This window comes from Taudactylus pleione, unplaced genomic scaffold (genome assembly GCF_031769625.1).
Source record: "Taudactylus pleione unplaced genomic scaffold, aTauple2 ptg000282l, whole genome shotgun sequence".
NCBI lineage: Eukaryota > Metazoa > Chordata > Amphibia > Anura > Myobatrachidae > Taudactylus > Taudactylus pleione.
Genome location: NW_028284684.1, coordinates 1,326,406 through 1,470,584, shown reverse-complemented (window position 1 = coordinate 1,470,584; position 144,179 = coordinate 1,326,406). Strand labels below are relative to the sequence as shown.

Sequence of the window (144,179 nt, the reverse complement as noted above, 5' to 3'; positions counted from 1 at the left end):
AGACGCCATCTTGCGACTGGCCGCAAGATGTCATTTTAGAAAATGAGATCGCAAGACGCCATTTTGCGAATGGCCGCCAAAGCGCCATTTTAGGTAAACTCACAGTTAAGTACATATGGCGATATTACTATTAGCATCATGCGATTGCATCTTTCACCATTTCCCATACACACATTAATACGCACAATTGCACTGTTAACTAGTCACATATTAGCGAATGCATAAGATCCTGTATGAAAACGTTGTTTATTAGCTTCATGCGCATGCATCTGCCCCAACTTAACTAGCGTCTTTATATCAAACCCCAAATACTTACACAGTACATATTCACATAAAAGGTCTCATAAGCTTTAAAGTATAAGATTCAAGTTTGTTCATTTATTATAATTGCTGAGAAATAAAGGTTATTTGATAGCTAAGGTTTAATACATGATAAGTAAGTCATGTTTGATATTATTCTGATCTGCACTCTTTCAACAGCATTTTGATATCGTCAGTGTGAAGATCGCAACATGCATTCTCAACTTATGGACCGCAGAAACTTAAAGCACCGAAATGTACATTATATGACCAACTGTTAGGATGTGCATGAACAGGAAATCAGAGACAACCAGTTGTTAGAGGCTGGACTGTGTCTTTTTGAATCAACATGTTAAATGCTCTGCAACAGATGCATCCTCCTGGGAACCAATGGCATCAGCGACAGGCCTCTCTATTGTGTTGTCTGTTTCTGTGAGAGTATAAACGTGTGTGTTGTGACCCAGCCTGAGTCTTCTTGCTGAATGCTGATTGACGGGGGTTTCTTGCTGATGCCTACATCTGGCCCAGAAGTGCTGCATATGTATAACTGTACTTGGGTCTGTATAATTCTTTGCGCTAAATTGTACTTAGATCATAGCGTGTAACTGACTGTACTTTTACTTCAAATATCACTTTGTGCTTTGGAACCACAGGTAAAAGGTCTGGAGTCTTTATTTACTATATGACTGCGTACGCAAAATAGCGTCATCCTTAGAGGTTTATAGGCAGGATATTAGAAGGTATAGGCAGGATATTAGAAGGTATAGGCAGGAGTGTATAGAGGTTCTAATTCAATATCCTTAGCTCTCTACAAAAGGGGCGGCTGTCGATGTTGATCGACAGCTCGCCCCGTTTTTTAGGCGGGCCGGGGGGGTGGTTTCAAAAACGGAGGCGTTCCTTAAGCCTACCGTTTTGTGGGCGGCCGCACTGACATCATTAGTGATGTCAGTGGGGAGCTTCCTGCTCGATCAGAGCAGGAAGCTCCCTGGGGCTTGCGGTTGCCGAGACCCAACCTTAGGGTCTCGTCGCAAGCCCCGATGGTTCACGATGGTGTTCACCATCGCGACCATCAACCTGGTCGGTCACTAAGCTATGGGTGGTAACCCACAGCTTAGCTTGCGACCAGGAGACTGCACTAAAAAAAAGGAAGCGGCTGCCCTCATTCAGAGAGAGCGATCGCTTCTTGCGACCGCCTCTGAATGAGGGCCAATATCTCAGGGAAGAGAGTACATTAGTTTCTGTAGTGTGCAAATTCCAACTTCGATGCCAACCAAATTGTTTATATAAGACACTTGTATTGTCTTTACTGACAGTGACGTCTTTCATCAAGGAATGCTTTTAAAATGAGTCATGTAATACAATACTACCCAAATATTAGGATAGACTATAGTACAACTTGATTCATATACTAGTTATTTTGTATACATTTATTAAACATTATAACATTTAAATGAAAAATGTTGATGCTTGCATTGCATCTGTACTCCTTGTTTTCATTCCCTACAAATCAAGTCTGATCATTTCCCAGAGAGCTGTACATTTAGTCAAGCTGCAGTGCATTGGACCCACAAATGCCACTGTACAGTAAAATTGCATTTAAATGGGTTGGTATTCGATCCCAGCGGCCCAGATGCCGCCAGTCAGAATACCGACAGCGACATCCCGACAGTGAGAATCCCAACTCCCTTAAGGTAAGTATCCTAACCCTTCCCCTCTCCCTACCCCCTAGTGCCTAACCTAACCTCCCCCTCTCTGCACCCTAAACCTAACTCTGCCCCCTTAGTGCCTAACCCTAACCCTCCCCCTAGTGCCTAACCCTAACCCTAAACCTGACCCACAATACTAACGTTCAGGATGCCGGCGGTCGAGATTCCGGTATTTCGACCGACAACATCCCGCACACCGGGATGCAGACTACATCCCATTTAAATATCTATACATATGAGACTGCACATAACTCTAAGGGGCCCATTTATCAAAGTGTATTTGAAGTAAAATCCCAGGTTTACCTCAAACACTAAGTATCCACACACACACACACACACACATACACACACATATATACTATATATATATATACAGTATATATATATCTATATTATATATATACATATATATATATGTATATATATATATATATATATATATATATATACACATTAGGGATGAGCAGTTCGGATTCTGTGGAATCCAAACCACTCCAAACAGCGGGTGTTTCCACCTGACTTGGATCCCACTGCGAGGCCGAACGCCATCCTCCTGGCGTCAGATTCTCGCAAGAGTTCGTCTCTACATAGACTCACAAGGGGCTGTGCTGGTAAAGTGACTGTGTAAGGGGGCACACTGCACACTGATGTATGCTGTGCTATACTCTGCTGATTAAGTGGCTGTGCCCAGAGACTCACAAGTGGCTGTGCTGGCAAAGTGACTGTGTATAGGGGGCACACTGCACACTGATGTATGCTGCGCTATACTCTGCTGATTAAAGTGACTGTGGGCCTGATTCAGAGCCGCTCGTAAGCGGCCGCTCGTTCTCTCCGAGCGATTTTTCGCACATTTGCACATGCGTATGGGTTGTAATGCGCATGCGCCAACCAGTCAGTGCGATCGGAAATCGTGCGCTCGCAAAATAGCGAATGCCTGCTAATTTGAGTGACAGGATGAGATGTTTGTGGGTGGTAACAGGGTAAGGTGCTTGAAAACGGGGAGTGGAGATCCGAACACAGGCGTGCCAAACGGTCAAAACGGGCGTTTTAAGGGTGTGCATAATTAACAAAGCAGCGTCATCGACCACGTCACTTGGTTGTCTTTTAGCCTGAACTGCTCGCATGATTGCGGTAGGAAAATGCTACCACAAGAATTGCAACCAGTTCATACGCCTTTCGATGTACTCGATTAATCTAATAAATAGCGGAGATGACGTATGATGCGAATGGCCAAGGGGAGTATTTACAAAATAGTGAGCGCATGTTTTGGAAGCTCGCTCAGACATAGAGGCGTCAACAGACCGCAAAGAGCGAGCGCTCAATTTAAATAGCCAGCCCCTTTTTCTGAACGAGCGTCCGCAAATAGCATCCGGCTCTGAATCAGGCCCTGTGTCCAGACTTACAAGTGACTGTGCTGTCAAAGTGACTATGTATAGGGTGCACACTGCACACTGATGTATGCTGCACTATACTTTGCTGATTAAAGTGGTTGTGTTGAGACTCACAAGTGGCTGTGTGTACAAAAAAAAGTTTAAAAAAGTAAAAAAAACTTTCAAGAAAGTTAAAAGTTTAAAAGTAAAAAAAAAAACTTATTTTTTGGTGCTGTACCCTACTGTGTATACAGCAACCATGATTCCTTGGGCCTTAGCCCTCTGTGTATACAGGCACCGTGACTCCTTGGGCCTTATCCCTCGGTGTATACAAGCACCGTGACTCCTTGGACCTTAGCCCTCTGTGTATACAAGCAGCGCAACTCCTTGGTCCTTAGCCCTCTGTGTATACAAGCACCGTGACTCCTTGGACCTTAGCCCTCTGTGTATACAAGCCCCGTGACTCCTTGGACCTTAGCCCTCTGTGTATACAAGCACCGCAGCTCCTTGGGCCTTAGCCCTCTGTGTATACAAGCACCGTGACTCCTTGGGCCTTAGCCCTCTGTATATACAAGCACCGTGACTCCTTGGACCTTAGCCCTCTGTGTATACAAGCACCGCAACTCCTTGGGCCTTAGCCCTCTGTGTATACAAGCACTGCAACTCCTTTGGCCTTAGCCCTCTGTGTATACAAGCACCGTGACTCCTTGGGCAGTAGCCCTCTGTGTATAAATTAAAAGCACCATGACACCTTGGGCCTTAGCCTTCTGTGTATACAAGTACAGTGACTCCTTGGGCAGTAGTCCTCTGTGTATAAATTAAAAGCACCATGAATCCTTGGGCCTTAGCCCTCTGTGTATACAAGCACCATGACTCCATGGGCTGTAACCCTTTGTGTATACAAGCACCATGACTCCTTGGGCAGTAGCCCTCTGTGTATAAATTAAAAGTACCGTGACTCCTTGGGCCTTAGCCCTCTGTGTAAACAACCACTGTGACTCTTTGGGCCTTAGCCCTCTGTGTATACAAGCACTGTCACTCCTTGGGCAGTAGCCCTCTGTGTATAAGTTAAAAGAACCATGACTCCTTGGGCAATAGCCCTCTGTGTATAAAAGGAATCGGTATGGATTCCCAGCAGCGGCAGCCCAACAGATCAGCAGAGCCCGGCAGCGGAAGCCCGACAGCGCTGGAAATCCTGATCGTCCCTAAGGTAAGTATAAACTAACCTAACCCCTAACCCTCCTTAGGGGTGCCTAACCTTAACCTCCCCCTCTAAGTGCCTAACCCTAATCCCCCCGTCTAAGTGCCTAACCCTAACCCCCCCTTCCTCACTGCCTAAACCTAAGTCCCCCAGGGGGGTGCCTAACCCTAACCTCCCCCCAGGGATGCCTAACCCTAACCACCCCTTTCCCTAGCCTAACCCTCCCGGGGGGGTGCCTAACCCTAAGTCCCCCCCGGGTGCCCTAAACCTAACCCTCCCCCCCGGCGACTGTCCGCTCGCGGCGCCCGGCATCCCTTTGATCAGGATACAGGGCGCCGGTCTTCCGGCGTTGGGTAAATGACAGGCGTCTAGATATAGACGCCGGTCATTTATCCCACACCGGGATAAAGCAGCCGGGAAGCCAGCTGTCGGTATTAAGGCAGCCGGTTTCCCAACTGCATACTGTATAAAAGCACCGTGACTCCTTGGGCAATAGCCCTCTGTGTATAAAAGCACCATAACTCCTTGGGCCATAGCCCTCTGTGTATACAAGCACAGTGACTCTTTGGGCCTTAGTGCTCTGTGTATAAAACACTGTGACTCCTTGGGCAGTAGCCCTGTTTATAAATTAAAAGCACCGTGTCCAGACTTACAAGTGGTTGTGCTGTCAAAGTGACTGTGTGTTGGGTGCACACTGCACGCTGGTGAATGCTGCGCTATACTTTGGTGATTAAAGTGGCTGTGTCAAGACTCACAAGTGGCAGTAGCCCTCTGTGTATAAAAGCACCGTGTCTCCTTGGGCAGTAGCCCTCTGTATATAAAAGCACTGTGACCAGTGGCAAATGCAGGATTTTGAAAGAGGAATTTCCAAATAATTGCTTACAGAGCCAATGATAAAAAAGTCTAACCAGAATAAGCCTGCAACATACACTTTATTGTGTACTTCAAGTGTTTTAATATAAATTACAATAAATAATATAAATAACAATACATCTGGGCATAAAACTTGCACAATGGGATTTTTAGCAACTGTGCATGTGCGAAAACTTCAGAAAGCCGGTACGGCAATTGTGTTACCCTGAGTGTACACACAATGATGCTGTTGTGATCGGATCAGATGGTATTGAAAATGGAGTGGCAGAGTAATGGGAGTTCCTGGGTGTTGACCTGAAGTGAACGCAAAAAGAGTGTCTCATGGGCATGTTATGGGAGTGTCTCATGGGCATGTTATGGGAGTGTCTCATGGGCATGTTATGGGAGTGTTGTGGGGTCATCAGTGACAGCTGCTGTGTTGTCAGATAGCCGCAGCTACAGAGATCATGTTTACACGGAGAAACTGTGCCTAACTAGTCAGAGTCAGAACGCAGCAGTGCAGTGGCGTAATTATACATTTTGCTCGCCACCTGCAAATAAAAAGTTTTTGGCGCCCTCCCCCCCATGGCATTTTGATAATACTAGTGCAGGGCCGTTTGTAGGCAATTTGGCTCCTATGGCTTCTAGTGCGAATAGTTAAAAATGCGCCTCCATCCCCCACAGAGTTTATATTATTATTCCAACTCATAGTAATGCCCATTACACATTATGTTACACACTGTACAGCCCATTACATTATGCCACATATAGTTATGCCCCTAACACTATTTTATTCCCCATAGTAAGGCTTCAAATTACTTTTCTATTACCTTCTCATTGCCAGGGCTCTCATGCTCGTTGACAGGGGTTTCCTGGTCATTGCCAGGGGTTTCATGCTCGTTGCCAGGGGTCTCATGCTCGTTGCCGGGGGTTTCATACTCGTTACCAGGGGCCTCATGCTCGTTGCCAGGGGTCTCATGCTCGTTGCCAGGGGTTATACGGGAGAAGATGCAGCTTTCTGCATCTTCTCCCGACTGATATGCACTCTATGTTCCCTGACAGACACTAGAGGTCAAGTAGCACCTCTATCGTCTGTCTCCTATTAGATGGCGGCCATTTTTGGAGAGTATTTTCAGCAGATTCCGTATGGAATCTGCAGCCACAGCATCCTTTACCTGTTTAAGGAAGTGGCGGCTTGGCTATTGAGCAGCCCGGGGGGCACAAGGCACCCTGCCCCCTTGACAAGCCTGACACTGGGCCAGGGGGGGTTTCCAGGTACTCGGAAACCCCCGTGTGCGCCTGGTGACTCTTTGGGCCTTAGCCCTCTGTGTGTCCATAACACACAAGTATTGTGGATCTGCAGTGAGTGGCAATGTTTCATAGATGTGCTTTAAACTGTGGTGTCTGTGCCACTGCTCTGTTGCTTAGTAACCAGCCAGCTCACTGCAGCCTTTGGCCAATAATGGTGAAAACAATATTGTGAGCTGAGGTGGTCTAAATTCACAAGGGGGGGAAAATGAAGAAAAGAACTCTCATCTTTTGGGGGGTCGCAGACAGTAGTTAATGTAAAATCTAACTTTTATTAAATTATGTTTACAAAAATTAATACGTCAATACTAAGACAAACAACATGAAAATAGACAGATATAAAATTTATAGGCGATAACACAGCAAATATTGATACATTTTTCAAGTCTCAATACTGATTAAAATTGATCTAAATTGACTGTAAATGACTGGAAATTAATATTATTGAGGTTAATAATACTCTAAGGACAAAAAAAGCCCAAATTATGTGAATATTATTTCCAAATACAAAACCAGTCACGGCAGGTTTGGCAAATCCAAATCCAAAGCCGGACAATGAATCAGAGCCAAATCCAAATCCAGCAAAAATGGTCCGGCGCACATCCCTAAATTATATATATATATATATATATATATATATATACATATACACAGTATATATATATATATATATAATACATACACACATATACATATGTCACCTATACACACACACCTACTGTATGTCACACATACATTATGATTAAACACACACTTACCTTGCAGCAGCTGCAGGTTGTAGACCTGTTTAGGATGGAACCTGGCAGGCTGGGTAGGCCCCTCCCCCAGGTGCCAAAATGCTGCGATTCGCTGATCAGTTGGGAGAGGGCGGAGCCAAATGATGCAATTCTAATGGCATCACATCATATTGGCTCCGCCTGCTCTCCAGTCTGTCGGGGGGGGGTTCTGGGTACTCAGAAACCCCCCCTGCATACGCTAGTGGAATCTGCTGTTTATATATTTGTCTTTAGTATATTTTGTATGCATCTATTTGTTATTTTTCTCTAATATTTAAGCTTCAATATAAAAATATATTTTTTTAAAAAGTCTGTAGTCTAAAAGGTGGGTCAAATCCTTATTTTACTCAGAAAAAAAAAGATTCCTGATGTATATCAGTGTTCACGTAATATGAAATTCATAGAGGTATGTACAAGAGGGAAGCCGACGGATGCAATCCCGACTGCTGGCTTCCCGACTGTCTAATCCCAGCAAGGGTCTAATGACAGGCATCGAAATCCCGGCCCAGGGGTGGCGGGGATAGCTACGGGCTATCAGCTTAGGCCTGGGGTGCCCTGGAAAGGGGAACCCCTTTATTGGAGGGGTTTCCAGCTCCCCAGGGATCCCCGGCCTGGGCTGACTAGTGGTCAGGGTTAATGCTTCGGTTGGGGGGCCAGGTGAAAGGGCTCCCCTGGCTGTGGCATTAGCCCCCCGCTAGAAAAAGTCTGGTGCTAGTTCTGGATAATACAGGGGGACCCTACGCATTTTTTCCCCCTGTATTTTCAGAACCAGGACCGGATCAGAGCCCAGTGATGGTTGCTAAAAGTACAGGTGACCCCTACGTCGTTTGTCCCCCGTATTTTGTCAACCAAGGCTGCTTCTGACTAGCCCGGCGCTGATTGTGCTTGAGTACGGTGGACCCCTACATCGTTTGTTCCCCGTACTTTGCACAACCAGTACTGGGTGACTAAAGCCCGAGGCTGGTTGCTCTTTGGGGGAGGGGTCACGACGATTTTTTTTTTTCACACAGGTTTCTTCATTCAGTACCGAACTCTCTCGAGAAGCTAACGGCAGGAGGATGACATTCGGCCTCGCAGTGGGATCCAAGTCAGACGGGAACACCCGAGCTGCAGCTCAGGTGGACTCGGATCCCCGATGTTCAGAGCGGTTTGGATTCCACAGAATCCGAACCACTCATCCCTATTTATTATTTTCTTTAAGTTTTTTTTATAAGAATATTTGTATTTAAAAATAAATTGTTAAAAAAATAAAAACATGTTGTGTAATAATTATATGCTAGCATATTAGAATTTGTAAGTGAATATATATACACATTGATACATACACTGTAAAAATAACCACCAACAACACATACATTATAAAACATAGGGGTGTATTAATGAAGCCTTGGAGAGTGATTACATGGATGGCAGTAACCTGCCAACAGTGTAGGACTGGGACATGAAAGGACCACCAGGGAATGCAGTGGTAGGTGCCCAAGCTTCAGGGGTGTGGCCAGTCACTTGAGGGGGTGTGGCCAGCCACCACAGAGGGACTTGGCCAACCATTAGAGAATACATGCAAAGAGCAGGGGCCCTTTATAAAGATGGAGCAGGGTGTGCTAGGACCACACACTTTGATTGGCAGGTTAATCTTGGTGTACCTTCCATAGAAACAAACCAAGCATCTAAGCTCATACATGATCCTGCTCCACCAAGTTACTGACCCCTAGAGGAGGGGATGGGGCCTTCAGGAAGTGGGGCCCACCAGAGATTTCCCCTGTACACCTGTGGGCCAGTCCTACCCTGCCTGCCAACCAATCAGCTCCTATCTGACATTTTTCAAACCCAGCCTGTACAGTGACTAGTAGGAGCTGATTTTTTTATATACATATATATATATATGTGTGTAGAAAGGGGCGTAGGGAGGGCGGCTCCGATGCGCAAGCACCAGCCACCGCAGCCTGACTCTGGCGCCGCGCGGCACCTACAGCCCGGCCGTACGCGGCTCGCAGCTGTCAGTGACAACCTGAGCCGCACATAGGCTTCATTACTGTACGGCCGGTGGCAGCCCTCCACTCACCCACAGCTGCTGCCACGATTGGAGCTCTCCGATCGGGCATCTCTACACACTCCAGTAGTCACAGCTAATGGGGGGAGCTGCTGCGCATGCCCAGCCACAGCAGCTCCCCCACAATCCTTTGCGGAGCCTGTCAGTCACCACTGACGGCTCCACCTCCAGCCCCTCCACGGCCTGGCCGGCCCAGGCTCCAAGATGATCGCAACAAGCAGGAAGCGGCCTGCCCTGCATGGTGACGCCGGAAACTCCACAGACAAGCAGCGGGCAGCAGGTAAGTGTTGACGGACGGACGGACGGACAGTGGGACTGATGCTGGTGGCTGATGAGTTATACCCATAATTATTATGGGCGTAATGGGCAATGGAGGATTCGGGGGGACTAGACATCCTGTGTGTGTCACTTATACCAGTGCTAGCTCCAGATGACATCTGTGTCCCTACTCTACTACCAAGTCCCTCCTACTACTACCTCCATCAAGCCCACCACCTCCCCCAGCTGCCATGTATCACTACTAATACTACCCCCACCCAGTCACTACCATCACTACATTCCCCAGCTGCCATGTGTCACTACTACTAACCATACTGAGGGCCTGATTCACTATGCATAGCACGCAGTCTGGCTGCAATTAGTATGCTAATCCATTGGGATCGCAATGCCGTTGCAGCAATACACAAGCACGCCTACTTTACCTTACACACATCTGTAATGTTTAGCAAGACTGTGAAACCATCGGTACAATCGAATACAATCGCAGCCTCACGCACACTTGAACAAGGTCAGACCTTACTCAGAAATTGCTAACTTCAGCGCATGCCAAGAGTCCTCAGGCTACATATGGCATCGCACTGGCTAATTTATGCACGCACTTGCAATGGCGTTGTAACACACTGGCACGCAGCAGTTCTGATTGCAGTAACTGGCTGGCGTCAGGCGGGTGGAGAGTCGGGGCCTGATTCAGAGCCGGACGCTCTGAGCAGAGGGCTCACTCTGAATCAGGGCCCTCCTACCTCATTTTGGAGCGGCCTCATGGACGCTCGCATAGCTGTGGGTGACCACCCACAGCTATAGCGGGCGTCCATGATGATGGTCGCGATGGTCAAGACCATCGGGCTTGCGACGAGACCCTGCGGTAGGGTCTCGCTGCCGCAAGCCCTGGAGTGATTTTGGCTCTATCAGAGCAAAAATCACTCCCACTGACATCACTAGTGATGTCAGTGGGGCCGGACCCAGACGGTAGGCGTTCCCATGGGAACGCCTCCATCTGGCAGCCACTCCCCCAGCACGCCCACCAAAGGGGGCGTGCTGTCAGTCACCATCGACAGCACGCCCCCTTTGGTGCGAGACCCGGAGTGACAGCTTGGCTGTCGCTATGCGGGTCTCGCGCATGCGCACGACGGAGCTCCTTCCGTTGTGCGCATGCGCATTAGGGCACCATCGACCCACTTGCGAGCATCCTATGCTCGCGAGCAGGTCTGAATTAGGCCCTCAGACCGGAGTGTGGAGAGAGGAGCCGCCCAGGACCCGCTACACCTCACCGGGGGAAAAAAAAGTGTGTACTGGCTCGGCTGCACTTTGCTTATAACCTTAGGCAGGCTAATACAGTATGTACTAACTATATAATTTATAGGGGTGGTCAGTGAGGGGGAGGAAAGTCTGTGACATTGCCCCTCGCACCCTCTGAGTGTGGTCCCCGATCCCATATATTTATTATTGCACCCATCATTTTCTGAAATCCGAACCCCCTCGAGCCCCCCCGATCCGAGTCGGGTCCGAGGCAGGCTCCAGTTTTCCCGCCTGACTCGGATCTGAAATCGAGGCAAAACGTCATCATCCCCTTCCGGATCTCGCGGTTTTTGGATTCTATAAAAGGTCCCCGCGTCTGCGCCAGTTCTCACTCCGGCTGTGGACAGTGAAGAGGGAGGGTAAGAATTAGGGCTGGCTGAGCTGTGTTGTGCTGCTGTTGTCCATAGAGGCTGTGTCCACTCCTCCAAAGTCCATAGGGGCTGGCTGGGCTGTGTTGTGCTGCTGTTGTCCATAGGGGCTGGCTGGGCTGTGTTGTGCTGTTGTTGTCCATAGGGGCTGGCTGGGCTGTGTTGTGCAGTCAGTTGTCCATAAGGGCTGTGTCCACTCCAAAAGTCTATAGGGGCTGGCTGGGCTGTGTTGTGCAGTGTCCCATAAATGCTGTAGTCCTAAAGGAGTGCTGTAGTGTTGTCCAGGGGGTGATCTGTCCATCAGGGGTGCTCCCCCCAAGTGCAAAAAAATATATATTTCTGTGTTTGTGAATTGTGAGAGCTGTAGCTGCACGTGCATCAACAAAGGAGCAGCGCCAAGCGTGCGCCTGTGTCATAAGTAAAGGGCGGGCTGGCTCATCTCTTAAAGGGTGGTGTAACCCCCAAAGTGCACTCCAAAAAAAATAAAAAATTCTTCTTTACTGTGTTGTGAATCGTGTGCATTTTAGCCACACGTGCATCAACAAAGGAGCAGCGCCAACAGTGCGCCTGTGTCATAAGTCTGTTAAAGGGTGGTGTAACCCCCAAAGTGCACTCCAAAAAAAAATAAAATGTCTTCATTTCTGTGTTCGTGAATTGTGTGGGCTGTAGCCGCACGTGCATCAACAAAGGAGCAGCGCCAAGCGTACGCCTGTGTCATAAGTAAAGGGCCGGCTGGCTCATCTCTTAAAGGGTGGTGTAACCCCCAAAGTGCACTCCAAAAATTTTTAAAATTCTTCTTTTCTGTGTTTGTGAATTGTGTGGGCTGTAGCCACATGTGCATCAACAAAGGAGCAGTGCCAAGCGTGCGCCTGTGTCATAAATAAAGGGCCGGCTGGCTCATCTCTTAAAGGGTGGTGTAACCCCCAAAGTGCACTCCAAAAAATGTAAAATTCTTCTTTTCTATGTTTGTGTGCGCCTTAGCCGCACATATATATCAATATAACATAAATGGAGGACAAAACTTTGGCCCTGATTCAGAGCCGCTCGCTATTTGCGGTCGTTCGTTCTAAAACAAGGGGTGGCTATTCAAATGAACCGTTCGCTAATTGCGGTCTGTTCACGCCTCTAAGTCTGAACGAGCGAGCAAAACTTGCGGTTGTAATTTTGAAAAATACGCCCCCTGCCGCTCGCACCATACGTCATGTCCGCTATTTATTAGATTAATCGAGTACATCGAACAGCATATGAACTGCTCGCTATTCTTGTGGCTGGTTTTTTTTGCGAGCAGTTCTGAGTAAAAAAAAACCAAGTGACGTGGTCAACGACGCTGCTGTATTAATTATGCACTCCCTTAAAACGCCCGTTTTGACCTTTAAGCACGCCTGCGTTCGAATTCCACACCCCCGTTTTCAAGCACCTTCCCCTGTTACCACCCAAATACGCCTCCTTCTGTCACTCAAAATAGCAGGCATTCGCTATATAGCGAACAAACGATTTTCGGCCGCACTGACTGGTTCGCGCATGCGTATTAAAATCTGTACGCATGCGCAGATGTGCGAACATCGGTCAGAACGAACGAGCGGCCGCTTACGAGTGGCTCTGAATCAGGGCCTTTGTCCGATAAAAATAAAATAGGGAAAGATCAAGAACCACTTCATCTAGGTCTGAAGCTGCTGCCACTAATCATGACATAGACGATAAAATGCAATCAACGTCGTCTGCCAAGGCCGATGTCCAGTGTCATAGTAGAGGGCATATAAAATCCCAAATGACAAAGTTCAGGAAAATGACCTTAAAAAAAAACATTTAAATCATCTGAGGTGAAACGTAAACTTGCCAATATGCCTTTTATGACACAGAGTGGCAAGGAACGGCTAAGGTCTTTCCCTATGTTCATGACTAGTGGTTCAGCTTCACATGACTATGGAAGCCCTCCTCCCGCTACAAAAATCAAATGAGTTAAGCTGGCAAAAGCACAGCAAAGAACTGTGTGTTCTAAGAAGATATCACAAATCCCCAAGGAGAGTCCAAGTGTGGCGGGGGTTGCAATGCCTGACCTTCCAAACACTGGATGGGAAAAGGTGGTTCTTTCCACCATTTGCATGCCCTCTGGAAGTGCTGGAAGGAGCACCCACAGTCCACTTGCTGATATTCAAATTGAAGATGTCACTGTTGAAGTACAACCGGATGAGGATACTGGTGTAGCTGGCGGACGAGGAGGATTCTGATGGTGATGTGGTTTGTTTAAATCAGGCTCCGGGAGGAGACAGTTGTTGTCCGTGGGATGAAAAAGCCCATCACGGTCATGCCTGGGCAGAAGACCAAACATTCCACCTCTTTGGTCTGGCAATATTTCTATCCAAATCCGGACAACAACTGTCTTGCCATATGTACCATATGTAAAGGTGAAATAAGTAGGGGTAGGGACGTTAACCACCTAGGAACATCCTCCCTTATACGTCACCTGCAGTGCGTTCATAAAAAGTTACTGGCAAGTTCAGAAACTTTGGCTAAGACCGTAAGCAGTTCAGGGACACCTAAATTCCTTTGTCCTGTTGTATCCAAGCGCAGAGCCGTAACTAGACTTTTTGGTGCCCTGTGCCAGAAAGAGCATTGGTGCCCCCCTCATTTTTCAAGTAGGGACATAATGCACCCAAAAAAGGGCCATGGCTTCATAGGGAAGGGCCAGGGAAGAGATAGGAGAGGCCAGGAGATGCTGGGGATGAAATAAGAGGAAGTTATAAGTGAGAATGATAATAAACAGAAATTTGACAGGCCCAACCAGCGCCCCCTGACCTGTGGTGCCCTGTGCGATGGCACCGGCCGCACTACCCTAGCTACGGCCCTGTCCAAGCGCCTGCAAACCACACCGCCAACTCCCTCCTCGCCAATTTCCTCCTTAGTCAGGATCGGAAGTAGTCCTGCAGGCCATGTCACTGGCATGACTGACTCTCCTATCTGGGATTCCTCCGGAGGATCCTGCATTGCTACGCCTACTGCTGCCACTGCTGCTGGGAGTCGTTCATCAACCCAGAGAGAAAGTAGGAACACCACTACTTTTGCTAAACAATTGACCCTCTAACAGTCCTTAGCGAGGAGGATGAAGTGCGACAGCAGTCATCCTGTAGGAAAATGGATAACTGAGGCCTTGACTGCTATGTTGGTGGTAGACGTACGTCCGGTATCCGCCATTAGTGCAGTGGGATTTAGACAATTGATGGAGGTAGTGTGTCCCTGGTACCAAATCCGTGTAGATTCCACTTCACTAGGCAGGTGATACCGAGAATGCAAGGGCAAATTCCAGCACGTCAAATTCCAGCACGTCAAATGTTTTGCTCACACAATAAATTTGGTGGTTCAGAATTTTCTGAAAAATGACAGGGGCGTGCAGGAAACGCTTTGGGTGGCCCGATAAATTTCTGGCCACTATCGCCATACAGCGACTGCGTGCCGAAGACTGGAGTGCCAGCGAACACTCTTGAACCTGCCCCGCCATCACCTGAAGAAAGAGGTTGTGACGCGGTGGAACTCAACCCTCTATATGCTTCAGAGGATGGAGGAGCAGCAAAAGGCCATTCAAGCCTATACATCCACCTATGACATAGGCAAAGGAGGGGGTATGCACCTGACTCAAGCGCAGTGGTGAATGATTTCTGTGTTGTGCAAGGTTGTGCAGTCTATTCTGAACACCTCACACCTAACTAGGGATGTGCAGGCTCGGTTCTACTCGGTTCCGTTCGGTTCTTTTTACCGAATCTTATTGGCTATCCAAAACTCGTGACAGCTGAAACCCAATAAGATCCGGTAAAAAGAACCGAACGGAACCGAGTACAACCGAGCCTGCACATCCCTACACCTAACAATATTGTTTTTAGGCCAAAAGGTTGCACCAATGTAGCTGGATGACTATGTTAAGCGACATAAGTGGGAGGCACAAACACGTGGCCCATCTAGGAGTGACACTGCAGTGGCAGACAGGATGGCAGTTTGAAAAACTAGGTCCCAAAAAATACATAATGCAAAGAAAAAAAAGAGGTACAAGATGGAATTGTCCTTGGGACCTCTGACCCACCCTTATGTTGTATAAACAGGACATGCACACTTTAACAAACCAATCATTTCAGCGCCAGGGTCTGCCACACGACTGTGGCTGAAATTATTGGTTCGTTTGGGCCCCCACAAAACAAGCTGGCAATTAATCTGTCCCTGCACAAACTGGCTCTACGGAGGCAAGATCTCGTCCTCATCCACCGATTCCTCACCCTCTTCAGTGTTGTGTACATCCTCATCCTCACAGAGTATTAATTTGTCCCCGCTGGAATCCACCACCACAGGTCCCTCTGTACATTCTGGAGGCTGGTCTCCCTGGAAGAATTGATAATTCCTTTTGATGAACATCATTTTCTCCACATTTTGTGGAAGCAACCTCCTACGCCTTTCGCTGACAAGGTTTCCGGCACTAAACACTCTTTCGGAGTACACACTGGAGGGGGGGCAACTTAGGTAAAATAGAGCCAGTTTGTACAGGGGCCTCCAAATTGCCTCTTTTTCCTGCCAGTACAGGTACAGACTGACTGACATGCCTACTTGGATGCTGTCACCGATGTAATTCTCCACCATTCTGTCAAAGGTGACAGTATCATATGCAGTGACAGTAGACATGTCAGATATTGTTGCCAGGTCCTTCAGCCCAGACCAGATGTCCAAACTTGGTCCTGCCTGCCCTGCATCACCGCCAGCGGGTTGCTTAGGATACCTAAGTTGTTTCCTGGCAGCCCCAGTTGCGGGAGAGAATGAAGGAGCTGTTGACGTGTCACGTTCTGCTTCAGCTGACAGTGTTTTCACCAGCAGGTCTTTGTACCTCTGCAGGCTTGTGTCAGCCGGAAAGAGAGATACCACATAGGCTTTAGACCTAGGATCGAGCACGGTTACCAAAATGTAGTGGTCTGATTTCAACAGATTGACCACCCTGGAATCCTGGCAAAGCGAATGAAGGGCTTCATCCACAAGTCCCACATGCCGAGCGGAATCACTGCGTCTTAGCTCCTCCTTAACTTTCTCCAGCTGCTTCTGCAAAAGCCTGATGAAGGGAATGACCTGACTCAAGCTGTCAGTGTCTGAACTGACTTCACGTGTGGCAAGTTCGAAGGGCTGGAGAACCTTGCACAACATGGAAATCATTCTCCACTGCGCTTGAGTCAGGTGCATACCCCCTCCTTTGCCTATGTCATAGGTGGATGTGTGGGCTTGAATGGTCTTTTGCTGCTCCTCCATCCTCTGAAGCATATAGAGGGTTGAGTTCCACCGCGTCACAACCTCTTGCTTCAGGTGATGGCGGGGCAGGTTCAAGAGTGTTTGCTGGTGCTCCAGTCTTTGGCACACAGTCGCTGAATGGCGAAAGTGGGCAGAAATTTTGGGGCCACCCAAAGCGTCTCCTGCACGCCCCTGTAGCTTTTCAGAAAATTCTGCACCACCAAATTTATTGTGTGAGTAAAACATGGGACGTGCTGGAATTTGCCCAGATGTAATGCCCACACAATATTAGTGGCGTTGTCAGATATCTCAAATCCTCAGGAGAGTCTAAGTGGGGTAAGCCACTGGGCGATGATTTCCCTCAGTTTCTCTAAGAGGTTGTCGGCGGTGTGCCTCTTACTGAAATCGGTGATACACAGTGTAGCCTGCCTTGGAACGAGCTGGCATTTCTGAGCTGCTGCTACTGGTGACGCCGCTGTTGTTGCTGCGTAATGCGATACATCTAACCAGTGGGCTGTCACAGTCATATAGTCCTTAGTCTGCCCTGTTCCACTTATCCACATGTCCGTGGTTAAATGGACATTGGGCACAACCGCATTTTTTAGGACACTGAGGACACTTTTTCTGACATTTCTGTACAGTCTCGGTATCGCCTGCCTAGTGAAGTGGAATCTAGATGGGATTTGGTACCAGGGACACAATACCTCCATCAATTGTCTAAATCCTACTGCACAAATGGCAGATACCGGACGCACGTCTAACACCAACATAGCAGTCAAGGCCTCAGTTATCCGTTTTGCTTCAGGATGACTGCTGTCGCATTTCATCCTCCTCGCTAAGGACTGTTGGAGGGTCAATTGTTTAGCAAAAGTAGTGGTGTTCCTACTTTCTCTCTGGGATGATGAACGACTCCCAGCAGCAACAGCAGCAGCGGAAGCAGTAGGCGTAGCAATGCAGGATCCTCCGGAGGAATCCCGGATAGGAGAGTCAGTCATGCCAGTGACATGGCCTGCAGGACTACTTCCGATCCTGACTAAGGAGGAAATTGACGAGGAGGAAGTTGATGATGTGGTTTGCAGGCGCTTGGATACAACAGGACAAAGGGATTTAGGTGTCCCTGGACTGCTTAGCCAAAGTTTCTGAACTTGCCAGTAACTTTTTATGAACGCACTGCAGGTGACGTATAAGGGAGGATGTTCCTAGGTGGTTAACGTCCCTACCCCTACTTATTTCACCTTTACATATGGTACATATGGCAAGACAGTTGTTGTCCGGATTTGGATAGAAATATTGCCAGACCAAAGAGGTGGAATGTTTGGTCTTCTGCCCAGGCATGACCGTGATGGGCTTTTTCATCCCACGGACAACAACTGTCTCCTCCCGGAGCCTGATTTAAACAAACCACATCACCATCAGAATCCTCCTCGTCAACTTCCTCCTCAGCGCCAGCTACACCAGTATCCTCATCCGGTTGTACTTCAACAGTGACATCTTCAATTTGAATATCAGCAAGTGGACTGTGGGTGCTCCTTCTAGCACTTGCAGAGGGCATGCAAATGGTGGAAAGAGCCACCTCTTCCCATCCAGTGTTGGGAAGGTCAGGCATCGCAACCGCCACACTTGGAATCTCCTTGGGGATTTGTGATATCTTCTTAGAACACACACTTCTTTGCTGTGCTTTTGCCAGCTTAAATCATTTGATTTTTGTAGCGGGAGGAGGGCTTCCATCGTCATATGAAGCTGAACCACTAGTCATGAACATAGGGAAAGACCTTAGCCGTTCCTTGCCACTCCATGTCGTAAATGGCATATTGGCAAGTTTACGTTTCTCCTCAGATGATTTAAATGTTTTTTTTTAAGGTCATTTTCCTGAACTTTGTCATTTGGGATTTTATATGCCGTCTACTATGACACTGGGTATCGGCCTTGGCAGATGACGTTGATGGCATTTTATCGTCTATGTCATGACTAGTGGCAGCAGCTTCAGCACTTGGAGGAAGTGGTTCTTGATCTTTCTTTATTTTATTTTCATCGGACAAAGTTTTGTTCTCCATTTATGTTATATTGATATATACGTGCGGCTAAGGTGCACACAAACACAGAAAAAAATAATTTAACATTTTTTTTGGAGTGCACTTTGGGGGTTATACCACCCTTTAAGAGATGAGCCAGCTGGCCCTTTACTTATGACACAGGCGCACGCTTGGCGCTGCTCCTTTGTTGATACACGTGCGGCTACAGCCCACACAATTCACAAACACAGAAAAGAAGATTTTTTTAATTTTTTTGGAGTGCAGTTTGGGGGTTACACCACCCTTTAGCAGACTTATGACACAGCCGCACGCTTGGCGCTGCTCCTTTGTTTATGCACGTGCGGCTACAGCGCACACAATTCACAAACATAGAAATGAAGAATTTTTTATTTTTTTTGGAGTGCACTTTGGGGGTTATTTTGAGTGACAGAAGGAGGCGTATGTGGGTGGTAACAGGGGAAGGTGCTTGAAAATGGGGGTGTGGAATTAAACGGGCGTTTTAAGGGAGTGCATAATTAATACAGCAGCGTCGTTGACCACGTCACTTGGTTTTTTTTTACTCAGAACTGCTCGCAAAAGAGCGGTTGAAAAAACCAGCCACAAGAATAGCGAGCAGTTCATACGCTGTTCGATGTACTCGATTAATCTAATAAATAGCGGACATGACGTATGGTGCGAGCGGCAGGGGGTGTATTTTTCAAAATTACAACCGCAAGTTTTGCTCGCTCGTTCAGACTTAGAGGCGTTAACAGACCGCAATTAGCGAACGGTTCATTTGAATAGCCACCCCTTGTTTTAGAACGAACGACTGCAAATAGTGAGCGGCTCTGAATCAGGGCCAAAGTTTTGTCCTCCATTTATGTTATATTGATATATATGTGCGGCTAAGGCGCACACAAACATAGAAAAGAATTTTACATTTTTTGGAGTGCACTTTGGGGGTTACACCACCCTTTAAGAGATGAGCCAGCCGGCCCTTTATTTATGACACAGGCGCACGCTTGGCACTGCTAATTTGTTGATGCACATGTGGCTACAGCCCACACAATTCACAAACACAGAAAAGAAGAATTTAAAAAAATTTTGGAGTGCACTTTGGGGGTTACACCACCCTTTAACAGACTTATGACACAGGCGCACGATTGGTGCTGCTCCTTTGTTGATGCACGTGCGGCTACAGCGCACACAATTCACAAACATAGAAAAGAAGAATTTTTTATTTTTTTTGGAGTGCACTTTGGGGGTTACACCACCCTTTAAGATATGAGCCAGCCGGCCCTTTACTTATGACACAGGTACACGCTTGGCGCTGCTCCTTTGTTGATACACATGCAGCTACAGCGCACACAATTCACAAACACAGAAATAATTATTTTTTTTGCACTTGGGGGGAGCACCCCTGATGGACAGATCAGCCCCTGGACAACACTACAGCACTCCTTTAGGACTACAGCCTTTATGGGACACTGCACAACACAGCCCAGCCAGCCCCTATAGACTTTTGGAGTGGACACAGCCCCTATGGACAACTGACTGCACAACACATCCCAGCCAGCCCCTATGGACAACAACAGCACAACACAGGCCAGCCAGCCCTTATGGACTTTGGAGGAGTGGACACAGCCCCTATGGACAACAGCAGCACAGCACAACGTAACACAGCCCAGCCAGCCCTAACTCCCACCCACCCTCTTCACTGTCCACAGCCGGAGTGAGAAATGGCGCTGACGCAAGGACCTTTTATAGAATCCAAAACCCGCGAGATCCGGAAGGCGGGATGATGACGTTTTGCCTCGATTTCAGTCAGGTGCCTGCCTCGGACCCGACTCGGATCAAGGGGGCTCGGATTTCAGAATTCCGAACCCGCTCATCCCTAATTATATATATATATATATATATATATAATATATATATATGTGTGTGTGTGTGTGTGTGTTTCTAAAAATAAATTAGAAAAAATATATGTTTAACACATATCAGATTAACAGGCCCAAAAAACAACTACTCAGGATGTAGGTAGAGGGAGGTGGGCGGTATTGGCTTTTGGTGGGTGTTTGTATCTTGTGCTGCAATTGCCATGCGTATGCACTGATTAGCATATTCTCGCAACAGGCCGAGTGCGTGCGAATGCAACAGTGCGTTCCTTGCTGAATCAGGCCCAATATAGTAAGCCCCTTGGAGAGAGATAAAATGGATGGAGATAAAGAACCAACCAGTCAGCTCCTAGCTCCAGTCTGACCTGTCGCAGCCTTGGGAGCTCTTCTGACATGCGTATGCATTCACAGTGGTTAATTTATGCACGGCCATGTAACGGAGTTTAAACGGACAGGCACACCTGCGTTTTCTGACCACTCCCCATTACCACCCCCAAATGCTGACAACCTGTCACTATCTCTGCGATGGAATCATATCTTCATCCGTAATCGCAGTGCGCTCGCTTGATGGCCTGATTCGTCTCTGAATCAGGCTCTTTATTTCCATCTACTTTATCTCTCTTCAAAGCTTAGTATATAGGCCCTCATTCAGAGTCGTACGCTCTGAGCAGAGCGCACGCTCTGCATGAGGGCCGGGCTCCATTTTCATGGAGCGTCCTCCTGGACGCTCGTATAGCTGTGGGTCACCACCCACAGGCTATACGAGCGTGCATTTTGATGGCCGCGATGGTCGTGACCATCGCGACCATCGAAATTGCGAGCCGGAGCCTGCGGTTGAGGTTTTCAACCGCAAGCTCCGGAGTGATTTTGGCTCTATCAGAGCCAAAATCACTCCCACTGACATCACTAGTGATGTCAGTGGGCCGGCTTCTGACGGGAGGCGTTCCCGTGGGAACGCCCCCGTCAGGGAGGCATGCCCCCGGCACGCCCACCAAAGGGGGCGTGCTGTCAATCAACATTGACAGCACGCCCCCTTTGATCGGACACAACGAGCGAAGGAAAGTCCTTCGCTCGTCGTGTCTGGCGCATGCGCACGACGGAGCTCCCTCCGTCGTGCGCATGCTCAGTGCAGACCATCGACCCACTTGCGAGCGGACAGCCGCTCGCGAGTGGGTCTGAATCAGGCCCATAGACCCTTATATTCTTTTGACAAATTTAAAAACAGGAAGATCCAGAGCTCTAGTGTTGGTTGGGATCAGAGCCGACCCTAACCAATTTCATGCTCTAGGCAACATTTAGACTGGTGCCCTCTAGCACTATGCCACACTGTAATGTGCAAAGTACATGTGTTTTTTTAACTACAAGATACACCAAATATATGCACCTCTCACATAGCAATGACGCAGCAAAAACCCAAGAAAATGAACAGATATAATAGAAACTATAGAAGCTTTATCATATGACAGCTATAGAAAATCTAACACATTGCTGACCATAGTTCACATGGTTATATCTGTACTCATAGGCGCCAGAATGGGGGGAAGGGGCAAGGGGGTGGCTCATTCCCCCAAACATTTGAAAGACGCCAGTGAAGTGGCGGTTACAGACGGTTAAGGGCTGTGATTTATAGCATAAGGCTGCACGGCCCCTACACTCCACGGAGGTGTAATGTGCGTTCTTTAGGTTAAAAGACTGCACATTACACCTCCTCCTCTGTGCAGTGCAGGGTCTGTGCAGCCTATTGCTATAAAGCACAGCCCCTGACCGTCCGCGACAGCCGCTCCAGTCCCTACCTTCTGCTGCTCCACTATGATGCTTCGGGCCTATGCATCCAGCAACAGGTAATTTGGAGGGAGATATGGGATAGAATGGGAGGGGGGGCAAAATTAAATTATATATTGCACACCCAACATAAAATTTTTCTGACACCCCTACACGTTCTTGCCAACTTTTGCAAATGAATAGTAGGGAGATTGTGAAAGCATTATCTAGGCACTGCCCTAAAGGGATGTGTTTAGTACCACCAAAGGTGAGTGTCAAGCAGAGCCATAACAGAGTACAACTGCGCCCTGTGTTGGCCTCGCTCCCTGAGGGTGCAACATCATGACGCCATGCGCATGGCGTCATTACGTCGCACAGAATGGGGCATGACTGGGAGCTATAATCGGCTGCATATATTGTGCACGGTGTCCTTCTGGAGAGTCGAAAGGATGCTCTACGGGTGCTGCAGCAGCAATCCTGTCTGCGGGGTGCCATTCCAGACACCCTGCTAGCCAGGAGCAAGAGCCTTGCTAATGCACCGGTTACCCATAGTTAGTTACGGCCCTGGTGTCTATCCTCACACATGGGTGTATCTGATGCTGCCAGGAAAATTATTAGTCACAATAAATGTCAATTTTGGAATTTATGAATTGTTAAATTGTCAGTGAAAAACTATTTTTAGTCTTTATTAAACGTCCACCTCCATAGGCCTCAATGCAGGAAAATAGGACAAAATTCTGAATTGTCATCATACTGCAAGGGGTGAAGCCAAAAACTTCTGAAACTGAATCAGCATCAGGGAGATTACCAAAATCTTCATGGAGAACACCCTCTATTCAGAAAGTTTTCCTGACATTCAGGGAGAATAGGTAAGTTTAGTTATAGCATGTACTGCATATGCCCACATTGTAGTGCCACATATTCCTTCCCGAAGGTTGTATAGGCCCATAGTAATGTCCCTAAGCCCCCAAAATGATGCCTCATATGCCTCTACAGACACATCTGACCCTAGGCTTGAGAGTCAGGATGCCCCTAGGCATTCAGCTATAATGCCTATGCCTAGGGCAGGCTGTGGTAGGGACCATTAAAACTCAAAAACAACGTCAGATAAAATAAAATGTGTATTTGAGGCATTCCCTTATAGTATTACATGTGTGCAAAGTATAAAAATAACAGTAAATGGTAAGGTCATTTGCATTGGATCACTGGAATGACCCGTATGCTTGGCTCAGATGCTTGCGCAATGCGAAAAATCACAAGATTCGTCCACAAAATGGACTTGCATGTAACTCTGACTCAGGAGTGTGCATCGCCTGTTTTGGAAGGAAATCATTATGCAGCTTTAAGTACTGACAAACCTAAAATTCCTGGGGAAGTAATTCTAAGCTCACAAACTCCTTATATTGCAGACACTTTGCTTTTTCCAGTGGTGAGAAATATACTTACATTAATTTCTATGAAGGTTTTCAAATATCCAGACTGGAGCCATAATTTGGGATGTAGTTATATTGCCAGTGGACGGGATGCTGGCCGCCGATATACTCCCGAAGGATATCAGGATACCAGCGTCAGCATCCCGAACATCCACATTTGAGTAAGTAATCCAGTTTCCTTGGTTAGGTTTAGGCACCACTGGGGGGGGGGGGTTAGGGTGAGGCACTCCCCTGGGAGGTAGAGTTAGGCACCACCAGGGCAGGGTTAAGGTTGGGGGGCAGTGGTGTAACTAAGAGGGGTTGAGCAGGGCGTGTGCCCTGGGCGATATCGGGCCAGTGTCGCGGGGGGTGCCACCGGCCGTGGTCCAGGACACCGTGGTCAGTGTAGTGCTGACCGGAAGGAGTTCGGTCAGCACTACACAGTAAGTAACAAACACACAGCCACATGCCGGCGCTGTGTGTTTGTTTTAATTATCAGCCAATGAGAGTCAGACAGATTCTCATTGACTGCTGCGCCCAATGCCGGAGCAGGGCTGGAGCACACTCATGAGCTCCATCTTCCGGCTCCCGCAGTGGGTAATGAGAGACGTCATGACGTCTCTCCCATGATGTAGAGCGTGCCGGCTCGGGAGGACGGAGATGCGGACAGCGTCGGGAGCAGGAGCCGGGATTCAGGTAAGGGATTTTTTTTCTTTTTTTTTTACATGTATGTTTGTCTGCACTGCTGGAGGAGGGGGGCGGACTACTGCTGGGGGCACTGCATCGGGGGGGACCACTACCAGGAGCACTACTTGGGGGGGGACTTCTACTGGGGGCACTGCATCGGGGGGGGACTACTACTGGAGGCACTGCATTGGGGGACTACTACTGGGGCAATACTGGGGACGGGACTACTACTGGGGGAACTGCATTGGGGGACCACTACTGGGAGCAATACTGGGGGGGACTACTACTGGGGGCACTGCATCGGGGGACCACTACTGGGGCACTGCATCAGGGGACCACTACTGGGAGCACTGCATCGGGGGAACACTACTTGGGGCACCACATAGGGGGGGCACTGCATAGGGGCGCTACTACTGAGGGCACTATATAAGGGGCACTGCATAGGGGGGACCACTACTGGGGGTATTGCATAGGGGGGACTACTACTGGAGGCACTATATAAGGGGCTTACTCCTGGGGGCACTACACAGGGGGGACCACTACTCTGGGCACTGCACAGGGGGATCACTACTGGGGGCCTGCATAAGGGTGACCACTACTGGGGGCCTGCATAAGGGGGACCACTCCTGGGGCACTACATAGGGGGGACCACTACTTGGGGCACTGAATTGGGAGGACCATTACAGGGGGCACTGTGTAAGGAGAACTGCATAGGGGGGGTTCTCTACTGGGGGCCTGCATAAGGGGGACCACTACTGGGGGCACTGTATAAAGGGCACTACTGGGGGCCTGTATAAGGGGGACCACTTATGGGGGCACAGCATAGGGGAGATCACTACTGGGGGCCTGCATAAGGGGGACCACTACTGGGGGCACTGTCTAAGGTGAACTAATTTGGGGCTTCATAAGGGGACCACTACTGGGGGTAATGTATAAGGGGTACTACTGGTGGCCTGCATAAGAGGGACCACTACTAGGGGCACTGCATAGGGAGGACTGCATTAAGGTGCATATGGAATGGTAAGGACTGTTCCCAGAGTGACGTGAAACAGGTGTATGTCATGTTGAAAAGCCCCATTTTTCAGTGACCACGCCCATTTTTCTAGGCGCGCGCACATAGGAGGGTTTTTTTTTTCCATCTTTCAATTTGCCCTGGGCTCCAAATACCCTAGTTACGCCACTGTTGGGGACAAACGGACAGGAGAGGGTTAGCATACTTTCCAGCCCCAGTCAGGATGTTTAGTCTTCGGGATTCCGGCGTCGGTATTTAATATCATTCCCCATAATTCATGGCACATGTTCAAATTAGTTTTCTACACTATTTTGTCATCTGCAGTTTTATTTTCTTCCCCAGAGTTGTCAAGGTCCGGATATTATTATGGGCTCCATGCCTACAATCTAGGGGAGGTGGTGTGGCCCTGCAGTTATGAATTCTCTGATCTCTCCCTCCCCCACTCCTTCCACGGGAGCAGGCAATTTTTTCCTCTGGTTGAAACCTAGCCTTCCAATGGAGATCTATAGTGCCTAGACTCCAGAGAGGCCTTATGGACCTGTTTTGCCATGGTCCTGAAGTTCCACACCCCTGTGCACTTTTCTTTTTATGCACTTTTCTGGAACACTTTGGTGTTGTGGAGACAAACTTAGTTATAGTAAAGGGTATCTGGTCAAAGCGTCGACATTTATAATGTCGACATCATCGGAATGTCGACATGTTCACAATGTTGACATGTGAAATACTACCAGGTGAAATGTTGACATTGGCCCTGATTCAGACCCACTCGCAAGCGGCTGTCCGCTCGCAAGTGGGTCGATGGTCTGCACTGAGCATGCGCACTACGGAGGGATCTCCGTCGTGCGCATGCGCCAGACGCGACGAGCGAAGGAAAGTCCTTCGCTCGTTGTGTCTGATCAAAGGGGGCGTGCTGTCGATGTTGATTGACAGCACGCCCCCTTTGGTGGGCGTGCCGGGGGCGTGCCTCCCTGACGGAGGCACGCCCCCGGCCCACTAGTGATGTCAGTGGGAGTGATTTTGGCTCTGATAGAGCCAAAATCACTCCGGGCCTTGCGGTTGAAAACCTCAACAGCAGGCTCCGGCTCGCAGTTTCGATGGTTGCGATGGTCACGACCATCGCGGCCATCAAACTGCACGCTCGTATAGGCTGTGGGTGGTGACCCACAGCTATACGAGCGTCCAGGAGGACGCTCCATTTTTATGGAGGGCGGCCCTCATTCAGAGCGTGCGCTCTGCTCAGAGCGTACGGCTCTGAATGAGGGCCATTATCCGAATGTCAAAGGTAACGGTTAGGTGCTGCCCAGAAGGTTAGGGTTAGGCTGCAGGAGAAGGTTATGGGTAGGCTGCAGGGAATCTGTATGTAATGCCAGCGGCTGTTTAGCTGCGGGATCAAATACCGACAGCGGCAGCCCGACGGGTCAGAATCCCGACTGCAGCAGGTAAGTACTCTAACCCTCCCCTCTCCCTACCCTAACCCTCCCTTAGTGGTGCCTAACCCTAATCTCCCCCCTAGTGCCTAACCTTAACCTCTCCCCGTTAGTGCCTAAACCCCCCTCCCCGCACCCTAAACCTAACATTCCCGGGGGGTTGCCTAACCCCCCTAGTGGTGCCTAACCTTAACCCCCCTTTTCCCTACCTTAACCCTCCCGGGGGGTGCCTAACCCTAAGACCCCCTGAGGGTCCCTAAAGCTAATCCTCCCCCTCGCGGCTACACGCTAAGACACCCGGCTTACCTTCATCCGGTAAGCCGGGTGTCAGGATTTAGTAGTGGGGCTAATGATAGGCGTCAGGATTTCGACGCCTATCTTTAGCCACATGTCGGGTTGTGGCTGTCGGGATATCCTGACTACAACCCGGCTGCAGGGGGTAGGTTAGGTTTAGGGACTAGGGATAAGGGAAAGAATGCTCACCAGAACACAACTCCTTTGATGTCTCCGCCAGAACTGCTTCTCACGTGACCAATGGGACCTCGAAGACACTGCTTTCACTGGGACCAGGTAAGACACCACTGGTCTATGTTGACATATCATCTGTGTAGACATGATGAATGCTGACATGGTCACTGTCGACATGCTGCAAGTTGACAGTTCAACCGTATTGACACAATGCATGTCAACATGATAAACGTCAACCATACAGAGGTCCTTGTTAAGTTGGGAGAGGATAATTACCAGTCTCTAAATGTCAAAACAACCAAGGAGGTACTAATAGACTTTAGGAGATTAAGGAAAGCAGGCCCTCATTCAGAGCCGTACGCTCTGAGCACAGCGCACGCTCTGAATGAGGGCCGTCCTCCATAACTATGGAGCATCCCCCTGGACGCTCGTATAGCTGTGGGTCACCACCCACAGCCTATACGAGCGTGCAGTTTGATGGCCGCGATGGTCGGCTTCTGACGGGAGGCGTTCCCTTGGGAACGCCCCGTCAGGGAGGCACTCCCCCGGCACGCCCACCAAAGGGGGCGTGCTGTCAATCAACATCGACAGCACGCCCCCTTTGATCAGACACAACGAGCAAAGGACTTTCCTTCGCTCGTCACATCTGGCGCATGCGCACGACGGAGCTCCCGCCGTAATGCGCATGCGCAGTGCACAACATCGACCCACTTGCGAGCGGACAGCCGCTTGCGAGTGGGTCTGAATCAGGGCCACAATCCGATAGTCGTTATAGTTATATGGCACAGAAGTGCTAATGGTTGGCGTTTTTACAATTTTTAGGAGCTAATCTTGCTAATGATTTATCATGGTCTTCACACATTTCATCTGTAGTTGGGAAGACTCAGGAACTTCTTTTCTTCTTGAGAAGACAATGGTCAAGGTGGTTAAAGTGGCCGAGAGAGCCATTGGACAAACATTCCCCAGTTGGAGGATATTTTTGTATATACTGAAAACAAATAAGATCATTGCTGATTTTAGTCATCCATGTCACTCCTTATTTTCTTTATTGTCCTCTATAAAAACGTTATAGGTGTATTAAATCCCGTGCGAGTAAGATAAGAAATAGTTAAGCAAGTAAGTGTGCGTGTGTCATTTATGCACGGCCAGAGTTTTGTATCTAGCTCCACCAAATATGGCATGGTGGTGTAGTCTGACCAGGATTAGTTTTGTGGCTATGTTTGAAGTTTGTCAGGGCTATGGAGGTCTACATGGTACCCACCAAGAAGGCCGTGGAGTCTCTGATTTGAAATATTGGTTTAGGCAAGTTCGCTAAAACTGCACTGATCTGAAGGCATTGGCTGATATGTACCAGTGGGGGGCAGGCAGAGCTCCGACAGAAGAGCAGTGAGTCAGAGGATCAACTGTCACACTGCACCTACACTGACAGTTACTAATTTCCTCCAAGCACATTTTCATATACCATGGTCTCCAGTGTTTGTCTGCAATGTAAAAAAATGAAAGCTGAAGATGTACTTCAAGGTCCATTCTTCAACCCAGGTGACGCCGGGTATCCCAGCTAGCATATATATATATATATATATTATTTTTTTTTTGGAAGTAAAATTTATTAAAAAATTTGGAGTACACAAATATAAACAAAAGTACATTGTATCAAAAATGAGATATAAAGTACAAAGTAATTACCATACAAAGCAGTATATTAGTGAAAATTAACATACACAAACACATCAGATGAAAAAAATCATAATGCACATCTTAGAATATATGATAAGGCATATCAAAGTAAAAGATAAAAGAAAAATAGAAAGACAGAAAAAGAAAATAAGAGGGAGAGCGGCCAAGAAAAAGAAGGGGTAGGGTTGGGAGGGGAGGTAGTTACAACAGGGATCCCCCAGCTAGTATTTTATACCAGGAGTTTTGTAAAGATTACAATGGAATTTCACTCAAATGCATTTTTTTTTTGTTTTGTAGTGAAAATAAATTTAAATTGAATTGAGTTGTCATTGAAAGCATCATAGTAAACTATCAAATAAAATTAAATGGGGTAGATGTATGAAGCCCAGAAACGGTATCAGCACACGTTATGTACGCTGATACCGCTTCTCCCCGATGTATGATCGGGGTCTGGGCGGTAAATAACAGGGGTGCTATGCGCCCCTGTCATTATTGGCGCTGCTATCTACAAGATCTGATCGTTCGGCCGGCTGTAGCTGTCGTTATCGACAGCTACAGCCTGGCACTAGCCTATCCCCACAGCAGGGACAGCGCTGTCCCTGCTGCGGCGGCTGCCAGCTCCAGGGCTCCACGTGGGGATCTCGCGATACTTGTGAGATCCCGCGTATGCTCAGTGGAGCTGGCCGGGAGGGAGACACAGCGCATCAGCACTAGGCTGATGCGCTGCTGTCTCTAGCGGGTAGCGCCGGAGGGGGGAGTTAACACTCCCCCTCTCCGGCCGATGAGATGTTTATACATCTCATCGGTAGTGCTTCCTGCTTCGCCTCGGTAAAGAGGCGAAGCGTTATAGTGGCACGTTAAGTGCCGCTATAATACATCTACCTCAGTGTTATCAGTTGTATTATACAGGGAGGGTTGCTATATTTCAAAAATAAAAAACTGGGACACATTTGCGGTGGTCTAGTCAACCCTAGAGGATAGATTTTTCCTTGCAAACTCAGGAGCTGAGAGGAAAAATATGCTTTAAAATTCAGATTCTGCATTTAACGTGCAGGGAAACTGCATTTTAACTTTGCGTGGAATCTATTGATTAGCATCTGTTTTATGGTTTACTGCCCTGCGAAAGTAATGATTAATTGAATAGCTCCGGGCGAAAGGGATGACTAATCCCTAATCATTAGCGTGAGACCCGTATATTTTCCTCGCGCGGCAAACTCCGTGTTTAATTGAATTCCCTCGTTAAAGTTAACAATGCACGGGGCAACTCCCCAGGCTGCTGCCTAACGGTAGAGCTAGCTCTGAATGGGGCCCTATTTTATTTTATGTGCTCATCTGTTTTTCCCGTCACCTACACCCCAGAAACAAACATTTCTTTCCACCTGTCCATTACCGTTGCTGTATTGCTTATAGATCCCTGAGAAGGAGTAAAGCAGCAATTCAAAAAAATAAAAAAAAAACACCAGCCGCACACACCGGTCTCGGCCAGTAATGTAGCCTGTAGCAGTGTTCTGTTATGTATCGCCACTTGGTTAACATGGACCTAATCATGGCCCGCACACAACAAAGCATCTCACCGCGCATGCGCAACTGATTTCGCCTGCTGGGGGAGCTAGTGCGCCTGCGCGTTGTTCTCAGTAACCGGAGGACTACGCTGTGCAATCGGCTGCGGCCCTTATTATTCCCTTGCCGTGGTGACAACAGTACCGCAGCAGCAACAGCAGTAGCAGTAGCTCCTCCTCCTCATCACACTGACATCGTCTGGCCTGTACACAAAGCTGCCTACTGTAGGTGGACACAAGGAGATACAGGTTGCACTAGCAGCTCACCATGGCACTAGTGGATCCAATGCCAATGAGGGGGCCTTGATCTCCTCCTCTGCCAGAGGACCTGTCACCCCTTCCACCCAGCCTACATCATCAACTCGTACCCCACTAACATGCAGCAGGGAGGCTCGGAGTGCTGGGAACAGCAGCCCATGCAAGTGACCCCCAGGAGCCTGATCCTCAGCAGCAGGGAGGTAGACAGGAGAGCAGCCCTTCTCTTCCAGCTGGTCCTGAGCTCCTGATTTTCTCCCTTCTCACCCTCACCCATCTTAAATTATTATTATTTTACCCCACACTATCCCACTGTCACCGTCTGGACCAAAGGGATTTATTATGGAGTCGGTGGGGAAATTTGAGTTCAGCAGGAAAGATCTCATCGGCCATGGAGCTTTTGCTGTTGTTTTCAAAGGCAGACACAAAGAGGTAATGTATGACATGGATGAGTGTGAGTGTGGCTGGCAGTCTTCTGTCCCTGGGTAGTCAGGGATGTTATGTGTATACAGCTCACCCTTTGTCTTTGGTAAAGGTCTCATCCACTGGCTGTGACCTGTAAAACCACAAAGTGAGTGATTTTTACCTATAAACCGCGCACACAGATCTTATACCTGACACAGTGACACCTATATACTATGTAACAACATAATAAAACACTGATCGCCATCTGCAGTTACTATTCCTGTCATTTAGGGTTTTATGGAATGTTATTTTGTTTTTTTTAGATAGTACTTAGCAGACGATGATACCACACATGTACTGTGGATATTATGACAGCACATGACACAGTGTTGCAATTTAATAGGCACATTTGTATTATAAAACTGACTGATCTTCTAAGATTAGCCCTATTCTTGGAACCCCAGCATGGGAGAGAAATTAAATCCTTTTGCCTTTGGCACAGGACAACTACCATTATAAGGGGATGGATTAATAAATGCAGGGCTGGGCAAGTCTGGACAAGTGCCCTATGGTGGTACCCGGATAGATATACGTGTTAATTATTATACGATCCATGATAAAATGCAATAATATGATATACCGTGTTTTATATTACATGTCCAGAAGCAGGATCTGGAGGTTGCAGTAAAATGCATCAATAAGAAAAACCTGGCCAAGTCTCAAACTCTTTTAGGGAAGGAAATCAAAATACTAAAGGTACGCTTATAATTATATTGTGATATGTTAGTATATATATATATATTACTTATATGGTATAATTAAATAACCATTGATTTTTACTTTTCATTTTAGGAACTGAAACATGAAAACATCGTCGCCTTGTATGATTTCCAGGTAAACAATGAGAAAGCAATATTTATGTTTCAGTGATATCTGGTAATGGATTGGGGTTGTCTCTGATTTGTGCATATATTTGATATGTTTATGCTTTTTTATGTTGTGTTAGTGTGGTTTTGCTTTGTTTGGCACGGTATAATGACTTTATACAGTGACTGGCAGGATTGTTTTTTCCTCCGTCTATAGTGACTAAACTTAGAAGAGGATTAACTATGTTTTAAGTGAGACGACTATTCCCTCATTAAAATAGCTCCCCTCCCATTCACAATCACCAGTCCCTGCACTCTCCTCTCATAAGCTTCGTTGTCACGTGGCCGTCTCCTTGTTTGTTGACATTCCACCTTGCTGCATTCTCATTGGTTCCTCGCTGCTGGTGCGTCACGGAATTCTGAGAAAACCTCGCCTAACTGTCAGTCTGCGCGGAGGCCTTCGGGAGTTGTAGTCCTCCTGCTGCCGTTGCTTGTGTCACTGGTGGAACGTGTTACTACATTACCCATGAGTTCTGCGCGATGTAAACACATAGTTGCCTATCTTGGCAGAATTCCTAGCTCTTATTATTTGAAGAGGCTATATCTTGTGTACACTCTCTGTAGTGGAAAATCAGGAGGACTGCTAAGTCATTCTTAAATATATCCTATAACAGTTAATTTACATTGCAGAAACTAGAGATACAGGGGTATTGGTGTAAGAGTGTTTTGGACCATAGGTTCCATAGCCTTTATAATAACCTCTGCTATGGTTTAGGCAGTGATATAAACGTGACTCCTTTGAACGAGATTTTATTAATACACGTTAATTATTACTAAAATTGACACGTTAGAGCCACAAATCACATTTTATATCACCCTTTAATACAAACATTATAGGGTTTACACTGATAATATGAAGTGTGTTGTGCTTTTAAAGTAAAAAGTAGATATTAATGTGTAAAATATATATCTCATGTGTGGATATTAAAATCAAGGATTCATGTGTAAGGAACCAATGGTTTTTAAAATATTTGACTTAGCTCAGTAAGAATCAATTGATCTATAAGTCGCTGTTTTCTTGTTTGCTCATTTGTTTATGTACTTTGTAAGGCTCTGCGGAATCCTTGTGGTGCCATATAAATAAAGGATAATAACAAGAATGATACCATTAGAAACGATAAAACAAGCAATGTATTTAAAAGAAAATGTCTGCCTAAGCTACTAATGTATAAATCCATAATCCCCATTTTGGATCCTCCTTAGTAGTCATCACTTTTATATACAGCTCGTAGCTGTAATTTCCTATCTGTTTTAAACGTGATTTACAGGGTCCATTTGTCATCTGTACAGAGGCACAGTGATGCGCTGTACTGAAGCACAGTGATGCGCTATACTGAGGCACAGTGATGCGCTGTACTGAGGCACAGTGATGCGCTGTACTGAGGCACAGTGATGCGCTGTACTGAGGCACAGTGATGCGCTGTACTGAGGCACAGTGATGCGCTGTACTGAGGCACAGTGATGCGCTGTACTGAGGCACAGTGATGCGCTGTACTGAGGCACAGTGATGCGCTGTACTGAGGCACAGTGATGCGCTGTACTGAGGCACAGTGATGCGCTGTACTGAGGCACAGTGATGCGCTGTACTGAGGCACAGTGATGCGCTGTACTGAGGCACAGTGATGCGCTATACTGAGGCACAGTGATGCGCTATACTGAGGCACAGTGATGCACTATATGGGTGCAGAATAACAACTGCACTAAGCAAATTATCTCTTAAAATGGCAGTTTGGCTGTTGACATTTCTATTCAGATTCTGTTATGCTTCAGAAAATAAACACTATAATGCTTTAGTAATTTTACTGCAACCATTTTGTTAAAGTACAAGAAATCCTCTTGTAAGTAATATATGTATAAACATCATTTAATGGTGTCATTTCAGAATTCATTGGGAACACATATAAATATAAAGAATAACACCACTACTGTGGTTAGCACCAATTTTCTCAATGTCCGCCTCTACATACACCTAAGCACACTAATAGTTTGCTGAAAACATATCAGAGAGCAGCGAGGGGGTGATCACCTTGCTAAGCACTGGGTGTACCATACTTTAGGTGATGGCAAAAATACAGGAGGGAATAATAATAATGCTTAAGCATATTTAACTAAAACTGCGTTTAGTATTCAATTGTTACATGATCACAAATACATTAATTGATTACAATTCAATAATTTGGAAGTCCATTAGCTATAAATAGATAAATATAAAGAGTGTCTTTCCAGAATTGTTGTATGTCTGTTTGAACATGGCTTTGAACGTAGCATTGTATAAATGGCATCTGCTGCCCAAGCACGGCAGAAGTTTTGTGATTTCAAACAATATTATTCTCTGGTTCCTAGTAAAACACAGGATGTGAACTTATATTTTTTATAATTTTTAAATGTCCCTCATTTTTTAAAGCATGGCCAATGGATAGTTGTGAACACTCTGGTTTAGAACTTCAAGTGCACAATATTATTGTTAGCAGAGACATAAGTTCCTTTGTTGTGAAAACATAGCTATATGCTGACAACATCAGGCATCCGCAACAAAGGAAGTGATGCTACACCACAAATATGGTACACATGTCATCACTATGCAATTTGCTATAGGTGTAATTTTATGCAGAAGTGAGGTGTGCTATAAACCTGTTTTATTATGCAATAATTGACAAATGTTACAGCAGGCTGCATGTCCATGAGGACGGAGTGAATAACTTTTTTAGTCATCTTTTAGGTGTTCGTACAAAATTAGTGTTTTTACAGTGATTTACTGTTAGGACTTTTTCACATATATGCACTGAGAAAAGGGTAAAAGATGCATGTAAACTAAAACTTGCTTTAAATATGTTTTAACACATTATCCATGCGCATATATCAATACAGTCTATTGTACTGTGTGACACATGAGATATGTCGTGCTCATGTCGTGTTCTAACATTTAAAAAGTATTGTTAAAATTTTAGAAGATAATCATGGAAACTAGAACTAGAAACCATTCACCTTCTTTATAACACGATTATTAGGCATTAGTTATCAGCTGAAAACTGCATTAAAAGCAGATAGGTGTGAAAAAGCCATTCATTTTGGAAAAACATGTTTATGCTCTGAGCATAAACGAAGATCATTGCATATCTAAGGCTGGGTACACATCAGAACGACTTGTATTCCAGTCAGTCCGATGGAAGGATATATCAGGCTGCCATGCACACTGCAAGATCCGGTGTATGACCGTGCCATATACCCTTCCATCGACCGCGCCATATACCCTTCCATCCTGCATTCAACTGCATGCCGTCATCAGCTACGTTACTGACAAAGCATGTCAATGCGTGAGGGTTACACACTGACCGATATGGACGATATATCGATCCGATCTTCGTCGGCACCATATATCATCCAATATAATGTATATCGCCTGATGTGTACCTGGCCTATCTCGAGGAAACTGAGGCTGTGGTTCACTTCTTATTGGCTTTAACACCGTGTTCTAAGATTACAGAGAGAAAGTCTCCGACAATAGCGATAGGACTGTAAATTAACTATACACTTTATATAGTACAGATTTACTGCCTTATGTTAAGTACTTTCTTTGTTCCTAACTCGTCCCTGACCAAAACTGTTACAATGTTCCTACATATACTCGCACACTAGTTAAGCGCAAGGACACACTGAGATTTTCGTAGCAAAATGTCTCTTCTCACACTTAAAGACGTAGTCATTTGTGAAACATTGACAAAAAAGCAATAGACTACAGTAAAGAACTATATTGACAGGTTTTGTGACTTTTTGTACTAAAATCATAAACTATGGAAACAAATGATTAAATAATAGAAATAAAAACAATTTAATCTATAACTGTCAAGATAAAATAAAAAAAAAAATAAAATAAAAACATACATCAGCGCTTGGCATTCAATTAAGAATAAAATGTAATGCCACAAATTTATATATAAAAGAGGAATCAATCACAATTTATTACATACACATAAACATATATATATAAAAAATACATAAAAAATAATTATACAATGGTACCAGTCAATTATATCTCAGTGCAAGTAGTACACATATGTAGATTGCTCTAATTGCACAGGTAAAGATGTTAATCCTGAGTTGAGCAACTGCACAAGCTCCAAGTGTCCCGAATAATTGCAAATTATTTGAACTCAAATGTTCCCAAAAGGAAAGCCAATTTAGGGCAGACCTAGCAAAGTATTGTGGCAATGGCAGTCTTAGATATCAATTTATATGCATAGAATTGATGGTATTGCACTCACCCGCTGTGTTATCTTATCTCGGGCACCTAGTGGTGGTTACCCTTTTGTGGTTACAATTGATCCAAAGGTTTACAGCTGCTATGTGCAGGCAGTGTCCGGACGACAGATGCACATGATACACACCGGCGGGCTGTGTTCACGGCAAGCGGACCTGCCGCATCAATTCCCAGTGAATGTCGGGGAAGATCAAATTATGGAGAGAAGATTGAAGATTACTCTCAGCAGCGGGGGGTGTATATACCTGTCCTCCACGTGAAGCTAGGATCGCTGAAAGCCGCTACCAGAGTGCGGCTGCTGTAGGGTAAATGAGCTTAAGGAGTAGGAATGTTCGCAGCCAAGCTCAAACCTTATCACAAGGTACCACTGCAATTTTAAAGACACTTACTAACGCGTTTCTCCGCACCCGGCAGTTTTGTCAGAGACATACCTCTGACGAAACCGCCGGGTGCGGAGAAACACGTTAGACAGTGTCTTTAAAATTGCAGTGGTACCTTGTGATAAGGTTTGAGCTTGGCTGCGAACATTCCTACTCCTTAAGCTCATTTACCCTACAGCAGCCGCACTCTGGTAGCGGCTTTCAGCGATCCTAGCTTCACGTGGAGGACAGGTATATACACCCCCCGCTGCTGAGAGTAATCTTCAATCTTCTCTCCATAATTTGATCTTCCCCGACATTCACTGGGAATTGATGCGGCAGGTCCGCTTGCCGTGAACACAGCCCGCCGGTGTGTATCATGTGCATCTGTCGTCCGGACACTGCCTGCACATAGCGGCTGTAAACCTTTGGATCAATTGTAACCACAAAAGGGTAACCACCACTAGGTGCCCGAGATAAGATAACACAGCGGGTGAGTGCAATACCATCAATTCTATGCATATAAATTGATATCTAAGACTGCCATTGCCACAATACTTTGCTAGGTCTGCCCTAAATTGGCTTTCCTTTTGGGAACATTTGAGTTCAAATAATTTGCAATTATTCGGGACACTTGGAGCTTGTGCAGTTGCTCAACTCAGGATTAACTTTTTTACCTGTGCAATTAGAGCAATCTACATATGTGTACTACTTGCACTGAGATATAATTGACTGGTACCACTGTATAATTATTTTTTATGTATTTTTTATATATGTGTTTGTTTATGTGTATGTAATAAATTGTGATTGATTCCTCTTTTATATATAAATTTGTGGCATTACATTTTATTCTTAATTGAATGCCAGGCGCTGTTGTATGTTTTTCTTTTGTGTTTTCTCTGGTTATAGATGGTGGCAACCCTCTAATAACAGCTGCTGGCTAATTTATCCCATTGATTATTGCAATATTCTCTCTTCAGCGCCGAAGGGAACTGTGTATTTATTTCTTTTGTCAAGATAAAATGTTGCTATGTAGATATTGCAAGTTGTGATTGGACACCACACGTAATGGGAAAGTCTAGGGGATATAATACTTAAAGCGCCACATTTTCCTATAAAATCAACATATAGGTTATTTGTGGCTGCCAGGAGTAGCAGTGGCCAAATAAAAAGGGTTGCAGTGTTTGCCTAAAACGTGTAATTAAAGCTGAAACATTCAGATATAACTTTCTAAATGCATTATGCTAATTCAGAGTACTTCTGCTGGCTCTGTGTCTATAAAACAGGTGTTCAGTCATTAGCGGGAATACTGTTGTCTTTTATGCAGTATGATGTAGTTTAACCCATAAAACCACATAAATACGTCACATCCTTGTAGAGACATTTAGGACTATTTTAAGCAAGATTAACTTTTTGTCTTTCCACTATTATTATTGAGAATGAAATATATGGCCACTGTAAAATATACAGACCAGAGTGTTTCATTTTCACAGCCATTTCAGTTTCCAGGAACTTGTTACTAACCAGAACATATTAAAGAATACAAAAATGAGGGTGATCTTGGGAAAGAGAGACCTATTGAGGTACAAGCTGAATTATGGTATGAGGAATGGGTTGACAAAGTCCTACTCTCCGATACTTGTATAGAGAGGTGGGACACCTGCACAGTATGATGCATAAGAGTTCACAAGCGCTGGAATGTTTTGGTGGTCACGCGATTGTAAGCATTATTATTGTACTGTATACTGCTCATTAACAAACTTTTTTGGAGAAGACCCTTTTGTTTTTCACCACGTGTCAAAAGACATGCCCCTCTGTACAATGAATAGGGTGAGTCCACACTGCTGGGACCCCTCTTCCCCAGTTACTTGAAGACATGCTTTTAAGATTATTTTGATACAGTAGACACACCATCCTTAGCGTTATGTTACAATGCTATTACAGGCGCAGCGGCGTCCTTGTCTATATCTTTGGCCGGTTGCATGACTGCAACTATATGCAAATGCTGCTACAAACCCCTTCCCTGGTGTACACCTGTGTATATGAATCTGCAAGGACTATAGGCGCAGAACCACCTTCCGGTGTCTCTTTAGACGCCGTCATCGGATACACCAGCTTTATGGCAGGTGCAGACTATCCGTGTGAATATAGCCTCCTATGTGAGCGATTAAGTGTCTGTGTACGGAAACACATCAGTGACAGGCCCGTGATACTCCCATAATACACCCTCAAAATGCATAATCTTCCGGCATCTGAATAGCCATTGCCCAGGATTGCCCCATATATTTTCAATGTACTTCTCCGTGCGTGTGTCTGAAATGGAAACTGCGACTCTGTATGAACACAATTGGGACGTATGTGTGGCCAGACTTTGACCCATGGGCAGTGTATAAAAGAATTGCTCAACATTGTCATTGTGTTTAACTCAGAATCAGGCCCGTAGTCCGTCAGCGATGATGGCCTTCATGCAAGCTGAATCCCGACTACAGATAACGAATTTCCTGGGAAAGGAGCCTCCCTACTTCTCAGTGCAGGCGTCTTGGTCTTTTTGAGAGGGTTTGTTCACTCTTGAACAACTCTTTAAATTCTAAACTATATACTGATTATAAAGTAATTTTTCTACTGCATATTGGGTATTGGAAGGAAGTCTTGTCATACAGTACTGGGATGAGCTGTCTGATTCTTATGGACGTGAAGTCACTTTTGCCACATCCCAGTGTCAAACATGCTACCAGTACACACTATGGCTAGGGACCCATTGCTGGGAACCTTTTTACTGTAGTGCCAAGTCTGACTTTTTTTTAAATTGCTGTCTAGTCCATTGTGTATCACTTTGCTGCTTTATCCAATACTGAATTACAGCTGCCAAAACCTTCACACAGTCTCTTGCAAAATGATGCAATGATGCTAGTGAGCTATGAGATAAAATAAGAAATTGGGAGTTAATTATGTGATCAGGGAGACTATAGAATACAAAGGTTATCTATCAGAGTTTGCCCTCTTGTCTTTCCTAACTGTCAAATTAATATGGTGTTCACAACAGTTGAATTAGATGGTATTGTTCAGCCAAGTTGCACATATTGTTAAGATAATTGGTAGCTCCCCAGTGTGTGTATAATGGAGCAGGGACTGATGGCAATGATTAAATAGTCTTTGTACAGCACTGTGTAATATGACGGCTCTATATAAATAAAACAGATAATAAGTGGATTACAGCCTCATGCTTTGTTTTATTTTATTTTTTTAATTAACTATCAATCAAGCTATATTTATTATTAAAGGAAAGAGTTCAGGGTCAAAATTCTGAGTAGAGAATGTTACAATGAAGCTACATAGCTGTGCTTGGGGCATATCATTTGCAGTCATCATCTATTCCTAGAAAATTCTCTAGTGACGTTAACAAGCCAGTAAAGGTACAGCAAGGAATCAACACTGTTGAGCATGCTTGTGGGTACTTACTCCTACTATAATGTGCTCTATTTTGTTAGTGTTTACCTTGTTGACCAAGTACTATACTGTGGGCCTGATTCACTATGGAACGCAATATTGTGTCTGCACGCAGTACAACTGCGATAGCTAATCCATTGTGATCACAGTGCAAACTCAGCACTACATGAGGACGCCCACTTTACATTGCACACATCCGTAATACTTAGCAGCGAATGTACCATCGCAGCCTCACGCCCACTTGCACAAGCTCTGACCTTACTCAGAAATTGCTAACAACCACGCACGCTATGAGACCTCACACTGCGTATGGGATCGCAGTGGATAATTTATGCAATGGTGTGCGAACGCAGTGGTGCGCCTGCGTTCAGCCGACCACCTCCCCATTACCACCCACAAACAGCACTTTCTGTTAATCACTCTGCAATGGTCTGCGTAGCCACTGCGATCACAGTCCCCATCGCAGCAGCCAGTTTGCAAACTACAATGCATGCGCAGTGCGAAACAATCATCAGATTGCGTGCGTATTCGCAGTTGCGTACGGTAGTGAATCAGGCCCTGTGATACAAACACCGGACGCTTCAAATCAACTCGCATGTGTGTGTATGCAGCGTAGTTCTAAGAATTTTATTATATTTCTCCCCTCAAACGTATTACATTTTACATGCCTAAGTTAAGCCGCCCATACACAGTGCGATATGAACCTTACGACGCAACGGGGGTTCAGACGGCCGACATATCGGGGCGCCGACATTGCGATCGGGTGGCCGACCACCCGATATGCCGGCATACCCCTCCCCCACCCGCATAGCGCTGCATGGGATCATACATAGCATCCCCAGATCAAATGAACCTGCAGTAAGATCTGGAGGGGAGATGTATGACCCCACGGGAGTGTGCACTGTCCGATATCATGCCCATACATGGTACGATATAGCAGCGATATCGTATCAATCCGTCGGAACGGCTGCTTTATCGCACTGTGTTTAGGCATCTTTACAGACATGAATTCCTGAGCTCGGCCCAAGTATGGAAATCCACCTAAGCTTGGGCTGCTCACTTGTGTGACGCATAACAAGTGATTTTGGAGAGTGATAAATAAACTGAATTTCAGATGGATATTCTTAAACTGAACAGGGGTCTAATATTATGCTAGGAATATGTAATTGTGGAATAATACAATCATAATAACAGTAATAATAACGTACCATAGATTAAACCACATTAGCCATAGCAGACCACAGTGTATTGCTGGCACCTAAATCTTTAGCTTTCTTAAATATATAAGTAGCCCATGGGGCAAGAGAGCGTGGTAGGCATTTATAGTGTATATAGCACCTATCAATGGAAGTAGCCAGGTTATAGGGACCAGTGTTTTGTTTTATAGATGGTAGCATAATGGGGCTGGTGTCAACTGTCTGAAATAATTAACATTTCTGACACACTATATTTGCAACACTCGCTGACATGTTTTCCTCTAATGTTAGTAACAAAGGAATAAATAGCAACTGTTATATTACATAGCTTCCTGTAACAGCTGCCACATACACCTGACCCTATTGACCTACACCTGTAGCATGTGAACAACCTGGGCCACACTCATTGAATGCTCACCAATTCGAGTGCACAGTATGTCTGCACAAAGGTCTATGACCAGAATATATTGCTGATTTAGTTAATAATTAATTTATTAAGTGACATATGGTGGATTTGTTGTTAAGCTGAAATGCTGAAAATTACTATAGCTAAACGATCGTCTTGAATAATAAAATAATCTAGAATTGAATAGACCAACTGACAAATCTGTTACAATGTATAACTTGTCTCATAAGAATTAAGTGCTATCTGTTTTACAAATGCACCTAAAATTAATCACTGATATCACAATCATTCCCGAACCAGTGGCAAAGTGTCTTTCTTTACTTCTCCAGTATCTGGTATAAAGCATTTGATTTTATTCTGGCCATGCTGCTGTCTGCTTGAAGTTAATATGATCTCCCCATATTTGTGTACATTTATGCTGGGTGTTCCATTTTGTCCCCTCAGTCCAATGACCTAGTGGCAGGTTTGTTGACTTCTCCCTAAATTTGTGAGCCTGTGATAAGAAAATTAGATTGTAAGCTGCACTGTGGCAGCGACTAAAGTTGGGTACACACTGGCCCATATAGCAGCTGTTCAATCGAACGGCTGATATATTGCGAGCGGGTCAGCGGGTGTTGACTTTGAACGACATTGTTCAGACATCGCATCGGCTCTGCAGCACAGCAGATTGGCAATATATCTGCAGATATACTGGCACATTGTCCTGTGTGTACAGGTACTCAGCCGACCACCCGTACACATGTTGCAGGGACCGCTGGTGATTTGCAGCCCAGCTGGGCGTGCAAGTTCAAATGCCTGCCCAGTTGTGATGTCAGCTGCGCCCCGACGAGCGTCTGATCGGAAAGTGTGTATAGCTTACAGGATCAGCCGCTGTGACGGCGGGTCAGCAGAGGGATCTGAATGGTGTGTACACATCTTAAAACAGATATAAAACGGTCTTACTGTATATTAGGACTATAAAATAATAGTACTACCATTACAAGGAAGGTATCAGAAATGGTGCTATTTGTCCTTATTTTAGATGACTTGCAGGTTAATTATTGCAGGTGTTTGTATACATCACAGTCTCCCGAAACTCATTTAATTCCAGTTGCGTGGAAGGTTGGTGGCAGTTATAGTGTGTCAGCAGAACTTTGATATATTGTGTTTTTCAGGTCTTCTTTGTTTGTGTCTCCACATTTATTTAAGTGTTTTGAATATCTGTCAGCAAAGAATGTATGAGCAATATGTCATGTCCACATTTCATCAAGAACATTTTTCTGTAAACCAAGACAAACTTTGTGTTGCCTGACCCTATGTACTTTGTATATGTTAACTTAGATAAGTTATCAAATAATTGATGAGCACGTTCATTGTACCTGTGTCCCAGCTCTATCTTGCAGCATTTCATTGGCATGATTGCAACCTTATTTTGATTTAAAGAAATGGGTTTGCATGAGGACAAGCAGGAGAATTTAGGTCAGCTATGTTCACATCAAACATCAGAGCAGACACAACAAATGTTTAAGTAGCCCTGATCCTGTTTATTAAAGACTTAGCCTTGCAGATTTAATACCCGCTCTACCTTGCCTGTAACTTGGACAAACAACCTTTTAATTGTGGTATCTGTGTGTTGTCTGCCTGTTACTTGTCAGTTATACAAAGGAGTGATGTTTGTATTACTCACATAACCAACATACCTAAAATATTTAGGTAATATTTAGGTATTTAGGTATTTATTGTTAACTACAGAGCATCCGGAAAGTATTCACAACGCTTCACTTTTTCCACATTTTGTTATGTTACAGCCTTATTCCAAAATGGAATAAATTCATTCTTGTCCTCAAAATTCTACACACACTACCCTATAATGACATGTAAAAAGTTTTTTTGCGTTTTTTGCTAATTTAATAAAAAAAACAACTAAGAAATCACACGTAGATAAGTATTCACAAGCTTTGCTCAATACTTTTTTCATGCACCTTTGGCAGCAATCACAGCTTCAAGTCTTTTTGAATATGATGCCACAAGCTTGGCACACCTATCTTTGGGCAGTTTCGCCCATTCCTCTTTGCAGCACCTCTCAAGCTCCATCAGGTTGGATGGGAAGCGTCAGTGCACAGCCATTTTCAGATCTCTCCAGAGATGTTCAATCTGATTCAAGTCTGGGCTCTGGCTGGGCCACTCGAGGACATTCACAGAGTTGTGCTGAAGCCACTCCTTTGAAATCTTGGCTGTGTGCTTAGGGTTGTTGTCCTGCTGAAAGATGAACCGTCGCCCCAGTCTGTCCAATTAACTGAATTTACCAATGGTGGACTCCAATTAAGCTATAAGAACATCTCAAGGATGATCAGTGGAAACAGGATGCACCTGAGCTAAATTTTGAGCTTCATGGCAAAAGCTGTGAATACTTATGTCCTGGTGATTTCTTAGTGTTTTTTTATTATTAAATTTGCAAAAATATCAAGAAAACTTTTTATACGTTGTTATTATAGGGGTATTGTGTGTAGAATTTTGAGGACAAAAATGAATTTATTCCATTCTGGAATAAGGCTGTAACATAACAAAATGTGGAAAAAGTGAAGCGTTGTGAATACTTTCCGGATGCACTCTATATATACCTAACTCATTTCCTTGCTGAACACAGACATGCTTTTTACTGTGCAGCAGGGGGAGGCCCTTCTGTCCACTACTTCACACTATGGCAGTGGTTCCCAAACTCTGTCCTCAAGGCATTTTAACAGTCCAGGTTTTAAGAATATCCATGCTTGAGCACAGGTGACTTAATTAGTGCCTCATTCATTTTGATATAACCATCTGTGCTCAGCCATTTATATCCTTAAAACCTCTATTGTTAGGGTGTCTTGAGGACAGCGTCTTGGAAACACTGCACTATGGCATGAAATACAGTGCACAGTAGCCTGGACCTTAGTAGAGCTACATGATTACTTTGCAGTTTCTTGATCAATGAATGGGGGCACAGAATGAGTGACTTAAAAACCATGGTCACTGATGTTGCTGAAAATTTAAAGTGGCGTTACTGTTCTGTTATGCTCTGCTTTGTTATAATACCTTTATAATCATATGAGCTGCATTTTATTTTGATTAATTGGCTAAAAACTGTGGCTTGTGTCTGCTATTTAGAACTGGAAAAACATTGTTAAACTTTTCTGTTTTCTGCTGGCTTTCCTGCATAATAATGGTCTCTAGATAACTCAATATTTTATGTGTTATGTGTCTGTTTTGTGGGGATTGCACGTTTAGCTTTGAAAAGAAAGTCATGTTTAGTATAAAGAACTACATACTGCAGATTATAAGGCTATAAGTAATTATTGGGAAGAGTTATGAACATTTGTTGAACCTTTTTAGTTTAGGGTTACAAAAATTCATATAATATGTTCTATAATTGACAGAAAATAGAGATGTGATACCGTTAGTCCTTTAAAATGCATTTGAATTAAATATAGAATCTGGATAATTATAAAGCTTGAAGGTAAAGTGCATTGTTAAAAGATAATGGGAACAAAAGGCCGAATTCAATTCAGTGCGATGATGAATAAGGCGGGAGGGAGATCCTGCAGCTACTCAATACACTGCGCTGTTTTCACGGCTAAACGATACCTTCTCGCACCCCCTTGGGGATGCGAGGAGAAATCCGCCGAAAGTGCCGGGCGCGCAGCTGTTTGCCAGCTTAGCACGGTGCTAACAGCCGCACGCCCAGCACTGTAGTCAGAGAATGCTGGTTACCCTGCCTTGACTCCCACGGCTATTCATCATCGCATTGAATTAAATTTGGCCCAATGTATCAAACCCTTTAAAGAGTGGAGAAGTTGCTCATAGCAACAATCAACTACTACATATCATTTTATACAGTGTACTTGATACTCAACGCCGATTGGTTGCTATGGGCAACTTCTCCACTTGTCCATTTCTCCACTCTTTAGAAGATTTGATACATCTCCCCCAATGTTTGCAGATAAGTGGAGATATATTTCTAGTACTATCCCTTAGATGTAGCTAGACAGTATGTGATAAATCTAGCGCTTCTTCTAATGAGGAGGGCTCACATTCCCACGCTTTCCACAGGGCTACTGTAGAAGTGTGAAATGGTTAAAGTAGCTCAGCTCAATTTTTGTGCCAAGAGGCAGGTGCTTCATTTTTATACTAGTCCCATCTCACTTTGGGGGAGATGTATCAAACTTTGGTTGGTACTTTAGCACTCTCCAGTCAGCTTCTAACTGTCATTTTACAGACTGTGCTAGAAAATGACAGAAGCCGGTTTGGTTGCTACTTTGGGTTTGATGTGTCAAGCAGTGAAAAGAGAGGAGAAGTTGCCCATAGCAACCAAACAGCTTGTACCTATCATTTTATAGGATGTATTTAATAACTGCTAGCTAACTAGTTAAATAATATACAGGTTTTTCTTTTAAAGAGCACTCCCCAAGTACCACCAACTGACTTTTGAGGCGTTTTTTTTTTCCGGCCAATAGCTGTACATTATCATTTATACTGGGTCAAATCTAACTTCCATGGACAACTGGAGACGGTGGGTTACCTAGTTATTTTTCTGGCTATGGTGGTGCCGGTCTCATCCCTAAGCATTTATATATGAATAGTTCCATACAAGCAAATTTTCTTGGCAGGACTCGCAGCACGTCATATACAACTTTTATTATTAAGCTGCTATTTGAGGAACACTCCTAAAACCTGTAACTGCAACTTTTCTAAAAGCCGTACATTGTGCCTGATTCAGCAAAGATCGCAACTGCAATTAAGCACGCAATCGGCCGACTGTTGCGTTCCGCGCAGGCATATGCATCGCAGTGCGCATGCGCGAACCAGCCACTTCGTTCAGGACTGCGATCGAAGTGACTACACAGACCCATTGTAGAGTGATTGACAGTACCATTTGTGGCTGGTGCCGGGGGGTGGTCGGTGAAACGCAGGTGTGCCAGTGCATTCGAACGCCGTTGCAGGGGCGTGCATAAATTAGCCACTGCAATGCCATACGCAGCTTGAGTACTCAGTGCCTGCGATGAGGTTAGCACTTCCTGAGTAAGGTCAGAGTTTGTGCAAGTGTGCATGAGGCTCCGATGGAACTCGATATTACAGATGGTTTTGCAGTCTTGCTAAACATTACAGTGTGTAAGGTAAGGTGGGTGTCCCTATGTAGTGTTGCGATGGCATATCGATCGCAATGGATTAGCATATCATCGCAGTCAGACTGTGTGTGCGTAATCGCAGCCGCAATCGCAGTTGCGATCCGTAGTGAATCAGGCCCATTGTACCTATTACATTGTGCTACAGTGTTTCTGTACAACATGTTTGTGTAATAGTTTCTATAAATGTCCTCCAGTGTATGCTAGGACTATTAAGTTCAAAGCCAATATGTATATTTCCATGTATCTTATCAGGTTCCACCTAGTCAGACTTTTATGTTTGTTTTTTCACCCTTCTAGTTATAGAGAGTTTTTAGGTGCTTTTTGTATTTCTTATTACCATTCTGTAACTTTTGTTTCTTATTCAGTATTTACTTTCTATAATTTTTAGAAATTTAAAAGTTCACAGCCTCCTGTGTGGATTACTGCAATATAGAACAGCAATTGATTTGCATGAGCGCCTGTGACTTCTGTAATTCTGCAGATGGTGGTAGACACCTGCCCTGTTTAGTGGTACCACACATTGATGTGTCAGGTGCCATTTGTAGTGAAAAAGAGTCTAAATCACAAAAGAGTAAGGTCTCTCTGTTAGCCGCAGAGGGTCAAATGGTCATCCCCTATTCATACGTTCTCATAGTCTGACAGAGCAGAGACAGTTAATTAGCTATGTGTATACTGCCTTTATGTCTGAATCCCCTGGAGCAAGTGAAGGGTGGCAGATGTCCTGCTTGGGATGTAGGTGATCTGAGGTTACAGGTGGCACTGATCAGTCTCCTGTCTGAACTAAGCTCTGTAGGTTAATTGGATGTGTTCTTGTTACTGACAGGAAGCTAAAAGCATTGTGGTAAATATCCTATAACCAGGATCAGGGTTATCTATAATGTATAATTTACCAGCTTCACATGTGTGACTCCTGGCAAGGTTGACTTTATTTTCCTGTTGTGTTACTTATTTTCTACTTTTAATAGCATTGGGGTTTTTTTTTATTGATTTTCATTTCTTTTATGAGTATTAGCTACAGGCTTTGAGCTTCCATTTTAGATTCTGAACAATATAAAGTAGATAAATTTTCTGTTTGTATGACAATTATTAGGCTAGTTAGATGTCATTTACTACAGTATACCATACACAGTGGTTACCATAGTGACCAATAACAGTTGCATATATTGCACATGCTTCTCACTTGTTTATACTTTAGCGCATCCTTTTATATTTGTGTTATCAATTGTGTTGCAGACATAAGTCTTTAATGTATGTGTGTCTGGTATGTAGTGGGGTAGTCTTTTCCAGGGATAAGGATTTTAGGAGCTCAGTTAATTGGAATAAATGCTCATTAACACCTTTCCCATCCTCCACCTCACTCTTTTCACCGATTCCTCCAATTCCCTTCACAGCACTATAGATTTATTTATTGCAGTAAGAACGTGGTGCTGAGTACTAGGCATGTAGTCATTTAAAATCTGTAGATGTTATTTAAAAGAAAAATATATTTTTCTACTTCAGGGTCCATAGGGTATCCACAGGATACCTTGGGTATAGGCGATGGCGGCAGACATCCAGGCACCACAGAGTTAAATTTTCAGCCTCCCAGGATGCGCTGGGGTCCCTCTCCTATACCCCGCCCCCGAGCCTCAGGCCACTCAGTTTTCGTAGGTGCCTGGCCGGACCAGTCGCACCGTACAGAGGGGGTCTTTTTAAGGTCCCTGAAGATTTCTTCGCAGCTGTGGCTGCACAACTAGAGTGCTCCAGCATAGGACCGTCAGTATTGACGTCCATGCTGTCACTCCTACACCCCGCCGGTACCAGAACGCCGGTACCGATCTGGGGATGCTGGTAGGTAGCTGGGGTCACAGCTAGCGGTGATCCCCGGCTACCTGGACTGTGGCCGGATGCACGGGGAACAAGGTAAGTGGCGGGGTCCCGCGGTGGGCACCCGCCGGTAACACAGTCCTGTTTGGTCCCCAGGCAGGGGGCTCCCTGGGGACCGGCTGCGCGTGGGGCCAGGTACTGATCCTGCGCCTTCCACTAGACCACCAGGGACAGCGGGCCGCAGCATGTGCGGTACAGCGCGGCGTCCCAGGGGTTAATAGCACGCCAGGGGAGAACGCCTTCCCTGTCTCACAGCCGGCGTCTCCCCCGCTGCACAGTGCCATTCCACAGCGGTCTGAGCGGGCTGTGTCAGCGCTCCTCCCCCGGGCCCGCCTCCTCTCTGCTCCTCGGTGGCCATTTTCTCACTACATGTGCTGGGGATGGCAAACGCTGCTGGAAGCTGATACAGATGCCATTGCAGTCCGGGTCCTCCGCATACCTCTCCTCCGGTGTAAGGTCAGTGTATGCAGCACTGTTTCCTACCAGGCTCTGGTCTGTGTAGTTGATCGCAGCGCTTGTAAAGCAGGATGTTATCTGTGCATTGTATGTGACTTAAATGCTAGCGCTGTTTGCCTGTACTTTCATTTCTGACTGTCAGCCTTTTCCTATCCCTGTTCTTCTGCTACAGCCCTTGCGGTGCGGTGTTGCAGGGTGTTTATTACCTCACAGTAATCGTGGTTTTTCTGTGTGGGAGGTCACATACGCTCCGTTCACACTCCTCATGTCGGAAAGTGAACGAGGATATCCTCTTCCAGCTATAATGTACTGATGATATGTGCAGTTAGCGGAGGGATATGTAGACGCTGAGGGTTTATGGAGGGCATGTTGTATTATATATCACGCCCCATTTCTGTCACTGTGCCTGCACAAAAAAAGGGGACCGCCCTCGGCTGGCTAAGATGCTTACAGCCTTTGTGGGCAACGCCCCCTGCGTTTCCCCATAGGGGTTATCGCAGCCTGTGGTGGTCTCATCACATGCAGGGGTCCCTGGACAGTTGATGGTACCCCAGTGTATCCTGCTTTTCGCCCCCCCAGGTCTCGCAGGAGCCTGTGTGGGTGAATTTATTGTCCAAATGGTATAGCACCTGATGGACGTTTTACAGGGGGAGTCACCATTTCAGCCTTCTAAACGGCCTTTCGGGTCTCAGACGGGTAAAGACATGACGTCTGATGACGGTGACATTATTGACTTTTTCAGACACGAGCCCCTTAGTGCATAGGAGGCATAGTCTGGGTCTAAAGTCTATATACCTGGCCTTCTACGGGCAGTCCGTGCGGCTTTGGTTATTACATATCCCCCGTGGCTAAATCCAAATATGCCTTCTTTAAGGATAAGGGTGTTGCCACTGTAATTCCTCTATCTGGTCAGGTGGATCATTTAGAGGAGGTGTGGAAATTCCGGGTAAGCGGTTCCAGCCTCAAAAACGGTTGACCTTTTGCATACCCTTTTTGCGGATAATTACATTTCCGAATGGGAGTTACCTTTACGGGTAGATTTTCATGTTACACGCCTAGTGAGGAGTGCTACGTTGCCCATGCCCTCCAGGTCCTCTTTGAAAGAGGTTCCAGATTGCAAGGTGCAAATATATCTAAAATCCAATATTCCCTTGCTGGAGGGGCTTCCAGGCCGGCTATGGCCGTGTGCTGGGGGGCCAGAGCCATGGAACACTGAGTAGGTAACTGGATCTCTGCACACTGACTCTCCAGCAGAGCAGGTGGATAGTGGCAAATTCTCAGAGACTTTGCCACGTTCATAATGAGACGGTCTTACATATAGCCTACTCCTTTCCAGAATCTCCTCGGCAGCAGTAGCGGCTTGTCGCTCCCTGTGGTTGCGCTCTTGGAAAGCGGACGCAGATTCCATTTGGAATGCTTTGCCTTTTACGGGACAAGTCCTGTTTGGCCCTCGTCTGGACGCAATTGTGGCCCTGTGAGGGCCAGGGTAAGTCTAAAATACAGCTTTCCAAGACAGTCAGTAGCCAGGAAATCTGCTCAGCCATAAGAACAGGCTTAGAGTACAAGACGTCCTACTCCCAAGTTGGACTATAAGCCTTCAGCCTCACGGGACGGGCCTCCTCTCGGGAGCCCCCAGAGTTGGAGGCCGGTTTCTCCAGTTCGCCCAGTGCTGGTGTCTGACCACCACGGACACTGGGGTAAGAGAAGTATTTTCTTGAAGGTATGTCCTCTCTTCCCGGTAAAAGCCTCCCAGACGGTTTTTCGTTACAGGTCTTCTGTCAATTCAGGACAAGGCCCTGTAATTTTTGAGGGTGTTACACTCTATGCTCCAGGCAGGAGTTATAGTACCTATTCCGTTGCCCCAAAGGGGAACGAGGTATTACTCCATCCTCTTTCTGGTACAGACACCCAGTGGGGCTTACCAGGACATTCTCAACCTCGAATCCTTCAACAAATTCTTAAGGGTTCCTCGGTTCGGGAGAGGGACCCTGCATTCCATCATTCAGTGGAGCCTGGGAATTTTGTGGTGTCGTTGGATATATTCAGGGTGACTACCTGAATATCCCTCTTATCTTAGCACACCAGTGTTTTCCTCAGGTTTGCAGTGGTCGATAAGCGTTTCCAGTTTCTGGCATTGCCCCTTGGTCTGGCCTCCGCGCCTCACGGTTTACCAGGGTCATGGTAGTTATGGCAGCCCACCTGCGGATGCAGGGGGTCCGCTTGTTACCCTATCCGAGTGACCTCCTGTGGTTACCACGGTCTCCAGAGATACTTCAGTGCCATATGCAACGGACAATATCTGTGTTGCTACGTTAGGGTTGACTGATAAACTGGAAATGGTCCTCTCTGATTCTTCACAGAGGATGCTCCATATCCCAACATCTGAGGATCTTTGTGATTGAGGAAAAGATCTCTGCAGGCAACTGCGTACCTTTGCCTGTAATGCAGAGTCGCCGAGTGTCTATTCACTTGGCAATGTGGTTCCTGGGTTCCAGGATGTCGCTGTTCGACATGGTGGAGTACCCAGCTTCACTCTAAAGAACTTGATCCTCTCCGGATGGGATGGGTTGCCCCATAGGATAAAGTCAATAGGCTTTCCCCGGAGGTTTGTCTCTCTCTGGCCTGGTGGCTGCAGAAAGCTCACCTAAACAAGGGGCACCCCCTTTGGGATTGCGGACAGGGTCCTTCTGACGACGGACGCCAGTATCCGTGGCTGGGAAGCAGTGACGGGTCCACACTTGTTCCAGGGCAGGTGGACACCAGTAGTTTTTGCGCTTCCCATAAACATCTGAGAACTCTGAGCAGTATTCAAGGTTCTCCAGCATGCAGGACAGGTCCTCCACGGAAATACCGTGCAGGTACAGTCTGACAACGCCATCATGATGGCTTATGTAAGCCACCTAGGAGGTTCCCGAAGTCAGGCGACACTAACAGTGGTGTCCCGAATTCTGGCTTGGGTGGAAGGCTATATCCCTGCCGTCATCGGCAGTGTTCATTCAGGAATCCTCAGATGGAAAGCAGGCTTTCTCAGCCGTCAAGACGTGCATTCAGGGAAATGTCCTCTTTATCAGGAGGTTCAATCTTCTGGTGAACAAGTGGAGCCTTTCAGAGATGAGACTCTTCTGATAGACGTAGGTAGGTCCAGTGGACCTTCCAAGTTGTGTACCTCGTCCCTCCGTTATCCCTTCTTCCTCCAGTAATAGCAAGAAGGAGGTACGCTCCTGCTGATAGCTCCAGCGTAGGCCAGATGGCACTATTACTCAGATCTTCGGAGCCTCTCAGTTAACACTCCGAAGCTGTTGCCTCTACGCCCGGACCTGTTGTCTCAGGATCCTGGCTGATACCCAGACCTGGGTTGTCTGTCCTTGACGGTGTGGCGGTGGAGACTGCCCTCTTAAGGTCTAGGAGTTTTTCCAGCTCTATAGTTAACAGGGGCTCTGTCCATGCTAAGAGCTCGGAAGTTTTTATCTGCAAGAATTTACCATTAGGTATGGTATACTTTCTTTCAGGTGTCGCCCTAGAGGCTAGGCTCCTCGGGTATTCCGGATATCCACAGGTTGGCTTTCCTACAGGTGGGCTTAGATAACGGTCTTCGCCTTGCTTACCTGAAGGTGCAGGTTTCTGCCCTGTTAGTATGGTTTCAGTGTAGGATTGCTACTCTTCCTGATGTCCGCACCTTTGTGCAGGGTGTACGTTATATTCAGCATCCCTTTGTTCCACCTGTGGCTCCTTGGGATTTGGCTGTGGTCCTTAGGGCTCTCTGAGGACCGCCATTTGATCCACTGGGCTCAGTGGATTTCAAATGGCTTACGGCTAGGACTGTATTCCTTCTGGCTCTTAATTTGGCCAGTAGGATCTCAGAATGGGAGGCTCTGTCATGTAGACCTCCCTTTTTCTCATCTTTCCTAGGAACAGGGCAGTGCTTGCCTTTACTTCCCCAGTCCTGTCTGCTGGTGAGGCCTATTTGGCTGTGGTACGGGCGCTAAGAATTTAAGTTGACCGTACCAGTCCATTTAGGAAATCAGACTCTCGGTTTTGTCCTTTCTGATTTCCATAAAAAGGGTTGGCCTGCCACTACGCTAACTTTGGCAGGATGGATTCACAGGTCTTCCTGTTCCATCCTCTATTAAAGCTCTTCCACTAGGTCTGTGGGTCCTTCGTGGGCAGCTCGACGTGGCGCCTCAGCGGTGATTGGCAGCCACGTGGTCATCTGTCCATATTTTTGTAAGGTATTATGCTTTTGATACCTTCGCCTCTCAGGATGCTTCCTTTCGGCGGCGGATTCTCCTTACAGCACAGGAGCGTCCCCACCCTTAAAGGATACTGCTTTGGGACATCCCCAAGGTATCCTGTGGATACCCTATGGACCCTGAAGTAGAAAATATGAGATATGGTAAGAACTTACCCTTGTTATCTCTATTTCTACGAAGTCCATAGGGTTCCACAGGACTCCCACCCTGTCGCACCTGTACTGCAGATGGGCTTTGATCTGGTCACCGGTTTCTCCGTCTCCTTCTGGTGAGAATGTGATTCTTGTGTGTTCCAGACTGTCTTCTCTCTCTTTTTTGCTCCTGCTCCGGCCTATGGCTTGTTACGAAACTGAGTGGCCTGAGGCTCGGGGGCGGGGTATAGGAGAGGGACCCCAGCGCATCCTGGGAGGCTGAAAATTAACTCTGTGGTGCCTGGATGTCTGCCGCCATCGCCTATACCCAAGGTATCCGGTGGAACCCTATGGACTTCGTAGAAATAGAGATAACAAGGGTAAGTTCTTACCATATCTCATATTTTTAGGGGTTGGGTATGGGATCACAATTCTGACAGTAAGAGGTAAGTTCACTAACCCTTACCCCTAATCCTCCCTCCCCGGTGCCTGAACCTAACCTCCAGCCATAGTGCCTAAACCTAACCCCCCCTTAGTACCTAACCCTAACCATGCCCCTAGTGTCTAACCCTCACCCTTAGTGCCTAACCCTAACCCTGCCCCTAGTGTCTAACCCTCCCCCTTAGTGCCTAACCCTCCCCCTAGTGCCTAACCCTCTTCCTTAGTGCCTAACCCTCCCCCTTAGTGCCTAACCCTCCCCCTTAGTGCCTAACCCTAACCCTCCTCTAACCCCTGATACTTACCTTCGGGATGCCGGTACCGGTATTTAGATTGTCGGCATCCCGTATGCCAGGATGCTGACTACATCCCGTTTTGCAGGCATTCGCATGAATCCAGCACGCAGAGGGCTGCTAGCTAGTTTGCCTGTGGTTATTTGCATCTACACGGATATACCCCCATATGGTCCAGTTACATTGCCAGATCTGTCTAATTTGGCAATCCATGTGTGCCTAATCAGAACTACACACTAAATACAGATTTGTAAGAGTACTAAGTATATGTTTATTTATATGGGGACACACAGTGTATGTAACACCAAAAAGGATATCTGATTACGGGTTCATACTTTTAGGAACAGAAAAAAAAACCCAGAAGCAATAAAACCCAGCATAATGAATTAGTCGAATTAACACTGGACATTCTAAAAATGAGCGCATACAAATACAGATATGCAGAGTTGTGTGCAGTTCAGGAGCATCGACCATTACTATGAAAGAGGCGGAACTGGGGTGGGAAGAGGCGATCTCATGTAGGCATAGTTCAATGATGGTGCTTTCTCTCACTTGTGGGCCATGCAGGCCTATGTGTAACCGAAAATACACCTGTTTGGAGGGTTACCTTTTGCACCTTGTATAGGACAGGTGCACGCTGGTGATGATGGCTGGTAGTAAAAACATATTTGATGAAACATATTTCTAATTAAAGTGTAACCTATGTATTCTAGATGGAGGCATTCTCTGTTTACTCAGTGTAGATATCATGTTTGCAAAAATGTTTTCTAATTGTAACATTTTAAGGTACTAAATAGACACACACAGAAATTGGGCTGATGCAGAGATGTACGCTAATGCTGCCATTTCGGATAGAACGCAGCTGCGAAAATGTTTCCAAAACTTACCTGAGCATAGGGACGCCCACTGCTGCCTTCTCATATATGTCCGACAACATACAATAGCATAAATATCGGTAACATTGATGCAGATCGGGCAGCCACGCAGCTTGAAAGTCAAGTCTGATCTGCCTCAAACACTGCGGCTTTCCTGACGCGCAGAGAGCTCTCATGCTGCGAAGGAGATCACAATAACTAATTTATCCATGCCCATGAAACGATCAGACATGCCTGCGTTTGCCTAACCACCCCCCCCCCCCCCGTTACCTCCCTTCACGCTGACTACTTATCACTTACTTTTCAAATGAATCGTCTGTGCAAACGCTATCGCAAAACAATCATGCATGCGCAGTGCGCCTTACACGCATGTGCAATGGCAAACAATCGCTTGATCTGCGTAAATCTCTGAATCAGGCCCATTGTTAGGAGCTGGGTATACGTGCCTCTTTGTATAATGATCCCCAACATGTAAATTTTCATTTATGAACTATGAAGATAAATGCATTGTTGAGTATTAACCTGTCATTCCACTGTAGCTCTTTTAGAAGGTATCCGCTCCCAACTCTGTTATAAACAGCTGACGCCCCTCCCACATTGCTTGAGTAAAGTCCCATTAGGATCTCGTACAGCTTGAAATGCTGATTCTGCATGTTTTTGGTACTGTCACATTCCTGGATCTGACTCATGTATAAATCAACCAATCAACACAATACATCTCTGCAAAAATGTCACTCAAACCCTGCCTGCTTAGCTCAAAAAGCACCTAAGAACCCGCAGCAGAAGGAGAGCATGGTGGAGATGTTTAGTTAAGTGTAAACACTCCAGGTTTTTCATGCTTTCTATTCAGCTTAATGAAAGAATAGCTTTACTACTTTAACTAGTTGCATCTGGACTTTTCCTCATGTGGTCGCATATGTGCTACTGTGTCAGAGATGCCTGCAGCCCCGAGCTCAGTGGGATCAGGGAAGCTGCAGCATCCCTTCTCTCCCGCAGCAACAAGCACTTCAGGGGGGGGGGGGGGGGGGGGCGATGGACCAACTGCTGCTTGCTGATCTTTTCACAGTCCTGCAAGAAGTTAAAGAAAAGTATGTTTTATGTAGTTGAAAAAGAAAACAGTTTTTTGTGCATTTCTTTTTTTTAAGAGCCATTTTACACTTATTCAGTATACTTTTATTAAACAATCTGCATAATTATTAATAAAAATATACTGAATCGGGTTTAAATAGCTATTATTTACATAATTTGATCATTTAAAAAATAGACAATTTTTGGGCATTTTTGGAAAAAACTTAGCTGGTTAAGTGGTTAAACGTGTGATGAGTTCATTTAAATGTCCCTCTGTGTGTATTATTCTGTTCTTTCATTGACTTTGTCATTTATTTTTACTGTCCTATCCGCAGATTTTCAACTATGTTGATGTTAGTAAATAACTACCAGCGTTTCCTTGTAGCACTGTGCTGGATCTGGAGAGTCATTGATTCATTGCTTTCTTTTATTTATTATAGAGAAGACCAGTCTCTCCTAAGTATGCTGCACATTAATTATATTAATTATGGATAATGGAAACAAGTAAATGTACAATATAATTCTATGTACCTAAAGCAATCAGTTAAAGTTATCACAGCATGCAACAGAAAGCCATTGATGGGGCATTATGTATAATCCGGCATATAAATTAGAAATTTGATGAATGGAGCCAACAGGCATCATTGTGCTTATTGTGATCAATAATCATAAATAAAACAGCCATACTCCCATTGGCATCCTATCTGTTTTGTTCTAGCATTTGAGATCATTCATTCACTCATTCATATTCATGCTGTTGTGGGATCATTCTCCTGCTCTCTCATTTGTAGTGTACACTTCTTCTTTTCAACCTCATCATGGCCCATTTGTAGATAATAAAGTGATTATTAATCAAACTGAACCTGACAAAATGGACGTCCTCTAGCAATGAGAGTCTTCCATGTTATTTTTCAGTCTTGGCACTTTTAGTCTTGACACTTTTCACCGGTAACTCTAAGACCCCAAATTCCTCCTACATTCTAATATTAAAACAAATACCTGTAGTTGTCAGGGGCAGAACCATGAGAGACAATGGAGGCGCCAGCACTGAAGGGGCACCTCCTCCATTGCTCACAATTTGTTCACCCCACTTTGGGCTGTAAATATGTACCCAAATGTACCATCATGGCCGCCCAATACACGGCACCTCTTCCCTGAGAAGCTACCATAACCATATATTAGTGGCGGGCTCCGTGTCAGACCATCAGAAGCCTCTACCGTCTATCTATAGCCTGTCCCCGCTCATCAATGTCGCTGCTCCTCAGCAGCTTCTCATGCCAGTGTGACTCTGACGCCCCCCATCACCCACAACTCCTCGTCCCACTCCTCCCTGGTGGCAGCTCTAGCCGCGGACCTGTGCATAAGCGCGGCTGCAGATCTTCTGGGAGCTGGATGTCGACAAGTATGCACCAGACGGAGTTTCTGGTAAAAGGGCATGGGCAGCGGGGGCCTTGGGCACCAGTGACTGAGTCTGGGGGCAGATCTTTGGGGGAGCAACTTCCCGGCATGTGAAGCAGTTGGCAGTAGACTGGGCATTTTGTGGTTTGTAGTTCCACCACAGTAGCAGTCTTGCAGAATATTGACTGAAACTCAGGGCCTGATTCAGAGCCGGACGCTATTTGCGCTCGCTCGTTCAGAAAAAGGGGCCGGATATTTAAATAGAGCGCTCGCTCTTTGCGGTCTGTTGATGCCTCTGTCTGAGCGAGCGAACGAAATATGCGCTCGCTATTTTGTAAAGACGCCCCCTGGCCGTTTGCATCATACGTCATCTCCGCTATTTATTAGATTAATCGAGTACATCGAAAGGCGTCTGAACTGCTCGCAGTGCTTGTGGTTGGATTTTCGTACCGCAATCATGCGAACAGTTCAGGCTAAGAGACAACCAAGTGACGTGTCCGATGACGCTGCTTTGTTAATTATGCACACCCTTAAAACGCCCGTTTTGACCGTTTGGCACGCCTGTGTTCGGATCTCCACTCCCCGTTTTCAAGCACCTTCCCATGTTACCACCCACAAACGCCTCATCCTGTCACTCAAATTAGCAGGCACTCGCTATTTTGCGAACACATGATTTCCGAACGCACTGACTGGTTGGCGCATGCACATTACGACCCATACACATGCACAGATGTGCGAACATTGCTCGGAGCGAACGAGCGGCCACTTACGAGCGGCTCTGAATCAGGCCCTCAGTCTCAAAGCACCTACATCTGTGGTTTTCCCCTCTATCTGTGGTATCAGGACAGCTCCCTACCCCACATCAGATGGCTTTCGTCTCCATCAGGAGGACTCTGAGCCTCATGCTAATTGCACTATACAGATCACAATCTTATCTGTGACTTAAGATGGATACACACTATAGAGATATATCTACAGATCGAGTGATCTGCAGATGATGATCGTTCATACACACTGAACGGACATCATCTGTGTCTGGCTGCGGGTACTGACGGCCAGGGGGCGTGTCCCGGTGGGCGGGGGGAGTGTCCTGCCCCCCTCCCCTTTACTGCAGACCGCTTGTACACACCTGCCGATGGACAGATATGTCTGCAGACATATCTGTTCATCGACTGTGCAGCACAGCCAATGCAATATGTCGGTAAACGACGATGTTCACCGACATATCGCGGGTACACACTGGCCAACGGGCAGCAGATATATTGGCCATTATATCTGTCAGTGTGTACCCAGCATAATGCATAGCTGTATATACCTGAAAAAGAGGGGGGGGGGGGGAGGTATCCAGCAAATTTACTTTAGTAAGGAGGCCTAATAGAAACAAATTCACATATTCTATATTAGTGTTTTTGTATAGATAGATAGATAGATAGATAGATAGATAGATATGCACCATATTTATTTTCCCTTTTTTTTTTTTAGGGAGGGGGGGCACCAAATTATAACTTGTCTCCGGGCATCTGGGATGAACTTACGCCACTGTATTAAATGTTCTGTCATTTATTCAGCCACAAATAATTGTTACATATCTCGCAATGTCACATGAAACAAATGTGTATTATTTTTTTTTTACATTATCTTTTTAATTCTAGCTAAAATAAATTTGTCAGATACTTCTGTATCTGTCTGATCCCAGTGCTTTGATAGGGAAATAAAAGGGAGAAATGTGACAGACCAGACATGTCCTAATATCCCCAGCTCTTTTGTCTGTATGTATGTGGAGGAGAAGCTGGCCTACATGTCCCTGACATAAACAGATGGCCTGCACTGGCCCTTTATCAGCACAAGGCAGCTGGGAGAGTGGGAGGAGGCTCAGACAGCTCCTCTCTGCTGTTACCATGCAGAATAGCAGAGACCTGTATGAGTGTGTGTGTTGTATGTGTGGGGAGGAGAAAAGTCCCTGGTCTAATCAGCTAGGGAAATTCTATGTACTGTACATGCATCTGATAACATAAATGCTAAGTAAAGCTACATACACACCTATAGATATATCTGTCCAATCCGTCTGGTGGGATGGAAAACCTGGTACTGTATGGGAGCAAATAACAATAGAAATTTGTTACCAAACACTGGAAAAACGGACCAGATTTTCCTTCCCACCAGACAGATTGAACAGACATCTCTGTAGGTATGTACACACCTTTAGCTATAATATTTCCTATACAGTCCAACACTTTAACAATGATGTCTTCTATTAATACATTTCTATTAGTGCTGACAAATCTTTGCGTTTCAAACTTCTCATTGACACAAAAGTCCCAAAAATTATTTATTAAGTACCCTAAATGGTAGGAAATCTGGCAAGAACGGCTATTGGAGGTCACTATGAAGGGCACTCAGCGTTTTGCTGCATAAAGTGTACCTTTAACTTCTGCGCATTCATACAAAGCCCTACTTATGTTTGCTGCCATAAAAATAGCCCGTCATGTATTGCATCTATGGCTACTTGCGACTCCTTGAAGAGACTGATAGTGGGAAGGAGAGGATGTGTATGTGTGACCAAAGTACAATATTGACATGTTGGCGCAAACGTGTCCTATGCAGAGTGAGACACGGACACACATGTACTGTACCTGTCAGGAGATGGGAAACTTGTAAGCGCTTGACCCTAGTGCAAATTATGTAATGGTTCCAGTCATAAGCATAATCTCCCTTCTTTTGTTATCTCTTAGTTATATGTCATGTATGCAGATATGCACAGTAATAAATTATATAATAAAGTATGACTACAGGTTTTAAGAACCTGCCCTCCATCTAGTCCAACATAATATATGCAAATGTTAACATATGATATCTAAGGGAAGTATTAACATACAAAGAACATTTTTATTTGAATATTCAATGCTGCTTTGTAATAGGATAAAGTTATGTATTGGAAAATATTGAGAAAAGAACCTAATGGAAACATTATCAGCAGTTTGTTCATTTAAATAGTTACAGAGGCTTCTTTATGTGATTCATACAGCCACATATAAACCAGAGTAGCTGGCTGTTAGTTTTGTTTATTTTTTTAAATACAGAACTCATCCTATGCTCCATGGAAATGTAGGTTATAATAAATATTAGAGAACTATGGAATATGAATGTACATCTTAGTCTATCTATCTATAGACATATTTATACACACACGCACACACGCGTGCTTTACAGTGTTTCGCTAGCAACTGTTTTGTACAATGCAGTATATACTAGGCAACATTGAATATTGGAAATCCCCAACTCTCTCTATGTATGTATATAGTTTTCTGGTCATAATACAAATAATAAGTATTCTGCAGCCTTGGATAAATGAGGGGTGACAGGTGTAAATATGTAATTCTAGTGTTGCATCAGATTTGCACTGAGCAGATATCACAGAAATAGGCCTTTGTGTAATGCTGAAATGGTAAGAAGTAGCATTGTGTGACTGTACATGCGCCAAAGTCAGACGCAGCCTTCAGTTATCTTTTATATTACTAGCACAAGGAAACTATTCTTATACTGTACTTATATATTTTTTTCTTTTTTCCTTCCAGGAATTGGCCAATTCAGTCTATCTGGTCATGGAGGTGAGTTTTGTTATCACTGCTTGATATATAACATGAACCAAATGATGTTCCTTGTTGGACAGGCCATAGAACGTATGTTGGTGTCCTCTGATTCTGACAGCTTGATATATAACATGAACCAAATGATGTTCCTTGTTGGACAGGCCATAGAACGCATGTTGGTGTCCTCTGATTCTGACAGCTTGATATATAACATGAACCAAATGATGTTCCTTGTTGGACAGGCCATAGAACGCATGTTGGTGTCCTCTGATTCTGACAGCTTGATATATAACATGAACCAAATGATGTTCCTTGTTGGACAGGCCATAGAACAGGATGTTGGTGTCCTCTGATTCAGACAGACAATACTTCATTGATCATGATGGCTGTGAGTTGTCTGCTCTCAGACCATTTCCCCAGCAACGTATGGCCACAAACATAAGAGATATACTTTTGTAACCTATAGAAGGGTGTAGGAGAATCCTCAATGTTCCTTTACCATTATTCTAAGCAAAGTGCACTTTTGCGTTAATTACCAAGAACTGAATCACCCTACTACTGTACATATCCCATTTTCGCATTCCAGCTATCCCTGTTTTGCTACTGATGCTTAGGTTTAATCTCCTCTATTGCTCACTAAAATGTGTCTATACATGATTGTAAGCTTGTGAGCTTCTTACGTCCCTATCTGACTGTTACTAAAATGTATCATTTTATTAATGTGTTCATTTCCAAACAGAGTGAAATGGAATATGCCGTCAGTATATCAATAAATGTTAATAAATAAATGTAGGAACATGTATCTTTTCTATCTGTAGTACAGTATTTGCTGGAGTATACTTATGGCAAAAAAAAACACATTGTACATTCTTGCCCAAGAGAGTTAGAGCAAAATAGGGCATATTGAGGCTAGATGAAAAAAGACACATCTGTACCTGTAAGGCAATGGCCACTGATCATACATCATGGCTTTACTAGGTATATAGGTGATGTCTGTTGTTTTACTGTAATGCGGATGTGCACAATGGTGTTGCCTGTGAGTCTGCAAGCATAAATATTCAGTTGTTTTTTACTAAACATCTTTTCCAGTTTCCATAATTGGAAGATGTGTATGATTCGTAGCTAGTAATTGCAAGGACTAAATAAACATTGATCTCCATGTACTATTTACACTGTTTATTTTCTGTTTAGTATTGCAATGGCGGCGACCTGGCTGATTACCTCCACAGTAAGTGTAAAAGTCTTTTATGTTTTGATTTAATAATGTTTTTCAAGAGAATATAACTGTACCACAAATAAGAGTGGCAGGAAAGGAATAGAATGCTGTGAGACTGTGCTACATAAAAAACAGTAATTACATTGGAAGAATGAGCCATTTATTTATTAGACTTGCTGCAGCATGTTGTGTAGGAATAATAAAAGATCATAGAATGAATTGTGGGCCTACTACAGGATTACAGCTGGTAATGATACACTTTGGCATCTTGTGGGTGAAATAGTTGTCATTTTTCTTAATGCACAAAAAAGGTGCCTATACAGTTTTGTCTTTGTGTATACATAAGGGAAGCAGTCGGGAAGCCGATGGACGGATCCCGACCGTCTGCTTCCCGACTGTATATTCCCGGAAAGGGTCAAATGACAGGCGTCAAAATCCTGACGCCTTTCATTTTCCCTACGCCGAGAGACCGATCGAAGGTAAGCCGGGCGCGGACAGCCGCGCGGGGGGGGTTAAGTTTAGGGTTCCCGGGGGACTTAGAGTTAGGCACCCCCCCCGGGAGGTTAGGTTTAGGCTAGGGGAAGGGAGGGTTAGGGTTAGGCACCCCCCGGGGGACTTAGGTTTAGGTGGTGGGGAAGGGGGGGGTTAGGTTTAGGCACTTAGAGGGGGAATTAGGGTTAGGCACTAGGGAGGGAAGTTAGGGTTAGACACCCCTAAGGGAGAATTAGGGTTAGGGGGTAGAATAGGTTAGTCAATACTTACCTTTCGAAGATCGGGATTTTCCTTGCGGCCGGCGGTAAATCATACTGAATCCATACATAATAGCTTTTAACCTGCTTGTGAAGGTTGTCTTGTTTGTGTCTCATGTTTGGGTTGTGTACAATGTTTCATTGAAATGAACATGTCATAGCAATCAGTTATGCAAATCTGTGTCTGGTCTGACCACACAATTTAAAGGTAAGTTGTATTTGTCACTCTTCCTTGTGAAACATTCTTTGTCATTTCCCACATATTGTAATATGTGATTATCCAGATAGCAGCACACTGAAAAAAATATTTTAGTCTAGAGTTCTAAAAAATGTAATTATTATCTGTAGGAGCCTCACTGGTATATACGGTATAATAGTAATTATCAGTAAGTTTCAGTGTCAGTTTATTCTAGACATGTGCAGCCATGAAGGTCAGTGAGCCGCACTTGTGGATGAGATATACTGTGACGCACAAATGTGTTCTGTGCAGGGAAGAGACTGCATTATAGGAATGTTACTTTCTGTGAATTAAATGTTCTATGTTGCAGAAATATTGTGTTTAGTGAGCTGAATTTATTTTGTTACAGAAATGTGTTCTATGCACAAACTATATGGTGGCATAGATTTGTTGTGTTCTGTGCACAAAACATGTGATGTCGCACACATGTTGCATTCTGTGCACTCTTGTGCTTTGTATGGTCTAAAACTTTGTCTCTTTAAATCTGTGATGACAACTTAATTATTTCTCTTCAGTGGAATCCTAAAGCTGGGTATACACTTGCAGATGAACTTTGCAGATCTGATAAACGCTCTGACCTGACAGAGTGATTATTATCAGTGTGCACCCTGTACACACTGAGCAGTTTTTAGCCCGGTGTGTGGTTTCTCCAATGGGATTGGAAGGATGAGGATCTGAATTTCTAAGCAGGGCAGAAGCGTTATACAATTCTCAGGCCGACCATACAAATTTAGTCTGATCTGCCCGGTAATTGTGTTGTGTGTACCCAGCTTTACTCCTGAACAACCACACTTGGCCACCGGTCAGGTCTTAATAACTCAGTCACCATCTATGTAACCAGACTAAGCTCCTGGGTGGTTGGTGTGGTACAGTGATCTCTGGTTTTCTGAATAAATGTGTCCCATTATTTTATACACTGAGTGACTGTGTAAAAGATTTTGGAATTCTCTGTCTTTAATTCATTAACCTAAGAATAACTATTGAAAATGTTAGAATTAGATAAACAATTAAAATGTGTTTGCTTACTGTAGATTCTGTAGAATCTGTGGGTTTGTATTGGATTTTTCAGCTCAGAGTTATGCTTACATCACTTTTCTTGGTAGACAGGCAACATGTTGATGAGCTCTTTCCTAGCCAATATATTAGGATATTATACCACGGCCAGCCCAGGAGTGACCTGATTAATCAGCGTGTGCCGACCCCAAACCCAAACCTCGTGCCAGGAAGATGAGAAGAAAAAAAATAATTCTAAACAAACAGTCCCATTACTGGGAGAATCATTCGGTCACAGTGTCAGTCTACAGAAATAAACAAAGGGATATAGTTACTTCCCAGCACTGCTGGCAGAGCAATGTCCTGGGAACAAATAAACTGCTTATTACTGAGTACCGCAGAGAGCATATGATGAGTACTTTTCCTATAAATTCCCAGAGGACCTACCTTACTAATTGCATATATTACCAGGATTTAACATGCTGAAGTCTGAGGAGGAAGCAATGTCTTTCCACCCATAGGAAGACTGTAGTATATGCATTCAAAACTTGCACATGCTTATTATTTTGCTGTTGTGTCTTAATAACTTTGTATTTGACAAAGACAGATCTAATTATGTGCAATATTTGTTCTAAAGGCCCCCATTCACGGTGCGATAAAGCAGCCGATCCACGGATTGGTACGATATCTCTGCTATATTGTACCGTGTATGGGCATGATATCGGATAGTGCTCGCACCCGTGAGGTCGTACACCACACCTCCAGATCTTACTGCAGGTTCAGTTGATCTGGGGTTGCGATGTGCAATCCCATGCAGCGCTATGTGGGTGGGGGGTGCTGGCATATCGGGTGATCGGCCACCCGATCGCACCGTGTGCCTGATTCAGACATGGTCGCAAGCGCTGAGCGCTCGCAACCGGGTTGATGGTGGCCCACAGCGCATGCGCACGATGGAGCCGACTACGTCGTGCGCATGCACGAGGCCCGGCTAGCGACGGGCAATCCGTCGCTCCGGGTCTCACACCAAAGGGGGCGAGCTGTCGCATGTTGAGTGACAGCTCGCCCCATTTGGTGGGCGGGCCAGGGGGGTGGCTGCCCAAACGGAGGCATTCCTGAGGGAACGCTAGCCGTTTGGGGGCGGCCCCACTGACATCACGAGTGATGTCAGTGGAGAGCTTCCGGCTCTGTTAGAACCGAAAGCTCTCTGGGGCTTGTGATGAACGAGATCCTACCACAAGGGTTTCGTCGCAAGCCCGATGGTCGCGATGGTCTTGACCATCGCGACCATCATCATGGCCGCTCGCTATAGCTGTGGGTGGTAACCCACAGCTATGCGAGCGGCCAGGAGGCCGCTCCAAAAAAAACCACCCTGATTCAGAGTGAACGTCCGGCTCTGAATCAGGCCCGGTGTGTAGGGACCGCCTGATAGGTCGGCCATCGGATCCCCCGTCGCGTTGCAAGGTGCAAATTGCACCGTGTATGGGCGGCTTAAGACTTTAAACTAGTAAATGTCATCCAATATCATTGTTGTATATTCGTATATTACACACCAGATGACCCAAGAATTTATTGCAGCCTGAATCATACCTGCTATGAACTGTGCAAAAGATAACAGTATAGTCCTTAAATAAACACAGGACATGTTTATGATAGTCCACCCATAGATCAAATGTTAATTATTGGTAAATTCATATTTACTAGTTACCCTAGACTTCATTCTAAGCTCAGTATTTTCCCACGCTCGCTGGTAGTCTAACCGTCTATTTGCTGTGGTAGTCTGAAGCGCTGTTATAACACAAGCTGTATTTTCATAAGACTTTAGCAATCTCCAGCCTTTAGATCAGTGCGCTGGCAAGATGTTGAGCTTTTCTCAAGCTACTGTCAGCCATGTATAACTGGCAGCACAACAGAGCAGCTGGATTAAACAGAGTGCTTGTTTGATGTCATTGTATATTTTACATGGAGAAAAGGCATCTGTGTTATCTCAGGTTGGTTTGTGTCCTGTAAATGTCACTGTCCTGCTATGCATTGAGTAAATGCTGAACACCATGTATCTTTACCGAGTTGAAAAAAAGGTGCTTGTATTTTTTTTCTTTTCTGCTTACGGAAATAGAAGCCAGAAGTCTCACTAAGGGCCTGAGGGCCTGATTCAGAGCCGGACGCTATTTGCGCTCGCTCGTTCAGAAAAAAGGGCCGGCTATTTAAATTGAGCGCTAGCTCTTTGCGGTCTGTTTTGATGCCTCTATGTCTGAGCGAGCGAACGAAACATGCGCTCGCTATTTTGTAAAGACGCCCCCTGGCCGCTCGCATCCTACGTCATCTCCGCTATTTATTTGATTAATCGAGTACATCGAAAGGCGTCTGAACTGCTCGCAGTGCTTGTGGTTGGATTTCCCTACCGCAATCATGCGAACAGTTCAGGCTAAGAAACAACCAAGTGACGTGGTCGATGACGCTGCTTTGTTAATTATGCACACCCTTAAAACGCCCGTTTTGACCGTTTGGCATGCCTGCGTTCGGATCTCCACTCCCCGTTTTCAAGCACTTTCCCCTGTTACCACCCACAAACGCCTCATCCTGTCACTCAAATTAGCAGGCACTCGCTATTTTGCGAGCGCTCGATTTCCGACCACAATGACTGGTTGGCGCATGCGCATTACGACCCATACGCATGCGCATTTGTGCGAACATCGCTCAGAGCAAACGAGCGGCCGCTTACGAGCGGCTCTGAATCAGGCCCAGATTCAGCAAGGATTCCTTGCTATTATGCAAATGCAGCAGGAGGTATATGACACACCCTGCTGCATCGGTGGTCGACGGTCGCGATGGTGGACAGCGCCGGGCCTCCGGTCAGCTGAGTAAGCCTCAACTTACTCAGGGCCTGATTCGGAGACGGACGCCAATGCGATCGCAACGGAGTTGCGAAAATATGCAAATGTCAGCAAAGATCATCTGAGCATTAATACGCCCACTGCTGCCTTCTCACCTGTGCGCGACTACACATACCTACGTAATTATCTGTAACATTGAAGTACATCGGCGGCCATCTTACCCTTGGGAGCTCTTCTTCTGACACACAGAGCTGTGGCTAATTTATGCACGCCCATGTAACGGCATTTAAATGGATAGGCATGCCGTTTTGTGACCACTCCCAATTACCACCCCCAAATGCTGGCAGTCTATCACTCACTTGGCGATGTATACCTCTGTGCATGTGTGATCGCAATGCGATCGCAGCGCATGCGCAGAGCGGGGCATGCGCTATGGAAAACAATCGCTCGATCTGCGTGAAAATTGCATTAGCGTCCGTCTCTGAATCAGGCACTCAGACTGGCCGGCTTGCGAACCCAGCCCAGGACTCTGCGTTGATCAATGCAGATCCTGGGCTGGCCACTCCCGGAAAACAGGGCGCCCCCGCACGGCCCCTTAAATGCCTCTGCCAGAGGCATTCAAGGGTCTGCGTGCTACTACGCAGGACCCATGCTGCACACTTGCAGAATGGGTCTTGCGCACGCACAGATTCCCGATAATTGCGTGCACTGCTGAATCAGGCCCTAAGCCTCCACTTATCAGTTTATAGCAGATATAGACATTACAGGTTACAGTATGCCACATAGCTCACCAGTGGCCCAAGTCTATATAACTTAACATCAGCTCCAGGCTATATGGGCCCTTTTACCTGCTGCTGGTGCTGCTTCTATTATATGTATGTGAATGTCAGGATCTTAGTATTAAGATACAATCTATCCTATACAAAGCACAGATCCTATGTTATTTTATTTTAAGTTGGGTACACACTGATAGATATATCACCCGATATATCTATAGTGCATCGCCCGGTGTGTACAGCGGATATGTCTGTGAACGACGTTGATATATCGGCCATTTGCTGGTGTGTACGGGCGACCCGCCGATCGCCTGTACACATGCTGCGGTACCCGGCGGTGATTGACAGCTCAATTGGGCAGGCGATTTAAATTCCCACCCATTTCAGCTGTCAAGCCCGGCACATCAATGGTAGCGATGGTGGACGAATTGTTAAGTGTGTATAAATTTACCAATCATCAGATAGGTCGGCTGACCCGTCGGCCTAGTGTGTACCCAGCTTTAGACTCTTAGGGGACAAATACCTCCTACAGAACAGTCTGTCCTCTGCAGTGTATCTTTGCTCATATTTCCAGGCTCCCCACAGTGGTTGAGCAATGATTGCTTACTGAAATACGCTGTAATGTTCGCAACTGGACATCATGTTGGCATATGGGGGAGAATTTGCCCCCTTATTGTTAAAAAGCAAGGCCACTCTGATTAATTTTTAGACATGATCTGTGTAGTGGAAGAAAGTAATTGAATGTGAGATCACTAATATAAATATATTTTGCACTTTACTTTAACTGAGCACTGTTCCGTTCATCAGCTATGCGGACCCTGAGCGAGGACACTATCCGGCTATTCCTTCAGCAGATTGCAGGAGCTATGAAGATGTTGCACAGTAAAGGCATCATTCACCGTGATCTGAAGCCCCAAAACATCCTTTTGTCATGTACGGGAGGCCGCAGGTCTAATCCCAACAGTATCCGTATTAAGATAGGTAAGACATCCACAGCTGTGACTGAGAGTTACTCCACACAAAAGTATTGTTTGGGAACCAGGTTTGGCTGACCATATCCCATCAAAAAACAATTTACAGTTTTTGGTGCAATTTATCTTCCTCTGCCTTTTGTTATATTAGTTATCAAGACATTTAGGGGCTGATGTAGAGTTAAATGATTGTATGTACACAATTCGGGTGTAAAATGTACCCGAAAAGAAAACACAATTTGCGCAGTATGTTCATCTGGATACATTACAAGATGCAAACAATATAAGGAGTGTGAAGGAGCGCTCCCAGTGTGCCTCTAATATAATATATGTCCCGTATACCAGTTCAGCAAATCCTTGATGAATAACAATTCCAGATCCAAATATGCCTTAGGACCCAACAATATTCTACAGCAATACTTCAGTCACTTTGATATATTTGTGTTGATGGACCTCAAAGAAATCATAAATACATACTTCTCATTGTACAGTTTTACACTATCAAAGTTGACATTTCAGTCCTTGTAATTGACTTTTTTCATCCACCATGTATCAATTCCACCAAACATAGGGCACAATGTGTCCTTCCCCAATATATGGAAAACTTTTTATTCCCTGTAGCGCTAGGCAATATTGACTAGTGATCACCAGGCAATAACTGCTAAGGTGGCCACATAATGTGAAAGAGGGTAACCTCACATTTATAGATGTAATTATGAGCGTGATAGGGCACATAGTGCCTTTCCGACCATATATACGTAAAATGTCTATTTTCCATAGCACAGGGTAGTATTGTCTGGTGATCACAGGTGTCCTCTTTCTAAAATGAGTGCCCCTTGTATATTTGTAGCCAGAATGCGGAAGATCTTCCCTCATGGCTGGATTACTTTTTCTGTAGTGCAAAGATAATCAGCATGATCATCACACCGTTTGAAATAGGACCCACCCTTACAAATGAGGGTACCCCCATCTTTCTAGGTGGTTGGGAGTTAGAGGGAATACAAGTCCCTACCGCAACCATTTTATTATTTTTCTTTCTGTTTTTTTCTTTCTGAAAAGTGACATTCTTGACAAGACCCGACGGCTGCTGGGTGTCCCCACCGGTAGTTGAGACTGGTGGTTGACAGACTAGGTTTTTTTAGTTTTTTTGGCCAGCTCGCCGCAGAATACAAGTGGGGCACGTCCTCTGCAGTCTTGCTGTGTACCCTGAGGACAAGCCCCACTCACCCTCCGCAGTGAAAGCCTGGTTAAAAATCAAATGTTTCCTGGTGCAGACCAAATGCCAAATCAGTTAAGTAATGTGAATAGGCAGCATAATCCACACTAACAGCAGGAGAAATCAAGATGCCCTCAGCCAATCAGAAGTGGCTGAAGATCATTGCCAGTGCGTATTGGGCATTAAGGGTCGTGCACCCACAAGATATACGGCTCTTTACAGAGGCGTAAGAATCTGTGTTGTGGTTTGGCTGAGAAAGTTGCAATGTATGCAGCCTACACTTGCATGCCCTCTTTATTCACCATTCCACCTAAGCATAAACACAATATGTGATCAAATCTGCTTATATGTGGAAGCACAAGGCTTTTTGTGCATATGTTCAGTTAAAAACATACGTCTTTTTATGCAAAAACGAAGCTTACCTCCAACTCTACATCATGTCTCTAATGATACAGAATATATATTGTGTTAAGCAACTTTAATATTGTCTCACCATTCAAAGAGCACAATCTCACCAAAATCTATATTTAATATATAATGGTTTATACACGGTTTCCATCATTGCAATGTTACTGTTAGTGACTGCTGGCCGTCTAAGATGTTATTATAAATAGAAGCAATATACCATATATCTCAAGCTTTGTAGGGCTCATTCCTGTTATGCTGGCTCTTTTTCAACTCCCTTTTCCTGGCGCCTTGCATGCAAGTATTTTATCTAGTTATTTATAGTTCCAGTGCTGTAGTCACAATTCTTGTTGGTCACTTTTATTGTTCTGAGCAGAAGGATTGTTCTAGACAGTGCTGCCAGCGCCTCCAACCATGTCGCTTTCCTCTGAGCCCACAGCTTTTCAGTCCACAAATCAAGTCTGACTTCTAGTCTTTAGTGTGTACACATAGGGCCTAATTCAGAGTTGGGAATAGAGAGAGAGATAGCACTTAACTGTGTACCTGGGCAAACCATGTTGCAATACAAAGGGTGTAAATACATACATTTTTTGCATGTAGGGTAAATACTGGCTGCTTTTGCATGTAGCTCACAAATACTGCACAGCTTTCTTATTACTCTACAATTTACATGTCAGTTTGGACACGTCCCTCCCAAAGCTATATCTCTCTGCACATTTTAAATCTGCCCCACCTGCAGTGCAGCATGGTTTCACCAAGATGATCAGTTGAGAGAGATCTCTCTCTCTATTCCCAACTCTGAATCAGGCCCATAGTACGTACATTTACCCTTTCTAGTGTGCATTGGCCTGGCATTAGATGCATTTTGTCCTGTGGGTCAGCTAGTACTTATTTATTAATCCATCCAGTATCTTAGACATAGAAGGGGAAATGTATCAAACCTTGGAGATAAAGCTGAGTTAGTTGCTTAAAGTAACCAATTGACATCGAACTGTCATTTCATAAACTGTGCTAGATAAGTGACAGAAGCTGATTGGTCGCTTTGCAGAAATTCTCCACTTTATCTCTCTCTGAGGTTTGATACATCTCCACCAGAGTATGATGGTTATTCTAAAGCAAATATGAGTACAGACATTTACAGGTCTCTTGCTGATGCTTAAGAAATAGGCTATATGTACGAGTATATAAGTTCTGCCAAATAAAGTCTACAGGCTGTGCAGCCACTTACTAAGATAAACATTTATTGTCTCAAAGTCTTGGTTAATAAAAATAATTTTTTAATGCAAAAATGTCTGTTCCTGGTGGCTTTTACTTGTCCGTTGTGTAGCTATAAAGCTGTGTTAGCTATTCTATTATGTTCATAAGGCAAAAGAGCTGCATTTGTTGCCCTAAAACCCATATTATGCGATATCTTAGGCAATTTCATAAAAGTAAATAGTAGAATTAATTTATTGGTAATAAGTACACGCCCCCTATAAAACATGCAGTAAATACTTCAGTTTTCCACAACATTTGATATTATGCCGGGTTTAGCTATCCCCTTTTTAACCCAAATGCTTGTTCTTATTTACAGCCGATTTTGGATTTGCAAGATACCTGCAAAACAACATGATGGCAGCAACTTTGTGTGGGTCCCCCATGTACATGGTAATCATTATTTCTATATGCTTCTTATGTGCTGCTAATTAGACATGTGGTGGTAATAATAATAATATAATAATAATAATTATTATTATTATTATTAATATAGGACCAACAAATTAGGCAACACTTTACAATAGTTTAATCCTTCACATTAGACCCTGCCCAAGCACAACATACAGTCTAACTTCTCTGCAACACACAAACATACAACTTGGAATTAATTTTACATGCCACTAATCAACCTACCAGTATGTATTTGGACTGTGGGAGGAAACCAGAGTACCCAGAGGAAACCCTCACAAACAGGGAGAACATACAAACCCTACACCAATGATGACATGGTCAGAATAGAACCCATGGCCCTGACGCTGTTAGGCAGCAGTGCTAAACATTAAGCTATTTTGTGCATGGCCATAACTAGGGTCCTCGCACAGGGCCCTGGTGGCGGCACCATCGCTGCCCCATAGCACATGCATGTGGCTGGCAGGGTTTCTATAACAGCATCCTGTAGCCAGTAGCACTACTGAAGAGCCGCCTGGAGCATCCAAGGAACACTCCAGGCAGGCACTTTGCAGCCTGTAGAGCTGCAGGCAGTGTCGGTGCCACCACCTCCTAGGCATAACATCATGGGTTTAGGTGGCGGTGCTGGCACAGGGCGCACTGCCACCCCGTTACAGCGCTGATTGTGTGTTGGCTAACCACTGTGCCAAACACAGGAATTCGATCGAAATTTGCACAACCACAGTGGGCCTTCCTGCTACATGTCAGCCAATTGACTCACTGGGGTATATTTACTAAAGGTCAATTTTAATCGATTTAAAATCGATCAAAAGCAATTAACATCGATGTTGTGTTTCTGAAGCTAAATCACACATTTACTTAAAAAAACTAATACTTAAAAAACTAAATACAAAATTGTCTTTTACTAAATGTGTGAGTAAGCCCCAGAAACCAAACATCGTTTTTTAAATCGATTAAAATTGACCTTTAGTAAATATACCCTACACATTCACGAAGAGTCACCAATCAACCACATTTTCCATCCTGCAAAGTTACTTACTACAGTTAATATTTGATATATTGTATTATGGCCATTGTAAAAAATATAAATCATCCCCATTAATTGAGCAGGTCTGCACGAGTATGGCCAACTTTAGTGACAGTGAAGAGATTAATTTTGCTTGCATGTGGGATTTATTAGGAAATGGTAATTAGTTCTCATAAAGACCCAAACTAGATAGCATCACTTTTAACATATTGTAAACATATGTAGTATTTATAAGTGTATTAAAAGAGCCAGGCAGTTTTGGAACCTGTTCTGTTTAATAGAAGCTATAATTCTGCAATACTCTCACATTATTGCCTGTACTACCTTGCTTTATGGTAGTTTAATCAAATCATTTCTACCATAATATTATATTAGCTTATTCTTAGCTTAGAACCCCATGCCAGAGATGTAGCTTGTTTATATGGTAGCTATGTTATAATTCCTTTTTCTTTTCTTTGTGTTTTGTTTAAATAAGCGGCGACCAGATTTATTGTCTCATCAAAATCTGCATTTGTATTGAAATATGTTGTTTTTAGACCAAATAAATAGTTGTTTTTAGGTTCCTCTTCTTGTGTGTATTATCAAAGTGAATGCATAGAAAGGTTGTATCAATTATAGCATCGGATCAACTGCGTGAACATAATATCAATTATAGCATCGGATCAACTGCGTGAACATCGGACATCAGAGTAACCCTCAGATCACTGATGCTGGCCGGTGAGATCATGCTGCCAGGGCCAGTGAAGCTGCGTCCAAGGACACGGCCCCTGGCTTTGGCACGTCCAGAACACAACCCTGTTTTCGGGAATGCAGCCCGTTGCCACCCCCAGGTGCCAGCAGCATGTCAATCATGCTATGGCGTTTGGGGCACTGAAAGAGACATCACACAATCAGATCTGCAAGCATCGGGCATGTACGTAAATATCACATTTACATAATCTCTGTATTACTGTAGGCTCACAATTACCTATAGACATTACATACAAGTAGAAACCCAACATTACTATGACAAGCTTCATAAATATCTTCATTTTTTTATATATACAGTGCATCTGGAAAGTATTCACAGTGCTTCACTTTTTCCACATTTTGTTATGTTACAGCCTTATTCCAAAATGGAATAAATTCATTTTTGTCCTCAAAATTCTACACACAATACCCCATAATGACAATGTGTAAAAAAAAGTTTTTTTGAGATTTTAGCAAATTTAATAAAAAAATAAAAACTTAAGAAATCACATGTACATAAGTATTCACAACCTTTAACTAAAATCGTTCATTTACTAAATGTAATGAACGATTTTTTTGAACTACAAATGATTTTTGCATATTCCTTTACTGAAAATCGTTGAGTTGGTCAGTCTGACTGAACTACAAACGTGAACACGCATGAACGATAATCGTTCATTGTTTTAACTCAGAAAGTGAACGATTTTTTCAACGATTGAACGATATCGTTATCAATAATCGTTCAAAAAATCGTTGTGTGTGTATGCACCTTTTAGGTATTTTTTTAATTTTATTAAATTTGCAAAAATCTCAAAAAAACTTTTTACACATTGTCATTATGGGGCATTGTGTGTAGAATTTTGAGGACAAAAATTTATTTATTCCATTTGGGAATAAGGCTGTAACATAACAAAATGGGGAAAAAGTGAAGCACTATGAATACTTTCTGGATGCACTGTATTTGCGTTTCTCATCTAATGATTAAAGCAAGTTGATGCAATAACAGACAAACTGTTCTGTTTGTCTGTCATTGCATGGTTAGCCCTAGTAAGCATCCCAACAATTTCTTTAGAATTTAGCTACTAAGAGCACTGGCCCTGATTCAGAGTGCTGAATCAGGGCCGTCCTTCTCTTTTTTTAGAGCGGCCTCCTGGCCACTCGCATAGCTGTGGGTGACCACCCACAGCTATAGCGAGCGGCCAAAAAGATGGTCGCGATGGTCAAGACCATCGCGACCATCGGGCTTGCGACGAGACCCTTGTGGTAGGGTCTCGTTGCCGCAAGCTCTGGAGTGCTTTTGGCTCTATCAGAGCCGAAAGCACTCCCACTGACATCACTTGTGATGTCAGTGGGGCTGGCCCCAGACGGTAGGCGTTCCCATGGGAACGCCTCCGTCTGGCCAGCCTCACCCCCGGCACGCCCACCACTCACCATCGATAGCACGCCCCCTTTGGTACGAGACCCATAGTGACGGCTTGGCCGTCGCTATCCGGGTCTCGCGCATGCGCACGACGGAGGCGGGTCTGTCGTGCGCATGCGCACTGGGCCAACATCGACCCGGGTCTGAATCAGGCCCGCTGTTCCATGTTTTTTCATATCATCCACCAATCCAACAGTTTCCATTAATGTTAAAAGCTAAACATAATAAAGTAAATGTATAGAATGTACTGCTACACAACATCAGTTAATGAAACAAATTAGCTTTCTTGGTATCTGCATTTACTGTCATCCACTCAGACTGTACTATTACCCAAATTGTATACATGGTCTGTCAGTTACAGTACCCTGACTATGGGGTCTATTACTAAGCCTTGGATGGAGATAAAGTGAACGGAGATAAAGTACCAACCAATCAGATCTTAATGGCCATGTCACAGGATGTGTTTGAAAAATGACAGTTAGGAGCTGGTTGGATGGTACCTTATCTCTGTCGACTTTATCTTCCATCCAAGGCTTAGTAAACAGACCCCTATGTCACATCTGCTAGAGGGGTAATTCTTTATAACTCCTGGCAGTTGGGTAACACTGCAAAAATAAATAGTTGGCACACAGCCAATACTGGTCAGAAGTCAAACCTGGATGTCAGTCAGGTCATGTCCCATTCTTCTGCTTTGGTACATGTTATTTATACAGTATGATTCACTGCACACGCCTAAACATTACACATGTACTCTCTGATCCTAAACAGCTTTCTTATTGACAGGTCCATGAACACAGTGCATAACGTGTTACATGTGCTTCTGCTAATAATTGCATTTTTCATGACTAAAGAATATAAATATATATTTTCTAATGACCGGTTTAATAGTTGTTCTATTTGACTGTCCTACTACTTTCTAGGGGCAGATAGCAGTTAGGTTACATCATTTGCAATATAGGTACTAAATATATAATTTATGTCTTAGCAAATGGTAACAACTGTAGTAAGAATCTTACCGATTACAATTTGTAGTTTTAAAATGGCATTTGTTTTGCAAAAAAGTAGAAACACGACTGAAAAAGCACGTTAAAGCTTTTTTTGTGTGTGTGTGGTAGGTCATTGGGGGAGACCTAGGTATCACGGATGTGTTCACGTATAGTGACTGCAAGAAAAGGACATTCAGTATTCAGCCAAACAAATCATTGCTGCACTGCATTCAAATGCATGTATCAATGCGAGAGTGTATGGAGTCATTGTAAACAATGGGTTCAGTTATGAGACACATTTACATGTGTTGTACTAGCGCTAAAAAGATTTGAGGTCTATAGTCAGTATTTTGGCAATGACTATATCAACAGTACAATATTAGCACCAGTATACTGACACTGACTATATCAACAGTACAATATTAGCACCAGTATACTGACACTGACTATATCAACAGTACAATATTAGCACCAGTATACTGACACTGACTATATCAACAGTACAATATTAGCACCAGTATACTGACACTGACTATATCAACAGTACAATATTAGCACCAGTATACTGACACTGAATATATCAACAGTACAATATTAGCACCAGTATACTGACACTGACTATATCAATAGTACAATACCAGCATCGGTATGCCCACACTGACTATATCAACAGTACAATACTGGCACAAGTATGCCGACACTGACTAAATTAACAATACAATACCGGCAACAGTATGCCAACACTGACTAAATCAACAGTACAATACCAGCACAGTATGCCGACACTGACTATATCACCAGTACAATACCGGCACCAGTATACCGACACTGACTATTTCAACAGTACAATACCAGCACAGTATGCCGACACTGACTATATCAACAGTACAATACCGGCACCAGTATGCTTACACAGTTTTAATTCTTGTTAAAGCATATTCACTGGTTCGTCATTATAATTTTAAGGATGCTGCTTTCACTTAGTGTATAATACCAACCCGTTGGAAATGCTGTAAGTAGCATTACAACCATGGCGGTATTGTAATGTCGATATGGGTAGTGTAGACATTCTGACCATTCACCTGCTATATGTATCCTGTTAAAAATGCTACTTAAATACACAAAATTATTGCCAGTGTGTATGAGGCTTTAGGCTGCTGTTACTCCTGAGCCTTGGAACCAGGATTTTTTAAAATGCAGCAGATATTTGCTGTAAAAGTATCTCTAAAGCATGTGGCATCTGCTCTTTAGGGACACATTAGGGTTCCGATGTAAACCTTACGTGTTTCTCTAACTCACTGTCTGGGGGACACTTGATATCATGGGGTTTAGAGGGCGCTGCCCCTTACACCCCATGATATGAATGCCAGCAAATATGAGAATTCAGAATGTAATGCTTTCTGAATAACTACAAATACGCCTGAAGAGACAGAACATGAGAGGGAAGGGGTGTTCTCACGTAGGCAAAGTTCAGTAAGGGGGCGTGTTTATGCAAATGTGGTGATGCAGACCAGCATGTCAGCCTATGAACGTCTGTTAGGAATCATATTTCTTGCACCTAGTATATTTTTCCGGGCCGCTCACTTTGGAGTGATGTCGCCCATTTTACTTCCAACTTTGCATCAGCCCTTAGGTCTTTCCAAACATTGTAATCCTTAGGAACACTACATGTAACTTTTTTATCTAGCAAATCAATAAAGTGACTGCCCTCCAGGCCACTGCAATTAAAATGAAAAGTAGAACACTAACTAAAATTCACACAAAAGCTGTAGAAAGCCATTGATTACGAATATAGGGCTATCCCTAGCAGACAGATACGTTTGAGAAAAGCTCATGAAAACGTCCCTAAAGTTGTTTGATTTGTAACCAGCAGATATGACTGTAACACGGATCTTCGTGGTAGCTGTACTGTATGATGGTGAATGATAAGCAGTTGCAAGTAAGCCACAAAAAACCATAGCCTTTTCATATTTATTTCACCAGGCACCTGAAGTGATTATGTCCCAGCACTATGATGCCAAGGCTGATCTGTGGAGTATTGGCACCATCATCTACCAGTGCCTGACTGGCAAGGCTCCATTCCAGGTAGGTCTCATGTAGAGAATGAATCCTTCACTGTGTGGTTTACTGTGAAATAAATGAGTTCCTGGTATTTTACGTTGATAGCCTGCATGGTACCTTACAGGGTTTGTAAAGCAATGTAATGTGGACTACTGCTGAGTCTTGAAAATTGTCTCCCTTTTGTTAACCCTGATCAAATGAACTCAGACTTTCATCTAACTCACAGACAGGGTAACAAAAGACTTATATGTCAGCACCTGTCAGTAGTATACATCTCTAAGAGAAACTGACTCCAGTCTATGTAATGAGAACCAGGCAGTGTTTCATGCTTTCATCAGATTTGGCCAAGGTACCAGAGCATGAGGGGGTACAGTTTGCCACAACACTGAGTTTCATGAAATATTTCATAAGTGCTGTTGGTAGCCTTGTTTTGAAAATGGCTGACACAGTAGTGCAAGCCGGACGAGGACTACAATTTTAAAGCGAGTCACTATTGCTCTCTTTCACTTCTCTGCTGTGGGAGGGAGGTGCTTCTCCAAATTAAGCAGAGCTTGAGTGACAGCTTTGCAGATTTGCTATGCAGAAATGCGTTGTGTGGATTGGGTGACATACAGAGGGGCAATGCCATGATGTCAGTTAATCACATACCTGCAGAATCGGCTTTTTCACCTGCAAGAGATCCCATCAGAGTCTGTAATGGAATGGGTGCTAGGGCGGTAACACGTTACTTTTTAGCTGTGTTGCAGTTATCTTTCTGATACCTAAGGAAGGAGAAGGTCACATGGCGTATAGTAGGGAAATCCATGTTTTGACAGTACAAATGTACATTGGGTGATGTAGATGTTGGAAACCATAGGAACATCTTTGAGCGAGTGACGCCTAGAGAGCTGCCGCTCCCCCTACACCCTGCTCTCTAAACGTTTACCAGCTAGAGGGGAGGTGCGCACTTTTCACTCAGCTGTCTTCCTGGTGAAGTCCTGCACAGCTTGGGCAAGAAATGGTGGTTGTTCTGCATCTCTCGATGTTTAAAATAAAATACACATAGTGTATAAGCAATGATTTGCTTAATTTGCAGACAGCTGTTAAGCAATTAAAAGAAAATAATTCTTAATTTAACTGACTCCAGTCTTAATCTGGGTGCCAGACAAACAATTATGTAGTCATGTCTGCACAGGATTAATCCCCATTCTTCCCCTAGCACAATCAAAATGTTCTACATGTCGGAGGACATGTACATATGGGCTTTGAAAAAGAACACTAGTTAAAGCATGAACGAAACCTTATTCTTTGTTTTTTCGTCTTACATTTCTGCATCTCAAAACTTCCTTGCAGCTGTGTTTGTCCCTATAGCAGTCCTTATATTTTTTCTAGCGTTAGCGCTCTGGATGGTGGCGGCAACTTCTAAATTGATGCAAAGTGAACATTTCTCAGAAAGTGTATGTGTTTACAGGTCTATTTTCTCTATTTTTATTTTTTTTACACTTTTATTATCAATGCTCATGTTATCGGCTTTATGAGAGCATGCTGAATGGGTGTACAGGGCCTGACAAAGGTAGTCTATAATACCAGGTTCTAAGTAGGGATGTGCAGGCTCGGATAGGTTCGAATTTTCCCGCCAAGTTCAGATTTTTCTCGACAAAAATCGGGTCTCAGAAAGAGGCAAAACATCATCATTCCTGGACAAAAGTCCATGGAAGATGATGTTTGTCCATGAAAGATGACATTTTGCCTCTTTCTGAGACCCGATTTTTTGCGGGAAAATTCGAACCTATCCGAGCCTGCACATCCCTAGTTCTAAGTAACTATTTATTAAATATTGTGATAGACAAATGAACTGTGTCCTGGCACGGTTCAAGTCCAGAGCACAACATCGTTTCAAGGGTACTGCACAGCAAATGAAACACAATATAGCTGAGTTGGAAAAAGTTTATATTGTAAAAAAATCCCCCATGAGTTGCCTGTGACTATTCTACACATACTGTATTAAGTACTACATAAGCTGGTCCTCCAAGGTACAAGGTGTACAAGAGCAAATACTGAATAAAAATATTATTTTTCCATGGCTTACAGGCTCCCAGAGATGCCTGTACCGATGATAATTGATTGTCGCTAATATTTTCCTATAGATCAATGACTCATGAAGAATAATTCTAAGAAAATTTGTAATTATACAAAGTGCAATTGATAGTTTTCAACAAAAAAGGCTCATTCATCAGTGACTCTGTGATGCAGTTCATTTGCAGTGGTGATCAGGAGCTGGACCCGCACTTGTGTTGTGTATTCTCTCTCTTCCCTCATTTAAGTAAATGTTTCCAAAACACAACTCTGATAACCTAAGCAGTCCCTTCAACTGATTGCATCATCAAGTTAGTTGCAACATGTCCATTCCACCTCATTTATGCAGAATCATGTTCACTGAAAGTCATGTAAATCACCTGTCTTATGTTTTCTGGTAATAGAAACAAATGATGCAAGCATTCCTGCATATTGCCTGTGTCCTATTATGTAGATAATTGACCATTTCTGCATATGAACACATTGTGCTGCTCAACTTCTCAGAACGTGGGTGAGTCCATTCTATGAAATAAAGTGAAAACTGTGAAAAGCATTTGAGGAAAGGAAACATATATTTGTTATTGCCTGTTAAACGGACAGCTGGAGAAACTACAAGAAAGCCTATCTGTCAGCCGCCAGCGATGGTATCAGCTCCTCTGCATATATTTAGGGTTTCTAACTTCTAGGAACTGCACTGACCAAACATTTTCCTATACAGTGAACTAGTATAGCGGCAGGAATTTGAGACCTTTAGCTGGGCCCCATGTTTCCTGGATTGCAGCTCTCAAGCAAAACTCAGCAACTGCTCTTTTCTAGGTTAACTCTTGCAAGCCCTAATTCTTGTTCATTTTATACGTCTGTAATTGGTCCAGCACAGGACTAATTTTATGCTGTCTTGGCTTACTGCAGGAGTTGGACTAACTAGTTTAAGAGCACCTGGATCTGCATACGCTGTAGAATTTTCTAAGTCCTAATCTTCACAACAAACATAACCCCCAGTTGGGAAAATGAAGACGAATGTGAAAAACGTGAAGCCAGCATGATTTTTTTTAGGAAACCGCAGAAAAAACCTGATACTTTCCTCATTTTTTATCTCAACACTCCAATATCTCATTCCTCTGTTTCTAACCCCCTCCCAATCCAAAGTCCTTTGTAAATGACCTCCTGATAGGGAATACATAAGATGGTACTAATAGATATGATCTGAATATTAATTTACAATTTACATAAGGTTTATAAGAGCTATTTTAATTTTTTTACAGAAAACAGGTAAATAGATATATAATAACTAAAGGGGGTCTCCCCTCTTACAATGTGTATATTATTGCAACTTGTCCTTTTCTGTATCTAGTGGATGAGCATAAATGCGCACAGCGAGCGATCATACGGCAAAGAACACAAATGCACAGCCATGCAGAGTCATACAGTAAATGAACGCATCTCACTTACCACCAAAATGGCGGATTGCGGAGGGAAATGAGCATTCTGCCTTAGGCAGGGTACAGTAATGTGATGATTACTGTACGGAATAGGCGGAATTGCGCCTCTAACAGCCATGTCATTTTCGGGTGGTCTGGGCCTGGTGTAAATCTGTGGTGACAGTGATGACTTCTGCCAGATCGAGTGATATGTATGTGATTGGTAGCTTGTAAAACGCTCTGCTGGCAATGGCTGGTCTTCGTCTCCCGGGCACAGAATACGCTTCTGCAAGATTCCGTGACTATTTCAAAAATTAATTTTCTTTTTGGTGTTGCATATGTGAAATGGGGGCATGTCTGTGCTGTGTTAGACAGGTTCTAGTTTTTGAAAGGATACATAAATCATCCATTGGAATGCAGCCGCATATGCAGCCCCGCCCACTGGATTGCATATTGATTATAATTGCCAATCTACGTACACGCAAAAATATGCTTTCTACTTCAGGGTCCATAGGGGGTCCACAGGGTTGACCTTGGGGATATAGCTGGATCAGGATCCATGGGCACCACACAGTTAAGCTTTTAGCTCCCAGGATGCACTTGGGTCCTCCTCTATACCCCGCCCCCGAGCCACAGGCACCTCAGTGTAAGCTGGTGCCCGGCCGGAGTCGGTCACCGCGCAGGGGGGCTGCAGGAGCAGCCCCCAGAAGCTTTTTATTTTCTAATAGATTTTATTTATTTTAGTTTCTCTTTTTACTACAGACGGCAGCGAAGGGCTGTCTGTACAGACGCCCACGCTGCCGCTCTGATCCCCGACTGGCGCCGCGACACCAGTACTGATCTGGGGATCGCGGCGGGAGGACAGAGTCCGTACTAGCCGGACTCTGTCTACCTCCCAGGACTGCTGCCGGAGTCGCCGGGGATTCAGGTAAGCCGCGCGTCGCTGGCTAGCGGCGGCGCGCGGAATACCTTAAATGCAGTCCTTTAGCCTCCGGTCCTGGGGACAGACCGGAGGCTGCTGGCAGTGGCGGCGGGCCCCCCCATAACCCGTGGGACCACTAGACCACCAGGGATAACCGGCAAGCGGGAAGCCAGCATCCCTGGGGTTAATGGCCAGCCAGGGGAGGAAGCCTTCCCTGTTCAGCGGCTCCTCCCCTCAGCTCAGCGCGCTTTTCAGCCTGCATGTCTAGCGTCCCTGAGCTGCAGTTCACTCGGCCACTCCTCCTCTGAGGTCTCTGGCGGCCATTTTTTTCTACATGTGGCAGCGCAGATCCCTCAGGGAGCACGCGGACCGGTCCCCCTGTGTACCTCTCCCCTGTTAGGACGGCGTACACAGCACTATAGCCCTCCCAGACACTGAATCTGGGCGGTTGAGTGTAGTGTAAAGGTGCAGTGAGTATATCTTCCTGCATGGTATGTGACTTTTGCTAGTGCTGCTGTCTGTATTTTTCTCTTATTACTGTCAGCTTATATCTATCTCTTTCCTTCTTCCTTAGCCCTACAGGTGTGGAGGAGGGGCTTTTCTACTAACCTCACATATATAAATCAAGTATTTGTGAGGTCTGTCACATACAGTTGTGTGCTACACAGTGCCATATTCAGGACTGTTGTTCAGCACACAGGGAAGTGCAGTTCTTTTTTCCTCTATTGCCATATATATTTTGTCTGTACATTATATTTGGTTATGTCTGAGGGTGAAGTTGAGCACTCTGGGACTCCAGTGTTGTTTTCCTGCAGGCGCTGCTCTGCGGGATCACATAGGGAAGAGGCATCTCTGGATGGCCTTTATGAGCGGTGTCAGTTGACTCCTGGTCAATCCAGACCCCCTATGACACAGGAGCCACCATGGGCTATGTTTTCACAGGTGCTGGTGTTTCTGGCGGACCGCCTTGCGGCTCCGTCTGCTGTCCCTACGAGGACTCTGTCCCAGCCTACCATTTCCCATTACCAGTGTACCCCGCAATTATTGCAGAGTTCCTCTGGGTCACAGACTGTGGACCCTTATTCAGGATTGCCTATCTATTTTCAGGCCACTCCTGCTACACAACAGTCTGTGGTGCCTTTCCAGACCAATGTGGCAGCTCCTCCACCATGGGTGGACGTGCTCTCCAGTTCAGTCCAGAGTCTGGCAGCTGCATCTTCGACTTTTCAGTCGATGCTGCACAATGACAGGTCTGCAGGGGCGTCTAAGCGTGCACATAAGTTGCATGCGGCGCAGATTTCGGACACTGAGGGGTCCTCAGATGAGGGTGATGTCCAGGACGACTCCGATTCGTACACCTCGGCTCAGGAGTTGGAATCTCGGTCGTCTATTAATGTACGAGCTCTGGTTAGGGCGGTGCGTGCCATTCTCCTAATAGAGGATGAGGCACCTGATCCTAAGTAGAAATTCCCTAGTAAACTAAGGTGACTTCGGCGGTATTCCCCCTATCTGATCAATTAACGGATCATATGGCGGTGGCTTGGCAGACACCCAGTAAGAGATTTGTGCCTCAAAAGAGGTTGGCTTCCAATTATCCATTCCCGGAGGCGCATTGTAGGAAGTGGGTAGCTCCACCGGCGGTGGATTCCCATGTCACACGCCTTATTAAGAGTGCTACGCTGCCAATACCGTCAGTTTCCTCGTTAAAGGATCCCACGGACAGAAAGGTTGAGGCTTGCCTTAAGTCTATTTATTCCCTCTCGGGAGCAATTGCTCGCCCGTCCATGGCCATTTCCTGGTGGCTAAGGCCATTAGGGTTGGGCCAATGCCTTAGGGGACACTTTTCCTGAGGATACTCAGGAAGTCCAGAGGGCATTACTAGGACAGATGAGTGATGCGGCTTCTTATATTGGAGAAGCTTCCTTGGACGCTAGTCTGCTAACCTCTAGGGTGTCGGCTGCGGCTGTGCATGCCCGCCGCTCCTTATGGCTGAGGTCCTGGAGAGCAGACGCTGATTCAAACAAGGGCCTGGAGGCCTTACCTTTTAATGGGGAATTACTTTTTGGTCCAGACTTGGATAGGATCGTGGATAGACTGGCTAGGTCCAAGAAACAAGCTTAGAGTGCCAGGCGTCCCTCTTCCAAACAGGAAGATAAGCCTTCCGCCTGATGGGACGGGCCTCCCTCTGGGGGATCCCAGAGGGGAGGCCGACTTCTTCATTTCGCCCAGAGCTGGTTCAATACCACCACCGATGCCTGGGTGCGAGAAGTGGTCTCCCAGGGGTACGCCCTGTCTTTTCGGCGCAGACCGCCTCACTAGTTTTTCTGCACGAGTCCTTCTCAGGACATAGCCAAGGCTATGCTGATCAGGGAAGCTATAGACTCCTTGCTGACTGCAGGGGTCATTGTACCTGTTCCACAATCTCAGCATGGGATGGGGTACTATTCTGCTGTTTCTGGTACAGAAACCCAATGGCTCCCATCGACCCGTTCTAAATTTAAAGTCTTTGAACAGGTTTCTCAGGATTCCCAGGTTCAGAATGGAAACCTTGTGTTCCATAATTCTGGCTATGGAACCAGGGGATTACATGGTCTCCCTGGATATCCAGGACGCTTACCTCCATGTGCCGATAGCAACGTCACATCAGAGGTGTCTGCGGTTCGCTCTGTTGCACCGTCACTACCAGTTCCGGGCTCTCCACAGCGCCGAGGGTGTTCACCAAGGTGATGGCAGTTATGGCTGCCCACCTTCGGAACCAGGGGGTACGGTTGTTAGCGTATCTGGACGACCTCCTATTGCTGGCAAGCTCTCCGGAGGTTCTGCTGCAACATCTCCAACTGACGGTGGCTTGTCTGCAGATGCACGGGTGGTTAATAAATTGGAGGAAGTCATCCCTGATCCCATCTCAGCAGATGGTCCATCTGGGGGCCCTCCTAGACTCTCATCAGCAGCGGATCTTTCTAACTCCAGAAAAGGTATCTTCCCTACAGTTGCGGATACGCAGTTGCCTGGATTGTGCCAGTCTTTCGGTACACTCGGCAATGAGAGTGCTGGGTTCCAGGGTGTCGGCATTCAACATGGTGGAATTTGCCCAGTTTCACTCCAGGCCTCTGCAGAGGCTGATTCTAGCAAACTGGAATGGGTTGCCTCACCGGATCCGGTCACAGACCCTGGTGCTATCTCCGGATGTACGACAGTCCCTGAATTGGTGGCTTTAAACAGCTCACCTTCTCGAGGTTCGCCCCTTTTGGATCCCGGACTGGGTTCGGCTCACGACAGATGCCAGTTTTCGGGGTTGGGGGCGGTGACAGGCTCCTTGTCACTTCAGGGTCGTTGGACAGCGGAGGAAGCGGCTCTCCCCATTAATGTTCTGGAACTAAGAGCCGTGTACAGGGCTCTGCAGTCGGCCGGCACCACTCTTCACGGAAGGGCGGTGCAAGTGCAGTCAGACAACGCCACCACGGTGGCGTACATCAATCACCAGGGAGGAACTCGCAGCCGGGCTGCGATGGCAGAAGTGTCTCACATCCTAACCTGGGCGGAGTGCCACTTTCCAGCGATCTCTGCAGTCTTCATTCCCGGAATCCTCAATTGGGAGGCAGACTTCCTCAGCCGTTACGACGTGCATCCAGGGGAATGGTCGCTTCATCCAGAGGTATTCCAACTACTCATGGACAAGTAGGGACTGCCGGAGATGGACTTGATGGCCTCTCGTCACAATCACAAGTTGCCCGTGTACAGGTCAAGGACAAGGGACGACGGCGCCAGTCTGGTGGACGCTCTGTAGGTCAGATGGACGTTTCAGCTGGCATATCTGTTTCCTCCGATATCCCTTCTGCCTTGGGTCCTGCGCAAGTTCTAGCAGGACAGAGGCACTCTGGTACTGGTGGCCCCAGCGTGGCCAAGACGTCCGTGGTACTCCAACCTACAGAGTCTGTCCATCGACGTTCCGTACCTTCCTCCTCAGCGGCAGGACTTGTTGTCTCAGGGGCCCTACCTTTACCCGGATCTGGGTCGTCTGTCTTTGACGGCGTGGCTCTTGAGACGGCCGTCTTAAGGTCCCGGGGCTTTTCTAGTTCCGTTATTTCCACCATGCTGAGGGCAAGTTCTTACCATATCTCTTGTTTTTATTGGGTGTCTGTTAGTATTTAGTATGTTAGTATAGTCCCTGGGGGTGCAGAGAAGTGGTGATGTGTACTCAGAGCCATAATGTATTTATTTATTAACAGTTTCCTATACAGTCAGGTGCATAAATATTGGGACATTGACAGAATTTCCCTTAAAAAGTGGGAGGCACATATAGAAATCGTTGTAATTCCCTCACCGTTCACCTGATTTGGATGTAATTACCCTCAAATTAAATCTGAAAGTCTGCAGTTAAAGCACATCTTGTTTGTTTCATTTCAAAGCCATTGTGGTGGTGAATAGAGGCCAAAATATGAAAATTCTGTCAATGTCCCAATATGTATGCACCTGACTGTATAGTGCAGCATTTCGCGCTTTACAATTGGAACATTAATAGAACAAAACTGGGTAATAACAGACAGATATATAGGTAGGAAGGCCCTGCTCGCAAGCTTACAATCTATAAGATGTATTTATTTATGTATATTTCAATGTACAAAGAAACCAGGAGGGTGCAGGAGGGGACTCGGAGTACTGAGTGTTGTTTCACTGCACCTGGGCGATATTCTGTTAGATTGGTGGAATCTGAAAATTTTCTTAAAAGTCTGTTTAATGGAACCACAATACATTTTAACACCATAGTCTTAATATTATAATTCTTTATTTGGGATATAAACATGTCTTTTTTTGTTGTGCCTTCCTTAGAAAAAAAAAAATAGACTTCTCTGTATTTATATCAAACTCTGTTAGTCCTAGATACTTGAGGACAAACATAAGGAAAAATTAAGGCAACATTTCCATTTGTCATTCTTAAAGTATATGACACATTTTACAGTGTAAGGGGAGAGTCCACTATTCAGGTCCAGCTGCCAAATTCATAATTTATAGCGCAGAACGTTTTCAGGTTACAATCACACCAGGCACATAAATCTAAGCACTGGTTATTGAGAGCTTATTATAGATGTGGTGTGCTGCCCCTAGTGGATCATTTTATGTTTTTCTGCTGCTGTCACTGATTTGTTAGTAAGTTTTCACCTGAAATGTAACCAATGAGTATTACTTGGGAATTGCGGGGAAGGGGAGAAAGAAAAATATTACAGGAAATAATGCTTCCCTCCATTGTGAGTGTATAGCTGGGAATATGATTACAGGTATTCCTATTACAAGAGGTTAAACATGGCACATGATGCTTCTGCTGAGACCAGCATAGTTACACACCTTCTATTTAAAATTAGAAGAGTAGCCCATTTTGTGGTGATTCTAAATCGGAGCATGTGGTGAAGAGGGTGTTACATTGACCAATAGCATGAGCTGCTCATCGTGTGACTATGATAAATATAATTATCCTGACCCCAGTCATTCTAAAGCCTGCAGTCCACCTGTGGTTAAAGCTTCCTTCTCTTTTCAGGCCAGCAGCCCTCAGGACCTCCGTCTCTTCTATGAGAAAAACAAGTCCCTCGCACCCAAGTAATCATTCTTCCAGCATATTCCATTGACTTGTTCTCTGTTTACACCTGCTGACTAAAGTTTCATTCTCCCAATGAGATGGTTACTAGACAGTTGGCACTCTCTTTGGCATTTCTTAATTAACACTACATAACTGCTAGTGCCAGGCTCAGACAGAAGTGCCTTTAATCCCTGCAGCAAATAGTGCAGGTTATTTGAGGAAACTGTTTAAAGACTGCAGAGCTTAAAGGTGCATAAGAATAAGCATTTGACCTGTCTGTATTTTTATTTTATTTTACTTAAGTGGCGTAAGGAAAGGGAGTACTTAGGGTATATAAGGAGACATGACTTACACTCTTATAAAGTCTGAGCATATTTTCTCCAAACAATAAGCACATACACTTTTCTTGGGATATAGTCGGCATCCCGATGGTCAGGATGTCGGCAGTCTGAATCCCGGCTCCAGAATCCTGTCTGCTGACATCCTGATGGTAAGGGTTAGGGTAAAGCACTAGGGGAGAGGAGGGGAGGGTTAGGGTTAGGCTGCGAAATAAGGTGGGTTAGGATAAAGGTTAGGACTACTTACTAATACTAATTACTATACCTCACCCCTTTTCTTAACCCCAGCAAATCACGACTGGGACAATAGCCTCATGTGATCTATTGCTGCACAGTAAATGTGTCAAACGGGTTTGTGACTGCTGAACCCGCACATGATGCCACCTGCTTTCTATATGATAAATAACGCTGATCATAAAACCACGCCGATACTTTGTATTTCTGAATAAACAGGTTATCTTTTTGGTTTTTTCACACTTCACTTAGATGTGTTAATACACAGGACATTATTTTTGCCATCTACCTCACAACTGTTCCCTAAACATACTTTGCAAGCACTGCTCACACTCTAGCTTAGGAGTGGAACAATAATACCAGGGTGCCTGCAGCTGTTATATTTAAACCTGGCAAACACGCTCCCCTCTCCCTTTTCGCATGCACAGACTGCTCAAATCCTCTGTTCAGCATTTTCCCTATACTGTGACTTCCCAGTCTCCCAGTGTGTGGCTGGGCAGCTCTGCCCTGTACACCCATGTCTGTATGTCTTATCTGTGTAACTGTTATGTGTGTGTGTTGCTGTTTCAGCATCCCGCGAGAAACCTCAAGTCACTTGAAGCAGCTCCTATTGGGACTTCTACAGAGGAGCCAGAAGGACCGAATGGATTTTGGTAAAGTGTTTCTAAAGTTTGGGAATTGTTCTTAGAAATGTATTAAGAGCAATTAAAGTTTGGGCATTACTGTATATAACATTTTATCTGTCCCTGAGCTAAATATTAATATGTGCAAAATAGTTAATGTATTTATACTTTACTAAATCTTGTCTCTCCTTAAGAGATTGATGTCATTACTTAGAATTGTGTCTTCATGCACTGCAGGCTCATGGCCTGCCCGTAAAGCAAATGAGGATGGGGAGAGCAGAAACGCTGCACTGTCAGCCTGCAGTGCACACTGCATAAGGATATAATCCATTCTCTTTAGTAGAGCTTTACAGGTAACTTACAGTATATACAGCTATATTAAAGAGGTCTGGATAGATAGCTGAGTCTTTCTGAGCTGGGGCGCTATATGGCACTCAGAGGCTTCTGTTCAGCTTATAGGAGGGTTACTGGTGGAGGGACCACCTACCTTTTTATTACATGAATGGAAGTTTGTCCACAACTGGATCTAACTTTTTAACTGTATGTCAGAGCTTTAGTGGAAGGCCGCACTTTTATTTAGTTACGGTTATATTCACATATTAAAGTACTTCTGACTAAAGGTGTCCTACTAAAAGTATCATCTGAATTACAATTGCTGCCGCCTACATGGTATTGGAATAAATGCGGTATTTTGTTCAGCCATAAAGACTGCAGATTTCCGCTAAATAGCATCAAGGTGTCTCTCCAACCTTAAGGCCATAAAACAGTCTGTCCTACAAAATGAAATCTTATTTGAATGCAAACTGTTTGAGATGTCAGATAGTTAAATTGCATACGTCACATGCTTGTTTTGTTTGTTTCCACCTCTTAATCTAAACAGATTGCCTTTATATTTACATATATTTCATTGTGTGTTTAGCTTTTATATATATAGGACCTAATTTACAAAGTGCAAAGCATCCATAGCATAGCACACAATCCACTTGGTGGAGCTGCCCAGATATTCCCCTTAGCACGTGTAGTCAGAGCAAGGTGGTGACTTATGAGCAGGGGCACAAGGATTCATGTTTAGAGATTCCATGTTTAGGGACTTTTAGGGGTATTCAATATGGGTGCGATAACATTGTTTTTTGCGTTAATATCGCACTTTTTAACGTTTTTGCGTTAATATCCCTTGTTTTAGTTTTACACCGTATTCAATTTCAAAGACTTATCGCAGTTTTGAAAAGTCTTTGATAAAAAACGGTGATAACTTTTCACCATTGAATAGGTGTCGAAAAAAAGTGCAGAATTGGGGTTTAGGGGTGCAGGCTTAAAAAAAATAGCCTGCACCCCTGAGATTGACATTTAAAAAAGAACTGTGTCAAAAAAAGTTTAAAAAAAAAATAGGGACACCCCAAAAAATTAATTTAAAAATTGGGGTGCAAAAAAAAAATGGGAAAAAATTGTTAAACAATAGGGAAATAGTTTCAGGGCTATTTTGCAAATATGCGGCAGATGTTTTCTAGAATAGAATTATAGCGGCATGTGCACAAATGCAGAATTTTTAAAAACTGACTTTAGGGACTTAAAAATATGCTAGTACCCATTTTCATGTACCCCAAACTTGATGGGACCTCTTAAAAAAACGGAAAAAATAACCTAAGTGCTCTTCTGCATCACTTCTTCAATGTCGGAAAAAAAACACCTGCTGCCGCTATTTAAATCCCCGACTTTCAATTAAAGGCTAAAACGGGGGTACCCATAGTGTTCCCCCATGTTTTTACAACTTTAGGGGGGTCTTACAATTATTTTAAGGAAAAATTCGTAACTTTACGCAAATCCAACTTCGGAGTTTCCCGTTTTCGTCAATTTTATTTTGAATACGGGGATCAGCGGGAGTGCGCACCATACCTTTACGCAGAAAAAAACTCCGATATGAAACGTTAACTTCGCCAGGGAAGTTAACCTTTCATATTGAATACCCCTCTTTGAATCTAGTTGTAAACTTTAAATTGGATGAATATTGCACCTTCCAGTTTTACTTCGGCAGATATGTACATTTTTAGACATACTTTACCCCATTTAAAAAGATGTTTACAGATTTGATACAGTGTTCAGATTATTCTGCTTGCGCACAGATCTCAATGTATGTGCAATCTATGGAGACACTCCCGCAGCAGTAGAGTAGTTGTGGACCTTAAAGGCCACTGGGCGGACCACTTCATATATATGGCCATATATCACAGGTTCCGCCACTATAGTCTGCTATTACAGACCACGTTTTAAGGATATCCGTGCTTGAGCAACGGTGACTTAATTAGTACCTCAGTCAATTTGATGTAACCATCTGGACTTTAAGCATGTATATCCTTAAAACCTGGACTGTAATGGCAGAGTTTTGGAACCTCTGCCATATATGAATGATTGGGAGAAGTACTGAGATGTTGGACACTCTCCTAAATTCTTACTTTCCTTCTTTGTAGATGACTTCTTTCACCATCCGTTTCTGGATGCAGGCTCCTCTATGAAGAAATGTACGTATTGATTTCACTGTAATCATTAGTCTTTCAATATAAAGTCAATCAGTCGTGTTTACGGTTTCCTTCCCCAAAATGAAATAAACGCAATAAATGTGTATTTTTATTATTCATATTTTATGTGTTTCTGTAAAAACCAGGAAAGCTTACTATGAAGTGTTGTCTTCTGTGATGTCTTGCTCATGCTCATTTCAGTAAATTGGGATAATTCATGCAGAGATTCGTAAATTGATTCGTTATTAAGCGTAATTGTATATCCACAGTCTGTGGACCTGACTCTGAGTCAGGAAAAGTGGGTGCCGCAGGCTTATTGCTTCCTTATAGTAATGCCAGAAGCCGCCTGTATAGGCCGAAGATCCCAGCGTCTGTATGTGGAAGCCTATCCCGGCCGCTGTTATTATGTCCGCAGCTGTAATCAATATCTTGACTTGCACCCACCCCATTCTGGGTGCAGAAGATCCATATGAAACAGAGCCCCCCCCCATCTCCATCCACACGCTAAGCAGGAGGCGCCTTACACGCCCATCACACTCTCACAAGATAAAACAGGGAAGTGTAGTCCATCGACGGACGGCTCAATCCTTATGCCGCACATCCACTAGCAGACTTTAAAAAGACTTCACGATTACGACATTGTAATCGTGCAGTCGTTTCACAGTCTGTGATGTGCCTACACTGAACGATCAGTCGTTCAGTGTAGGCACATCAATCATCCCCTACCATGCTCAAGCTGACATTATCGTTCAATCACTTATAGAAATCGGCAAGCGGATGTGCGCCTTTACACACTGACGATCTCCGCCCGTGTGCGTATGTCTGATCCTTTGCATGTGGAGTCACCAGCTTCTTTCTTTGGCCTGTGCGCAGTATATTGATATCTGCGAGATCTGTCTGAAATCCACTCAGAATTAGGTCCAATATCTGCAGATAAGTTTTGCGTTATTTATGATGGAAATGTGGAGCCTCTATCCTCACCCTGGAGGCAATAGAAGAGCTGTGTTATGGTGGTTATTTAGTGTGGTCACTGAGTGTGCTGACATATATCTATCTATCTCTTCCCAGCTGCACCTGTGCCAATGCCCTCCTATCCCAGCTCAGGCTCCGGAAGTTCCTGCAGCAGTTCTTCCACGTCACACTTGGCATCTCCACCAGTAAATATATACACTTACTAGATTGTCCACTGTTGTTTAATACTGTCCAGTGAGCATTGTACAAATAGCTCCTTATAGTTTAAATATCTTTGAATTGTCTTGAGATTTAAACAATGATTCGCAATGTGCACTGTTTGCATTGTTACTGTTCTCATCAAGAACATGTACTTTTTTCTACACATCTCCATTATGTCACTAACAGTTCTTACAGTGCACAACTGATAGGCTGGCCACACGTCACCAGTTACTGCCCACATCAGCATCTTATTGGGCTCCACACCTATAGGGCCAAATTGTATGAGATCCTGGGCAAGATACCTTCTTTTTCATGCGATTTTAGTTCAGTATAACAGGGAGAAGGGGTACAGTAATAAGAGAGGTGAAATGGGCAGGATAGGGAGTAGGTGAAACATATTAACGTACATATGTCAGATAAAGCCATGGCATAAATCTTTATTATGATGTAAAGTATAAAGAGAATTGAAACTACAATGGACAAATCCACCAGTTTGACTAAAGGAGATGAGGCGCTTGTTGTGTAGTTCATACCAATGGTCTCCATTTCACAGCTTATTAGTTTATCTTTTGAAAAGTAATGGAGGGTTAGCAGCTTCACAGGCCGGTGCCTTATGTGCTCGTGCTATGATTACATATACAATTAGATACTTCTCATATGCAGCACTTGAAGGGGGAGATAATGGTTCAATCTAACACTAATTATGAATTTGTAACTTGCTCAGTAAGTGCGCACACTATTTTCTGCCCAGGCTTAGTATTGCCACTTAATCTGGAAAATATCCCCTTATGTACTACAGTTATTCCAAAATAAGATTGGGGGACAAGTCTGACATCTCTATGGGATGCCTATTTCAATCAGTTTATTATTAGAAATCCCAGTAGTGTTTAGACAACACATACTACAATATTGGGCCAATTGGCAGATATTATCTGTGATAACACAGCATTGCTAACCACCATTGGTGAGAGACTACAGCTACACGGGATACACCCATCCTTGTTCCTGATGTAGTGTAAGATGAACGGCCATTATTTAGCCCAGTAGTAGATACGTATATTTGCAAGTCTAAAGGACAGATTGAGAGCAGCATGTGTTCTATCTGTGCACTTTGTATGATGATAACATCATGACTTTGTAGCTTCTAATGTCATTTTTTTCCAACACCCCAGCAGTCCCTGGGAGAAATGCAGCAACTTCAGGAAAAAACTCTGGTCTCTCCAATTCCTGATTCTCCAGGCTTTCTGCAAGTATCAAAGGAGTCGGGTGGAAGCAGCAGCAAAAACTCATCGTGTGACACAGATGATTTTGTTATGGTGCCTGCACAGTTCCCAAGTTCCCAAGGTCTGTTTATTGTATATAAGAGAGAGATTCTAATAAGCGTGTGTGTGTGTGTGTGTGTGTGTGTGTGTGTGTGTGTGTGTGTCAGTCATGGGGGGGGAGATGTATGAAGCGTTCTACTGAGCAGTTGCCACAGCAACCAATGATCTTCAGTCTATCATTTTATAGGCTGTACTTACAAGTTGTTTGGTTGCTATGGGCAACGTCTGCACTTCTCCTTTCTTAGAAGGTTAGCGACATTTCTTCCAGTAATGACTTCCTATGACGCTCATGGCAGGTATAGAGTTCTATTTGCTAAGCCTTGGATGGAGATAAAGTCGACCAACCAGCTCCTAACAGCCATTTTTCAAACACAGCCTGTCACATGGCAGTTACGACCTGATTGGCTGGGTCTTTATCTCCGTTCACTTTATCTCTATCCAAAGCTTAGTAAATAGACCCCATAATCTTAGACAACCTGTTGGATCTCCATTTTAGTTACCATCTTTAACAATAACATGTAACATTAAATTCTGGGTGTTATAGTACCAAAACACCAATAGGGACTCAGACTGGAATAAACTCTTAAGAAAATAATGTAGCCAATACCTGTAAGAATGGAGCCACTCAGCTGTTTGAGGGTCTGGTTGTGTGTGCCAGTTTTGTGTCTCCAGTTGCACAACTGTTATGTGAATAATTGATGTTAGACGAAGTCCTTCTATCTCTCCATTTAAGTAATTTAATGATTAGTGTTTTATTCCTGCCTGTTGAGATGTGCCCTGGGCATATCTGAGGCATAACAAACCGCACTTCCAAGTCTTTCAGAGGCACTTTACAAAATGGCTTTGTTTAAGCAGAAAATGTAAGAACCAGCTGTCTTTCTCTTGAATTTCCTTTCCATCAAGGCACATTGTAAATGTAGTCTGTCAGTAGCTGGAAAGGGGTAAAAAGAAAGCTGTGTGCTGTGAGGGGTATGGTAACACATACAGGCTTAATAGGACAAGTGTGATGCTTTTGTTACACTGCCTGTGTCCCAGTGATCTGCATTTTTGTGTCATGCTAGCTAATTATGGCTGCACCGTCTACACATTGTAATTAAACTCTGTTCTGTTTCCCAGGCAGTTAAAACAAAGGATCAGATATATTTTCTCGCTGTGTGTAAATCCCATGAGTTTACTTGGCAGGTGTGATTTTCTAGGAATTACAGTTTGCCCAAAAGCTATCGGGGTGGTGTGGAAGGATTCCAAATGTTTTTGACTGTTTAAGGCTCAGACTAAAATAATGTTAGGGAAATATTTAAAGTTACAGTGTCAGAACAACTGTCTAAGATTTATTACATTAATAAAAGCACATCCTCCACCCTGTGGGCCAGATTCAGAGGTATACGCTATGTCGATGTTACACATAAGCGAACAATGTTTTTAGTCTGCACATGCATCCAAGTTGCACTGCGCATGCGTCCCGATGGTTACCGCTGGGAGCCGCAGAATGAATTTGGACGTATGGAGTGGGCGTTACTGGGTGGTATCAGGCGGGTCACTAGCCAGATGTGGGAGTGTCATGGTCAGCGATTGCGGCTTTTGCTGCAGTTGCGCTGACACCATCAGCCATGTTCAGACGGAGATTCTGCGCCTTTATATAATCCACACACTCGTGGATAATAGCTGCAGCCAGTGTCCGTCTCGGTAGGAATCCCATCGCCTGCAGAATTAGCATAAAGGCACAATCGGGGCTGCAATAGCGCGCACCTCATCAGGCCAATGCCTTATTTGTCCATGATTGTTTCTGCAAAAACCTTTATTCTTTTTAATCCAATATATGCAATGTACATTTCATGTATGGTTTTCTTATTTAAATTAAGTTGTAATCTAATTTGAGTGGGGCACAGGGACTTGTCCAATACAAAACCAAGACCATCCATCAAGTCACCTTATGTTTCTGGTCTTTGCCCTGGAGAGCCAATGGGCCTGATGCTGTGCTACAGGTACACCTGCTTAGTGTAACTTTGCTGCTGTTGCCACTGCATATGCTACAGAACCAAACTTATGCAGAGTCGTACGCAATCTGTGCACATCTCCACTTGAGCCTGAAGAGATGCAATTGTGCTCTAATGGGATGGTCTCATGTAGATTAAGGTCAGAGCGGGAGTGCTGAGAAAACTGCTGGCTGAGTAGAGCTAGACGGAAATGCAAATACGCCTGTTTTCAGACCTTCTCAAAGTATTGGCTGGTGCAAGTGAGGATGATGATGAGTTATGATTTTTTTCTGTGCACACTCGGCATAAGGCCGAATGTTTTTGTCTTTGTGCTCTTATTTGCTCTCAAGGGCATTTTCTTCATTTTAATTTTGTTGAATCATTTTCTAGTAGTACAACACCTTTGGATGTGGTCTCATTTCTCTAGTGGGCATAGATGGGTAAAATGGTAAATAAAAATATCCCCCCAGGTTTGCTCATCCCCTGTATAGAGAGATAACATAAATAAAGTACACTCACTTTCAAATGTGCTTTTACATATCAGGACATATTAAACAATAATCAGCACCAAATCTTTGAATTGTATGTGCAAAAGGTAAACCCTTACTGCTTCCATATTAACAAAGACCGCTATTGGAGCCAGGTGTTGCTAATCGAAGTTCTACCACCTCTATAGAAAAGCAGAACATTCCGCGATTTTACCTGAAGTATTCTGGTCAGTGTTAGCACTATGCCAAGGAGAGAAGACATCTGCAATGACCTCTGTTGAGAAGCGATTGTGGCTGCTCGTTAGTCAAGAAAGGATTATAAAGCTATTTGCAAAGAAAAGTCCATCATTCTAAAGTGAGAACAATTATTTACAAATGGAGAACATGGAAAACCATTGCCAATCTTCCCAGCAGTGAGATACTCCTCTAATTCACCTGAAGATCAGACCCTTATTTTTGTACTTAAAAAAAATTGCAAATAAACCAACAGACACTTCCAGGGACAGGGCAGTAACTGGAGGTGTGCGATCATTGTTCCTGCATCTGGCTAGCAGGGTGCCTGGAACGTCAGAATCGCTGCTGTGGCGCAGCCCCCAAGGTGTCCTCTGGTCACTCCAGACATGGACACCGCAGCCTATACAGCTCCCTGGAGCATCCTTTCCTCTGGACAGAAGACACCGTTGTGCAGTTGTTTGGTCTTAAAGCACAATGTCATATTTGTCAAAAAATAATTATAAATTATCACCTAGAAAACCTTATACCAATCTATATTTACAGTGGTGCTGGAGTGATGACTTGAGGTTGTTGTGCAGCCATTGAATCCACCATGGAACTCTCTGTATTTCAGAGTATTTAAAAGGAAAATGTGAGTCCATCTGCCCAACAACTGAATCATGAGCAACATCAGATCATGTAATAGGACATACATCCTAAACAAACCAGATAAAGTCCAGACTTCCACCCACTGAAATACTGTGACAAGACCATATACAAATGCCCTCCATTAGTGTTCATTCTAGCACCCTGCACCTGTCACAATCCATGGAGTTCCTCTTTCCTGCCAGGGGTGTCGCTCTCTGCTCTGGTACTTCTTGCACACGGCTAATGTAACAAACTGCTCAGATACAGACCAGAGTGTGCTAGAAGCACCAGAGCAGAGAGTGACACCCCAGGCAGGAAAGAGGAACTGCACGGGTTGTGAAAGATGCAGGGTGCTAGAATGAACACTACTCCAATATCAGTGACCTGAAACAGTTTTATAAAGAGGACTCCTCATGTTATAAAAGACTGATACACTCATACATAAAATTAATATCTAACATTATAGCTACGAAGTGTGTTTCTTCTAACTAATAAATCATAATATGTACTATACCTTTTTGAACATTGTTATTTTATGTTGAATTAATTTAGTAACCGATTTTATTTTGCCATTATTTGATATGTCGCATGAAATTAGTTTGATCAAATTTTAATAATCTTTCAGCATTAGATGATTGTTAATTATATCCTCATGTTAAAACCCAGATTTGAAAGACTGTGTACATATTTGCCTGTCATTTACAGTCCCTGTACTAGGCATATTTAAGCAAAGTCTATTCGATATATTCAAGATTTTAACTAACCATCTCCCTTTAATGTTCAAGGTGATAATGCAGAAGCTACGACAAGCAAGCCCATCCAGGACACATTAATGTATAGCAGGTAAGTTAGTTATTCTTTATAACCGATAGCAACAAGAAATACATTTATTCTTTCAATCAAATTCTCTGTTTCATAAAGGACTTCTGTCTTTCTTACCAGTTCCCTGTTAACATCAACTGGCCTGGAGAGTCGCGCTCGAACACCGTCTCCTACACTTCCATATAGCTGTTCTCCCAGCCCTTCCCGGTAAGAATAATCACAGCTTCCAACTATGCTACAGGGCAATTGCTGAGCACAGATAGTTTTTGTAATTTCTATTAACAATACTTGTTAGATCTTTCCTTTGGCTAATGCAAGAAATCACTTTAATGGTTTCGATAATTTTTTTATAGTTTGACAATGTACTTTTTGGGGGTTGTTGACTGTCACAGCTTATAATATACTGGATTCTCTATTGTAGACTTTCTCAGGCCTCAGGCAGTAGATATGGCCAGTCTGGGCCCATTCCTGTCCCAACCCAAATTCACAATTATCAAAGGATAGAGCAGAACCTGCAGTCTCCCAATCAGTGCCCGCCACACAGGTGAGGATGGATTACATGTGTATGCTTACACTGTTATGTTGTTACTGAGGTTGAAAAAAGACCCAAGGCTATCACGTACAACCTTAATTTCTACAACAAAGCAGATGTATCATTGCATATTATACAGGGTTACATGTCTTTCAACGGGTTTCTTTTAGATCTGGGATGGTGCGGAAGTCCAGTAGTACTAGTCCCCTCAGTTTCATGAGAACGGGAACATCTCCTCCTTTCCCTGCAGAGAATATCTGTACACCCACAACGAGGAGACTCTCCTTCGGAGGGGCAAAACCGTACATTCCCTCTCCACAAGGTAAACCATTTAATTTATTGACTACCTTTTGAGCCAGTTCCTGCTAAAACAAAAAGACTTTGGGAGAGATGTATCAAACCGCAGAGATAGATAAAGTGCCAACCAATCATCTTCTAACTGTGATTTTACAGGCTGTGCTAGAAAAATGACAGAAGGTGATTGGTTGGTACTTTGGGGTTGATGTATCACGTAGTGAATAGAGTGAAGAAGTGAACCAGTGGGTAGTTTGCCCATATCAGCCAATCAGCTTGTACCTTCCATTTTATAGAATGTACTTGATAAATGCCACCTGGAAGCTGATTGGTTGCTATGGGCAACTTCTCCACTGGTCCACTCTTTTCACTGCTTGATACATCATTCCCTTTATCTCTCCACATGTTATCACTCTCCAAGATTTGATACATTTCCCCTTTGCCTTTTTAGGAATATTGTATTCATTTATCAAATACATTTTGTTTATATTGTATGTCACAGTGGGAACTATACCTGAGCAACCTGTGCAGGACATGAGCAGAAGCCCCGGAGGAGCATTGCCTAGAAACAGGAGCCCTGCTTATGGTGTGTAAAGCATGAATTATTATGTAAATGCTGATTGTGGTTAACGCTCACATCTCACAAAATGATTTGGGATTTATTTTTAATCTGAGTCTGTTTCTAGATTTCAAAACCAGGACATACGATCCACCATCCTTTTTTAATGTAAAGTTAATTATATTAAAAAAAACCATGTAAAACCTTGTTTTATTTTTCCAAATCAACATGTAGTCACCGTGATGTGCACTTTGCATTTTTGTGTATTTCAGGCTACAGTACATGAAATTGTTTTTGTTTTTTTTGTAGCCGAGTTGTAACTGTTTTATTTGCTTTTATTTTTTCCCCATTTAGTCCTCGCTTATTATAAACATAGGCGACTAGCGACCCTCATTTGAAAAAAAAAATTACATTCACTTTTTCACAACATAACTACAAAATACATCTATTGAAAGCACTAGATAAGTTTTATTGTGTGTGGTAAATGATAGTTAATACTTTTAATATCATTCTGAGTCACTTAGTGACTCAGCCCTTCAGTCACGCATGCACAGGCACATTAGTTGTCAACACACTCTAGTGTTTTTCCAGTTACAGTACAAGGTACTAGGGTAGGAAAAGCTCTTGAGAGATATACTTAGGATTATTTGACTTAAGAAGAAATATAACAGATCCAGATCCAATGATCCAATCATAAATTATTTGATTTAAATGTAGTCTGTATATATCAGGATTATGCCTCTGTGGCAGAATGTCCGTATTTAGCAGGTTAGCAGTATGTATAGGGGTTTTTGCTGACTTTAGTAACTTGATGTCACTGATTCCCCCTACTGGTCACTTGCTAACATTGCCTTGGTACCCATATGCCACAGGTTCCTAGATTCTGTAGACAGTTCGTTAATTAGCAACCTTGTTTGCCAAACAACTTGTGAGAGGCTGATAAAAGGTGTGTCAGTTTCTCTAGTCTGTCTCTCACTGCTTGGGAAGCAGGTTGATGCCTGCAGAGAGAGACCATTGCTTGTGATGTGATAGTGATAAATACTGTTTTGTGAATTGGACACTAGGGGCTGATTCAGAGCCGCTTGTAAGCGGCCGCTTGTTCGTTCCGAGCGATGTTTGCCCAACTGCGCATGCGTACGGATCGTAATACGCATGCGCGAACTAGTCAGTGCGGCCGAAAATAGTTTGTTCGCTAAATAGCGAATGCCTGCTATTTTGAGTGACAGGAGGAGGCAAATGTGGGTGGTAACAGGGGAAGGTGCTTGAAAGCGGGGAGTGGAGATCCGAACGCAGGCGTGCTTAAAGGTCAAAACGGGCGTTTTATGGGTGTGCATAATTAATGCAGCAGTGTCATTGACCACGTCACTGGGTTATTTTATAGTCAGAACTGCTCGCAAGATTGCGGTAGGAAAAAGCAACCACAAGAATAGTGAGCAGTTCATACGCTGGTCGATGTACTCGATTAATCTAATAAATAGCGGACATGACGTAGGATGCGAGCGGCCAGGGGGCGTAGTTATCCAAAAAACGACCGCAAGTTTTGTTCGCTCGTTCAGACATAGAGGCGTGAACAGACCGCAAAGAGCGAACGGTTCATTTGAATAGCCACCCCTTTTTTCTGAACGAACAACCGCAAATAGCGTCCGGCTCTGAATCAGGCCCTAGGTCCTTCCACCTTGAGAGAGGGAATTGTATATTGGTTAGAGCCGGACAGACTAGGATTTATTTTTATGTTTTGTTTATTTTGTGCTCTCAAATAAAAGTAACTGCGGGTACTTTTACCAAGGCCCTGAACTGTTGTGCTACTAATTGGCTGCTGCATGCCAGGTACTTCCGTTTACGTTAGGAGACTGCAGCCCTAACCTGATCTTGCGACAATACTATATTCAGCCAGTGGGCTGGCACTCAGATAAAAGTAAAATACTGAAACGTCAGTGAACAGCAACCTGTCTTGTGATTTTGTTTTTGTGAGTTCCGCGTGTGTGGATTTTTGTATATAATATTTACATTTTATGCACAAAACACTGTAGCACTGACCTTTACATTAAACAATTTCTTGTAGCATGTCCTGGTACGAGGGACCGGACTACAAGTTAATTTAGCAATAATGCATTTAAGCACAATATTTGCACTGAGCCTCATCTAAACGATCAGAAATTGACTTTTGGCTGGGTAGTGTAAATTTTAAAATGAGCCTTATTTAATTAATTTGTATTTATTACCAGACATTTAAATGCGGAAACACAAATTCTGCTGCCATTTACAGAGAATATTTGACCATTCATTATCAGTCCCTGCCCCAGTGGAGCTTACAATCTATGTTGCCTACCACATGTACACACACATATACACTATGGTTCATTTTTGTTGGGAGCCAAGCTACCAGTATATTGTTGGAGTGTGGGATGGAACCGGAGTTCCCCTAGAAAACCCATGCAAGCATGGGAAGAATATACAAAATCCACACACTTAGGGACATGGTGGGAGTTGAACCCAAGATCTCAGTGATACAAGGCAGTAATGCTAACCATTATACCATCTGTGCTGCTCACCTGTGTATCTGCAAGAATTATATAATTTTAGGTATTGAGAAAAGAAGATAGAATGTGTTATATGAAGAAGGCCTCGTCTTTATCACACACCAGATAGTGACAGCTATTTACCATTATGTTTTGTGTTTCTTAGGTATTCCTGTGCCTACACAGAGTTCCTGTGGAATGGGATCCCGTCTTCATAGTGCCCCAAACTTGTCTGACCTACAACCATGCCGGCAGAAAATAAAGAAACAATTTTCAGATCCTGTGATGCCCAGAAATGTCCACATACAGCCTAGTCCCCCCCAGCAGATTCACTGCCTGCAGCCCAACCGACCTCTCAGATCTTCCCCCAAGTTGTCGGAGTTCATGCAGAGAAGCCCTCTTCCTACTATCCTGGGCTCGCCCACAAAGGTGAGAAACCATCAAAAAGGTCAATGGCTGATATTCAATGTTCTTTACCATCTTTTCTGAGCAAAATGTATTTGATTATGCTTTAAAGCAGTTGTTTTAATATGACCAGGGATAGTCTTTTGCTCTATTTCCCACTTTCTACTCTTGACATGAGAAAAGATAATTTAGTCCTAGCCCTTGACTAAGAAATAGCTACTTAAGCATCAGTGTCATTAAAATAGCTTGAGGCCAGCTGAGGACTCGAGGGTTCTCTTCTGCTCTGTAGCTCTTGACCTTGTTATAGCTTCTCGAGGCTCATATGCCTGTACTTCTAGTTCTGTAATCATTTTGTAATAATAATATTTTATTTCTGTTATTTGAGAATGCCTCTTCCTAATGGTTTTTAACCCTTTCCTGCCTCTGCAGAGTATTTCACCATTTGAATTCCCCAGGGGGACCAGCTCCCAGAACCTGCTGACTCTGTTCACTCACCAAGGAGTGATGGTTCCCCCCACCCGAAACAAGACCCTTCCAGACCTGAAGAATGTTGGTCAGTACCAATGTCAGCAAGCTGGATTGGGGCTTCGTCCTTTGGAGGAAATGAAGGGTCCTTTTGGCAGGTAATAACTTATGTAACAAATGCTTGTCATAAGCGTGTCTTAGTCTGGTTACATGTAGCAATTTCTATGCTAATTTTGAGTTTTTTGACCAAAATTTCTGCATGCATGGGCTCCCACCGGCCACCAGAGATGGCCTGAAACTAATAAAATATGTGACTTGTAATCATTCTTTGCTGAAAATGCATTTGGCCAGTGGCTGTAATCATATGTGGGCATTATTATTTGATGCACACATATATGTTCCCCTAGTTGCTGTATGCTGCTGCTCAGCTTATTGTTCAGTTTGGCCCCTGACCGATCAGCTCATTTGAATTTAGCCACATACATAGATTCAGCAATTCTGTGTGTATGTGTATGCTATGTGTGTGTATGCGGTGTGTCTATCTATCTATCTATCTATCTATCTATCTATCTATCTATCGAAACCAACCCTTACAAATCCAGCAATTGTCCAAGAACATAGTATGTGTCAATTAGATCAGGTGCAAATAACCTTTGTCCTCTGCAGCCATAAGTACTGTGTTAACATTTATGTAAATGTGCTTGTGTACAGCTAAGATTACTATCTTATGTTACTAATATTATTGCTATGAATAGATGTACAATGTGTTCATATGAACTCTTATCAGTGTCCTGAAATAATTTTATCGCTGGGTAAATGGCCACGTGTTGTTACTATGTACAGACACTTTTAGTAAACAACTTTTTTTTTTTTTAAGTCGTCCTTTATGACCTGGAGCAGACATGAACATTTATAGACCTTTCAAACTGATGGAAGTTTGTCAATGTTCTGTTTACATTCTCTTACAAAACACAAGCTGATAATGTATTATAGCATTCATACTCCCTTACAGAACTTAATTGCTAAAAGGCATGGCTTTGTAAATCTAGCCCGGCCCCTGATTTCATTGAATGCTTGCAGTCTAGCTTATTTTTTTTACTTAATTTTTTTTAAATGAACAGTCACTAAGGGGTTAGAGAGATTGGACACCCTAATGCTGGCCATACATTAGTATTAGTGCAATTTCGGGCCGATTGCCGGATGAATCGTGTGGAAATCGTGTAGTTTTTAAGGTAGGATACGATCCGATGCGCATTCCCGCAGCTCTTAAAACGTATCGTTTGATCAGATGTGCAGCCCTATCTATCGTGATCGTATGCCGATCGTGCCGTGTATTTGCACATGCGATGCATCGTGCGTCCGAGCGGCTTAATTTGTTAAAAAAAAAGACTGATGCACGCACAGGCAGATCCGTGATGCATGTATCTGTCTTTAATAAAATAAACACAGATGCCGGGATGGTTCAGTCAGAATCATCCGTACATCTGTGAAAAAAAAAAAGTGTTAAAAAAAAACGGTGTGCCCCCTTCCCCCAAAGAGCAACCAGCCCCGAGCTTTTAGTGACCCAGTGCTGGTGGTGCAACATACGGGGGACAAATGACGTAGGGGTCCCCCGTATGTAAGCACATCCAGCACCGGGATAGTCAGAACCAGCCCTGGTTGCCAAAATACAGGGGACAAACAATGTAGGGGTCCCCTATACTCTGCGCAACCAGCACTGGGCTCTGATTCGGTCCTGGTTCTGGAAATACAGGGGGGAAAAATGCGTATGGTCCCCCTGTATTTCCTGGAGAGCCGGGGCCCCCCCCCTCCCCAATAAAGGAGCCCCCCCTCCGTGGCACCCCAGGCTGATAGCCCCCTGGGCGATGGGTGCTGGTTTGATTATGTAGTATAGTGCGTTTGAAATAGTTGAAAATATTGTCTTTTGCTGTGGAATTGCAGGTCCCAGCAAGCCACCCCCGCATGCTGGTACTTGGAGAACCACAAGTACCAGCATTCAGGGTATTACGGGCTCGCTGGTACCTGTAGTTCCACTGCAAAAGCAATATTAAAATAAGTTGGTTGCTCTTTGTGGGGTAGCACGCCGTTTTTTTTTAAAACACTTTTTTTTTTTTTCACAGATGCACGGGTGGTTCTCACTGAACCATCCCTGCATCTGTGTTTATTTTATCAAAGACAGATGCATGCATCACGGATCTCCCCGTGCATGCATCAATTTTTTTTTTATTTTTTTTTTAATAATTTTTAACAAATGAAGCCGCTCGGACAGTCGGACGTACGATGCATCGTACGTGAGATCGTATGAACATCGTGTGTCAATCGTGCAGCTGAGACTGCCAGGGAACTGCCGGGGAGTTCAAGGGAAATCGTAAGATGAATCTTATTCTCAGATAATAAAGGTGCCACACACATGGCGATCTGCACACGATCAGCCGATGTGTACGATTTCCCTTGAAACTCTCCACGGCAGCTCAGCACACGATCTGCACACAATTTGGTGTCCAATCTTCAAATGATCTCTCCTGCATCCAGACTTTCACAGTGCATCGTGTTCTAGATTGTCAGATCTGCCCTACTGCACGGCAGATCTGACGATGCGATGTGCGACCAGCGGGGACGCACATCGCATCGTGAGTGGGGACTCACGATTTACACTCAATTTGGCATATTTTACACGATCTGTCGTTCCAATGCGTCAGAATCGGCCAGATCGTGTAAAATATTGCTATGTGTGTGGGCACCTTCAGATTCAACCTCAGTGAAAATTCAGTGATCATTACTTGATGCTGATGCCTGCCTCCCATACAGTTTCCATTTGCTTTAAGGTAACATTATTGCGGAAGATCACAGACAGCCATTTGGCCTGATGTAAACAGGCAGGACAATAACGGGAGAAAGTAGCACATCGTGGGTCCATTACAGTTACTGCGGATCCACTGTATCCACAGTATATACAGAGTTACTTATTTTATAGGAACTCATTGAACTCCATCAAAACTAAATGTTACATTTCTTGGTGAAATAATGTTTTACATTTTAATTATGCATAAAATACTTTATTTAGTACATAAGATCCATAATTTGTCTTTAATTGTTGCTACCTACATCTCTGGCACAGAATATTTATACATGGCAGCCACCTGCACACTATAGGCCTGACATCAGGGAGATTGGTCTTTAGCTGCCCACACACATAGCGATATTTTACCCGATCTGGCCGATTCCGACACATTGGAACGACAGATCGTGTAAAATGTGGCCAAATCGTGAGTAAATCGTGATTCCCCACTCACGATCACGATGTGATGTGTGTCCCCGCTGGTCGCACATCGCATCGTCAGATATGCCTTGCAGTAGGGCAGATCTGACAATCTAGGACACGATGCACTGTAAAAAGTCTGGATGCAGGAGAGATCGTATGAAGATTGCACACCAAATTGTGTGGAGATCGTGTGCAGAGCTGCCGGGGAGAGTTTCAAGGGAAATCGTACACAACGGCTGATCGTGAGCACATTGCTATGTCTGTGGGCACCTTCACTAGCAGAATAGCACCATCACCAGTTACTGAGCTAACCAGGCATGCTGATTGGGTGATTTCATTATTTCTAATGTTTTGTTGTTGAGCATTATCATTTGACGATTTCTTGTCTGGTTTGCTGCAGGTCTCTCAGCACTGGAAGACTCACAGATCTCCTGCTTAAAGCAGCATTTGGGACACAGGCTACTGACATTGGCAGTACAGATAGTCTCAATGCGGAAAAACCCATGGAGATAGCAGGTGAGCTGCCATCACATCCTACCTAACCATGTGGTTTATGTCCTCCAGTCACTGTCTGCTGCTTGTCATTTTACTGTGTGGCCAAAAAAATAAATAAATAAAAAAGTAACCTTAAAAGGATGTCTTCATATCCTGTTATGGACTGGCTACATTTACTGTAGCTGCACGTTATTCTGCACTGTGTAACATATTTATTTGAATAAAAATATTTTCCTAAATGTCAGCTTTTCGATTTATAGATCTTAGGAGGGTAAGTAAAACAAACAGATAAACTGTAGACTCCATTAAGTGCAGTGCAAATGTTATTCTGGAAGGTCTATGTCAGATGTTCCCAAACACGGTCCACAAGGCACCCCAACAGCTCAGGTTTTTTTTAGATATCCATGGTTGAGCACAGGTGGTCAAATCAAATTGTCTGAGGTACTAATTAAGTCACCTGAGGTCAAGCATGGATATCCTGAAAACCTGGACTGTTAGGGTGCCTTCAGGACCGAGTTTGGGAACCTCTGGTCTAGGGCCTTATCACTAATACACTAGATTATACGAGCTTCATTTCATTTTGAAGCAATTGGATTTGTGGTCCAAGAGAGCGGCATCTGCGGGGGTTCAAAAACTTGTTCTATGTGATGGGACAAGTTGGGCAGATTGGGGGCACATTGTTGATTACAGACTGGGCACGTGAATATGCCTACTTGTGCAAGCACATGCACAACCAAGGTTTAATTTTGCAGTACAAGAGTATTTAAATGGGAGAAACAGGTGGAGAAGATGCATCTATGGGGCATTCTATGTTTTGCTGGTGGCACATAGCTGCTCTTTGGCATAATGAAGGTGGGAGATTAGGCATCATCCTATATTTTCAATGGGACTCATTTTGAATATTTCAGTGGCATCTCTATGCAGACACCAAGCAACGTAATTAAATCTACAAAGAAGTGGCACATGTTATAAGTACAGTCCAGACCCCTACACACACACACACACACACACTTGTGAATGATTTAAGACATAAGTTTAATTAATTTAAAAGTAGAATTACATTTTCATGTCACAAGGGGTTTATTCATTTAGATTCCCGTAAATTGTTACTTTTCACTATGTATCACATCAGTTTGATGCAATATATAGCTGTTAAGTATCAATTCACGTATACTTACCTTTCTGACAATGCGATCCGGTATCCAGGGCTCCGGCGGTCCTGTCTTCAGCTGCGGTCCTCTATGAGAAGAGGGAAGGCCAAGGCAGGTCCTTCCTTTGCATGCAACAGCGGCTGAGCTCAGTGGAGGCTGCTGGGATATCAAGGGGCGGAGCCGAACAGGGGACTGGCAGAAGACAGGGTAGTAAGCAACTTTCCTGTCCTATTTTCACATTGTAGTACACATTACGCCATCCTGAGATGGCGAATCTGTACACCGCCATGGAATGGAAACAGAGCTCTACATTGTTTTATGAATCGCACTCACCATACAAAAGTAATTAACTTCTCCACGGTAACCCGCTCTGTGAATAGCAACAACAGGGTAGTAAGCAACTTTCCTGTCCTATTTTCACATTGTAGTACACATTACGCCATCCTGAGATGGCGAATCTGTACACCGCCACGGAATGGAAACAGAGCTCTACATTGTTTTATGAATCGCACTCACCATACAAAAGTAATTAACTTCTCCACGGTAACCCGCTCTGTGTAACCGCAAAACAGGGCTTATCTCTGCTCTAGGAATAGACCCCATGCTGCTTTCTATTATAATTTAAACATTCCAGCTGTAATTGTAATTTAAGAAGTGATTACAAATCTCCAGTCTTATAGATCGCATTAATGTCACTGAAAAAATTGTTAATCCATTCTCTGTTCATGTAGCTCCCTTAATTGGTTTTGGTGGGAACTTGCAATGCGGTGCACAAGGCTCAGTCAGCCCAGCTCCGGTTATCTTCACTGTGGGGTCTCCACCTGATGGCACAACCCCTCCCCAGACAACACGGACACGACTGTTCTCAGGTAAAGATCTGCAGTTTATGGTATTCTGTACTTTTCTTTATCTAACATTGTGTTTCTATATGTTTCCTTCCCCTCTCTTGTATTCTGTTTTTTTTCCTATACCAGGTACCCCTTATAACATTTTCTTTTCTTTCCTCTCAGTGGGGTCATCTAGCTCCCAGAGTTCAGCTGGTTCATACACTGGTAGACATCTTGTGGTTGGCGCTGGCGGTGAGACATTTGAAGCTCCACCTAGCCTCAGGTATGCGTTTCCCGACACTGGGACAGCAAATGCCGAAGGAGTTGTGATGTTCGAAGTGCCCGAGCTTCCTGAAGAAACTCTCATGGAGGTAAGAACAATTCTGAATGTTATTATATGAAGGATTAATGTGGTAGTGTCGCATACAATTTACAGACTACAATTACTTGGCCATTTGACTGTAAACTGGACCCAACAGGTGGTAATACAGGGAAACATTTGACGTGGTAAATGACTTGGTATCCGGATGGAAGATCCACAATATCTAGATAGACAGTCAATACGTCAAAACCAGACGGTTGACATGCAAATTCTCAACAGGGTCTAATGGTCGACAGTTAAAAGGTCAGCAGGGTTAAAAGGTCGACACATGGCTTTTCGTGATTGTTAGGGTTAGGCTGTGGAACGGGATGCTTAGGCACTAGGGGGAGGGTTAGAGCTAGACACCAGGGGGAGGGTTATGGTGAGGATTAGGCTTAAAATAACAAAAAAAAAAAACATGTTGATGGGCATGTCCACAATTTGACCCTGTCTTCCTATTGTAGGAATAGGAAGATCTTTTAAACCACACCCAAATTACTTTTATCTTACATCATATAATGACACATTAAAGTTTTCCTGTCCTTCCTATTAATAGACATCAGCAGAGAGAACTCATATTTCCTGTGCACACCCTGCCAGAATGAGCACGTCATTTATACACAGGTCCAAACCACCAGAAGTTCAATAACAAGTCACAGGGAAAACTTTCCATGTTCAGCCAGATTCATGGAAAACATCAGCCAACAGAGCTGTGTCCAGTCAGAGTGCACACTCGGCAAGAGGACATTCTAAGCAAGTAGCTAATTGGGCCATGTTTGGTCAGGTGCTGAGTGGTGACAACTGCTGCATGAATTTCCTGTCATCTGTAAGAATAGAACCGTTCTCACTTACTATCTCTAACTGTGTCTGATTTGGACAAACAGTAAAGATGTAACTAAAAGGTTCCTGTAGGAAAAATTCCCCTCCGTGCTATACATTTTCTAATCATGCCTTCTTACCGTACCAAAGCAATTGCAAATGTAGTGCCTGATTCTGAGTTGGGAAGAGTAATGTTGCATACACACAGTCAGATTTTTCTTCAGATCTGAACGGTAACGATTTAAAAAATCGTTCAATCGTTCATATCTGAAGGAGAATCTAACAAATCTGACATGTCTGAACGATGAACGATGCGCGTTCCCGATGGTCAGATAACGATATCTGATGTGTTTGCAGTCAGATTTGGACGATTCCATTCATTTTAATGCAGTCAAAAATCGTTCATAGTTCAAATCGTTCAAATCGTTTGTAAAATCGTTCATCATATCGTTCAAATCGTTCATCTGACACATCTGACAAATCTGACCGTGTGTATGCTCCATAAGATAGAGCAAGTAACTGTGCACCTGCACAAACCATGTTGTAATGCAAGGGGTGCAAACACATAACATTTTTTTTGCATGCATGGTAAATACTGGCTGCTGTTGAATGTTGCCCACAAATGCTGGACAACTTTATTTTAAACTGTAATTTAGATGTCAATGTTGGCTTGCCTCTCTCAAATCTAAATCTCTCTAGTCATTTTATATCTGCCCCATCCGCAGAGCAACATGGTTTTGAAAGATGCACAGTTACCTGCTCTTTTTTTTTTTTTTTTGCTTTATTCCTAACTCTGAATCAATCCCTTAGGGACCTATTTATCAATATTTTGTAATCTTTTCACACCCTTTTCACATTGTTTTAGTATCAATTAAATGTATTAATGGGCAATTGGAGTAGTTTTCGTAAAAAAAAAAAAAAACACTCCAAGGCCTTAAATCCACATTGTTTTATAAGCAGATCACATTTCCCATACTTGTAATGGGAAATGCGATCTTTTTCAGATTTACTAAAAGAAATTGTAAAGAATATATTGTAATACTGTGAGGGAGCCTGCAATAATAACACTGTCTGGAGATGGCGTTATTCAGGGCTCCCCCGAGAGTAGGCTTCTGTGATCAGCCATGTGTGTCTGATAGACCGCAGGCTGATCACTGAGAAAATAAATAGTTAAAATAGTAAATAAATCAACTAAAACTTACCTGTACCCAGGGATCAGTGATCGTTGTCTCCTTCTGTGTGACCCAGTCAGCTGGTCTGTGCGTCCTCAGCTGTGATACGTGCCGGGACTATCACAGCATCTCAGCCTGCTACCGCACAAATCAGCCGACCGGCCACACAGAAGGAGACGCCAATCCTGCTGTAGGTAAGTTTTATTAGATTTATTTTGAAATGGGAGCAGTAAGGAAGTCCCGTGGTAGGGGGGAGGTCTTGTGCAGTAGCAGCTGGCGGCGCATATGCAGGCACTTTCTAAGGATAATACCCTGAGAAGTGCTTGGTGGGGATTCAGAGGGACAGAGCTTTCTCACAAGTTCTGTCTCTGCATGCAGTATCTGATACATCCTTGCAATGTATTCAAATATCGCATTGCAAATTTGGGCGAATCTATCACATATAAATATACTCCTTCCTCTCCAACCTTAAGAACTAGAGAAGTGATATAATGTAGTTGTTTATTTATACAGAATAGAAAACATTTTATTCCTGGTGTCATTTTCAGTATCTGTTTGTACCATCAAGCCACATTACACAGCTGCATAGGACACAGTCACACTGCACAGCTCTTCTATATTACACAGCTGCATAGGACACAGTCACACTACACAGCACTTCTATATGACACAGCTGCATAGGACACAGTCACACTGCACAGCACTTCTATATGACACAGCTGCATAGGACACAGTCACACTGCACAGCACTTCTATATTACACAGCTGCATAGGACACAATTACACTGCACAGCACTTCTATATTACACAGCTGTATAGGAAACAGTCACACTGCCCAGCACTTCTATATTACACAGCTGCATAGGACACAGTCACACTGCACAGCTCTTCTATATTACACAGCTGCATAGGACACAGTCACACTGCACAGCACTTCTATGTTACACAGCTGCATAGGACACAGTCACACTGCACAGCACTTCTATATTACACAGCTGCATAGGACACAGTCACACTGCACAGCTCTTCTATATTACACAGCTGCATAGGACACAGTCACACTGCACAGCACTTCTATATTACACAGCTGCATAGGACACAGTCACACTGCACAGCTCTTCTATATTACATAGCTGTATAGGACACAGTCACACTGCACAGCACTTCTATGTTACACAGCTGCATAGGACACAGTCACACTGCACAGCACTTCTATATTACACAGCTGCATAGGACACAATCACACTGCACAGCACTTCTATATTACACAGCTGCATAGGACACAATTACACTGCACAGCACTTCTATATTACACAGCTGCATAGGACACAGTCACACTGCCCAGCACTTCTATATTACACAGCTGCATAGGACACAGTCACACTGCACAGCTCTTCTATATTACACAGCTGCATAGGACACAGTCACACTGCACAGCACTTCTATATTACACAGCTACATAGGACACAGTCACACTGCACAGCACTTCTATATTACACAGCTGCATAGGACACAGTCACACTGCACAGCACTTCTATATTACACAGCTGCATAGGACACAGTCACACTGCACAGCACTTCTATATTACACAGCTACATAGGACACAGTCACACTGCACAGTACTTCTATATTACACAGCTGCATAGGGCACAGTCATACTGCACAGCACTTCTATATTACTGAAAAAGTTTCTCAAATATATAAATAGCAATACATGTAAAAAAAATAAACTAGGATAATTCATTGGCGTTAACTAAAACACATTTGGAGGAACACATCTGATGGAAACAATAGTAACTCATATGCACCGTTAGATGGCGGTATAACTGTTGAGGATGTACATTTATGCGTAAACAAGATGAAGATTGATCATTGAGCTCCAGGCCCACATGGTAGCTGTGCTGGAGGAGCTTTGTTCAGTTACAATAAACAATTGTGTCTTATTCATGGATCTCTATATAACAGTACCACGAGTGTAAGAAAGCAGATGTGATCCCTATATTTAAAAAGGGATGCAATATCAAGCTCATTATATCACTACCCAGTGAACTGTGAAGATGTATATTGGATGGAATAATATAAGATAACATTCAGAAATATATTAGTGAAAATAAGTCAAAATGGAAGTGACCACTAATTTAAAAGTTCAGTGAGGAAGTCAGAAGTGATCTGGAAAGTCCAGTTTATATTATTTATTTGTACTTTGCAAAAACATTTGCTATGTTCCACATAACAGTCTAATACATAAACCAAATGGGATTCATGCTGCTCCCGGACCCTGTCACTCCTTTTACAAAATGAAATCATAGAATGTCTATGATGTAATATATTCATCTTTGCGGTTGACACTAAATTTTGTAAAGTTAATAACACCGAGCAGGAAATTTCACATAAGACATAATAAATAACGATAATGGCAGATAATTGACAGTTGAGGTTCAATGTAGAAATGTAAGAGAATACATTTTCGGTCATGGTAATAATTGTGGAATATATAAATTAAATGGGTACAAATAGTGAGATCTAAAATGGAAGATCTCAAATATATAAATAGCAATACATGTAAAAAAATAAACTAGGATAATTCATTGGCGTTAACTAAAACACATTTGGAGGAACACATCTGATGCAAACAATAGTAACTCATATGCACCGTAGACACAACAAGCTGAGTAGCAGCACCCAGTGTCAGACAAAACAAGTTGAGTAGCAGAGCCCAGTGTCAGACACAACAAGTTGAGTAGCAGAGCCCAGTGTCGGACACAACAAGCTGAGTAGTAGTGGCCAGTGTCAGACACAACAAGCTGAGTAGCAGAGCCCAGTGTTGGACACAACAAGCTGAGTAGTAGTGGCCAGTGTCAGACATAACAAGCTGAGTAGTAGTGGCCAGTGTCAGACATAACAAGCAGAGTGGCAGCACCCATTATTAGACACAACAAGCTGAGTAGCAGAGCCCAGTGTCAGACACAACCAGCTGAGTAGTAGTGGCCAGTGTCAGACATAACAAGCAGAGTGGCAGCACCCATTATTAGACACAACAAGCTGAGTAGCAGAGCCCAGTGTCAGACACAACCAGCTGAGTAGCAGAGCCCAGTGTCAGACACAACAAGCTGAGAAGCAGAGCCCAGCGTCAGACACAACATGCTGAGTAGCAGAGCCCAGTGTCAGACACAACAAGCTGAGTAGCAGAGCCCAGTGTCGGACACAACAAGCTGAGTAGTAGTGGCCAGTGTCAGACACAACAAGCTGAGTAGTAGCGCCCAGTGTCAGACACAAACAAGCTGAGTAGTAGTGGTCAGTGTCAGACATAACGAGCTGAGTGGCAGCACCCATTATTAGACACAACCAGCTGAGTAGCAGAGCCCAGTGTCAGATACAGCAAGCTGAGTAGTAGTGGCCAGTGTCAGACACAACAAGCTGAGTAGCAGAGCCCAGTGTCAGACACAACAAGCTGAGTAGCAGAGCCCAGTGTCAGACACAACAAGCTGAGTAGTAGTGGCCAGTGTCAGACACAACAAGCTGAGTAGCAGAGCCCAGCGTCAGACACAACAAGCTGAGTAGTAGTGGCCAGTGTCAGACACAACAAGCTGAGTAGCAGAGCCCAGCGTCAGACACAACCAGCTGAGTAGTAGTGGCCAGTGTCAGACATAACAAGCAGAGTGGCAGCACCCATTATTAGACACAACAAGCTGAGTAGCAGAGCCCAGTGTCAGACACAACCAGCTGAGTAGTAGTGGCCAGTGTCAGACATAACAAGCAGAGTGGCAGCACCCATTATTAGACACAACAAGCTGAGTAGCAGAGCCCAGTGTCAGACACAACCAGCTGAGTAGTAGTGGCCAGTGTCAGACATAACAAGCAGAGTGGCAGCACCCATTATTAGACACAACAAGCTGAGTAGCAGAGCCCAGTGTCAGACACAACCAGCTGAGTAGTAGTGGCCAGTGTCAGACATAACAAGCAGAGTGGCAGCACCCATTATTAGACACAACAAGCTGAGTAGCAGAGCCCAGTGTCAGACACAACCAGCTGAGTAGCAGAGCCCAGTGTCAGACACAACAAGCTGAGAAGCAGAGCCCAGCGTCAGACACAACATGCTGAGTAGCAGAGCCCAGTGTCAGACACAACAAGCTGAGTAGCAGAGCCCAGTGTCGGACACAACAAGCTGAGTAGTAGTGGCCAGTGTCAGACACAACAAGCTGAGTAGTAGCGCCCAGTGTCAGACACAAACAAGCTGAGTAGTAGTGGTCAGTGTCAGACATAACGAGCTGAGTGGCAGCACCCATTATTAGACACAACCAGCTGAGTAGCAGAGCCCAGTGTCAGATACAGCAAGCTGAGTAGTAGTGGCCAGTGTCAGACACAACAAGCTGAGTAGCAGAGCCCAGCGTCAGACACAACCAGCTGAGTAGTAGTGGCCAGTGTCAGACATAACAAGCAGAGTGGCAGCACCCATTATTAGACACAACAAGCTGAGTAGCAGAGCCCAGCGTCAGACACAACCAGCTGAGTAGTAGTGGCCAGTGTCAGACATAACAAGCAGAGTGGCAGCACCCATTATTAGACACAACAAGCTGAGTAGCAGAGCCCAGTGTCAGACACAACCAGCTGAGTAGTAGTGGCCAGTGTCAGACATAACAAGCAGAGTGGCAGCACCCATTATTAGACACAAAAAGCTGAGTAGCAGCACCCAGTGTCAGACAAAACAAGCTGAGAAGCAGAGCCCAGCGTCAGACACAACAAGCTGAGTAGTAGTGGCCAGTGTCAGACACAACAAGCTGAGTAGCAGAGCCCAGTGTCGGACACAACAAGTTGAGTAGCAGAGCCCAGTGTTGGACACAACAAGCTGAGTAGTAGTGGCCAGTGTCAGACATAACAAGCAGAGTGGCAGCACCCATTATTAGACACAACAAGCTGAGTAGCAGAGCCCAGTGTCAGACACAACCAGCTGAGTAGTAGTGGCCAGTGTCAGACATAACAAGCAGAGTGGCAGCACCCATTATTAGACACAACAAGCTGAGTAGCAGAGCCCAGTGTCAGACACAACCAGCTGAGTAGCAGAGCCCAGTGTCAGACACAACAAGCTGAGAAGCAGAGCCCAGCGTCAGACACAACATGCTGAGTAGCAGAGCCCAGTGTCAGACACAACAAGCTGAGTAGCAGAGCCCAGTGTCGGACACAACAAGCTGAGTAGTAGTGGTCAGTGTCAGACACAACAAGCTGAGTAGTAGCGCCCAGTGTCAGACACAAACAAGCTGAGTAGTAGTGGTCAGTGTCAGACATAACGAGCTGAGTGGCAGCACCCATTATTAGACACAAAAAGCTGAGTAGCAGCACCCAGTGTCAGACAAAACAAGCTGAGAAGCAGAGCCCAGCGTCAGACACAACAAGCTGAGTAGTAGTGGCCAGTGTCAGACACAACAAGCTGAGTAGCAGAGCCCAGTGTCGGACACAACAAGTTGAGTAGCAGAGCCCAGTGTTGGACACAACAAGCTGAGTAGTAGTGGCCAGTGTCAGACATAACAAGCAGAGTGGCAGCACCCATTATTAGACACAACAAGCTGAGTAGCAGAGCCCAGTGTCAGACACAACCAGCTGAGTAGTAGTGGCCAGTGTCAGACATAACAAGCAGAGTGGCAGCACCCATTATTAGACACAACAAGCTGAGTAGCAGAGCCCAGTGTCAGACACAACCAGCTGAGTAGCAGAGCCCAGTGTCAGACACAACAAGCTGAGAAGCAGAGCCCAGCGTCAGACACAACATGCTGAGTAGCAGAGCCCAGTGTCAGACACAACAAGCTGAGTAGCAGAGCCCAGTGTCGGACACAACAAGCTGAGTAGTAGTGGTCAGTGTCAGACACAACAAGCTGAGTAGTAGCGCCCAGTGTCAGACACAAACAAGCTGAGTAGTAGTGGTCAGTGTCAGACATAACGAGCTGAGTGGCAGCACCCATTATTAGACACAACAAGCTGAGTAGCAGAGCCCAGTGTCAGATACAGCAAGCTGAGTAGTAGTGGCCAGTGTCAGACACAACAAGCTGAGTAGTAGTGGCCAGTGTCAGACATAACAAGCTGAGTAGCAGACCCCAGTGTCAGACACAACAAGCTGAGTAGTAGTGGCCAGTGTCAGACATAACAAGCAGAGTGGCAGCACCCATTATTAGACACAACAAGCTGAGTAGCAGAGCCCAGTGTCAGACACAACCAGCTGAGTAGCAGCGCCCAGTGTCAGACACAACTTATGAAAATAAGTAATTTTGATTTAATTTGATACTCAAATGGATTTGATTTACCACTTTTTGTCAGCATGTTGGGAAACTGGTTTCCTCTGTAAATGGAAAATAAGAGCTGCTAATCCATCCGTTCTTTACAGTACGTCAGTTTGGCCAACAGAATCCAACAAGAAAATTGTGCATTTTACAGTACTAAGACTAACCAATATGGCAGGCAAAACGGTCCAAACTTTAGATGATTGTTGGCCGTAGCTTTGATTTCCTGGCTATAAATCTGAAATTTTAATCCTTTGCAGCAAGAGCACACAGACACACTGCGCAGCCTTCGGTTCACATTGGTCTTCGCCCATTCTATTATGGAGATCGCCTGCCTCAAAGGGGGCTCCATGAACGTCAGTGCTTATGTCACATCTGAGTACCAGATGCAGGAGAGTGTTGTGGCAGACCAGATCAGCCTGCTGAGCCGAGAGTGGAGGTGAGATGGTCTGTTAAAAAAGAGAGATGTTCGGATTCTGAGAGCGATGTACCAGGAAAATGTTATTGGGATTTATGTCAAGATAGATCTGTGATAATTTATGGTGCACCCTTCTTCCATCAGCTGAGTTAAAATTTAAGAATTTAATAAGCATGTAACTAGCGCATCTAAGTTAATAAGATGCATTGTTTCTGCTTTAGCCATAACCACACAGTATTCTTAATAATGACTCTATTCATAGTGGACAATTTGGACATCAGAAACTTTCCCACTGGGGGGAATTCAACTCAGTGCGATGTAGAATAGCCACGGCAGGGAGCTCCCGCAGCTTATTCAATACAACGTGCTGTTTAGGCTGCGAAAGGATTTCCTCTCGCACCCCCCTGGAGATGCGAGGAGAAATCCGTCAAAAGTGCCGGGCGCGCCGCTGTTTGCCAGCGTAGCGCGGCGCTAACAGCCGCGCGCCCGGCACTTTAGTTGGAGAATGCCGGTTACTGCGTCTTAACACCTAGGTTAAGTCATGAGAACCGGCATTCTCTGACTTACCTGCTTCCCGACAAGGCACACAGCGCATTGAATTGAATAGCTGCAGGAGCTCCCTCCCGCAACTATTCATCATCGCGCTGAATTGAATTCCCCCCAGTGGGTGCAAAATAATTTTAGTGCTTTAAAGTTTGTATGAGAAGAATACAATAGTGTGGTGTGTTTAAAAATATTTTTAAAAAAGTAGCATTGTATAGAAGTAGGAAGCTGTAATAAGAATAAAAGCAAAAGACTATTACTAGGGGTGATGAAAAAATTCTTGTCCAAAACATTTATAGAAAGTGAACCATACAGATGTGTCCACACTATTATCAAATCGAATAAAATAACACTTTTTGGCTCAAAACACTGCCTCTCCTGTCTACCTTTTCTGCACATCCCTGATCAAAGCACACCAAATTTCCAGTACTATATACTGCTGCACCTCTGTATAATGCCCACATGAACCCTCGGGTTCCTATACGTATCTGTAAATCTGGCTCTCATACTAACCAGTGCCTCCCCAGCCATTTACCTCACCGTACGTCACTGATCCATTGCAAGAACAATACTAATCCTAAGCACCCTGTACACTGTAAGTGACTTTGCAGTTATGATGTGACACAGACAATAAATTCAGATATAGATATGATAGTCTGAGAATCACTACTTATGGTGGAGCTCAATAGTCACGTCACTGTGTATATCTTTGAACTGGGTACTATGAAAGGTGTTTTCCACCGTCAGACAAGATTAGTGTACTTTTTTGTACATGTCTGGCTGCCTTTTGCAAGTTTCACCAAAACCTATTTATCGTTGGCTAAGTTCATTTTTATCATTCGTGGAGATGTCTCAGTCCTGCTGTATGTATTGGATGCGGTTGTAGTAAAACTGCCGTTTTGTGTTGTATCCAAAAACCAATTAAAATATATATATATATATATATATATATATATATATATATATATATTATCTGACGAAAAGGCTTTGGTGAAAAAAACGCAGGAGGAAACGAAAAAGATAATGCAAAGGTTATAGTGAAAACGTCTATTCAGTAACCATGTAGGATACATTCCGGCCTGATTCATAGGTGCACGCAGTGTCAATGCTGCATGATAGCGGCTGATGTTTCCAGTCTGCATGTGTCCCGATGGTTTTTACCAGGAGACGCAGAACAAATTTGGATGCAGAGAGAGGCAAGTTCGGTGGGTGATCCTGGGAGGTAACAGGGTGGGTGGTTAGCCAGAGGCGGGCATGTCATGGTCAGCAACTGTGTCTTAAGATGCAGTTGCACAGACCCCGGCTTCCATGTTTAGTTGGAGAAATTGCACCTGCCATAGGACAGGTGCATTCTCTGATGTTACGGTAGTTTTAATACACAGAACTGAAGATTAGGGCCGCAGCCGGTGGTTGTCTCTGTACGAATCCCACCGGCTGCGGCATTAGCATAAAGACGCAGTCTCGCTTGCAGCACAAGACACAGTTGCAGCTGCAATAGTGTGCACCTATGAATCAGGCCCTATCTGACCAGCATATAACATTGTTATATGTTTTTCCTTAGTTATGCGGAACAGCTGGTTCTATATCTCAAAGCAGCAGAACTTCTCTCAAATGGGCTGCAGACTGCCATGGAGCAAGTGAGGACAGGAAAACTTTGTCTTTCGTCTACTGTTAAACAGGGTAAGTTATTGTATGTACACTTTTATTGCACTTCAAGAACAAATAAACTGTACATCCAAAATGTGATGGTTACTCAATTGCATTACCTACTTTAGCAAAGTAAACCTGACATTTAATGCACAGAGCTTTACTCTCTGCCTATGAGGTAGCGATAGTCTGGACAGCTGCTGACAATGTTATTTGGTTTAATGCTTTTTTTAGTGGTAAAGAAGTTGAACGAGCTGTACAAATCTTGTGTGTCTTCCTGTCACTGCCTGAATGTACGGCTCCAGAGGTTCTTCGCTGATAAACAGAAGCTGATGGATCGAATCAACAGCATCACAGCAGAAAAGCTCATCTTTAGCTACACTGTCCAGATGGTGAGCGGCATCAAAACCACTGCAGACATAGGCAAACTATTCACTTACTCCATACTCACTTATTCGGCAAAGTCCCAACCCAATTTGTAGGCACAAGTCTATGCCTGAAGTCACCCTGCATCTGGTATCTTATTTCCTGTTGCAGAACAACTTACAGCCACATAGCATGTTGTGTGTAAAAGTACATATCCTAATTTAAGGATGATTAAGTTTCTGTTTTGTGTGGGTACTAGTACTGTGATAATCACAGTGTTTGGTCTGCAGGTGCAGTCGGCAGCCCTGGACGAAATGTTTCACCATCGGGAAGATTGTGTGCAGCGATATCACAAAGCTCTGCTATTGATGGACGGATTGCTGAACTTCATGACTGAACAGGGAGATATAGAGAACATCAGCAAATGTAAGTCAGCTTGTTATCATTCTCAGTATTTCCTCAGAGATGTATGGTATATCCATGAGTGTTATATGCTTTATCTTTGTCAGCTTCTAACATCCCTAGCTATGGTAAGAGAATGTCTTATTTTTACTATGGTGCCAAGGTAGGACATTAACTTGTACATGCCAGACAGCTACAACGTAAAACAATTTAACACAATGGTAATTAAGTTAATCAAATATTTTACTGTGTTTGTCATTAAATGACTGCTTATGTGGAACAAAAGAACCTCGCACTTCCATTTCCTGACAGCTTCATGTTTTCATGTGGTCAGAGAAGTCAAAAGAGACTTTTAATACCCTTATATTGTACAGATGGTGGTGTATTATCACTTGTATAATTATATCAAATGACAAATCTATTGTTATAGTTTACCTAAAGTATTGTTGCTATAAATGTTTTTGTCTTTCCTCATAGGTAAACTCTGCATAGAACGCCGACTGTTTGCACTTCAGGGCAGTATTTGTGCTTGAGCCTTTGTCCCAGCCATCTTGTTTCCGGCCTACTTCAGAAAGAAAACACTCGGTGCAGCGTTTTGGGTCTACGATGGACTTTCAGCCTTCAAGATGAGTCAGCAGCATCTTGTCACTTGCAAAGTGGAAAATCAAGTGTCTCTAGAGTACAGATGACCACTAATTTACATCTATGGGTTCTCCTTCAACAATAAATGTTACTTGCTTGCTCCTTCATTTTCTGAAAGCCCCCAGAAGCGGATACCTTTCCTGGTTTATTGGCTGGATTAGTCATGAGTGCTACAAGGTCATGACAGTAGGACCCATCTCCTATTCAGGATGATATGAAGTTTTACTAAACAACACAGTTTGTTAACTGTGGACAGTGTACTACTACCTGTAAATACATATACGTATATTTGGTAGCAGAATATTCCAGCCAAGCCAAAATGGAAGTGGCATAGCAGAGGCTTATAAACTATCACTCTACAGAATTGCCTGGGTTGGAAATGAATTCAGAAACTGGATGTACCTTGCTTGTCATGTAATTCTTTATACATCTGCCCCTGGTGTGATTTATCTCCTCATCACCTAGTACTGGAGGCCAGGGATGCAGAAGTTTGTATATATAAGCAGCCGGCACCTTCCTTTCCTTACACTTTCTGCAGACATCACTTTAACGTTTCTTTTTGCACAATTCCGATTAAGTGATAGTCTTGCTAGTGCACTCGCGGATCTAATTCCTTTTCTCCTTTACTAAGCACTATTATAATTCATGAATGGGAAGGAGAAAATGTATTCTGCACGGATTCAACACCCACCAAGGAGGAAGATGGAGTAATTCCAATATTTTTTCTTTCCAAGGCTTGGAGCTACCTAGAATTTGTACAGAATGGAATCTCTCTCGCTGGCTTTCTATGAACCCAGCCACAGGCTTTGGACTAATCCAGCAATTTCAAGATACTGATACTGTGTGTCCCATTATGATGTGTCTTTTTCCTTTTAGCTGGAAACAAAAACGTAACCATCAAACCCCTCAGAAACTCCTCAGAGCTTTTTTTCTTGACACATTTATTAAAGCTATCCTGTGAGTTTAATGTAACAAATAAGCTATCTTGGAGAATACACACTTTTTAAAGAGAGAGAAATTGCATTCTCTTGTAGCAGGTGATACTGTTCCCAGTGGACAGACAAAGTGCAGTGCTGGTCAGTATCATTTGGGTGCATGTTCTCTCTAAAAATAGATTTTATCTTGCACTTTATTCACAATGAAGATTTGAGAACGTCAACCAAATCTCTGAGAAAATGTCATATTAATAATGCCAGTGCATTAAGGTAGCATGTTTCTGCAGAATTTGGCTTGAGGCTAAATGAAAGTCTGGCAGGTAATCATTAGCCAAGGTTACTTATCTAGTCTCCTTTCCTTTTGTAATACACTAACAGTGTATATACTTTAGTGTACATAAAATATATATATACATATGTATATAATGTAGATTTTCCTGTAAATTGCAGTTGCTGTCCCATATTGTCGCATTGTCTTCCTAGCAACAGAGATCTTCATTATTATTTCCCAGCTTGTATTCACCCACATGTGTGCAACACAGACACCAGTCGTTCAATCAACGCTGCTTCTCCGTTTGTGCTTATACTGATGTCATAGAATGGAAGTACAACGTTTGTGTTGGCAAAATCTCTTCATAGCATGACATCTGGCAGAATTATGGACCTGTATCATGCCTATAATAGAAGGATTTTATATTCTGTATGACAGCTGCCACTAACATGGGGATGTTGCCACTTCAGAGCTCCCATGCACCCTAGCACATGCAGTATGTTTCAGATAATGATCAGTCTCCATGGATCCATGAAAGACTAGTGAGATATTATTATGGCCATAATAACAACACAGGAGGCACAATGACTCTGAATCATCAGCTAGAACCTTACTGCTGTGATGGACAAAATAAACAGAGTTTACTGTGGACGTAATGGGATCTGAATTGAGCTGCTGTTGTCTAATAAGGACTCTGCTAAGATCTGGAAGTATTACTCCATAACTTATGGTTTACAGGTCTTTTTATGCAGTTTTGGTTATTTTAAGAGAATGAACAATTACACCTTAGCTAAGGCAACATCACCTTGTATTGTCAAGCAAACCTGACTGATCATTAGAATCAGAGAATAAACATTAGAAGGTTAAATAGTATTTTATTTTGTTACCACAGTTTGAGGCTGTGGGGCCGACAGGACCCCAAATACCTGTTTAAAAGTGCAGTGGGTAACCACTCCCAGTAGTGCAATTAATTGCAGCCTATTCCTTTGAACAGTATACCCAGATAATGCACCGCTGCTTCTACAGTTTTGTTTCTCAATACTTGAAATGTTTTTGGTCAATAAGCATTAAATCCTATAATGCGGAATGAGACCTAGCAATTGATCGGTTTTCCAGGAGCAAAGCTTTTTTTTTTGCTGTTATATATTAGATGGCCTCTGGCTACAAGGGTTGTGTAGCTGTACTTTACTTGCCATTAGTTGGGTTGCATTTTTTTTACATTTTATGTTGTATGTAACGTTTCTTCAAAGATTAAGTATTTATTGCGTGCTAGCCAAAAATACAAAAATATAAATAAAAAACAAATAAATCTGAGATGTCCAAAAGTTAAAAAAAAAAAAAAAGTGCCCTTTTGAACTTATTTGCTACATTAGTCTTAATGACTATTGGATAAGCAGGAAAGTGATACTCTTCATTTAAGCCTCTAACCTTTGAGGCTTGTAAAGGATAATCGACAGTTGTTATGTTTTTTTCATGTGTGCTTTGTGTGGTGTGTGAATAGGGTTGCCACCTTTTGTTCATTTCAAAACTGAACTGGTACAACACAGTGCAGCAGAAAACAATATTAGTGCACTGTACTGTATGCAAAAAGTATAAATACTAGTGTAATATGGCAAAAAATTCAATGCTGTTAATAATACATAGTACCAATACTGTGACCTGGGATGTAGTCAGGAAGCCGATGGTCTAAATGCCGACCACCGGCTTCCCGACTGTCTAATCCTGGCAAGGTACTAATGACAGACGTCGAAATCCCGAGCCTATTATGGTGACTCCAGCAACTCCTCTCACAGTACAGAGCTCATTTTTGTGGAAACACTGATACCAGAATAATGTCTGTATAAGTAGTAATGTGTGTCTCTCTAGTACAGTACTTTTGTGTCCACTAATGCAATAAAGAGCTAATTCTGATGATAGCCCTCCTGTACAATGCAGATGAAATTAAGGTGTGCCCTTACCACAGTGAAATGCAGAATAACAACATCACATACCCCCACTACACCCAGTGCAATGCAGATTTTATTTTGCTAATGAATTCTCACCACCATTCCCAGACACAACAAGACTATCACAATTAGAGTAGATGCCTTTGCTGCATTATATTTGCAAAAATTGGACTTTTGTTCCAATACTGCCAATTGTGTATAATCATAACAGAGCTAGGGAAGCAGGAATTTATTTCCAGAAAAGGTGGCACGCTAACCCATGGTGCAGGGTAGCTTCTGATGTCACAAATGTGCAGTGCACCCATTACAGCCAATCAGAGAAGCAATCACATATTCTGCAGCAGAGAGCTTTTCTCTTATAGGTGGAGATCAGCTCACTCTGCGGTTATTTTGGTCTGTGTCTGCTTCCTGCTTTACTAAAGCCTGAATAGTGAACAAGAAACCAGACAAGGCCGCTGAAACCTGGACTGGATAGGTGGCAACCCTATGTGTGACTGTACCAAATGGAAATTGTTTGACAAAATCTGTTTTTTAAAGCCTTATTATTTCAGTGCAGGGCATTGTTTTAGTCTTTCTGGCAGACAGCTGCAAGATGAGCGTCAGGTACCCTTCCCTTTGTTGTGGAATCCAAAGTTAGCTTTCTTGGCACAAACTTTTAGGACGACTCTGCTGGATTGAGTCTTCATTACCTTTCACTGGTTTGTTGCTGCCTCTTATGGTTAAAATGTTGATGTAATTACAGATATTAGCCAGTTGCACACACAGAAGTTGCTTTTGAACTAGGCTTCCCAGCAAACTCTGCTTTCTAAACAACGTTATTTGTGAAAATGTGTTTATTTAGATGCTTCAATGAAGAACACTTGGTTGAAAAAATATGAGATAGGATATATGCTTTTATATATTGAAAATAAAAAAAAAATAGACCCAGTGGATAGTGCTTGAGATATGATGAGTGTGCTTCGTTTTTTATTTCCTTCCATTTATTTTTTTTGTGTGTTGCATTGATTTTCTTTTATTTGTATACCTTCAATAAGAAAATGGAAAAATAAAAAAATAAATAAAATTATTTGATCACTTTTTTTATATATATATATTTTTTAATCATATTCATTTGTATAAAACACTAGCTGAAGTTTTAAATCTTCAAGTTATTAAGCTTATTTATGTGATGTCGTCCAAATCCATCCAGTGGAAGGCCCAGTACAGGCTTGCTGGGTCAAAGTTATGCCCGTCACACTCCGCCGTGAGGTACGACAGGGACCCCAACCACTCCATTAGGCATCCCAGACCAATTGCCACTCCTCTGTGACGTTTTCATTCAAATTCATCCAGCGGAAGGCCCAGAACAGGCTCCCCAGGTCAAAGTTCTGCCTACCATCCCTGGGTCAAAGTTCTGCCCAGTGTACACTAACGGGAGGTCCGACCGGGACCTCAACCCCTTAGTATGTCTTATGTCTGAGAACCAATGTTACTACTCTGTATACTTTTCATCCAAAACCATCCAGTGGAAGGCTCAGAAAGGCTCCCTGCGTCAATGTTCTGCCCAACGTACACCAATGGGAGATCCGACGGAGACCTCAACCCCCTAGTATGTGTTCTGGGAGTCAATGTTACCATTCTGTTAAATTTTCGATCAAATCCACCCAGTGGAAGTCTCAGAACAGGCTCCCTGGGTCAAAGTTCTTCCAAGTGCACGGCGCTGTGTGGTCTGACCGGGACCCCCTACCACTCCATTCACATCCCAGACCAATTGCCACCACTCTGTGAAGTTTTCATCCAAGTTCATCCAGTGGAAGGCCCAGAACAAGGTCCCTGGGTTAAAGTTCTACCCAGTGTACACCAACAGGAGGGTCCGACCGGGACCTCAACCCCCTAGTACTGTGGTTCCCAAACTGGATGCCGTGGCACCCTGGGGTGCCATGGGGCACTTGCAGGGGTGCCATGGGTTGGTGGTCCAGAAACAGATTAAATTATTTATGGTCAATGTGATAGGCAAAGCTAGTGGTTTTTAGATGCCAATCATAAAATATGTCGACCAACATAGCACAACCCTGTCCACCACCACATAACAGTATGTCTTCTGGGATCCAATGTTACTACTCTGTGTAGTTTTCATCCAAATCTATCCAGTGGAAAACTCAGAACAGGCTCCCTGGGTCAAAGTTCTGCCCAACGTACCCCAATGGGAGGTCCGACCAGGACCCTAACCTCCCTAAAACCTGGCCAGGATCCAACTGGACCACCTCACGTTGGTTTCATAACAATTGATGCAGGGGTGTCCGAATGCATAACCGGACAGACAAACAAACAGACCAATTCATTTTATATACTGTATAAGATTTGTTGCTTTGTCAGATTGTCGCTATTTGGTCTAATAGCTTACTTTTTCAATACTAAAAAACTATGTAAGATTTGGCAACTTTACCTTGAGAGCTATGGAAGATATTCACCAACAAAGAATCAAACTTATTCTTTTATATAGAAGATTTAAAAGATAGCTGTTCCTAAAGAACTGAAGTTTTTATATAATAAGCACAAAGGAAAAATATGATATAAAGTATAGCTCTTTAATTATAGCTGTTGTTCTAACAATTCTATTATAGACCGCTAAAGCTGCGGTATGCGGTAAGTTTATGAACAAAAGTTAATTTATGAAAGTGAAAAACATTTGCCCCCCACAGTACATAGAATGTAAGTAGAGCCAGACTTTTATGTAAAACCATTGTTTGCTATTATTACTGGAAAATGTAAATTCATTGTAAGATATATATGGAATAAAAGTACTCCACCTAATTAAAATAAGTAACAAAAGATTTATTAAAACAATAATTAGCTACAGATTTTCAGACAAAGGGGTATATTTACTAAAGTGAGAGTTTTTAGAAGTGGAGATGTCGACCATAGCAACCAATCAGATTCTAGCTATTCTAGAAGGTGCTGGTTAAGTTAAGTAGAATCTGATTGATTACTATCGGTAACATCTCCACTTGTGAAAACTCTCACTTTAGTAAATTTACCCCATAATGTCACACTCAGTGGAGTCCTAACTGCATTACAGCGCACTTCCTCAGGAAACATCTATAACTGAATGTGGTCAGAACCCTCTGGTTCCAGACAAAGTTGCTGCTTTATTTATTACACCCTGCAATTATCACCCTATTAGCTGGTGCAAACAAAAGCATTTCCTAGCAATGTTCTTACAGTGTGCACTGTGGACAGTTTCAATAAATAGAAACCCAAATGCCTTAGAGCCTATTGGCCTCATTCAGAGCTGTACGCTATGACGATTTTCTTGCCATTGAGCGGTAATCGGCAAACCACATGCGCCTGAGTTGGAGAGCATGTGTCAAGGTACATTACCGTAGCTGCTCGCAGCAACTTTTTACTCTGAGATTGACCATCATGGATGGAGCGTTTGTGGGAGGTAATGAGGAGTGTCAGCAAAGAACGCAGTCATGTTGGTTCAATTGGCATTTCACATCTTTTTCGTCTGGCCAGAGACTATACCCTGCTCCCTGGACCATTCCACCTACATGATCCTGTGGTCATCCATGAACTTGATTGATTTGCATATTTTTTTTTATGGTTTGGTCACCTTTCTCTGCTGATCTTTCTAATATTGCTTTTTTAAGCCTTCTAGATCTACATGGAGATGTAATGTGTCCCTGCCCCATGAACAAACCCTTACCATCCAACTCTGCACAATCTTCTCTGATTACTTATGGGACATCAAGCCTGATAATTCCTCAATGACTACTTCTGATATGCACAGAGATTTTCTTAGTGGATAGCTTATAGCTATGGCCTCCACAGCCAAGAAATACAGGCTTGCTAGTCTAACTCTACTGACTGACTCTCTTGATCTTGAATCTTGACACAATATTTCCCCTAATCTCCAGACCCTTCTTCAAATTAAAGCTGGCAGCGGTGAAATTAATTTATCTTCCTACCCAAACTGCAGAGAAGCTCAAATAGCTTAACCAGCATTATTATGAAAAATGCATCAAAGCCAACAAAATTGTAGCTTTTAAACTTCAATGTAAAATTTCTGCCCATAAACTATTGGCTATTAAAGACTCGCAGGGGAACCTAGTATAGAATCCACTATCAATCAGGTCAGAATTCCAAAGTTTCTATCAATGGTTTTATAATCTCCAACTAAAAACCCAAATATGGCTACACAGAGGCAAACGGGTTAGTTAATAAATGAAATTCCTTATCAAAGGAAATTCCTTATCATAAGCTAAAGAATCTCTTAACAAATGAATCTTAAAAGAAAATATTACTGATGTGATGAAGGCCCAAAAATCATGAAAAAGATAAGGACCCCAATGTTTTTTTCGGGGGCATACTATAAAATGTTTCCAAAAATTTTGCTCTTAGGTGGTGCTCCTTGGTCCTGGAAATACTCCAAGATCAGCATATATATTCTTCACAAAGAATGCAGAACTAGCTGTCAGTAAGATATAAGTATTGATCCTCTTAATGCAGTATTGACCCTGGCAGGAACTGATAATAGCAATTGTAATAGTAATAGATCGATCTGCTGTTCAAATGTTCGTAGGATGCATGGTGGTACTCAGGTGAGCTGAGTCTGGTTCACACGCAAGAATGAGGTAACAGTTTTAGTATTAGGCTGACAAGATAACTGGTCCTCTCTGAATCAAAATGCAAGCAGGGTAAGAACAGAGGTAAATAATCAGGGATCTAGGTCCAGGGGAGTCTCAAGGAACATAACTTAATCACCTAGCAATGAGTGCCAGGTGATTTATCTTTTTAAAGGGAAAAGGGGCATGCCAAAGCACTAGACTGGTTTTCTTGCTTGCACATGCATGTTTTTCAGACTATAATGCCAGGAGAAAAGCTCTCCATCGACAACTCTAGGCAATGCTGAATAAAGCAGAAGGCGAATCATGAAACTTGAAAAATATTTTTGCAATGGCAGAGAGAGAAAATTTTATTGTGATTTTGGTTCACATACAAATAAACAAGACACCATGCTGTAATAGTAGATATCCATGACAGTAAACAAACAAAATATAGTAGCCAAGACATTTCACTGCATAAATGATAGTCATAAAAAAAGTATAAATATTGTGACCTTGTATAAGATTATACATGGCATAATGCAGAAGCCAGTTAAAGCAAGAGAGAGCAGGGGGAGGGAGAGAGGAAAGGGGGTAACCCACGGGAACCTAATGACCAAGAGGCAGATGTCAAACCATAAAGGAAGTGTACGAGTTATGAAGCGCCCATCAGGTATTTATATCAAGCAGAATTACAACAGGTAAAACCACAAATTCAAGTAGTTCCTAAACTGATCAGCAGAGGACATTACATCATCCATTGACCGATACAGTTCTATCCTCAGGAACCAATCAATGAGAGTTGGGGGGAGGTACATTTTCATCGCACGGGGATTATGGCCTTGGATGCACTGCTAAGATATTTCAAATTAGATTTAATTAAGATTCAAGAGCCAAAATTCAGACCCATCTGGAACATCCGCGCCCAAAATTTCCCGTGTGGCTGACACCACCCCATCCCAAAAGGGCCTAAGAGCTGGACATAACCCCCATACGTAATGGGGAGTACCCGAGTCTGTACCACATTTCCAGCAACTTGCCGACACCCCCTGGTGACACTTTTAGGACAAGACAGATGGGCAGCGATACCATTGAGAGATTACTTTAAAATGTGTCTCAATAGTTAGTAAGTCATCTATTTTTGAAAAGTCATTGAGCTACTCCATGACTTTTCAAAATAGATGACCATTGATATCACTAATATCTATACCAAGGACTTCCTTCCATTTTCTAATAATGTTCAGCAATGCAGAAAAACTGTTCTAAATCAATAGTTTATATATAGTGGATACCACATGAGTGGGAGAGGCTGAGAATAACACCAGTTGTTCAAAGGGCAGTAGACTATGAGTCCCTGCAGAGAGAAGATCCTTTGGAGAAAATGTTTGATCTGGAGGTACCACCAGATGTCGAACTGGGTACCTGCCACTGTGCTTGGATATCATTCAAAGACAACACACCGGAAGTACCCAGCAATTGTCCGATCCTAGATATCCCTGTCTGTGAATACCAAATGAGAGCCAATTTGGAGAGCCCCGAAGGGAACGCTGGATTGTCAAATAATGGAGTTAGAGCGGATTGAACCGTGGGGATGCAATTCAAACTCCTAATGGTGCATACACACGGTCAGATTTTCCTTCAGATCTGTACAATAATGATTTTAAAAAGCGTTCATATCTGAAGGAAAATCTGACATATCTGACATGTTTGTCAGATGAACGATGCACGTTCCCGCTTGTCAGATAACGATATCTGATATCTGATGTGTTTGCAGTCAGATTTGGAAGATTCCATTCATTTTAGTGCAGTCAGAAATCGTTCGTAGTTCAAATCGTTGGTAAAATCGTTCAAATCGTTCATCTGACACATCTGAACGTGTGTATGCACCATTAGTCCCTAATGTGGGTCCCAGGGTCAAATGCAAAATGTTAGGTCACTGGGATAACCGGTGTAAAGCAGACAAGGGTGATTGTAAGAAGGAGTCCTCAATAGTCACCCACTGTTTAAAAAAACTTGCCCTGGACCAAGCCAGGATTTTACTAAGCATAACTTTGTCATGATAAGTGCGGAAGTGTGGGAGCGCTGAAAACTACCAAGATGTCGTCTTCTAAACAAAATTTAATGTTTAAACCAAGGGCTTCTCACACTCCATACAAAATATTTCACCACCAGATGAAGCTCTGTGAACCACCTATGTGGAATCGGCATTGGAAAGGTTTGTAAAGATAGAGCACTCGAGATAATATATTCATCTTTTTTAACATTAATACTCCCAATCCACGGGATGCCCCTACCTGTCATGAAGATAAATTCCTGTTGGATTTTTGTAATTATAGGAACAAAATTCAATGAGTGCACCATAGAGAGATCTCATTGAAGAAGCACTCCTAGATATTTTAAATGTGAGGGATGCCACTTAAAGGCTACCAATTTAGAATAATCATTTTAAAAAAGGAAATCTCCCCAAAAGTTTGAAAACGCCAAAATTCTGTGCAGTGATGTTTGTTTTAGTCTTATATGTTATAACAAACCCGGCATAAAGGCCTAACTAATGTGGTCGAAAGCCTTCTTGGAATCAGTTGATAAAAGCATCGAAGCCTCTGGCGATTGGGCCGCTAAGTGGATTAAGCTAAGCATTTTGGTTGTGTTGTCTCGTGCCTCACGACCCAACACAAAACCCACTTGATCCATATGGATCACTGAAGTTAAAAGTAGTTTTAGTCTATTTGCAATGAGCTTTGCTTATAACTAGGGCAGTGGGAAGGGTCTTTTCCCACTTGGGGATAATGGTGATATGAGCCTCCAAAGATTGAGCAGAAAAATGAACTAGAATCAGAGAGTGCATTAAATGGTCGGAGCTCCAGGGACATTAGGGTGTCATGAAAGGTTTTGTAATATGAAATCAGGAACCCGTCTGGACCAGGACTTTTCCCAGATGGAGATGATACCTGTGAAGAGGGTTGGTGCTGTATAGGTGCCGCTGCCATAGAAGAATAGGAGAGGCGCCGCGGGCACACAGAAGACCGCCCCTGAAGAGAGTCTGCAAAGACCCCTGTAGCAGGGGATGATAACAGCCGGTTGGAGGACTTGGTGCTGAAGAACCCTTGATACTGCTTTCTCACAAAAATCCCGGGCCTGACCCAGGATTTGGAACACGTTTCCAACCCAGATCACACCCGGGAGAGACCTCCTTTTACACCACGGCACCATTCACACTGGAGCCAGGTCAGCACTGACCCGGCTCTCCGGCGCAGAGGAGCAGCGCTTCTTACCCTCCCTCCTCCTCCGCGACTCTCTTACCTCACTCCGCAGTGGTCTGGAGGCAGGGAGGGCAGGTACGGTGCGCTGCTCTGTTCTAGTCAGCCCAGCAGTGAACATTGGAGGTGATGTAATCTCCAAGCGCCACTGAAGCCGGCCAGTCAGTCAGCATGCATCGTGACCCTTATCGTGACCCAGGTCACGCCATTTACACTGCAGGGTGAGATGGGAACAACCTGTGCTCAACCCTGCAAGCTAGCCGGCTCTGATCCCTAGGTCACTGGTCCCAGGTTGGTCCGTTTACACTGACAAAAATCCCGGGTTGATGCGTGCTCACAAGCATTAACCTGGGATTTTTAAGTCCGTGTAACAGGGGTTTACTGTGCCTGATAGAAAAGAGCGCCGAAGGGAATGTGAAACCGGAGGACCTCAACAGCAAGAGAGAGCGCAGACAGGTGCTTAGCATCCCGGGCTGCATTGGAACATATGTAATAGCACCCCAGAAGAGCAGGGAAGGCTAGTGCTGTCCAGATTTGGGGCACAGTCTGTAGTCCCTTCGTACTTAGTGGGCATAAGGGGGGAAGTTTAGCTGTCCCCAGAAACTTGAGCAGCCCTATTGTTTCATTGTCCCTACAAATAGAGGCTTGGGGCAAAATTTAATAAGCGGCGGTTTGACGACAGTTTCTATTCTATTCTAAACCCCGGCGGTTTGGTGGCGGGTTCTATTCTGTTCTAAACCCTGGGGATTTGGCGGCGGTTTTGCAGCGGTTTCTAAATGACAGCCCTGTTCTATTCTATTCTAAAATGTGTTTTGACTGGTTTGGCGCTGTTTTTGCTATCTGCAGATTTACTAAGCCAAAACCGCTGCAAAACTGCCATCAAAACACATTTTAGAATAGAATAGAACAGGGCTGTCATTAAGAAACCGCTGCAAAACCGCCACCAAACCCCGGGGTTTAGAATAGAATAGAACCCGCCGTCAAACCACCGCTTAGTAAATTTTGCCCTTGGGCTCTGTATTAAGTGTCCCATAGGACCGGGAAGGGTGATGTCAGGGGCTTCTTTTGTCTAGGAAAAGGGTACAGGAGAAATCCTAAACTCGCTATACTTCCTTAAATACTGCAAGTGTTATATGCTAATTGTTAATTGGTATTTGCAAAAGTGGTAATCCTTGTTATGAACCATTGCTGCTGAAAGTTATACATGCTAATATCATTTAGTATTTGCTAATGTTTCTGATCACCTGGTTACTTTAACGTTAGTTTGTCTTGGTGTCAACCTCAGCTGGTGGAATAGTGTTAGGTTAGTGTATTTATCAACGGGCCTACATGTGTCATTTCTGCTAACATGTGTGCTCTTAAGTTAAGCCTGCTATACAGAGACTGTGCCAAGTTCTTATACATAAGAAATAGCAAACCTATACCTGCTTGTTAGTGTCCAAGGCCTGCTGCATGTCATTACTGCCTGTGTGCCACTCTAAGCTTACTATACAGAGGCAGGGCTTTGATATATTCTGGAAACAATATTCATACTCCTGTATTGTATTTAGACCGTGGTATTTCTGAGTTTCACTGCTTTCCAACCAGCTGAGGTTGTTTCAGAGGGGCTTTGTTAACTAAGGGTTCACCCGACAGGTGATATCTATCTATTATTTTGTCTTGATAGTTACTTAGTTTAATTGTCACTTCCATACTACTTAAGACTGTTTCAAATTGTAACAACTTGTCTTTAACTTGGTTGTGTGTCTGGGAAAAAAGGAAACTGTTTGTAACCAATTTTCCTCTATACTACTTTGGCTAATAAAAGAGCGTTATATTTCACTTTAGTAAATATACTCCTTATGGTCATCATAAAAAATGTGCTAACATGGCATTTTCAACTATACAAATATTTACATGCATATGAGGGACACAAAACGTTCAAACCCTTACAAATATCCTTTATTGCCTTGTTTCTATAATTCATTTTCTGTTGGACTCTCATCGTGAAGCCAATCGGCCAATCTACCACTCTCCCTGCGCTGGTTTTCTAACAGGGACCGTGTAGACTAGAGCCATTGCAAAAACAGATCCAACCATTTACTTTCTTCTAGCAAGCTATCTATCTATGACCCACTGAGCTCTCACTGACCTGTTCACTGCAGCACGCACACATGAGAGAAGTAGAAGCAGTGTGACGTAATCATATAGCTTTGATGTTTTACCAATCTTTTTCTTCACGTAGAAGTATTCAGCTGTAGTAACCTTCATATAGTTGATTTACAATATTAACCAGGAGTAGAAGGTTATTGTATCCTTCTACAAAAATGTTACCAATCTACACCAATAGTAAAATTTGGGAGCCATAGGAGGTAAAATATAATTGAATTTATAATATTTAGATATACAGGTGGGCATTGACCAATACCTGTGATTTTTATTTTAAAATATGTGTGTAATTTGTCGATATGTGTAGTCAGGATATTTATCTATTTTATTGTATTCAATATTAAAGCTATGGTTTAAATTTGTATCATTTATTATAATTAAAGAGTGCCCCAACAAATATAGTCCTTCATTTGAAAAATGATATCAAATCCACCAGCGTATAGAAATAATTGAGTAATCATATTGAGGTGTTAGAGCATAGGAGTTGACATTATTGTGGGAAGATCTGGGGGGACTTGGCCGCTCAGGAGATCATATGTTCAGTAGATGTATATACAAGAGAATGAATAGCCTTTACTGCAATAAGGCAGTAGTTGCTGCAATTACAGAGGCCTGCCACAAAAGGGAGCTATGGCACCAGGAATGAGACCTCAGAGTCTTCCAATTCAGGTCCCAGCAAAAATACAGTGGAAAGCTGGCCACACACTAGACCAACTGTCATCCAATCATCCAACTAGTTGATTGGTTGGAATGAAAATCTGGTAAGGTATGGGAGTAAATGATGATCAGCAATTTGCTCCTAAATGCTAGAAAACAGATGAAAAGGGACGTTCAGACAAATTTGTTAAATGTTTGATCTAAACAATTTGTTCAAACAAAAGTTTTTGTCCATTTTCCGGCGTTTGGGAGCAAATTGCTGATTGTCATTTGCTTTCATCCCTTACCAGATTTTCATTCCAACCAATCAACTAGTTGGATGTAAGTTGGTCTAGTATGTGGCCAGCTTTAGGCTATATAGAAATTAATGCCTGAGTGTCCCTAAGATCCCGGCCCACGGGTGGCCCAGCGTGACAGTGCCCGAAAAATGGGACTGTCCCGCTGGAATCAGGTCAGTTGGGAGGTATGGTGTGTGTGCTTGATGGTGTTAATAAAATATGTGTGTTATGGTATTGATATAATGTGAATGGAGGTGGTATTCATAATAAGTTTGTGCAATGGTGGAGGCAGGTAAGTGTGGCTCCTTGCTGGCAGGGAGGTGCACATTTGCGGCATTCATCGCGGTGTAGGAGACCACTGCCGCTGCTGATAGTGAGGGCACCGGTTGTCTCCGGGCCGTTCACTAGACCACCAGGGTTTTGGCGGTTACCCTGGGGTCCACACCAGACAGAAGAGGTAGGCTCCCCCTGTTGGCCCCTCCCCCATCCCTGGACATGCTTTCTCTCGGCAGACAGCACATCCCAGGCTTAGTCCTCCCCTCTCTCCACCTCCTCTGAGACACTTATCGGCCATTTTCTACATAGCCTGCTCAGTCCAGCTCAGGAAGAGATGCTTGGGCTCCTGTCTCCTCATATAACACGCTCCTAGCAGCCAGGTTATATCCATAGCTATTTCCTGCTTTTATAGCTGGTTTGTTGAGCACCATTTGCCCACTTGTTAAAAGCATTGAGTGGTCTATGTGCATTTGATTGTTTTTAGTACCTTCTGCCTGTGTGTCTGTGTGTCCTGCTGCTGACATTGGTCACCTTGGGGACACCCCTGGTCAGTTGGTGATGTGCTGCACATATATATATATATATATATATATATATACACACAGAAAGCACTAATCCACGGCACTCACCATTCCTAGTATTGGGGTGCAACATGGTATGTGACCACATTGTTTAAATAGAAATCACAGGGGCTCTGCACTCACCATAATAACTAACAATAATGATAATAAACATAATAAACAGTGGGGTTTTGGTTCATGAATTGATCAATGCATTTAAGCTTTCAACCCCCGTCACGGGACCCCACTTTGCTGCAAGTCCCTACTCTATTGCTCAGAATTATAACATGGACATAGCCATCACATTAGTGTTAAACTCAGGGTATGCTATCAAGGTTTAAAGCTCACAGCAACTTTGCTTTTAAATGTGAGACAGTCACCAAGCACACCTGTTGCAAAGCACCTAGGAAAACAGCTGACACAAGCTAGATAACTAGTTAAAAGGGGTGCATGAGAAAATGTGATCACAAAAATGATTAATTATAAAAATTAATCGCAATAAACAAAAAGCACTAATCCACGGCACTCACCATTCCTAGTTTTGGGGTTCAACATGATATGTGAGCACATGTTTAAATAGAAATCACAGGGGCTCTGCACTCACCATAATATAAATATATATATATATAATATGCAGCACATCACCAACTGACCAGGGGTGTATATATATATATATATATATATATATATCCATAGACAAAAAACCTTTACGGTTTCACATGTCCCATTAAGGCTGCTTAGACATGATCTGAAAATTCACAAAACCTATTGATTTTCTGCCACTCAAACTTCAAAAAGCAATCAAATTACGATCACTAAGGCTGACGCCTTAATGGACATGTTCCTTGTGCAATACAGATATGGTAGGCCATCACATACCATAATCAAAGATGGCCGCCGTGAGCCAATCACGGCTCACGACGTCATCGTCAGCGGCACCTGGCAGCTGCAGGACCAGTGCCTGTTTGGGTGTCGGTGGTGGGCCTGAATCCAAAGGGATCCAGTTCCTGCTAGCCATTTTGCCGATTACAGCAGCGGCGCCCATTTAAAAAAAACTGCGCCTCACCACCATTTTTGAAATTCAACAATGGCCATCACAAGCTGCGATTGGCTCGCAGCAGCCATCTTTGAATTTCAAAAATGGCGCTGAGGTGCCATTTTTGAAATGGGCGCCGCTGCCGTATTCGGCAGAATGGCTGGCGGGGACTGAATCCTCTCGGATCCAGGCCCGCGGCCAATGCCCGCACGGCTGCAGGACCCTCCGCCACCATTGGGTCCCGCCGACAACCGTGCCACCGCCGCCAACACCGACACCCGTGACCCACCGCCAACACGACGCCCCCGTGCCACCGGCGCCGCTGATGTTCCCGCTGCCGCTGATGTCCCCACCGCCGCATGTGTGTCCCCGCCGCTGCTACCATTGTTTTTGTCCAGCGCCGCTATTGCCTGCAAACGTCGGCCATCTTGCTGCACCCAAGTGAAGCCACTATGACTACACCTGCTGGAGGCTCTACAATGGCGCATTCTTGAGGTAATAGTTTAAAAACTGTAACTTTCTAATTTACCTGAACCACAAAAGCACGTACGCTGGCACAATAGCTACCTAATAAAACAAACCCCAAGTCTAAATTCCACCCCTTCCCTGAGTTATGCCTTCCCAAAAATCCCCCATAGACTACAGTAGAAAAGGGTTCCTAATTAAGAATGTCAGAAAAAAGTGACAGTTGGAGCTTTAGATTACTCCCATGTCCTAATTTTTTATGTTATTGCCCTGAAATTTGGCACGCAGCACCGTGTGACAGTTCTACCCGCCCCTACCAAATTTTCACTCGGTACCTCCTATAGCTTTTGAGATGTAGCACCTGAAACACCCTGCCACCCCCCTTCGGAATTCTCTATGGAGAAATCCATTTTTTTTTGCAGCTGTAATATAAGGGCACGACTGTGCCCTTATAATATATATATTGCATATAACTGATTGCACACTTATTGTATATTTAATACTGCTTTAGACACTATTTGCGTTTCCCTTGAGAACACACCACTGCTCAGGCCCTGGTGTGTGGGGATTTCTTGGACTGCTACTAATGTCTTTCAAGAATAAGACTCCCAAGGAGGTGGGCCCTCCAGTGCTGCACACTTGTAAAATATGTGCCAACATGATTTCTCCCCAGGACCTGGACCACGATGGCCTTTGTGTCCTTGTTATGGTACCTGATGAACTCTTGAACTGTCATAACCTAAACAAAGTGCCTTTCACCAATAACAACCCGCTTTCTCTGAACACACACTCGGCTGCCACCTGGACTTTGCACTTACAGTAATAACAGTGCAGGAAGCACAGGTATCAAAATATTGACATAGGAATGTGACACTCTAAGAACTCATATAGGGAATGATACCTAAATTTTCAGGAGGTCTACCATCCAGGAATAAACCCAAGTCCTTACTGCTTACCTTCCCACAATAGACAGAAGTCTGTTTACAGCTACTTGGTGTAGTAATACAAATAACACTCCTAAAGAGTGATTACCAGAATACTCTCCTGCAGTTAACATCACTGGAAGCTAGTAACAAACAAGGATTCAATTTAGCTATTTAAGCAGCTAACAAAAGGGTATGCACTAATATTTTCACTAAATTAGTAATATATACATTCGTAAGCAATAGCAGTAATTCCAGAATGTTAATTCAATTAACATGAGAGTAATTGCAAACTCAGCAATTTCTTTAAATATATACAGCAAACTGCAGGATAAGACATTTCAAAGCACATGAACTATCCAGAGTAGTATATTAGCCAGGTGTACATCTGCTAGCAATAATATGTATTAGAATGTATCCAGGATACTTAGCAGATGAAGAAACCAGCAATCCTTCTTAGGCAGCTTGCAAACAACTAGAACCAGGGACCAGGCAAGACATGGAATCCTGTGGGAGACATAGCCAGAAAAGAACAACACACACAGGCACAAGAGCCAGCACCTGATTAAAACTGCTGGCAAACAAATCACAGTCGACCAGGGCAATGGCCAGGCTGACATAATCATAACAGGTGAACAAGTCAGCAACCATTCCAATGATTCAGTCTAGACTCGACCAGCCGAGTACAGATATAACAGTCCATTGCTTTACTGCTCCACAGCAGAATGTTCATTTTGCCACAGGGTCCAGTCAGGAACCAGCTTGGGCTTCTACATTAACCGGCTTGCATCGGCTAGCCCTGTTAGTCTAGCTACAGGTACGCTCCCAGTTACTAACATTCTCCCAGCTCCACAGCTACCTACTGTTAAGCCACCATGGATCAACAAATGCTGGACAAGGATAGCACTTCCAGATGCAGGCTTGCTAGTTGGGAGAGACCTACACCACTCTCAGGGAGAAGTTCTGACTCTGTGTTCCTCAGACCATGAGGCTAGCATCTCTGTCACCTTTATGGTTGAGACTTCCTCGGCCCCGGAGGATTCTATGTCTCCAGTAGATGTGGAGGCTCTAATCGGGGCAGTTAAATCTGCACTCCTGGTCGATGATTTGGAGCAGCCTCCTAATTCCAAGGCAGTAGCTGCATTTCGTTCTTTGGCACAGCTGAATAACCTCCCAGCAGAAGCTTGGACTCGCTCCAATAGACACTATTACATTTCTAAGCATATTGCTACATTTTACCCTCTCCCAGCTTCGGATAGGGCCAAGTGGGATTCTCCTTCACCAGTTGATGCCCATATTGCTCATCTTATCAAGTCATCTCTTCTCTCTATTCTGAACGCAGCTACCCTTAAGGATGCTACAGATAGGAAGCTGATGAACTTTCTTAAGACCATCCATATTAATGCTGGTGCTATTGTGTCGCCCTGCCCTCACGTCCGCTTGGGTGACTAAGGCTGTTGGCCACTGGGCTGATGCTTTGGAGGACAGACTTTGGTTACACACAGAGGAGACTTATTGTCTCTGGTGGGGCATGTTAGGGAAGCAGCTTCGTACCTTTCGGCGACAGCCATTGATACAGAGGCCTTAACCTCTAAAATGTCGGTGGACACAGACTCTAAGAAGGCTTCGTAAATGCTTCCGTATTATGGGGACTTTTTGGTCCTGAATTAGACAAAATAGTGGCTACACTGGCTGAATCGAAGCCTTCTTACCCTCTGCGGCTCCTCCAAGATCCAGAACATCTACCTTTCATTTCTTTCTTCCACAGCAAAAGCCAAGGGGTCAACCTATTTCCAGAAACCAGGGTTCTTCTTACAAGGGCACTAAGTCCTGAGGTAAGCAGATGTGGTCCGCCAGATGACCTACGGACAAGCGAGTGGATAAGCCTGCTGCATGATGGGGCCGGCCTCCACCGAGGGGACCCTGGTGTGGGAGGCTGGCTTCTGCTCTTTTCGGAGGTCTGGATGTAGACCACGACAGTCGCCTGGGTTAGAGGCATAATTTCTCAGGGCTACACTCTAACCTTTAAAAAGCATCCTCCAACACATTTTTTTTCCCAACAGTGTTCCAGCAGACCCAGGAAAGGCAGGGGCTCTCGAGGTGTCATTGCTCTCCTTCCTGGCCTTCAAGGTCATTATACCGGTCCTCCCATCTCAGGTATGGGTTTCTCTGACAATCTCTTTCTACTAGAAAGGCTGGATGGCTCGTTTAGGCCCATCCTCAATTTGAAGGTGCTGAACAAGTTCCTCTGGATTCCCAGGTTCCATATGGAATTTCTTTGCTCCATTAGTCTGGCTCTGTAGCCAGGGGATTTTATGGCTTCGTTGGACATCAAGGATGCCTACTTACGTATTCCCATCCGAGTCAGCTACCAGCACTTCCTCAGGTTTGCGGTGAAGGGCAAACACTATCAGTTTCAGGCATTGCCATTTGGGCTGTCCACAACCCCTTATGTGTTCATGAAGGTCATGGCCGTGCACCCTCGCTACAGGGGCATCTGGATTCTGCCTCATCAGGAACAACCTTCTTCACCTGGCCCAGTCTCCGCTGTTCTCAGGGATCACATCCACCTGGCTGTGGCGCTTCTGCAGTCACACAGTTGGATAATCAATTGGCAGAAATCCACCTTGACTCCTTCTTAGGAGATGCTCCACTTAGGAGCATTTTTGGACTCCAGGATTCCGCAGGTCTTCCTTCCAGCAGACAAGATATTGGCTCTGCAGTCCAGGAACCATGCCTTCCTCAGCCAGCGTCGGGTGTCCATACACTCCTCTATGCAGATCCTGGGGTCTCTTGTCTCCACCTTCTATATGGTGATGTACACCCAGTTCCACTGCCGGCTCTGCAGCTGTTCATTCTTGTGTGATGGATTAAATCTTGACTAAACCTCAGGATGCGGATGCTCATTCTCCTCTGAGATGTTCACCTCTCTATCTCCTCTAGTGGCTCCAGAGCTCGCTGGATAGGGGTAGTCTTTTTTGGATCCAGGACTGGGACCTACTCACCATTGATGCAAATATTTTTGGAGGTGGGGGCAGTGACTTGTAATCAAACCTTCCAGGGTCACTGGATATTTCAAGAGAGTCAATTGTCAATCAATGTCCTAGAGCTCTGAGCAGTGTATAGGGCTCTTTGCCAGGCGGTCTCTTCTCCAGTGGCGCCCAGTCATGGTACACTCAGACAACGCAACTGCTGTTGCCTACATAAGCCACCAGGGTGGCACTTGCAGTAGGTGCGCCATGAAGGAGGTCAGCCACATTGTCCAATGGGCAGAGCATCATCTTCCGGCTGTATCAACCGTCTTCATTACCAGAGTCCAGAATTGGGAGGTGGACTTCCTGAGCCACCAGGATGTTCACACAGGTGAATGGGCTTTACAACTGTTGAGGCCTCTTGAACATAAACATAATGGTGTGTCATCACAACCACCAGTTGGCGAGATACTGTTCCCGCAGCAGGGATCCCGACACTCTCCTGGTGGACACTCTGGTGGTTCTATGGATATTCCCACTCATATACATCTTCCCCCCAGTCTCAATGATTCTGCGTGTCCTCCGCAAGTTCAAATTGGCAGGAAGCATGGTGATTCTGGTGGCACCGGATTGGCCATGGCGGATCAGGGCCCATGTTTCCGCCTGGATCTGGCTGGTCTCGCTTTGATGGGGTGGCTCTTTATATATCCTTCTTCAGAGCAAAGGGGGTCATTTGAACTATACTTAATGGTAGGAAGCCCTCTTTGGCGAGAATCTATCACCGAGTTTGGCGTACCCATTTTACTTGGTGTTCGACTAGGGGCTTTAATCCCAGGTCTTTTTGCCTCTCTAGCGTCCTTTACTTGATTTTTCTGCAGACAGGTCTGGATTTGGGCCTCCGGCTCTCTTCCTTGAAGTTCCAAGGTTCGGCTCGGTCTGTTCTCTTCTAGAGGCAGATTGCATTTTTACCTGATGTGTGGACCTTCTTCCAGGAAATTCTCCATGTTCAACTGCCATTTGTTCCTTTGGTGGCATCCTGGAACCTGTCTCTGGTTCTTTGGGCTCTCCCTTTGAGCCCTTAGATATGGTTGAGGTGAGTTGGCTTACGTGGAAAACAGCCTCTATACTCTCCATCCCCTGGCAAGTGTCCAATTTGAGCACCATGTTGTGTCGCTCCCTGTGTCTGGTTTTCCACTCGGATGGGACTGTTTTTCGGACTCGCCCACGTTATTTTCCCAAGTTGGTGTCTCAATTTCATGTAAACCAGGAGATCATGGTACCATCTTTCTGGGTTCTAGATTCTTCACCGGAGGAGGCCTCTTAGGATGTTGTGTGGGCTCTCAACATTTATGTGGACAGAACCAGAGATTTCCGAAAATCAATTTCTCTGTTTGTCCTATTTGATTTAAACAAGGGGGTTGGCTGGCTACTAAACAGACCTTGGCCCACCAGCATAACCTGTGGCGGATCTTCCTGCCTCTGGCGTGGTGGCTGTCCACTCCACCCAGTCAGTGGGAGCCTCTTGGACAGCTCACTGTGACGCATCTGTGCAGCAGCTCTGTAAGGCTGCCATGTGGTCTTCTGCCCACACTCCCATAGGGGGACAGTTTTGGGACACCCAGAGTGATCCCTGTTTCCCCTAATAGAGGAAGAAGAAAATGAGTTTTATGTTCTTACGTGTTAAATATTTCTTCGA

General features: G+C 44.1%; 1 protein-coding gene across 1 annotated transcript; it reads left to right on the top strand.

The window, feature by feature from the left end:
• Positions 1-30,808: 30,808 nt before the first annotated feature.
• Positions 30,809-126,391, top strand: ULK1 (unc-51 like autophagy activating kinase 1). Its single transcript, XM_088482088.1, has 28 exons — positions 30,809-31,356; positions 31,993-32,085; positions 32,182-32,223; positions 61,413-61,445; positions 62,619-62,655; positions 69,038-69,211; positions 72,396-72,469; positions 78,633-78,734; positions 88,639-88,697; positions 89,820-89,902; positions 92,338-92,388; positions 93,454-93,542; positions 94,731-94,902; positions 98,988-99,045; positions 99,145-99,231; positions 99,446-99,568; positions 99,727-99,878; positions 100,353-100,436; positions 103,095-103,357; positions 103,763-103,956; positions 107,461-107,576; positions 109,438-109,575; positions 109,717-109,904; positions 118,416-118,594; positions 120,678-120,796; positions 120,998-121,155; positions 121,420-121,555; positions 122,009-126,391. Exons 1-28 carry the CDS (start codon positions 31,267-31,269, stop codon positions 122,062-122,064), a joined length of 3,150 nt encoding a protein of 1,049 aa, XP_088338214.1. The 5' UTR covers positions 30,809-31,266; the 3' UTR covers positions 122,065-126,391.
• Positions 126,392-144,179: the final 17,788 nt, after the last annotated feature.

Bases quoted from the DNA above. Each gene is read 5' to 3' on its own strand.
- ULK1 (XM_088482088.1), top strand. From the start codon at position 31,267: ATGGAGTCGGTGGGGAAATTTGAGTTCAGCAGGAAAGATCTCATCGGC. The intron at 61,446-62,618 runs GTGAGTTTTGTT...TTTTCTGTTTAG, and splicing joins CAGTCTATCTGGTCATGGAG to TATTGCAATGGCGGCGACCT. The intron at 103,957-107,460 runs GTAATAACTTAT...GGTTTGCTGCAG, and splicing joins ATGAAGGGTCCTTTTGGCAG to GTCTCTCAGCACTGGAAGAC.